Source organism: Phyllostomus hastatus, unplaced genomic scaffold (assembly GCF_019186645.2).
Source record: "Phyllostomus hastatus isolate PE091 unplaced genomic scaffold, TTU_PhHast_1.1 phas_contig_34, whole genome shotgun sequence".
In the NCBI taxonomy this organism is placed as follows: Eukaryota; Metazoa; Chordata; class Mammalia; order Chiroptera; family Phyllostomidae; genus Phyllostomus; species Phyllostomus hastatus.
In genome coordinates this window covers 24,468,404-24,604,367 of record NW_025333857.1, presented here as the reverse complement: position 1 = coordinate 24,604,367, position 135,964 = coordinate 24,468,404, and the positions used below count along the sequence as shown (strand labels likewise).

At 40.0% G+C, this 135,964-nt stretch overlaps 1 protein-coding gene, 1 long non-coding RNA gene, 1 other non-coding gene and 3 pseudogenes across 5 annotated transcripts; 4 read left to right on the top strand and 2 right to left on the bottom strand.

Moving 5' to 3' along the window:
* The first annotated feature begins 31,634 nt into the window (after window positions 1-31,634).
* LOC123820296 lies at window positions 31,635-31,705 on the top strand. Its single transcript, XR_006785932.1, has one exon. It is a non-coding gene; the product is annotated as a small nucleolar RNA SNORD50 (small nucleolar RNA).
* A 2,875-nt stretch (window positions 31,706-34,580) lies between these two features.
* PDCD1LG2 (programmed cell death 1 ligand 2) lies at window positions 34,581-97,283 on the top strand. 3 transcript variants are annotated; one of them, XM_045840947.1, is made up of 7 exons: window positions 34,581-35,480; window positions 52,300-52,368; window positions 60,082-60,378; window positions 71,540-71,809; window positions 76,946-77,080; window positions 81,148-81,262; window positions 95,326-97,283. In XM_045840947.1, exons 1-6 carry the CDS (start codon window positions 35,459-35,461, stop codon window positions 81,216-81,218), a joined length of 864 nt encoding a protein of 287 aa, XP_045696903.1. In that variant the 5' UTR covers window positions 34,581-35,458; the 3' UTR covers window positions 81,219-81,262; window positions 95,326-97,283. The 3 variants fall into 3 exon arrangements, with proteins under 3 accessions (XP_045696903.1, XP_045696904.1, XP_045696906.1); XM_045840948.1 differs by having other exon boundaries at window positions 34,582-35,404; XM_045840950.1 differs by lacking the exon at window positions 81,148-81,262 and having other exon boundaries at window positions 34,840-35,480.
* Window positions 97,284-106,321: 9,038 nt separating this feature from the next.
* On the top strand, window positions 106,322-106,420 carry LOC123820353 (annotated as a pseudogene).
* A 5,704-nt stretch (window positions 106,421-112,124) lies between these two features.
* On the bottom strand, window positions 112,125-117,620 carry LOC123819898 (annotated as a pseudogene).
* Window positions 117,621-117,697: 77 nt separating this feature from the next.
* Window positions 117,698-119,784, bottom strand: LOC123819897 (annotated as a pseudogene).
* Window positions 119,785-120,867: 1,083 nt separating this feature from the next.
* On the top strand, window positions 120,868-125,809 carry LOC123820233. Its single transcript, XR_006785916.1, has 4 exons — window positions 120,868-121,007; window positions 121,124-121,199; window positions 122,057-122,176; window positions 125,703-125,809. It is a non-coding gene; the product is annotated as an uncharacterized LOC123820233 (long non-coding RNA).
* The last annotated feature ends 10,155 nt before the right edge of the window (window positions 125,810-135,964 follow it).

Genomic DNA, 135,964 nt, shown 5'->3' with positions numbered 1-135,964 from the left:
TGGGAATGCAGACTGGTGTACCCACTGTGGAAAACATTATGGAAATTCCTGAAAAAACTAAAAATGCAAATGCCTTTTGGCCCAGCAGTTCTGCTACCAGGAATATACCCAAAGAATCCCAAAACACCAATTCAGAAGAGTTTATGCACCTCCATGTTCATAGCAGTGCAGTTTACAGTAGCCAAGATTTGGAAACAGCCTGAAGTGCCCATCAGTAGATGAGTGGGTAAAAAAAACTGTGGTACCTTTATACAATGGGATCCTACGCAACAGAAAGAAGGAATTCCTACCTTTGCAACAACAAAAGCCAGTCAGTGAAATAAGCCAATTGGTGAAAGACAAACACCATACAATCTCACTTATAAGAGGAATCTAATGAACAGAATAAGCTAACAAGCAAAATAGAACCAGAAGCATATAAACAGAACAGACTGACAGCTGCAACAGGAGGGAAGGGAAGAGGCAGGGACTGATTGAAAGAAGGTGAGGGATTAGTCATGGAAGATACATGAAGGTTCATGGACATGGACAATGGTGAGGGGAGTGATTATGGAAGTGTGGAGTGGGCTGGGTGGAGATGTAGTGAAGGGGGAAAAAGTGGCATAGCTTTATAGCATAAACAATCAAATATAAAATTTTAAAAAATCTGTCTATTCTTTTTTCTTTTTAATCATTTTTATTAGTGTTTGAATACAATTGTCTCCATTTTCCCCCACCCCACCCACCCTCACCTCCCACCCTCAATCCTACCCCTCTTTGGCTTTGTCCATGGGTCCTTTATGCACGTTCATTGATGACCCTTTCTCTTCTTTCCCCATTATTTTCCTCCCCGCTCCCCTCTGGCTACTGTCAGTTTGTTCTTGATTTCAGTGTTTCTGGTTATATTTTGCTCCTCGCTTGTTTGTTTTGTTAATTAGGTTCCACTTATAGGTGAGATCATATGGTATTTTTCTTTCACCGCCTAGCTTATTTCACTTAGCATAATGCTCTTTAGATCTATCCATGCTGTTGGGAAGAGTAGGAGTTCCTTCTTTCTTTCTGCTGCGTGGGATTCCATTGTGTAAATGCATTACAGTTTTTTGATCCACTCATTTACTGATGGGCACTTAGGCTGCTTTACAATAGCCAAGTAGTGACTTGGCTATTGTAAATTGTGCTGCTATGAACATTGGGGTGCAGAGAGTCTTTTGAATTAGTGTTTCAGGATTCTTAGAGTATAATCCCTGCAGTATAATCCCTGGGTCAAAAGGCAATTTCATTTTTAGTTTTTAGAAGAAATTCCATACTGTTTTCCACAGTGGCTGAACCAGTTTGCATTCCCACCAACAGTGCATGAGGGTTCCCTTTTCCCAACAACCTGGCCAGCACTTCTTTTTTGTTGATTTGTTTATGATGGCCATTCTGACTGGTGTGAAGTGATATCTCATTGTGGTTATAATTTGCATCTCTGATGGCTAGTGATGCTGAGCATCCTTTCATATGTCTCTGAGCTCTCTGTATGTCCTTCTTGAAGAAGTGTTTGTTCAGGTCCTTTGCCCATTTTTTAATTGGATTGTTTGTCTTTCTAGTATGGAGTTGTGTGAGTTCTTTTATATATTTTGGAGATCAAGCCCTTGTCTGAGATATCATTGGCAAGAATATTTTCCCATACAGTTGGTTCCCTTTTCATTTTGCTAATGTTTTCTTTAGCTGTGCAGAAGCTTTTAATTGTGGGGAAGTCCCATTTGTTTATTCTTTCCTTTATGTCCCTTACTCTAGGGGACATATCACTGAAAATAGTGCTGTGTGGAATATCTGAGATTTCCTGCCTATCTTCTCCTCTAGGACTTTTATGGTATCACGACTTACATTTAAGCCTTTTATTTATCTTGAGTTTATTGTTGTGTATGGTGTAAGTTAGTGGTCCAGTTTCATTTTTTTGCAGATAGCTCTCAAGATCTCCCAACACCATTTATTGAAGAGATTATTTTTACTCCATTTTATGCTCCTGCCCCCTTTGTCCATAGAGACTTGGGTTAATTAACCCAAAAGACTTGGGTTTATTTCTGGGCTCTCTATTCTGTTCTATTGATCTATGTGTCTGTTCTTATGCCAGTATCAGACTTTTTTGATTAACATGGCCTTGAATATAATTTGATGTCAGGTATCATGATCCTCCCTACTTTGTTCTTCTTTCTCAAAATTGCTGAGGCTATTCAGGATCATTTTTGTTTCCACATAAATTTTTGAAATGTTTGTTCTATATCTGTGAAGTATGTTATTGGTATTTTAATGGGATTGTGTCAAATCTATAAATTGCTTTGGGTAGTATGGACATTTTGATGATGTTGATTCTTCCAATCCATGAGCATGGTGTGTGCTTCTATTTATTTGTGTCTTCCTTAACTTTTTCTTCAGTGTTGTGTAGTTTTCCAAGTACAGGTCTTTTACCTCCTTGGTTAAGTTTATTGCTAGGTACTTTATATTTCTTGTTGCTATATCAAATGGGATTTTTGTTTCCTGATTTCTGTTTCTGATATTTCACTGTTGGTGTACAAAAATGCCTTTGATTTCTGAATATTGGCTTTGTATACTGCTGCTTTGCCAAATTCACTTATTAGATCAAGTAGTTTTGGTGGAGTCTATAGGGTTTTCTATGTACACTATCATGTCACCTGCAAACAATGACAGTTTTGCTTTCTCCTTTCCAATTTGGATGCCTTTTATTTCTTTTTCTTCTCTGTTTTCTGTGGCTAGGACTTCCAATACTATGTTGAATAGAAGTAGGGAAAACAGACATCCTTGTCTCATTCCCAATATGAGGGGGAAAGCTTTTAGTTTTTCCCCATTGAATATGATGTTGGCTGTAGGTTTCTCATATATGGCCTGTCTTATGTTGAGGTATGCTCCTTCTACTCCCACTTTGCTGACGTTTTTATCATAAATGGGTGCTGTACCTTATCAAATGCCTTTTCTGCATCTACTGATATGATATGTGATTTTTTGTCTTTCCTTTTGTTTATGTGATGTATTACATTTATTGATTTGTGAATATTGTACCATTCTTGCATCCCTGGGATGAATCCCGTTTGATCATGGTGTATGATCTTTTTGATGTATTGCTGAATGTGGTTTACCAGTACTTTGTTGAGGATTTTAATGTCTATGTTCATCAGTGATATTGGCCTGTAGTTTTCTTTCTTTGTTGTGTTTTTGTCTGGTTTAGGGATTAGGATGATGTGAGCCTCATAAAAAGAGTTTGGGAGTCTTCCTTTTTCTTAGATTTTTTGTAATAGTCTGTGAAGAATATGGGTTAGCTCTTCCTTAATGTTTTGTGAAATTCTGCTGTGAAACCATCCAGTCCAGGGCTTTTGTGTGCCGGGAGGTTTTTGATTACTGCTTTGATTTATTCAGCTGTTATTGATCTATTCAGGCTTTCTGCTTCTTCTTCACTCAGTTTTGGAAGATATTTTTCTAGAAATTTGTCCATTTTACCTAGGTTTTCAGATTTCTTGGCATATAGCTCTTCATAGTAATTTCTTACAATCCTCTGTATTTCTGGGGTATCAGTTGTAATCTCTCTCTATAATCTCTATCATAGTCTTTATGTCATTTAATTCTGCTCTGATCTTGGTTATTTCCTTACTTCTACTTGCTCTGGGCTATCTTTGTTGTTGATCCTTCAGTTGTTGTAGATGTAGGGTTAGGTTGTTTATTTGAAATGTTTCTATCTTTTTTAGGTAGGTCTATATTGCTGTGAACTTCCCTCTCAGGACTGCCCTCGCTGTGTCCCATAACTTTTGGACTGTTGTGAATTCATTTTCATTTGTTTCCAGAAACTTTTTGATTTATTCTTTGATCTCATTCTTAACCCACTCATTGTTTAATAGCATGCTATTCAATCTCCCTGAGTTTGAGTGCTTTTAAGTTTTTTCCTTGAGGTTGGTTTCTAGTTTCAGGCCCTTGTGGTCTGAGAAGATGCTTGATATGATTTCAGCTTTCCTGAAGTTGTTGAGGTTTGTTTTGTGTCCTATCATGTGGTCTATCTTTGAAAATGTTCCATGTGCATTTGAAAAAAATATGTATTTTGCTTCTTTGCGATGAAAGTTTCTCTATACACATATTTATATGATATATATTTGATCTAGGGCATTGTTTAATGCCCCAATATCCTTGTTGATATTTTATTTGGAAGATCTATCCATTTTTGACAGTGGGGTGTTAAAATCCCCTAGTGTAAGTGTGTTGCTATATATATCTTTCTTGAAGTCCTCCAAGATTTCCCTTATATATTTGGGTGCTCCTATGTTGGGTGCATATATGTTTATAATGTTTATTATTTCTTCTTGATGGATTCTTCCCTTGATTATTATGAAGTATCCTTCTGAGTCTCTTTTTATGGCCTTTGTTTTGAAGTCTATTTTGTTAGATATTAATACTGCCACCCAGGTTTTTTTTTTCCTGTCCATTTGCTTGGAATATTTGTTTCCAATGCTTTACTTTCAGTCTGTGTAGGTCTTATGTCCTGAGGTGGGTCTCTTGTAGGCAGCATATGTGCAGGTCATGTTTTCTAATCCATTCAGCTACCCTATGTCTTTTGATCAGAGCATTTAATCCATTTACATTTAAGGTTATTGATAGGTACTTATTTATTGCCATTTTACTCCCTTTGTACCTTTGTTCCTTTCTTTCTCACTCTTTTTCTTCCTTTTCTTAAAAAAGTCCCTTTAGCATATCTTGCAGAGCTGGTTTGGAGGAAATGTATTCTTTTAGCCTTCTTTTGTCTGGGAAGCTCCTTATTTCACCTTCCATTTTAATTGAGAGCCTTGCTGGATAGAGTAGTCTCGGTTGCAGACCTTTGCTTTTCATTACCTGGAATATTTCTTGCCATTCCCTTCTGGCTTGTAATGTTTCTGCTGAGAAGTCAGCTGCTAGCCTTATCGGGTCTCCCTTGTATGTTACTCCCTGTTTCTCCCTTGCTGCCTTTAAGATTCTTTCTTTATCTTTAAATTTTGCCATGTTAATGGTATATATGGTACACATCATGTTTGGTGTGTCTTGGAGTGGGCCTCTTTGGGTTCATCTTAATTGAGACCTTCTGTACTTCCTGGACTTGTGTGGCTTTTTCTTTCATCAAATTAGGGAATTTTTCCATCATTACTTTTTCAAACAGGTTTTCTATTCCTTGCTCTTCTTTTTCTCCTTCTGGTATTGCTGTTATATGTATATTATTCTGCTTCATGTTGTCCTGCACTTTCCTTAACCCCTCTTCATTCTTTTGAGTCTTTTTTCCTTTTCTTGATCTTTTTGGGAGTTTTTTTTCTACCTTGTCCTCCAGCTCACTGATTCGATCCTCTGCTTCATTGAGCCTGCTTTTGATAACTTCTACTGTGTTCTTTAATTCAGAAGTTGTATCCTTCATTTCTTCTTGGTTCTTGTTGATTGTTTCTATGTACTCTTTTATGCTGATATATTCTGCAGTAAGTTCCTCATAGCTTCCCTGTAGTTTTTGGTAATTCTCACTGGACTCATTGAGCTTCCTTATAACCATTGTTTTGAACTCAGTATTTGATAGTTGACTTGCCTCTATGTCATTTAGCATTCTTTCTGAGGATTCCTCCTTTCCTTTTGATTAGGGTTGTTTCTTTGTCTTCCCATTATTTGTGGGGCTCTTTTTGTTTGCTTCTGCTTCTTAAACTGATGTGTTTTGACTTTCTGACATTGTGGTGTGAACTTCTATGATAGGAGGCCTGTGAGATTTAGTGGTACAGACTCCTTGATCACCTGAACTTGATGCTCTTGGGATGCCCTTTATGCCTTCTTTGCTGGTTCTGTGGATGTAGTTGGGTTTTGATTGTTGTTGGGTCTTTCTTTGGTGGGTCCTTCCCTCCAGCTGGTTGACTGAGGGTCACTCTGTGTACCACATCTTGTATGATGTTGTGCAGGTGCTGCCAGAAGAAAACCACAAAGTCCAGCAATCAAACCCACACCCACAATATAACTCCCTCCCACAATCCCACTATCAACAGCAAATGAACAGTATTAATAAGGGTGTAATGAGATTAAGACTATCATAAGAAAGGACAGCAGATATGAGATGACCTACTGAAAGAAAAATGATTTTGAGATGGTAGAGGGAGGAGCACTAATAAGACTTGTGAGTTGGAGAAATGGAAAGAGAGAAAATAAAATTTACCTCATGAATAAAAAAGGGAATGAAGAATGTGGAATGGAGTATGAGAAGGGAAGTGTGTAATATTAGGTTTAAACAGAAATTAAAATAATATAAAATAAAATAAAGCGAGAGAGAAAGAAAAAGGGAGGAACAATAGTAAATAATTAATAGAAATATAGGAGCCAAATTGGAGAGAAAGATCCACCACAGTACTATCAACAATAAATGTGCTAAAATTAATATAGGTGGTATGGGAATAAGAGGGAGAAAAGAAACAAAAGTCTAAGAGATGTTTAGAGGAATGGGAAGTGACTTTGAAATGATAGGGGAAGAGGGAGTATTAAGAATGAGGAACAAAAACAGGCTTAGATGGCAAAATTAAAATTTGAGATGAAATAAAGAGTAGGTGAGGGGACTAGTAAAATTTGATATTTGAAATACAGAATTAGTGAAGCTCTAGAGATAAAGTTAAAAAAAAACAATGCAACAACAACTACCCTACCCACAACCAACTAGCAAAGATCGTTAAAGATGAAGGAGGATGTGGGTATTTTAGGACTAGGGAAAAGGATGTGAGATGACCTTTGACAAGAAAATTGGTTTTGAGTTTCTGGACAGGGGAGAATTAGTAAGAGTACAGAATGGAAATAAGTTGTAGCTGGAGAGAAAACAAAATTTAAAATGAAAATAATGCAAAGGAAGAGGAAGGTAAAATGGGTTAAGAGGAGGGAGGGGCAAAATATGTGAATTGAAATGCACTATAGTATAAAATCTAGTGACTTAATATGTACAAATTGCTGGGCAAGAAATGAATGTTAAAAAGCCATGCAGGAGAGAAAATATTGCAAATCATGAAGAAGACCACAGTGGCTTTCATTTCGGTAGCCTTTTGTATTTACCACTGTTTTGTTTTTTTTTTTTCCCTTTCTGGATCTGCCTCTGGTGAGGTAGGATGTTGACCTCATCTGACTTTAGGCAGCCTGTTTAGGACTTCCAGGGATCTGCTGTCCCTGTCTGTCTCCTTCAGTTGTTAATCTGGTCGCTCTGCGCTCAGCTGTCAGTTTTAGGCACTGTAGGGTGGGGCCAAATCCTTCCTGGGGTAGGGGCTATCATTTCCCTTCAGGCTGCTGCTGCTTGGAGGGGAGTGGTCTGCCTCAGCAAGATGGTTGCTGGGTATGGGAGTTGGCTCAGTACAAGGACCCTAGTATCTACTCTCTCAGCTCTCTCCCCCAAACTTCCATCCCCAGTCTCTTCTCAGGCATCACCAGCCCACTCTGCTCTCATCTTTGCCAGAGCCCAGGGTAAGTGACTGCAAATGAAAATTTTTGTGTTGGCCCTTTAAATGGCTCTTGTATCTCTACAGCCCTGCATCTCTGCAGCCCTGCCACTTTTCGCTGCTGGTTATCTGTGTACTTTTTGGGTGCTGGTGTTCTAAGCTGGGAATCCTAGCTTAGGGTTTAGACCCCATTCTTCTCAGGGGGATCCAACCAGCCACTTAATTATTTCTCTGGCACTGCCACCTGTGGGCACCCAGTCAGTCCTCTCAAGTCTTTACTGCACTCCTTGCTAGACAGTTTGTGCCAAAGCTTGTTCTTCTGTCTATTTATGGTTATAAGGCTTCTCTCTTGCTATTGTTCAGTTGTTTGTTCTGGGTCATTTCTCCACAATTGAGTTGTAATTCCAGATTGCCCTTGGGAGGAGGTCTGTTTGACTTTCATTCATTCCTCCACCATCTTCCCTCCTCTGTCTATTCTCTAGTCAATTTGAAAACAAAAGCATAACAAAACAATGACCCAACTTGGTTTCTAGAGCACACCATAAATGAGCACCTACCCTTTTCATTACATTTGTTGAGCAACTGCCATATCCTCTGGGTATTATGGAGAATACAGAGATGACCCAGACATTCGCACTACCCTTAAAAACACAAAAATTGATACCATCACATAATATCATTAATTATGGGCATAACTCCTCTGCCTCCCAAAACAAAACAAAACAAAACATAACAAAACATAACATACAAATGACAGGTTTTGTCAGAAATATATAGACACAAACCACTGAATCACCAGAAAATAATTAAAGCAGTTTGAACTCAGTGTTTACACGCTCTACCACTTGAGTTAGAGTTTATCAAACTTTTGAGAGTTAGTTCATGTATTTTGGTGCCTCACTGAGTCTAAAACAAATATAGTATTTTTGTAGTTCCGTCTGTCCTGATTCCATGTGACAGCACTAGAACATATGGAAGAGATTTAATAAATAGTATTAACTTTTTTTAGTATTTACTACATGCTGGGCAACATTCTGAATGCTTTATTAATTCATTTAGTCTTCCTAAAAACCTTATCAGGAAAGTGCTGTCATTATCATCTCCTCTTGACAGATGAAGAAATAGAGGAACAGAAAGTTTAGGTAACTTGACCAAAATCAAGTGTCTAGTAAAACTGTGGCCCCAGGATGCAAACACAGTTTGGCATCAGAGCCCATGCTCTTAAACTCTGCACTTGTCAACTGAGAGGTTTCAGAGATTAATACTATGGGAGCAATTTAGTATGTATTGATGGCTGCTTAGGTTGCACAACTCCAGAGGAAGCCTGATGTTTGTTTGCCTGTATATATATATATATATTTTTTTTTTTCCCCCCGGGGATTGGGAGCTAATTTGACTAGTCCTGCTATAGACATTATAGTATGTTTTTGATGAATCTTTGAACTCATTTCTGGTCAGTGTATACTAGGTAGTTCAGTTACTTTTTCATTGGTATATACCAAAGAGTGGCATTTCTGGGGCATAGTGTGGAATTGCTGGAAAGTGTATCAATTTGCATTCCCATCATCACTGTACAGGACTTCTGGTTGCTCCATCTTCTCATCAACATTTGGAATTTTGTTTCTTTTATTTTAGGCATTCAGGTGGATCTGTATGTAGAGGAGTCACATTATGTTTTTAATTTGCATTACCCTAATGACTGATGGACTTGAGTTCCTTTTTCATATATTTATCAGCCATTTGGCATAAACTTTTATGAGTGTCTTTTCAAGTGTTTTGTCCATTTTTCTACTGGATTGTCTATCTTATTGATTTTGTAGGAATTCTTAACAGATGCTAGATATAAGTCCTTTGTCAGATATATGAATCGAAAGTGTGTACTCTGTGGGTTGTCTATTTCCTCTTATAGTGAGATCTTTTGATGAACAAAAGTTCTTAATTTTAAAATCCTATTTATCAATTTTTCTGTATGATCAGTACTTTGTTCCAGTCCAATTTAAGCAAACTTTGCCTACTCCAAGGTCATGAAAGCCTCTTCCATGTTTTTTTTTTCTAAAATTTATATTACAGTAAGTTTTGAAGTCAGGAAGTGTGACTCCTTCAGCTTTGTTCTCCTTTTTCAAGGTCACTTTGTCTATTTCGAGTCCCTTGATATTCCATATAGATATTAGGATGATTTTTTCCCCAAACAACATTACTGAGATTTTGATAGAGATTGAATTGAATCTGTAAGATCACTTTGAGTAGTATTAACATTTTTAAATTTTATTTTAATTGTTGTTCAAGTACAATTTTCTATCTTTTACTCCCATCCCAGCCCACCCACCCATCCCTCCCCACCTCCCTCCCATTTCCACCTACCCTTGGTTTTCGTCCATGTGTCCTTTATACTTGTTCCTGTAAACCTTTTCCCTTTTCCCCTGAGTAGTATTAACATTTTTATGATAAAATTATTCTCTGTATCGCTATGTCTTTTTTATTTTTATTTTTAAAATTGTATTGGGTCGCCTTTGTTTAACAAAATTATATAGGTTTCAGAGGTACAGATCTATAATACATCATCTGTATGTTATATTGTGTGTTCACTACCCCAAGTCAAGTCTCCTTCCATCACCATTTATCCTCTCTTCACCCTTTCCTACCTCCCCCATCCCCCTTTTGCTCTGGTAATCACCATATTGTTGTCTGTCTATGCGGTTTGTTTTGTTGTTTTGCTAATTCCTTCACCTTTTCCACCCTGCCTCCTACCCCTCCCCTCTGACAGCTGTCAGTCTTTTCTCTGTATCTATGAGTCTGTTTCTATTCTGTTAGTCTATTTTGTTCATTAGATTCCACATATAAGTGAAATCATAGTACGAATACCTAACAAAATATTAAGCCTTCTTGTTAATGAACATGGAATGTGTTTCCATTTATTTGTGTCTTATTTAAATTTTTCAGCAATGTTTTGTAGTTTTCATTGTACAAATCTTTCACCTCCTTGGTTAATTTCTAAATATTGTATTCTTTTTGAAGCTATTGTAAGTGAAATTTAAGAAAATAATTTTCCTTTAAGATTGTACCTTGTTACTGTATATAAATATAACTAATTTTTGTGTGTTGACTTTGTATTCTACTACTGTGCTGGGTTCATTTATTAGTTTTTAGTATGTATGTTGTCAGAATGAGCACAGTTTATTAGTTTTAACATTTTTTGTGTGGAATCTTTAGGGTTTTTTTACATATGAGATTATATCATCTGTGAACAGAGATGATTTTACTTCTTCCTTTCCAATTTTGGCACTTTTTATTTCTTTTTCTTGCCTAATTTCTCTGGCTAGAACTTTCAGTCTTTCACCATTGTATGTGACATTTACTGTGGGTTTTTCACATATTGCTTGTATTATGTTTAGAAAGTTTCCTTCTATTCCTCGTTTTTTGAGTATTTTTTGTTGTGAGAGGGTGTTGAATATTGTCAAATGCTTTTTCTGCATTGTTGAAAAAGTCATGTAGCTTCTCCCCCCTTCAATCCATGGTGTATTACATTGATTGATTTTCATATGTTGAACCATTTCTGCATTCCAGGAATAAATTCCACTTGGTTATGATGCAGAACCCTTTCCATATGTTGTTGAATTCAGTTTGCTGGAATTCTGTTGAGGATTTTTGCATCAAAGTTCCCAAGAGGTATTGATCTGTTGTTTTCATTTCCTGTAGGGTCTTTGTCTGACTTTGATATCTGGGTAATTAATACTGGCCTCCTAGAATGACTTACAATGTGTTCCCTCCTCTTCAGTATTTTCCAAAACCCTGAGAAGTATTGGCATTAGTTATTTTTTAGATGTTTGGTAGAATTTACCAGTAAGACCATGAGGTCTAGGATTTTTCTCTGTTGGGAGGTTTTTGATTATTGATTCAATCCTTACTAATTATAGATCAATTCAGGTATTCTTTCTTATTTATTTATTTATTTATTTATTTATTTATTTATGGTGTTGTTCAAGTACAGTTGTCTCCATTTTCCTGCCTCCACTTGCCCCTGCCCCACCCACCCCCACCTCCCACTCTCAGTCCTTCCCCCTTTTGGGTCCTTTATACATGTTTCTTGATGACCCTTCCCCTTCTTTCCCCTGTTGTCCAACCCCCAGTTAGATTTTCCTATTTATTTTTATGTAATCTTAGAAGGTTTTATGTTTCTAGAAATTTGTTAATTTCCTCCAGCTTATCCAATTTATTGGCATCCAATTGTTGATAGTACTTTCTTATAATCCCTTCTTTTTTCTGTAGAATTGGTACTAATGTCTTCACTTTGATTTCTGGTTTTAGTAATTTGAGCCCTCTTTCTCTCTCTCTCTTTTTTAGTCCATCTAGCCAAGGGTTGTCAATTTTGTTGATCCTTTTGAGAAACAAAATTTTGGTTTTATTGATTTTCTCTATCATTTTCTATTCTGTATTTTGTTTACCTTTGCTCTAATCTTTATGATTTCCTTCCTTCTGTTATCTTTGGATTTCATTTATTCTTCTTTTTCTAATTCCTTGAGTTGTATAGTTGGAATGTTGAATTGAAGTATTTATTGTTTTTAATATGTGCTTATAGCTATAAATTTCTCCCTTGCCACTCCTTTTACTGCATCCCACAAGTTTTGGTATGTTGTCATTTTTTTTATTCATCTCTAAGTATTTTCTAATTTCCCTTGTGGTTTCTTCTTTGATCCACTGGTCATTTAAGAGTCTATTACTTAATTTCTATAAATTTGCAAATTTCCAGTTTTATTTTTGCTTTTGATTTGTAACATTATTCATGGTGGTCAGAGAAGATACTTTGTATACTGATCATATTAATATGCCTATTATGTCATATTCCTGTTCTAGAAAATGTCCCATGTACACATAAGATGAATATACATTCTGTTGTTGTTGGGTCTAGTATTTTGTATATGCCTGCGATATTTAGTTGATTTGTTGTGTTGTTCAAGTCCCCTATTTCCTTACTCATCTTCTGTATAGTTGTTCTGTCCCTTATTTCAAATGGGGTATTAAAGTGTCCAGCTATTCTTACAAAACTATTTCCTCCTTCAATTCTGTCAGTTTTTGCTTCAGATATTTTGATAATCTGTCATTAGATGTGTAAACATTAATCATTGTTATATCTTCTTGCTGTATTGAATCTTTCATTAAAATATAATGTTCTTCTTTGTTTCTTGTAAGTTTTTTGGTTTTAAAATTGTTTTTGTCTAATATTAGTATTGTCTGTTCTTTTTTGGTTACTATATGCATGGGATATTTTTTTCCAAACTTATACTTTCTTTAAGAATTTTTTTACTGATTGATTAATAATTTTTTGTTTTTCAATTACAGTTGACATACAATATTACATTAGTTTCATGTATATAGCATAGTGATTAGATATTTAGATAACTTACAAGGTAATCACCCCAATAAATCTAGAATTCATCTGATACCATACATAGCTATTATAATATTATTGATGATATTCCCTATATTTTACATACCCATGATTATATCAATTTGTACTTCTCCTATCCACCAGCCATCAAAATGTTCCCTGAGTTTGTTTCTGTTTTTCTTGTTTGTTTGTTTTGATTTTTAGATTCCATGTATAAGTGAAATCATGTTATTTGTCTTTCTCTGTCTGACTTATTTCACTCAGCACAACACTTTCTAGGTCCATCTATGTTGTTTCAGATGGCAACATTTCATTATTTTTTTCATAGCTGAGTCATACTCTCTTGTCTATCTACACCACTTCTTTATCCATCTACTGCTGAACACTTAAGTTACTTGCCTATCTTGGCTATCATAAATAATGCTGCAGCAAACATGCATATGTATGTCTTTTTGAATTAGTGTTATAGGGTTTTTTGGATAAATACCAAGAGGTATATGGATCTTTCTTTGTCTCTTGTTACAGCCTTTGTTTTAAAGTCTGTAAGTATTGTTACCCCAGAAGTTGTTTGTTTGTTTCCATTTTTATGAAATACCTTTTTTCATCCCTTTATTTTAGTCTGTGTGTGTCTTGATCTGGAGTCTGTTGTAGATGACATATGTAAGGGTCTTGTTACCTGTTTAGCCACCTTGTCTTTTTATTGGAACATTTAACCTTTTACATTTAAAATAATTGTGGATAGATATATAGTTATTGCTATTTTATTATTCATATATTTATTTTTTTCTTCTTCTTAAAGAATACCCTTTAACATTTCTTATACTACAGATTTGTGGTGATGAACTCCGTCAGCTTTTTATTGTATGGAAAGCCCTTTATCTGTCCTTTGATTCTAAATGATAGTTTTGCTGGGTAGAGCAATCTTGGTTGTAGGTCCTTGCTTTTCATCACTTCGAATATTTTATGCCAATCCCTTCTGGCCTGCAAAGTTTCTTTTGAGAAATCAGCTGATAGTCTTACAGGAGCTGTCTTGTAGGTAACTAACTGCTTTTCTCTTGCTGCTTTTAAGATCTGTCTTTGTCTTTAACCTTTGACACTTTAATAATGATGTTTCTTAGTGTGGGCCTTTTTGGGTTCATCTTGTTTGGAACTCTGTGCTTCACGGGCTTGTATGTCTATTTTCTTTGCAAGGTTAGGGAAGTTTTACATCATTATTTTAAGTAGCATTCATTTATTTTTATTTTTTAAAGATATTTACTGAATGTATTGAGATTACATTGGTAAATAAAATTATATAGGTTTCAAGTGTACAATTCTATAATATATCATCTCTATATTGAATTGTGGGTTCCCACCCCAAGTCAAGTCTTCTTCCATCACCATTTATCCCCCACTTTATCCTCTTCTATCTGCCTCTAGCCCCCCTTTCCTCTGGTAATCTGCATACTGTTGTTTGTGTCTGTGAGTGTCTTATTTTTCTTAATCACTTCACCTATTTTACTCAGCCACCCAACTCCCCTCCCCTCTGACAGCTGTCAGTCTGTTCCCTGTATCTATGAATCTGTTTTGATTTTGTTTGTTTATTTATTTTATTCATTAGATTCCACATATAAGTGAAATCATGTGGTATTTGATTTTCTCTGACTGGCTTATTTCATTTAGTGTAATACCCTCTAGGTCCATCCATGCTGTTAAGATGTCCTTCTTTTTAACCACTGAGTAGTAGGTTTTCAATTTCTTATTCTCTCCTTTTTCCCCCTGTTGTACCCCTGTGATTTGAATGTTGTCATGCTTGATGTTATCCCAGAGGCCCTTTAGCTATTCTTATTATTTTGGATTCTGGGTTTTTTGTTTGTTTGTTTGTTTGTTTGTTTGTTTGCTACTTGATTGGGTGTTATCTGCTACCATATCTTCCAAACTGCCCATTCGATCCTCTGCTTCATCTAAAATACTGTTGACAGCCTTAAATCCTTTCTCAATATCCTAGATAGTCATAGAATCCAAGGATATAGATCCCTCCTCATTCCAAAAATAATTTTATTATATTGCCTAGAAAGAAAAAATATTATTTCTTGTTGCTTTCTAAAGGATTGGTGGTTCCGGGTAGATGAATTAAGAGGATTAAGTTGTGAAGACAGTTGGGACTTTTAGAGAAAGTGAGAACCCAAATTGCTACTAAGAACAATTTCTGAATGTAGGTCATGGAGCTCTGAAAGAAGTTTCTTTTTGGTGTTTCTTAAGGATTGAGTGAAAGGGAGACACAGGGAAATTCTGTGAACCCTCAGGGAAGCCTCAATTGTGTTTGCTAGGAAGAGAAGAACTACAACTGGGGGCCAATAGGTGAGTGTGGACAAGGTGAAGTAAAACAGGAGACTGCTTACTCAAATCAGGATAGTTATGAAAATTCTCTGGTTTGACCTTCAAGAAGTTACTGGAAATGAATAATTTCACACATACACACATACATGCACACACATATCTATTGGAAAGAAAAAACACAACAAATGTCTTTTGCAAGTGGGCTTGTGCCAGGATAAAGTATAATAATTATCCTTAAAATCTCCTGCTGAGAGAGAAGGGGTATTGCCTCCCAGGTACAGATGTGGACGGGGAGTGAACATCCTGGCTGTTTCTCCCATAGCAGAAATGTGCTGCTCCCTTCTTCAGGCCCGTCCTCCCAGCCCTCCCAGTTTCTTTTCTTCTCATCCACTGCATGATGGCTCATCCACCCTGGTCACTTTCTCAGGCCTCTTCATTCTTAGTGTCATACCAAGACTAGGCCTTCAGATTGGGCCTCTGGCAATCTTTAGTACTTCATTTGACCCAACTGTTTTCTTCAGAAGTCAAGTTATAATTTTACAAACTTGGACATATACTACATGGAGTAAACTGTTTATTAAATCTGATTACTTAATAACATTTCTAGAAAATTAACCATTTGTGGAAACAAATGTATATGTATGAAATATATATACATGTACAATAGATGTAGATATATACACACACAGAAAACATCTGCATACAAGAGAGATCAATAGTGTGCCTGTCTATTGCTTACAAAGCAGTTGTAGCCTACAAGGAAGGGAGAGAAGAAACAGGGAGGGAAAAGTAAAGGAACTAGAGTTGACAAAGAGTAAAAGCAAAGATACTCACATATCTTCTACTTTTAATGCAAAGCATGTCACTGTCAGATAATGTCATAGATCCCCTAGCTAGAACCCCCAGGGTTCTGCCACTAAAGTTGTTTTCTTTCCCATTCTTAGATCTGGAGAGGATTCATTCAGTCCTCTTGTTGATCAGTTTTTGATCATCTAAAGAGGTTTCATGTTTTACAACAGGTTTTAAAACTTCCATTAGCTTCTCTAAGGCTACCCCAATACACACATTTATTTTTTTTCATGATTATTCCAAGAATGTCTGGCTGAAGATAAAATCACAGATCCCATTATTACAGATGTGAAGAGAAGCAATAGTAAACAAAGGAAACCCAGAGCTAGGTGATGGGGGTTCAATGTCAGTTCTGTTATTTATTCAGTGTGTAAGTTGTCAGCAAATTGTCTACCCTTTCTTTGCCTCAGTTTTCCTATTTATAAAATAGGTCCAATGGGTATAACCTACCTCCTAGGATTTTTAGGAGAGTTGAATCGGTTAACACATATAAAGTACTTAGAACTGCTCTGGCAATATTTAGACCTCTGTATTATCGTTTTCCTTACAAGTTACAACAATGAGGTGAAGGCAGGGAGCGGGAGGTACGGGGTGGAGGAGAGCAAAGAGTGGGAGATGGGGGGCATCTGTAATAGTGTCAACAATAATTTTAAAAGAGAATTGCTACAAGTAAGAATAGACTGCACGTTCCACTAATCCCTCCTGGTCACTCCTCCCACATTGAGCTGTGTGATAGAATGTTCCACCCTAGAACAGCATCAGGAAGGGAGGCTGGAGTGAAATGTGTAGCACAGCTGACCTCAAGTTTAAGGTGTGGGGCCAGGTGTTTCCCACCTTCCTCCACCTATGACAGGAGCCAGCACAGTAGCCAAGCCTGTGCCATTTCCTTTGCATTCTGTATTCATCTTTCATCACTTTCCAGCCAATAGAAGGTGTGGTGTCAAGGCCACCACTCTTACCGGTTGCTTCACATTCCAGCTTTATTTGCTAAGGAAAATGCTCAGGATCACAGGCCAAGGAATGAGGAAACTGGGGTCAGAAAAAATCTTCCCCAAGCCTCATTAGAGCAAAATTCCCTGGTACATTATATCGTTATCAGGTTCCTCAAAAGTTAAGTAACATTTTCAGCCAGCTGAACTTCCTTAACCTGATTTCCTAGAAAAGCCAGATATTCAGAGAAGTTGTAAGGCACTGGTGACCTAACGGAGAGGTCAGCAAATTCTCTCATAGAGCCCCTTCTCAGGCACGAAAAACTACCTGCCAGCCTAGGAACATATTCAAACCTGTTGGCAGGGACAGCCTCCAACTATTTGCCTTCCACAAACTGATCATCTGCTTAGTTGCCCTGCCACAGTTAGGTCCTGAGTTACTGCAAAAGCCACATTTACATGAGGCCTGTCGAGCCAGTTGACTAACCAGTCTGTTTCCCCACAATATGACTTACTCTGTAGGGACATGGGTCTTCACGTACACACCCTTTAATCCAGAGATACCACTTACAGAGATAGCAACTTCTTCCAAGGAAACAATTAGGCCAGGGCTCAGAACTAATTATGCAGGGTCACTCATGGTGCCATTGTTTTATGATATCAAAAATATTGGAAATAATCTAAGTGGCCATCACTAGGGATGGCTTAAATAAATTGTGGAATAGCCATACAATGAAATACTAATTAGTATTTACAAATAATCATGGGATCTATAATTATTTACATGGAAAGATGCCCACAATATCTTTGATGAGTGATAAAAGCAGTTCACTGAGCAGCATTCTGATATAATGACACTTTATTCTTTATTTCTTTAAGATTTATTTATTTATTTATTTATTTATTTATTTATGTTTAGAGAGCAGGGAACGGAGGGAGAGAGGGAAAGAAACATTGATTCATGAACATCGATTAATTGCCTCTCGCACACCCCCCAGCTGGGGATTGAGCCCTGCCCCCTAAGTATGTGCTCTGACTGGGAATCTTGCCAGCAACCTATCAGTTTGTGGGATAACGCCCAACCTACTGAGCCACACCAGTCAGAACAATAAAATGTCACTTTAAATTAAAATTGCATCGTATCCAGAGATCTATAGAGAATATTCTCACTATAACATTAGTAACAGTTATCTCTAGTGCTAGTTATTTGAATAATTTTTCTTTTTCTTTTTTCTAATTTAAAAATTATTTTATAATAATACAGTGTCATTTTACAATCTGAAAAAAACTAAGCTTTTTATATTTTTATATTTCTGAGAAGAAAATGAGCTAGGTGTTTGGGTGTTTTGTTTTGTTATTTTACTTTTCATTGAACTTATTGGGGTGACACTGGTTAATAAAATTATATTGGTTTCAACTTTATAATAAATCATTAGTATATTGTATTGTGTGTTCGCCACTCCAAGTTAAGTCTCCTTCCATCACTATTTATCCCTTTTTTTGAGCTAGATTTTAATCATGTTTTGGGGAATGTAATCTTGTATTGGCCACACCAACCAAGTTATAGCATACAAATAATGCGATGAATATTTCTTGAACACATACTACATGCCAATGGGCCCTGTTTGAAGCACTTTCCATGTCTTAAATCATTTATATGATAATGCTGAGGCAAATCTTTTATGATCCCTATTTTATAGATAATGAAACAGGCATCAAGAGAAAGTCATTAGTTCAAAATCTCAGGTGTGGTAAAAGCTGAAACAGAGATTTGGACAGAGGTCTCTGATCATGATCTCTGTGCTGTTCCATACACAGTTCACCTTATCCTTATCTTCAGGAAGGTGTGGAAAAGGGTGAGGGAGTGATGGGAGCAGGATTTTATCCTCTTCTCCTTGCCCTTCCCAAAGACTCTAAAGCTGAACCACTGGCCACCCATTTACTTAACCCCTTGAAGCTTCCATTCCTCTTTTGTAAAACAGAAGCCTTCTTAGGCCACACATCTTAGAATTAATTAGTCCATTCTCTACTCCATACATGGACACAGTAGCTACTTATTTTGTGGCACTTATATTTGCCTCCCTTTCATTACCAACATCTTGTCTCAGGCTGACAGACTGGCCCTAACTAACCAGTGGGATTGTCCTCAGAGTGACAGGAAGACACTGGTCATTCTCTGCATCTCCATTTCCCAGCTTGTACAATAATTATGTTCATTTGGCATCCCTCCACACTGGACATGAGCACGACAAGGCAGAGACAATGTCTTGTGTGCTCCTGCATTCCAGTGCCTGGAAAATAATATGTTCAGTTAGTAAATGTCATTTGTGGAGTTTAACTGGACATTAAAGCCATGTGGCCTTATGATTCCACAGGAAGAGTTAACAAAAGCTATACTTACACATTAATTTCTTTATTTTTTATTTTCTATTTTCTACCACATCTAGCAACAAGTTTAGAGAAGAATTGCCATTACATTAAAAAGTCACTCATTCTTATATGTGTCTACCTAAGAAATGTCCAGATCAGTAGAGAATTTTTATGAGTTCATTTGAGCCAAAATGAGGACAGTTATCTGGAAGCCAGTCTCAACAAAGTGAGAAAACTACCCCACGAATGGCAATTTTGCAGTGTATTTTACACATTAGAATGAAAGAAGGAGATGTAAGTAGGGTTCAGTGAAATCTATTGGTGGTAGATTGAAAGGGAAGGAGAAAGCAAAGTGAGGAAATCTGGGGCATTGGATAAAAAGCAAAATGCAGAGACATATACTTCTTTTACATTGGTGGGTACAGGGTAGTTAATAATTAACATTTATAGCACATAGTGATGGGGTGCAGGATGCCAGGTGACAATGAGGGGTGCTGAAGTGGGTGTGTCCTGAGGGGTCTGAAAGGGATGATTACTTGGAATGCTCAAAGGTATGTTATCTTAGATGCAAAAAGACAGCAGAAGGGCTCAATTAAGGCAAAGACTGACCTTTGTCAAGGAACATACTGGCCTAGTATGTGACTACCACCATGGCCTGTTTTTAGTTAGGAATTTGTACATTCGGTCCGTCCTATGTGGTTATTTCCAGTCTCTGGGTTGGTGAGGCCCCTATGCAGGCCTCCCTGGAGCTTGTAAGGTCTAGTCAGCGGCCCCTTTCTCATCCAAACCTATATCCTCAGCAATCTAGGCCAACCTGGGGCTTAGCTCACCCTCCATCTGCATGGGAATAAGTAGAGTTGGGTACCTACATCCAAGAGAGCCATAAATATTTGAGTCCCTCCCTCCCCTCCCTGAAGTCCCTCAGAACACTCAGTCTTCTTCACTAAGCAGCTGAAGTTGGGAGACAGCTTGGTACCAGTCAGCTAGCCTTTGAATTTACCCTGTTTCATGGGCTTCCTACCACCAGGCTCAACAAACAAGTTTCTAATGTTTTTAGTCTGCCCAAAGTTCTGTGACCTCAATGCTGAGGCCATTATTTCAGCCTTAGAGACCCCTTGACCCATCAGCCATAGCCACTCTGCACACCTGTGGGCTGAGGTGTGTTGATGCTGCATTGTCCTGGTCACATTCTTCTCTCTCCCACCCACAGGAGAATGTGCCACAACCAAAGTACCATCTGGGTGACCTGTTTTGACCCTAGCTTTTGTAGCTCGGCCTCATTTAACACAGAGGAGAGTGAAAGACCCTACTCTCCCCGCACACCCTCACCACCACCTAGGTGAGAGCATTTTCTGCCTGGTCACAGGGAGTCTTCTTATGTCCAATAACCCTCCAGTGAGGGCTCTTGTCCTTTCTCTGTCACAGTGCCATGTTCCTATCAGCATCTCAGCTTTGTCACCACCACAGGCAGGCACTGTGAAGGGTCTGGGATTTCACCCTACTGGCAAGTTAACAGGTGAGCCTATTACTGTTTCTGGGGTGCAGGCAGAAGATTTTGTTGCTGTCAGCAGCAAGCAGCACGAGCAGGCTTCTGATGAGCATGTTTTCTATGTGCCTCGAAGTCCCGTGGAGGGCATGCAGGCAGGCCTAGTTGGATGCTGAGGTGGATGCAGCAGGTTTGTGACTTAACTGAGGAAAAGTGAGCTGTGGAATCTACCACTTTGATGGTGAGTGGTCAGAAAGGCTGCTCTTTGGTAAGAGAAGTTACTTCACCCCTCAGGGTGGCTCACTGCAAACACAACCCTGAGAAATGGCCCAGGGGAAGAGCAGTCAGGGCCTGCCCCTCGGCCCATCCAGCAGGAAAGTACAGGAATGCTCAGTGCCCATACCGGCTCATTCTCTCAACCTGTATGCTGGTTAAGATGAAGTCTCTGATTTCAAGGAAGGAGACAAAGAGAATACAGATCAACAGGGTTGAAGCAGCTTTCCAGCCCTAAAGCTCCTTGAGTTCTGAACCTACCTGGGAAAGCCTAGAGAGAAACATACTCATCTGCAGCCATTAGGGAAGATCAAGTGTGTCCTTGAATGTTCCCCATGTAAAGGAATTGAACTTCTAGCCTCATTCTTAGGGTTTAAGCTACTCTTCTTCTTCTTTTTTAAGTATCATGAATTATTTGATACATATAAGAGACTATGGTTGTAACTTTTGAAGCATAATAAAATGGACAACAGTGAATCCATCACTACACTGAAGAATTACAGCCTCACAATACCCCTGAAGCTGATACCCCTGAACCCACAGGGGTTCCTCCTGATGAGTTGAGAGAACACAAACAGCTAAAGCTGGGCTGGAATTGACCTCATGTCCCAGAGCTTGTAGAAGACAACAAGCCTTTTCAGTTCTTCAAAGGGGAGATTTTTAAAAATCCCAACTGAACACCATGTGTACTAATACCTTTAGCCGACTGTGATCTTGGGCTCTTTCCCTCAATATATAGCACCTGAATAAAAAGGGTAAATAGAAGAAATAAAGTGCGAAAGTACAGTGTTGGCTTTATAGACAGTCTTGAGGTGAGAGGAAACCCAAAAAGTGGGGTAGGCAGTGAAGAGGAGAGGAAAGCAGGCAACTCTGTATCTGCAGGTAGCAGGATAAGCAATCCGGAGTTGGTTCAAGAACCAGAAGTGTCAGGGGGCTTACCCAGGAAGTGCCTTGAATAAAGGAGGTAGAATGACCAACACAAGTTCACCCACAGTGGAGGCTACAAGGAAGGCTACACTGACCTAGCTCTTGTGCCTGCATTCCCAGGCATCTTCCCAGTCCCCACTGCCTGCTGGTCACCTCCCCCTGTCCCGCACCTGTAATCATTCTCCTGAGGCTCAGTTGGTTTTTATTTTGGTAAAAGCCAGATCATGTAAAACTCATCATTTTAAAGTGTATGATTCAGTGACATTAATTATATTTACACTGCTGCGCAACCATCCCCCCAATTAAATTTCATTACCGTTATCATCAGCCCACGAGGAAACTCCATACCCATGAAGCAGTCACCTCCCACCCTCCCTCTTCCCCCAGGAACTGGCAATCACTAATTTGCTTTCTGTTTCTGTGGATTTGCCTCTTCTGGACATTTCACATACATGGATTCATATAACATAAGGTCTTTTGTGTCTGACTGCTTTCACATGGCATAATCTTTCCAAGGTCCATCTATATTGTAGCATGTGTCAGTATTTTATTCCCATTTATGGCTAAATAACATTACATTGCATAGATATACTATGCTTTGTTTACCCATTCATTGGTTTGTAGAATTGAAGGTTCTTTTCACCTTTTGGCTATTCAGAATAGTGTTGCCATGGAAATTCTCGTACTGATTTCTGTTTGAACACTTGCTTTTCAGTTCTTTTGAGTATATACCAAGGAGTGACATTGCACAATCATATCATAATTTTATGTTAACTTATTGAGGAACCACTGAAATGTTCAAAATGGTACCAGCCTGCTGGTATCTTTCTCTACCAAAGTTGGAACAAAGGGAAATAAGTTAATTTCACTGCATCATGAAGGATTGGGTCTACTTGCAAAGAATATAATGAGTCACTTGGTTTTTAAGGAGGCTGCTAAAATGTTCGGCAAGTCTCTTTAAAGGGCGGGGGTGGAGCAAAGTATTAACATGTCTGGAAACACTTTAAGGAGTTAATGGCAAAACTCTTCAGACTTAATGTTCTGTATACACTATAGGTTGAGTCATGGTAGGAAATGGAAGTAAAATAATTAAGAAAAGGTAGTTGGTACCACAGGCACTTACTTCTACAAATGTAAACAACTGACAAAGAAAGGTCACGCCCCCAAGCTGATCCCTTGCTCCCAGCCCTCCTTGCTGACAGTGGGCCCAGGACCCTCTCCACACTGCATCCTCCAAGGGGCCCACGCTGGTGTTAGGTTTGTCCACAAACTGCAATGAGACCAATAAACCCAGTTACAGACTGGTGGAATGATTTTCTTTTTCTTTTCCTCCCTCAACTATACCTCTATTTTCATAAATCTGAACAGGGTGAATATTCATTCATGTTCAGGTCATCATTGTCTGAGCAAGAGGGGTACCTTATTTTTTAACTCAGTAAAGCATTTACTGAATGTCTAGGGTATATAGAGTTGGGGCACAAAACTATTGCAAGATTGCAAGCTTTAATGATTATTTGTTTTCTCTAGAAATCTTCATAATATGTACACATGCACATGTACCCCTCATTTTTCCTGAAAGGATTTCAGGTAGGCTGCTGTTAAAAGTCTTAGACTTGTCACATGTGTCTTGTTTCTACTTTATTTTCTTTCCTAAGACAATTAAGAATGTAGGGCAGCAGGGAGAGAAAGAGTAGCCGCTATAAACATCCTCAATATCTAACATAAGGGGGGAAATCCCTAGTGTCTTTATTCCTGAATACATTTACTAAATGCAGAGTAATAATGAATCCACATTTTAAGAAATGTTTTAGTTGAAATAATTTTAGATTTGCAGAAAAGTTGCAAAACTAGTACAGAAAGTTCATGACCTGTGGCTCAGCCTTGTCTAGCTGATGCTAACAATTTACAGTGATCAAAACCAGGAATTTAGCATCAGTATAATACTACTAACTAAATCACTGAGCTTCTGGAACTTCACGAGCTGTTCTCATAGTGTCTCTTTTATGTTCCAGGATCCAATCCAAGATCTTATATTGCACTTAGTGTTGTGTCTCAGTAGTCTCCTCCAGTCTGTGATGTTCCCCATTCTTTCCTTGGCTTTCAGGATAAGTACTTTTGATAAGTACTGGTCAGTTATTTAGAAATTCTCTCATTTTTGGTTTTTCCAATGTTTTCTCATGATTAGATTGAGCCTGTGGTTTTGAGTTGGGCTTTTTTTTTGCCATATTGTTCTTAAACCACAGAATGCTATTGTGTCTTTGTCATTGCATTATATCAAAGGACACCTGATGTTATGTGGCATGAGGTATTTCTGCTGATGTTCTTTTGGTTAAAGTGGTGTCCACCAGTTTCCTCTGCTGGGAAGTTACTCTATTTTTCTTTTCTAACTGGAAAATATCTTTGGGTAGATACTTTGAGACTTAATATCTTACTTCTCCTCAATCTTTTGCCCACTCATTTTGGCATCCATTGGTGGGGTCTTACATGCAGCAATGATTACTGTGGTGTTTGCCTAATTGTGATTTGTTTTACTCCTTCATTTAATTTATATTTCTTCATTGGAAAGCTGCATGTTCTCCATATATTTATTTATTTATTATATTAGTTATATAAATATGGTGTCAAGGACACTTTATTCTATGGTTATAGTCTAGTACCACCATCATTTATTTTATGGCTTAAATTATTTTGGCTATTGGGACCTCCTTCCAGCTGGCTCCTATGACCTTTGGACACACCCCATCTTTCATTGAATACTTGTTCGTTTTCTCTTTTCTTAAGATATTCACATATATTTGCCCTGCCCCAAGCCTGGAATTAACCACTTATTCAAGGGGTTCTGATTCCTTTTGCCAGAAAGTGGCATTTAGAAATCAGTATCTGGGCTCTAGATTTGCTCATTGCTCTGTCCATTGTTCCTAGATCCCCTCAGCAAGGACATGTGCATATACCAACCATGCTATGCATGCACTCATACCTGTTTCTATGTCTGCCTGTAAGTACAAGGTGGGGTCAAAAGTAGGTTTACAGTTGTTTATAAAAAATAATACAATAATTAATAAACAATACAAGAATAAACTCTGTGGCTTGCATAATCACAACTCTAAACCTACTGTATGCTAAACCATGAGTTCATACTGATACCTCTGACTCCAAAACCAGTACGGCATTTCTTTCCAGCCTTTCTTCTTTCTTCATCTGCAACTTTTCTCAGATAGTGAGAAGCCTGTTTTAGAGGCCCCCTGAATTCTTGGTTCATGTTCCCTTCCTCCTTGTCTAAGCCAGCAATGTAGCATCTTCATGTCTCTCTAACTCTGACTCTCTTCCCTCCATCTTTCACTTGTAGGGACCCTTTTGATTACATTTTGCCCATCTGGGTAATTCCAGATAATCTCCCCATCTCAAAATCCTTTAGTTAGCCACATCTGCAAAGTTCTTATTTTCCATGTAAGGTAATGTATCCCCAGGTTCAGGATATGGATTTCTTGTGGGGGTGGGGAGGCTATTCTGCCTACCACAGGTACTTATTATTTCCAATATTTACTATTATAAACAGTTCTACAATGAATAACCTTTGCTTTTATATTTTTGTACTGTTGGAGGTATATCTTCAAGGTTGACTTCTAGAAGTGGGATTGCTGGGTCACAGGCAGGTGCCTCTTTGTGTAGCATTGCCACAGTTCCTTGCCTAGGTTGTGACTACCACCATGATCCACTTTTAGTTAGGAATTTTTATGTTCAGACCACCTTATTTGGCTACTTAAGGTCTCTGAGTTTGTAAGTCCCACTGTAACTGAGCAGACTGAGACTTGGCCACATATACCTATTGCCCTCTTCCCTTCAGGAAAGGCCTGGTTATTAACTTGTCATTGTTACACAAATTATCTTAAATGCTGCATCATCTACTTCCACCCTCCCCCAGTCAAGAGTTGTGGGGGATACCTTCTGCTATCTTCTGCTACCCTCTCTGCACCTCATAACACCACTATGCAGGCCTCGCCTAAGCTTTCAGGTTTAGTATGTGACCATTTTAAGGTTCATACATGTCACTCAAGCAAAAAGGACAAGGAAGCCCTATTTTATGTTACTTAATTCCAGAAATTCTAAGCATTCTCTATAAATTATAAAATGTCAAACTTCCTTTCTCATTTCAGGCATTTTACCACCAACATAAGCCCATACTGAAATACCACTATTTGTCTTTGGGTTATCTCCTTCCCTTTCTCCCTTTTACTCAGTTTTCTATGTAAGGATTAATATGACCAATGTTATCAAACCCAGGGATTCCCAAAGACTGAGCCGCCAATTAGGGCACGTTACTTCAGAACCACCTGATCAGAGTTTCAAAAAATGCAGATTTCTGGACTCCACCCATGGAGATTTTGAACCATGATGTCTAGGGTACTGCCTAGATGTTTCTCTGTTTTTAAAGTTCCCCAGGGGATTCTGATGTGCAGCCAGGTTTGGGAACCACTGATCTGACTCCAAAACATGAGCCTGCTTTTTCCTTCTGCTACTGACTGTATTTGAGGAGATGAAACATCATCTGAGTCCATGTGAGAACTGCTGATTTCTCTTACCTGAGATTGTGTTCTGGTGTCCCCTCCACTTGGACCCAACAATGCATCTGTTTCCCCAAATTTTAAGGCCAAAGGACATTGGTTCAGGCTTCAGAAGGTAGATTCTCCTCTTCATTTAGTCCTGGGAACATGTTGTCCTGATCAGCCCTGGTTAGGGAGTCCCTGGGTAAAACCGCTATATAATATTGTGATTTACTTTTCTATTTTTTTGATCCTTTCCTGAGAATATGTTTATTGATTTCAGAGAGAGAGGGTGGGGGAGAGAGAGAGAAACATCGATGTGAAAGAAACATTGATCAGTTGCCTCCTGTACATGCCCTGACCGAGGATTGAACCTGCAACCTTGTGGTGTGCAGCATGACACTCCAACCACCTGAGCCACCTGGCCAAGGCATGATACTATGATTTATAATAAGACATATATGTTGGTTTTTTTGGTCTCCATTTCTGGTACAGAGCTCCTAAAACCCTTGGAATTTACTAAAGGTTGAGAGCTGTAAAGGTGCCTTTCGTTATTTTAATGAGGTAACACAGTTGGACACACCTAAGGTAGGGGACAGGTTGCTGGAAAAACCCACCATGAGATTAGAGGGTTGGAACTTTCAGTCCCACCCTCCTGACCTCCACGGAGGGGATCGGGGCTGGAGGTTGAATCAATGACCAGTGGCCAATGATTTAATCAGTCACAGCTATTAGTGAAGCCTATAAGAACACGAAAGGGTTCAGAGAGCTTCCAGGTTGGGGGATGAGAATACTTCCTGCTGTGCTGGGCCCGATCTTCGCTGTTTGGGAAGCACCTTGGTTTGGGATGTTGCCCGATGTATCTCTTCGTCTGGCTGGTGATTCAAATCCTTTACTATCCTTTTTAATAAATCAAACAGTTTTATTTAATAAGTAAATGGTTTTCCTGAGTTCTGTGAGCAGCTCTAGAAAATTAATCAAACCCAAGCATGGGGTTGTGGAAAGCCCCATGTGTAGCTGATCAATCAGAAGCACAGATCACAATCTGGACTTGTAATGACATCTGAAGTGGAAAGCAGTCTTGTGGATCTGAATCCTCAACCTGTGGAATCTGATTCTATTTCCAGAAAGATAGTGTCAGAATTGGGTAAAATTGTGAGACACACCACTGGTGTCCAAAAGTTGATTCATTGGTGGTATGGGGAGAATCCACCCCACACACAGACACTGGAAATGGGTGCAGAATTTTTGGCTGGATCTGGGGACCCTTTAGTTCCAGGTTGCTGGGACCATACCAGGCTCAGATTACAGTCAGTCCAGGTGTCTGGGTCCAACAGAGATGAGCCAGGATCAGGAAAAAGAAGAAACTTTGGGAAGATTGTAGATTATTTAGTGCCTTAGGCCTGCTTTGTCCTTCTCCCCCAGCTATCTGAAAAATGAGGTCAGGCCTGAGTCATCATTGAGCAGCAGGCGCATCTCAGGCACTTACACACTTTTTTGTGTTTCAGAACTGCCTGAAGAAACAGAGACCCACTTGGGCAGAAAACATAATTCCACACAGGTGTCTAGCCAAATCTGAGGCAAAGACCACAACCCAGAGTGTGAAAGGGACTAGAACAAGGACCAGGCTGCCAGTCGGGGCTGTGTCTCTTTCTTGTTTGCTTCTTGCTTCATTTACTCTCTTAAGAACTTCTCTGGGCTGCACGGTTAAAGACGTTCTCTGCCTTTCACATACACATCAGTGTCCACAGTTACATTTCGCACCTTCTTTCACATGAAGTAACTAACTTGCTATCTCTTAGATCTACTTCAAAGGTCCAAGGAAAAGAATCTGGTAGGCTTGGGGTCAGACGCTCAGGGGCTTTGGAAGTAAGGTGACAGAGCACAGATATGGCCACTCAAAACCAATCTTTTTTGATCTGGAGAAGTTTCTAGAGAAGAGGTGGATCATTGTGCCCTAACAAGACACAAAGGTATCTTTTTACCTTGGATGGGGAGGAGGGGACAGGTGCCTGACCTTGTGTTCTAAACCAGAAGAGCTGCTGCAATGGCAGGACCCTTTATGAGAATCTGAACTGTAGTTCCAGCCCGGGGCTGTCATCCAGGCCCAGACCCTGGTCAGAGGTGTCTGCTTCCTCCCCACTATCTCTTTGAATCAAGTTTCAGAGTACTTGTTCCCTTTCTGAGAGAAGTTTCCCTGCCTTCTCCCTTTGTCCAGAAGGGCACCCTAGAAAGCCAGGTTTCATTCAGTGTGGCCCACCTTCATCAACTGCTCAATGGGCCAACAAGCAGTGGATTTATAGGTGGGTTCATGAGGCAGGATATGGCTGCTTCAGGAAACTGAGTCAGCCAATCAGATGCTTGAGGCAGAAGCAGTTATGAGGTTATGAGACTCATTGTGGGAGACATGGTGTTGAGGCAGCAGAGACTCAGAGTGCAAAATCAACAAGGAGGTGAAAAAGGTTCAGACCAGAGGGAAGGAATGAGGAAATCAGCAGTGAGAGGTCACCAGGTGAGAAAGGCAGAGAGAAGTAGAGGCAGAGGGCGAGACAGCTCCATGAGGCAGCAAAAAAGCAGCTGGTGCCAGTGTTATCTTGCTTCTGAGGTTTGAGGATTCCGGAGCCCCATCCATCCTTAAGCCACCAAATTTGTTGAGGAGACTGAATTCATTGAGACGTTTTACTTTTCTAGTGACTGTTGTCAACAATATTCTGTTAAACCTCCCAGCCTGTGGGGAAGAGAGTGACTTTTATCGTGATCTCAGTTCAGTTTCATAATGTGCAGGGCCCTTGTTATGGCTCAGTCCAGTCCCGTGTTTCCTGACAGTTTCTTGAGATGTAATTCACCTACCGTACAACCGACCCATTTAAAGCACCCCGTCCAGTGGTTTTCAGTATATGCACAGAGTCGTGCAATGATGACAACAGTTTAAAGACATTTTCATCACACTGAAACAAAACCCCACACCCTTTATTAGTCCCCCTCTAACTCCCCACGTACCTCCAGTCCTAGGCGACCATAATTATTTTCTGTCTCTATGGATTCATCTATTCCATACGGACATCCCATGTCAATGGAATTATATAATATATGTGGTCTTTGTGACTGGCTTCTTTCACTGAGCATAGTGTTTTCAAGGTTCATCCCCACTGTAGCCTGTGTCACTACTTCATTCCTTTGTAAGGCTGACTTATATTCCACTCTATGGGTATACCAAAATTTATTTGTCCATTCATCAGTTGCTGAAAAGTTGAATTCTTTCTAGTTTTTGGCTATTATGAATAACGCTGCTGTAACCATTCATGTACAGGTTTTTGTGGGGACAGTTTTTTTTCCCTCCTGGATCTGTACCTCAGAGCAGAATGCTGGGTCATACAGTAACTCCATGGTTAACGTTTTGGAGACCTGCCAGAGCTCAGTCCCATTTGAAATTCCAGTCATATATCCTTTTCAGATCTCCTGGTTCTTTTCCCAGAACAGGCTAAACTTTTGCTCTGCCCTCTCAGAGTAGGGGAGGGACATATCCACAGGCTCCATCCGCTTCCGTCTGAAGTCAGAGGCTTGCTGAGGGCCCGGGGTGGGACCTCTGACTTCCCTTCCCCGGCTTCATCTGCAGTCACAGAAACTGTTGGGGTCTTCAGTGGTCGCTGAGGGCGCAGGGACTTGGAGTGTCCCCGTTTTGTTCACCCCTGAAAACAACGAACAGCTCTTCGCCACTCCAAGATATATTTCAGTGAACCTCCCCCATTCAGACACTGGGGCAAGAAGCAGATATTCATCTCTAAGTAAGGACACTCTCAGGCTCCAAGGATGTTTATCTAGCATCCTCTTCTCCTCAGGAATGAGAGGGAAAGAGGACAGCACATGTTCCCTCCAGGGCCCCAGAACCTCCTCCTTGTCTTGAATCCCTCTCTTTCATTTTTCACTGTTAAAGGCCAGTGAACCAGTTCAACCTCTTCCACCTCCTCTTTCCTCTACTCTTATTTCCTGACCTAGTCCTATACCTGGGAGACTCACCTGAGGAATTAGACCTTAGTGAAATGTGAAAGTTATGACTTCAGTAACCTTTTTCTCCACACTGCGCTATCTCCCCAGTTATTTCTTTCCTGTCCAGTAACCAGGGGGATCCTGGGGCAGGAATCATACCTAATCGGTAGCTGACATCAACCTACTTGAGTTACAGTAAACCACCCCTTTATATGATTTCCTTTCAGGACATGGACTATACCCCATCCTCCTTTCTTCTTAAAAATAAACAACCTCCTCAGTTGCTCTGGCTAGACTCTGTATCCACGCCTTCCTTCCCTTCCCTCACCCTAAGGGGAGTCCGTCCTTAGCATGGGCTGACCATGACTCAAGGAAGGGCAATTTTCAGGGTGGCCCCATGTGGACTCCTCCCTCCTCTCTCCCCTCTGGCTGTCTATAACTTGCTCCCACCTCTGAATCCCTTATCCCCATTTTTCAGAGAGGGGGTGTGCCATCCTTCCCTTTCATCACATTCCAGATAAATGCCTATCAGAACCTTGGTTCCTGCTTTGGGAAGGTTGCTAAGGATGGTTCTAGATAAACTGCTAATTCCTTGTGGTTCTCACCCCTTCCTGAGCTCTTCCTTTGGGCCCATATTCCAGAACCCTGGGTGCATTTCTTTCTCACTCTGTGCTGTGGGTTTTTTTGTTTTGTTTTGTTTTTTATTGCTTTCCCTCCTATAAGGGCTAAAAGAGGACTTATTTTTGGGACCTGAAATAGATAACACTGACTTAGTACCTGCTTTGTGGAAAACACTGTTCTAGGTGCTTTATGTGAACATTTACATTATATGACATTGCATTATGTACATTGCATTGCATGACATTGCATTTGGAGGAAAATATTCTGGCAAGAAAGTATAGAAATGATTGGAGTAGTTCTTACCCCACTCTGCCTTATAATCACAAGGTGATCCTGATTAATCCTACGTAATCCTGGTTAAGCAACCTTTTCTTCTATAAAATGGAAGGGGCCTTGTGGACTGGTTGTATACACTGGTAAGATCATTGTTACACTTAATATAGTGCAGTATTTATGACCTAAATTCCAGTTTGCTGTTATCAATATCATCCTATACACTGTTAAAAACAAAATTCATGTCTACGATGATCCTACCTTAAACCTGAATTTCTGTTGAAAAAACTTAAAATGGATCTGGCTTCTGAGATAGACCATTGTAATTAGAATAGCATTTTTGAACATAAATTTTAAATAAGTTCTGAAAAATTTTTAAAAAATCAACGGAGTAAATCTTATTGGCTTTATTCAATTATTCATGAATCCTGCAGTATCCAATTTTGCAAATAGAAAGGGGCTCTGAGGAGCTATAAGAAATGAAAGATTTTCATGGGCAGGAGGGAGCAGGATTATACTAGATGAAAAAAGAGATTATACTAGATGAAAAGGCAAATGTGTACAAGGCCGCTTTCCTTTAGGCCTTAAAGTTAAGGGGATGGCAGGTCTAGCATGCAGATTACATAACTAGTGCTCATAAGGCAATTCTTGATGGACTGGTTTAAGATTCCATTTGTGGGGAGCCAAAACTGTAATTAAGTTAAATCTGGGTTTGGTGACAGGGAGTCATAGTGTGACTTGACTCCAACAGTTTGTTTGTTTGTTTCATTAATAACTGACTCAATTTTGAGCCTGTCATCTTGTTTTTATGAACACACACACACACACACACACACACACACACACACAATTTAGCTATGCCTCTCGGTGATCTTTTATGACAACGGGGACAAAGCTAAATAAAACAAATTGGAAACAAACATAGTTGTTTGCAAAGTTCGTTGGAATGCAGACTAGTGCAGCCACTGTGGAACACAGTATGGAATTTCCTCAGAAAACTAAAAATGGAACTGACTTTTGACCCAGCAATTCCATTGCTGGGATGATACCCTAAAAACCCTGAAACACCAATTCAAAAGAACCTACGCACCCCAATGTTCACAATTTACAATAGCCAAGTGCTGTTAGCAGCCTAGGTGCCCATCAGTAAATGGGTGGATCAAAAAATTATGGTACATTTATTTACATGATGGAATAGATGTTTTCTTGTTGCTGTTGTTTAGCAATATAACTATACACTGCATTAGTGATTTTTAAAAACTATTTCCATATCTTTACAAAAGTAATTTGTGTTCATGGAAAGTTATTTAGAAAGTAAAATATAAGCAAGAAGAAGAAATCAAGAAATCACCTACAAGTCCTCTACCTAATTGCCCCTGTTAAAATTTTAGTATCTCCCCCTCTAGTATTTTTTTTCAAGGCATCCAGATTCATGAGGCAGGAAAACATGCTGAGATACTAGTTTGAGGCCCGGTTGTGAAAACACCTAGGGCCTTGTTGCAAAAACACCTTTGCTCTGAATTGAGTCTTTTCTCCTAAACCTGCATTTATGAAGAAAGAGCCCAGAGGAAAAGGTGACAGTGAGGAGGGTCAAGGGAACTTACCGTATTTGCTGTGTATAATGCACATCCACATTTTTGGCCCAAACTTTCAGGAAAAAAACCTTTTGTTTTAATTTTTAATTCAATTTTTTATTTACTTATATTTAGAAGCAAAACCGATTGCCATATTCCAGGGTATTATGTCATATAACCATTGTTATTGCTTTCTAGAGTGACAGTTTTAACACATAAGCCTAAATACAATAATTAAAAACATTTATATAGATACAGAATTAGTATTACCCATGTAAATGCACTTATTTTTCCCTCAAAAATTTGGGCAAAGAAGTACACGTTATACATGGCAAAATATGGCAGGTGAGACAGAGAAGGGAAACGGCGTGGATGTCTCCCTTCTAAAGAGGAGCAGGCACTCGGGTGGGCGGTGTGGGACCCTCTGTGGACACTAAACTGTTAGAGCTATGCGGGGAACCTGTGCCCATTCCTCAGACTTCTGTGGTTCCACTACACAGAGGGGCTTTTCAGTGGTGAGACTAAAACCAGGTGGCAAGGAAAGGTCAACTTGAATATAGACCTGGGTGGCCAGTCTCATTATTCCTGATGAGGCAGGCTAGTGAGCCAGGACAAATGGAATAGGGAAATGGAGACAGTTTGATCAATGGCCAAGCAGTTCCCAGTCATCTAGTAAATCTCAAAATCTCATCTTCTCTCACCAAGGACACTTAGGAATAAATGGCTTACACTTCTTTTCCCAGCCAGAGGGTAAATAGCTGAAATCACCCACTCAGGGAGATAGAAAACAAAAATCCAATTAGTGTCATTTGAGCCAACCCTCCCTGAGGATGAAGTCAGGGGATAAATCTCATTTTGGCTCCTCAGCAGAAAGCTGATGAATACCCTATGGAGATCCTCCCCTAAAATCTCCCCTAAACACCCAGCCTTTAAAATCTTTAAAACAAAGGACCCAGTGGGCTCTCCTTCTCCTCTCAGGAGCGTGCCTGTGCCTTTCCCTTCCTCCTGTTCTTCTCCCCAGGCATGCTACCTTTGCCCTTTCCCTCTCCCTAAAGGGCCTTCTTTTGGTTTTTGTAACTTGTTTCCTGAGCCTATGGTGCCCAGCTGGCTCACTTCTACTACCTCTGTAATTTTCTAAATAAACTTTCTCTTATAGAACAGAGGTCCAACCTTGCCCATAACAACTGGTGCCAGTTCACCACCGACATCACGAATAACACTTCCCTACAATCCCCTTGGGCTCATAGAAGTGGAGTCAGCAGAGATGGGACTCTGATGCTCAGACAGAGTTTGTGTTCTTAACCACATTTCTTTAATTTCTTGTCTTCTCTCCAGGTTGCCTGCAAGTCATCTGTCTAATTGCTTTTCTTCTGAAGAAGCAGTGTTCTGCTTTCCTCCTTCTTATTCTTTTTACTCCATCCCTCAAAGAAGAAACATTGAAACTTGTAGTAGCTACGACTGGGAGTGGCTGCCTAAATGCCAAGAATGGGGCTGTATCTGTGCAATTGACGAAAGATTGCTCCATGGCAACTGTTTTTTTCTATGTACAATTGATAGAGGATCTCAAGAGTGAAAGATTTTAGCCATAGTTCATAGGCTTAAGTGAGTAATGCATGTAGAAAGCTGTTACTCCAGGAACTGGAATGCCTGACTCAAAACTTTGTGTCCAAATGAGGTCTGCTAGTTGTGGAGATGGTATCTGAATTGCTGATCAACAGATAACGAAGTACCAGGAAAATTTCTCCCAAACTGCAGCTCTTATAGTAATGTGGTGCAGAGCACGGGGCTCCTGAAAACAGCAGAGCGTATTTCCCACAAACCTTGATTGGGGGAAGGAGGAAGCTGATGAGATATTTTGCATAACAATGACGAGTTAATAGCCATACCTTTCTGGAAGGAGAGAGGACTGCAGCCCAAGGCAAAAGATGTATGCGATTCTGAGAGTTTTCAGGGACTTGTGATGCAGCCAGGGGGAGCTTATACAGGAACTACTCACGCAGAGTCACGCAGACCAGCAACAGCAGTGCATTCTCCGAGTTCTTCCTGTGCTGTCTCCTGCCTCAAAGCGATTCTGAAAGCAAAACCGAACGAAACTCAGTAGGCTGGGCTTCAACTAGTTCCTTAAAAGTAGTTCCATGTTAGGAGGTAATGATGTCATTTCTTCTTGTTTAATGTGCTCCTGACCGTGCCCACTGTCTGATGACTTTTACCTATGTGCCCTTGTTCCTCGTGTGTCTGCCAGCTGGAAGGAATCCTGGCTTGGAATTACTGGTTGTTGCAGTGATCTAGGCAGCAACCTAGGGTTTTTTGTTTATGTTTTGTTTTCTTTTGGCTGTTTGTTTAGTTGGCTTCTACAAGGGAATCTGATGCAAAGAGCAACTTTTATTGTTTTCTTTTTCTTTGTTTTCTTTGCCTGAGGAGCAAGTGCCAAGTCCTGAAGTGAGTATCGAATGGCTTGACATTCTCTGGTACTTTGTGTTGGTGTTGTAAAAAATGAAGAGGCTGCCACGGTGGGGTAAGTGTGGACACACTTTCTCTCCACATCATTGGAAGCAGGAGAAATTCTGCCTCAAACATTGGGCTCAGGGGCAGAAACAAGCTAATTTCCTCCTGTTCCCAAAATAACAGGATTTCTCTTGCTTGTCCTTATGCTTATTATTGTTGGGTGGTTTTATGTGGCGAGCTATTCGATTGGCCAAAGAGTTTGTTGTTTTGTTTTGTTTTGTTTTCTGTAAGATGGCTCTAGTAGCACTTAGTTATCTTTAACTTCATTCGAAAAAAATTTATTAGATTGTATTGTGACAGCTGTCATATCGGTGTGCATTTTTATTTGTTTATTTTTTTAATTTGTCAACTGACGATATTTTTATACTACCTTCCAGTTATGAGACCCTATTTTACATGTTTATAGTAATAGCTACAATACTACCATTTATCTTTATTTTAACTTAACATATTATCAGAGACATTTTTAAACATATTTTATTAATTATGCTACTACAGTTGTCCCATTCCCCCCCTTCATTCCCCTCCACCCTGCACACCCTCTCCCACCTACATTCCCCCCCTTTAGTTCATGTCCATGTGTCATACGTTCTTTAGCTTCTACATTTCCCATACTATTCTTGCCCTCCCCCTGTCTATTTTCTACCTACCATCTATGCCACTTATTCTCTGTACCTTTTCCCCCCTCTTCTCCTCCCACTCCCCTGTTGCTAACCCTCCATGTGATCTCCATTTCTGTGGTTCTCTTCCTGTTCTAGTTGTTTGCTTAGTTTCTTTTTGTTTTTGTTTTAGGTGTGGTTGTTAATAATTGTGAGTTTGATGTCATTTTACTATACATGTTTTTTATCTTCTTTTTCTTAGATAAGTCCTTTAACATTTCATATAATAAGGGCTTGGTGATGATGAACTCCTTTAACTTGACCTTATCTGAAAAGCACTTTCTCTGCCCTTCCATTCTGAATGAAAGCTTTGCTGGGTAGAACAATCTTGGATGTAGGTCCTTGCCTTTCATGATTTGGAATACTTCTTTCCAGTCCCTTCTTGCCTGCAAGGTCTCTTGAGGAATCAGCTGACAGTCTGATGGGAACTCCTTTGTAGGTTACTGTCTCCTTATCTCTTGCTGTTTCTGGAATTCTCTCCTTAATTTTAATCTTGGGTAATGTAATTATGATGTACCTTGGTGTGTTCCTCCTTGGGTCCAACTTCTTTGGGACTCTCTGAGCTTCCTGGACTTCCTGGAAGTCTATTTCCTTTGCCAGATTGGGGAAGTTCTCCTTTATTATTTGTTCAAATAACTTTTCCACTTGTTGTCCTCCCTCTTCCCCTTCTGGTACCCCTATAATTCAGATGTTGGAATGTTTAAAGATGTCCTGGAGGTTCCTAAGCCTCTCCTCAATTTTTTGAATTCTTGTTTCTTCATTTTCTGTTTGGTTGTTTCTTCCTTCTGGTCCACTCCATTGATTTGAGTCCCAGTTTTCTTCCCATCACTATTGGTTCCCTGTGCATTTTCCTTCATTTCACTTAGCGTAGCCTTCATTTTTTCATCTAATTTGTGACCAAATTCAACCAATTCTGTGAGCATCCTGATCACCAGTGCTTTGAACTGTGCATCTGATAGGTTGGCAATCTCTTCATCTCTTAGTTGTATTTGCTCTGGGGCTTTGATCTGTTCTTTCATTTGGGCCTTTTTTTGTTGTTGTTCTATCGTGCCTGTTATGTAGGAGGGGCAGAGCCTTAGGTGTTCACCTGGGCACGGGGCAACCCAGTTGCTGGATTGTGATGCTTATGTGGGGGCGGGGTCTGAGAGGGAACAATGGCACTTGCTCCGCTCTCTGCCAGATTTCAGTCACTTCTGTTGCTTCCCCCAAGCAAACTGGGCCTTTCTGGTGCTGATTCCTGTGTGGGTGGGCTTGTCTATGTTCTAGGACCCTGTGGTTTTGTCCAGCGAACTCTCCTGTGAGGCTATGAGTCTCTCCCAGCACCTCAGCCTCCACAGGTGTTTTCAGTCGGTGTTTTGAGGCTTTATTACTGGTGCTGGGACCCTGGGTTGCACGGTCTGTCTCGCTCCCCAGTTTTGCCTGGTTTATCTGCATGTGAATGTGGGACCACCCAGTCAGCCAGCCGCCTTGGACACTGTGCCTTGATTCACAATTGCTGCCTCGCTGGGTCTGCCCTTTGCCACCCTGCTGTACTCAGGGTCTGCCCACTGGTGTCTTGCGCACCCAGGGTTTGTCAGCTGCTGCCTTGCGCACCCAGTTCCACTGCTTTTTTGCCAAGACCCCTCTCTCCCCGGCTACCTGACTCCATTCCTCCTACTGTCCTGGACATATGTGTCTATTTTAAGTCCTTAGTTGTTGGACTTCCATACAGTTCAATTTTCTGTCAGTTCTGTTATTTTTTTTTATAAATTGTTGTCTTTATTTTGGTTGTGTGAGGAGGCACAGTGTGTCTCCCTATGCCTCTGTCTTGGCTGTAAGTCCAGAAACATTTTTAAGGTGTAATTTTCATAGTGATATTTTAGTTATTTCTCTTGTGTTCTAAAAAGTTTGTTTACCAGACCACATTGAAACATTTCTTTAATTCATTTTTCTATTTCATTTCTCATAGACACATGGAAATGTTAATAAAATTTCTAATCATCTGATAACTAGTTGATAGTTATTTAGTTGATTGTTATCTGATATAGCCACTAGTTGATACTTAATTTGCTTGTGCAGCCTAATTGCAGTTTTTATCAGAGTTTTTGAAAAGCACATCCTGAAAATAACTTGCAGGTCCTATTGTTGTCCTCACAAATCTGTATGTCCAGGAGCTCCAGGGCTGGAGCCACCGACTGAAAGGGTCACTTCTCACAGGAGTGTTTCTGGTGGAGTGTGATCATTTTCTAAACTATTAGATCATTTTTTTCTTTTTTAAAAATATATTTTATTGATTATGCTATTACAGTTGTCCCAATTTTTCCCCTTTGTCCCCCTCTACCCAGCACCTCCCTACTCCCTCCAGCAATCCCCCCTCCCTTAATTCATGTTTATGGGTCATGCATATAATTGACCCATGTTTTTTGGCTTCTCCATTTCCAATACTTCTTCTACCCATTTTGTATCTACCAATTTGTACTTAATCCCTGCACCTTTTCCCTGATTCTGCCCCATCCCCCTCCCAACTGACAACCCTCCAAATGATCTCCATATCTATGAGAGATAGATATGTTCTGTTTCTATTTTGCTTGTTTGCTTAGTTTGTTTTTTAGATTCAACTGTTGATAGTTGTGAATTTATTGCCATTTTAATGTCCATAGTTTCGATCTTCTTCTTTGTCTTAAATAAGTTCCTTTAACATTTCATATAATGGCTTGGTGATAATGAACTCCTTTAATTTTACCTTGTCTGGGAAGCTATCTGCTCTTTCATTCTAAATGATAGTTTTGTTGGGTAGAGTAGTTTTGACTTGGAACCCTGGGTTTGGGTGGTCTGGTGTGGGGCTGGGATCCCTTGCTCCTGAGGTATCCCTGATTTTTATCCCCCACACATGGGTGTAGGACTGCTGTCTCTGGGCCCTCTGTAGTCTTTCTTGGAGAAGTGTCTGTTCAGGTTCTTTGTCCATTTTTTAATTAGATTGTTTGTCTTCCTGGTGTGGAGTCTTGTGAGTTCTTTATATATTCTGGAGATCAAACCCTTGTCCCAGGTATCATTGGCAAATATGTTTTCCCATATAGTTAGTTCCCTGTTTTTTTTGCTTATGTTTTCTTTAGCTGTGCAGAAGGTTTTTAATTTGATATAGTCCCATTTGTTTATTTTTTCTTTTATATCCCTTGTCCTGGGGGACATATTGTTGAAAATATTTCCGCGTGGAGATAAAATATTTCTGAAAATGTTTACCTGCCTATGTTCTCCTCTAGGACTTTTATGGTGTCACAGTTTATATTTAAGTCTTTTATCCCTCCTGAGTTTATTTTTGTATATAGTGTAAGTTGGTGCTCGAGTTTCATTTTTCTGTATATACCTGCCTAGATCTCCCAACACCATTTATTGAAGAGGCTAATTTTACTCCATTTTATGCTCCTGCCCCCTTTGTCAAATATTAATTGATTATAGAGACTTGGGTTTATTTCTGGCCTCTCTATTCTGTTCCATTGATCTATGTGTGTTCTTATGCCAGTACCAGGCTGTTTTGATTACAGTGGCCTTGTAGTACAGTTTGATATCAGGTATTTGATCCCTCCTACCTTGTTCTTCTTTCCCAAAATTGCTGAGGCTATTTGGGGTCATTTATGGTTCCATATACATTTTTGAAATATTTGTTTTAGATTTGTGAAATATGTTACTGGTATTTTAATAGGGATTGGGTTGAATTCATAGATTGCTTTGGGTAGTATGGACATTTTAATGTTCTTAATTATTCCAATCCATGAGCATGGTACATGCTTCCATTTGTTTGTGTCTTCCTTAATTTCTTTCTTCAGTGTTGTATAGTTTTCTGAGTGCAGGTTTTTACCTCCTTGGTTAAGCTTATTCCTAGGTATTTTATTTTTCTTGTTGCTATAGTAAATGCGATTTTTTAACCTAATTTTTGTTTCTTATATTCCACTGTTGGTATATAAAAATGCCCTCGATTTCTGAATATTGTATCCTGCCATTTTGCCAAATTCACTTATTAGGTTGAGTAGTTTTATGATGGAGTCCATAACATTTTCTATGCACACTATCATGTCATCTGCCAACAATGACAGTTTTGCTTCCTCCTTTCCAATTTGGATGCCTTTTATTTATTTTTTTCTTTTCTGATCCCTGTGACTAGAACTTCTAATACTATGTTGAATAGAAGTGGTGAAAAGTGGACACCCTTGTTTTGTGCCTGATCTTAGGGGAAAGCTTTTAGTTTTTATCCATTGAGTATGATGTTGACTGTAGGTTTCTCGTATATGGCCTTTATTATGTTGAGGTATGCTCCCTCTACTCCCACTTTGCTGAGTGTTTTTATCATAAATGAGTGCTGCACTTTATCAAATCTTTTTCCACATCTATTACTACGATCATGTGATTTTTTGTTTTTCATTTTGTTTGTGATATATTACATTTATTGATTGTGAATATTGTACCATCATTGCATCCCTAGGATGAATCCCACTTGATCATAGTATATGATGTTTTTAACATATTGCTGGATGTGTATTGCCAATATTTTGTTGAGGATTTTAATGTCTATGTTCATCAGTGATATTGGCCTGTAGTTTTCTTTCTTTGTTGTGTCTTTATCTGATTTTGGGATTAGGATGATGCTGGCCTCGTAAAAAGAGTTTGGGAGTCTTCCTTTCTCTTGGATTTTTCTGGAATAGTTTGAGCAGGATAGGGGTTAGCTCATCACTAAATGTTTTATAAAATTCTCCTGTGAAGACATCTGGTCCAAGGCTTTTGTGTGCCAGGAGTTTTTTGATTACTGCTTTCACTTCACTAGCTGTGATTGGCCTATTCAGGCTTTATGCTTTTTCCTGATTCAGTTTTGCAAGATATGTGTTTCTAGAAATTTGTCTATTTCACCCAAGTTTTCAATTTTCTTGGCATATAGTTGTTCATAGTAGTTTCTTACTATCCTTTGCATTTATGTGATATTGGTTGTAGTTTTTCCTCTTTCATTTTTGATTTTATTTATTTGGGTCCTCGGTCTTTTTTTCTTAGAGTCTGGTTAAAGGCTTGTCAATTTTCTTTATGTTTTCAGAGAACCAGCTCCTGGATTTATTGATCCTTTGAATTGTTCTTTTAGTCTCTATATCATTTAATTCTGCTCTAATCTTGATTATTTCCTTGTTTCTACTCTTCTCTGTGCTGTTTATTGTTGTTTCTCCAGTTCTTATAGTCGTAGGGTTAGGTTGTTTATTTGAAATTTTTCTGTTTTTTAAGTAGGCCTGCATTGCTACGAACTTCTCTCTCAGGACTGCCTGTGCTGTGTCCCACAGGTTTTGCACTATTGTGTGTTCATTTTCATTTGTTTCCAGAAACTTTTTGATTTCTTCCTTGATCTCACTGGTAACCCATTCATTGTTTAATAACATGTTGTTCAGTCTTTATGAATTTGAATGTTTTTGAGTTTTTTTCCTTGAGGATGGTTTCTAGTTTCAATCCATTGTGATCCGAGAAAATGATTGATATGATTTCAATTTTCTTGAATTTGTTGAGGCTTGTTTTGTGTCCTATCATGTGGTCTGTCTTTGGAAATGTGCCATGTGCATTTGAAAAGAATACATATTTTGCTTCTTAAGGGTGAATATGTGTATATTCACCCTTAAGAAGTTTCTGTATATATGTATATATACATTGGACTCAGTTAAGTCCATTTGATCTAGGGTGTTGTTCATTGCCACAATATCCTTGTTGATCCTTTGTTTGGAAGATCTATCCATTCATTGTTTACAGTGGGGTGTTAAAAGCCCCTGCTACAAGTGTGTTGCTATCTATGTCTTTCTTGAAGTCCTCCAAGATTTTCCTTATATATTTGGGTACTCCTATATTGGGTGCATATATGTTTACAATGTTTATGTCTTCTTGATGAATTCTTCCCTTCATTACTATGAAGTGACCTTCTCTGTCAATATTTATGGCCTTTGTGTTGAAATCCATTTTGTCTGATATAAGTATTACTAACCTGGCTTTTTTTCCCTGTCCAGTTAGTTGCTTGGAATATTTTTCCCAACCCTTTACTTTCGGTCTGTGTAGGTCTTTTTTTCTGAGGTGGGTCTCTTATAGGCAGCTTGTATGTGGGTCACATTTTTTTTTATCCATTCAGCTACTCTATGTCTTTTGAATGAAACATTTAATCCATTTACACTTAAGATTATTATTGATAGGTACTTATTCATTGACAGTTTTCCCTTTTGCACTTGTGTTCTCTCTCTCTCTCACCTTTTTCTTCATCTTCTGAAAGCAGCCCCTTTAGCATGTCTTGCAGTGCTGGTTTGGTGGAGGTGTATTCTTTTAGCCTTCTTTTGCCTGGGAAATTCCTTATTTTGCCTTCCATTTTAAATTTGACTACTGGGTAAAGTAGTCTTGGTTGCAGACCTTTGTTTTTCATTACCTGGTATACTTCTTGTCATTCCCTTCTCGCTTTAGCTTTTCTGCTGAGAAATCAGCTGCTAGCCTTATCAGAACTCCTTTGTATGTTACTATCTCTTTCTCCCTTGCTGCCTTTAAGATCCTTTCTTCGTGTTTGAATTTTGCCATTTTATTTATGGTGTGCCTTGTAGTGGGCCTCTTTGGGTTCCTCTTGATTGAGGCCTTATAACCAATATTTTGAACTCAATGTCTGATAGTTTGGTTGCCTCAATTTTGTTTAGCATTCTTTCTGGGGATTCCTCGTTTCCTTCAACTGGGGGTTGTTTCTTTGTGTCCCCATTTCTTTTTCCTTTTTTTTTTCTGCTTGTTAGATTTATCTGCTCTGACTCCCTGTCTTACTGGTGTGGTCTTCTGTGATAGGAGACCTGTGGGACTCAGTGGTGCAATCTCCTTGATCACCTGTGCTTGATGCTCTTGCACTGTCCTTAATGCCTTTTATTTGTTTGGGGTTTTGGTTGTTGTGGGTCCTTCTTTGGTGGGTCCTTCTCTCTGACTGACTGACCGAGAGTCACTCTGCCTACCACGTCTTGTGTACTGTTGTACAGGTGCTGCCAGAACAAAAACCAAACAGCCTAAGAAACAGACTCACACCCACAAAGATATGCCCCACCCACAATTACACTCTCAACAGCCATTGCACCAACATTAACAAAGTTTTAAAGAGATTAAGGCTATTATAAGAAAGGAAAAACGAATATGAGATGACTAACTGAAAGAAAGTTTGTGAGGGTAGGGGGAAGGGCAATAATAAGGGTAGGGAATAGAGGCGAGGCAAAGTAGGAAAGAAAATAAAGTTTACTCTATAACTAAAAAGGGAGGAGGGAAAGTATAATGGAGTAAGAGTGGAGAAATGTGTAGTATTTGGTTAAAACCAAAATGTGAAGAAAATATGTATATTTGTATATATCTAGTGAGAGAAAAAACAGACAACCACAACAAATATTTCATATATATATGAAATAATATGGCCCTAACTGCAGAAAAATCTCTACCACAGAGATACGAAGAACCAATGAGCTAAGACTTATACAAGTGAGATGGGAATAAGAAGGCAAAAGGAAAGAAAGAAGAGCTTAGAAGATGTCTAGAGGAAAGAAATTATTTTGAGAGGATAGAGGGGGGAGGGATACTAAGAGTGAGGGATAAAAACCCGGCTAAGACAGGGAGAAATTAATGTTTAAAATGAAAAAAGGAAGGGCAGGAGGAAGGCAAAATGGAGTAGGAGAGGCAAACAGTGAAATTTGAGGTCTGAAATACAAAGATAGCCACTGTCGAGAAATAATATTGAAGAACTATAAATAACAACTACCTTACCTCCTGTGTATGAGCAAAGATTGATAAAGGTGGAGAGAGAATAAGGGTTTTTAAGAACAGGAGCAGGAATGTGAGATGACTAATGACAGTCACAAATGGTTTTGAGAGGCTGGAGCAGGGAGCAATAGTAATAGTGTGGCATAGAAACAAGTTGTAGCAAAAGAGAAAATAGAATTTAAAACAAATATATGAAGGAGGAGGAAGGAGGTAGTATGGAGTAAGAGAAGGGAGGAGCAATATATGAGACTTGAAATAAACTGAATTATAAAACCTGGTGCCATATTATGCCCAAACTTGAAGGTTAAACAGCTTTGCAGGAGAGAAGATAGTGCCTTCTCGTGCCTGTCTCTATTTTCTCTGCTCTGCTGGGTTTGGTAAATTGGGGCCTCAGGAGCTGTGTAGCAGGCCGTGTCTGGCACGGGGGCTTTTTCTTCTTTTGCCTGAGGAAATGTACAGATCAGCAGGAAACTCCTGGACCTGACCTCCCCACTTTGCCCACCGTAATCCCACAGGTGGGTGTTGTGTTCACCTGCCTGTGAAAGGCTCTGGCTGAGCAAATCTCAGGTATTCAGCTCTCGCATTCCAGACCCAAGCCTGCTGCTCTCTCACAAGAAGTTCGGTGGAATTCTCCACTCTGCTCTGCCCTCTGCTTGTGAGCTGTGTTGTGTCGGGTCCTCCCATTCCTTCAGTGCTGCCTCTGTGTTTTTTGGTTAGCAAAGCTGCTAGGTCCTGCCCGAGCACACAGGCCTGTGTGCCTGGGTTCCTGCCAAGCCTTGGGGATGTCTCAGCTCCCCTTTTAAAAGTGTCTCTATGGCCCCACTCTGTAGCGAGAGTCCCTGGGGATCCTATTTTCCACGTGCTTCCTCTCCCCAAAAATCACACAGTGTCTCCCGATCAAGGCTGACCACCTCCTTATAAGGCCTCCAAAAATTTTAAAGTTTCTCTCTGACTCCTTCCCGGATGGCTTTGGAAGATTCCCCCCAGCTCTACTATAACAAGGCGATGACGGCATGCTGTCCCTTCTCCCTCCAGAGATCTTCAGCTTCGGGCCTGTCTGTTCCTGCTGTGCTGTTTCTGGAGCCCACATCTCCCAGGCCTCCCTCGCTGTCCCAGTAGCTTGCGGGTCCTGAGCCGATCTTCAGCCGTTGGACTCTGTGCAGCCAGCAGTGCTGGGCTGAGCAGCAGTGGTGGTCTGCCAAAAAAGTTGTTTGTGAGCCCCTAGGCTCCTGGCAGGCGGGCTGCCTCCTATCTACTCCTGTGCACTCCCCACACTCTCCTCCACACATGCTCTCACAGATGTTTTCACTTGCTCTCCGCTCTGTGTCCTGACTTTAAATCTGGGCCATGTCTGAGAGCAGATGAACGGAGCTGCCCATTACTCTCCCGATCTTGGATCCTCTGATTTTCTTATGTCTTTCTTTTCTTTTCCTTTTTTTTTAATCCCAGTGGCATCAATATTGTCTTGACAGTCTGACCTCAGAACTACAGGCAACTCATTGCTTCTCTTTCTTTCCCTTATGGCTGATAACTCATCAGTTTTAGGGTGTTTTTTTTTTGTCACTGCTACTGTCAATTTTCTTACTAAGTTTCTTTTCCATGTCTTCTCCTGCTTAGATGTGAATGTTGCAGGCAGAATGTGACATTTCTGGAAACTGGCTCTGCCAGAACCTAGGCAACAATGGTTATGTAAATCCCCACATTGTTTTGTGTTACCAGTAACAAAGTTCCTAAATTATCAAAAGTTTAGCAAACACTTATAAGGATCTAATAAAGTACAAAGAGCTCTTGTTCTAGCAGGGAAACAGAAGTGTAGCCATTTAACATACCAGTAATGAGTTAAGTGCTAACACTAGAGGTGAGTAGCAGATACAGTTGAGGCAGAGGAACAGCTTAAGACACTTAAGAGAGGCATATTCTCTTGTATTAAGTGCATAAGAATGTAGATGACTTAAGGAGATATTTTTTTAGGATACAATACTATTTTTTTAAGCACATGAAGAAACTGAGATATAGGAAAAATAAGATTAGATAAAAATGAGATCGGACATAAGAGATTAGAATTCTTAAAGAATCTGAGAGGTCCTTGTCATGAAATGACAATATTTTTCTGTGACTGAGGCATGAAGGATGAGATCGGGAAGGTTCTGCAAGCCACACTAAGGAGGAGAACTTTATCTTGTAAATAATGGAGCTACTGAAGTCTTTTAAGCAGGAGTGACTTGGCCAGATGTGATTGTCCACTACTCAGAAGATTATTCAGTCTGCTAGGTTAAGGGATAATTTATTCAACAAATATTAGCCCTGACTAGTGTTGCTCAGAGGATTGAGCACCGGCCTGCAAACCAAAGGGTTTCCGGTTCGATTCCCTGTCAGGGCACATGCCTGGGTTGTGGGCCAGGTCCCCAGTAGGGGACCATTGGGTAGGTGGAGGCAGTCTGGCTTCCTCACCCAGGTGTCTGGGTAACTAAGGGAACCAGTGTTCCCATAGCCTTGGAGGGGCCTGATAACCAGTGTTCTCATAGCCTTGAGACTGGGTCCGATAAACTGTTCCCATAACATGAAGTGGGCTCGCATGCGCAGAACTATGTTATGTTACATAATTTCTGGCATCTTGCTGGCTTTGTTCCCCTCTAGTACTTAAGCAGGTAAGGACTCCCTGCTGGGGGCAGTGATGAAGAGAGACACGCAAGGGGACGTGTGCCATGATGGGTGCCACACTGGGGAGCAGGGGCCACGACATGAGACATGCAGATAGACAGGCAGCTTGCAGCATGTGTGGCTCACCCACCCGTGAATAAAGGCATGCCAGACATCCCAGCAGCTCCGTGAATACTATTCTGTCTGTGTGAATATCGTGAACCTGCCTGGCCTTGTAGGGTGGCAACACAGAGATGCACGAAAGGCAAGCACACATTGATGTTTCTCTCCCTCTCTTTCCCCCTCACCTCCCCTCTTTCTAAAAATTAATAAACGGATCTGGGAAAGAAGGTGCACAGGACTAGAAGCAGGCTTAGGACCATTGGATAGGAAATTCCAGCAACCCAAGGACCTAGGTTGAGATGGGTAGTGGGGAAAGGTCAAGGGCTCCACAACGCATGGCCATAGTGGGGTTGTCTAAAGCATGGGGCTCAAAACAGTTTTCTTACCTGGGCTTTTGGAAGGACTTAGAATTTTACTCTCAGTGAAATATTGAGACATCAAAAGGTTTTGAGCATGCATGATTTTTGCTTTTGAAGGATTTTTCTGGCTGCTGTGTTGAGAAACTGCAGGAAGGCATGGTCAGAATAACAGAGTCCAGTTATCTGGCTATTGTAGGTGTCACCACTAGAGATGATAATGGCTCAGGCTGATGTGAAAGCTGTGAGATTCTACATGCATTTGAGGGAAGGGGGCATAGGATTTGGTAATGAATTGAAAGCAGGTAAGAGAAGAAAGGAGTGGAAGAAGATGCCAAGGTTTGTGTTCTCCACCTTGACAAGTGGAAGACGGAGCAAAAGGAGGCAAAACTAGAAGGTAAAAATGATAGTGAGGAGGCTGTGCTACGGAATAAGGAGAAATGAGGAGGAGCTGAATTAAGGTAATGGCAGTGGGATGGTGGAAACAGCAGGCATCGTCCAAAAAGTATCCAGAAAGCAGAGTTAACAGGACTGGAGGCTGAACTGGATTTGCAAGGTGAGAGATGAGCAGGTTTAAGATGACATCCAAGACTCTGGCTTGAAGTGGGTATTATTATTACTGGCATCACAGGAAAATGGAACACAAAGAATTTCTATAAACTGTGCAAGGTCTTAGAGGTTAATATAATAATTTCTAGAATCAGGATTTGAACTCAGATGTGTTTGAACTTACAACCTGAACTCCTAACCATTGCAGGGGCTTATCTAGAAGAAAGGAGGCTGCAGGTTGGAAAGTATTTCGCAACACTGTCTGTCTCTGTCTCTCAGTTCACTCAAGTAGGCTGCATGTAAGGACAGTCCCCTTAGATGGGCGAGGCAGAAGGGGAAGTTAAGCCAGTAGTTTAGCCAGGAGTTCTTTCATTGCCAGAACTACATGTTACGTGCTGTGCTTTTGTGCTCTAGAAATAAGAGCTCTAGACAAGTCCCAGGCTTTCAGGTGCCACTAAAGATGATATCTTCTGTGGATTTAATAAGGAAGGGGATCCTTCCTTATTAGCTAAGGTGTACTTGAGCATCTTCCCAAGGAAAGCCCTTGACTCTGTTCCTGCCCCTCCTGTAATATCTCCTTTCCTAAAATAAATGCAAGGAGACAGCCTGCTGTGGACCTCACATTATATTCCTGTCTAGCTACTGCCTCATCACTCTTCTCTAAAAAGTGGCCCATATTCTGTTGTCCCCCTATCTTTACCTGTCTTTTCTTTGGAACCCACACAGGCTTTCATTGGCTCCAGATCCACTGTCTGGCCCTCTGTGCCCCCCCATACTGCTAAGTTCAACTCTCAAGAGTTTTTGGCTCAACTGGCCATTCTCTCCTTGTAGCACTTTGTTTTAAATTCTAGGTTTTACTGTTATTTGGCTTTGGTAAGGCCAAGAAATCACAAAATGACTGCCACTAAAAATATTTTTTCTACTCTTTCCCAGGAGAAAGGGACCTGCTGCACCGCAGGGGGGCACACAGGGAAGCATCAGGGTCAGACCCGAGGCAGGGGGAGAAGGGGGAGTGTGGGCAGGTGCCTTTATTGTGGCTTTCACAGAGAGGACTGGGCAACACGGGGTGAGCAGGATAAGGACTGGCTGGTTTGAATCATTTCAGCAGGCGCTGGGGCACTGGGCTGTCCCTTATTATCTAGTACCTGGCTCTGGGGTGATTAGGGCAGGTAAGTAGTGACACAGAGTGTGAGAACCCAGTAAAAAAGGTGGTTGGAGGTACAGGTTCTAGACTGTTTGGTGCACATTTGAAAGACAAAGTTCTTTGTTAGTAATTGGTTAAACCTAGGAGGGGCCATCCCTCCAGAGTAGTCATCAGTGCCTGTATGTCGAAGCATCAGAACACAGAAAATAAAAGACATAGCTAATTTTCCCTTTTACATTTTCTCTCAGTCCTCTTTTGCTAGTAGCCTCCCTCCCATCGATAGTCGTTGGAACGCCCCACATCTCAGTCCTTCAACACTTTCTCTTCCCTATCTCCCTTAAATGATGTGCATCCCTATGGCTTTAAGTAATGCTTACATATCGATGGCTCTGCCCCCAAACTCTAGAGCACCTGTTGTCCAACTGCCTGCTGAACATTTCACTTGCACGTCTAATAGGCATCTCAAACCAAATATATTCCAAACATAGGTCTTGATTTCTACTCCCTAACCTTCATCTCTCTCTGTCTTGTCCACTTAAATAAATAGCACCTGCATTGCCCTAGTTACTCAAGCCCTAAACCTAGAAATTTTACTAGATTTTCCTATTTTTATTGAACTACATATCTAACTTGTGAGCAATTCCCATAAGGTCTTTTTTGAGAATATAGGTGGAAAGACATGTGTTCATGGATTGGAAAACTAAATATTGTTAGATGGCGGTATTTTCTAATGGTTATACAAACATAGTGCAATTCCTATCAAAATTCCATCTGCCGTTGTGTGTGTGTGTGTGTGTGTGTGTGTGTGTGTGTGTGTGTAAATGAATAAGCAGATCCTAAAATTCATATGGAAATGCAAGGGAGCCAGAACAGCCAGACATACACACACACCACATGCACAGAGACATAACACAGACCAAGCATGCACACACAAAATCTTGAAAAAGGATGAAGTTGAAGCCCTGGCTGGCATAGCTCAGTGGATTGAGCGCAGGCTGCGAACCAAAGCATCGCAGGTTCGATTCCCAGCCAGGGCACATGCCTGGGTTGCAGGCCATGGCCCCCAGTAACTGCACATTGATGTTTCTCTCTCTCTCTCTTTCTCCCTCCCTTCCCTCTCTAAAAATAAATAAATAAATCTTTTTAAAAAAGAATGAGGTTGGAGTACTGACATTTCTTGATTTCAAAATTTATTGTGAAGCTACTGTAATAAAGTTTATGGTACTGACATAAAAGAGACATATGATTCAATGGAATAGAATCTATGGGTAACTGACTTTTGGTAAGGGTGCCAAGACAATTTAATAGAAAATGAATAATCTTTTAAACAAATTGTGCAGGGGCAATTGGATGTCCACACGTAAAAGAATGAATCTGGAGCCTTAACCTCATATCATATACAAACATTAACTCAAAATGTATCAAAGACCTAAATATAAGAACAAAAGCCATAAAGTTCTCAGGAGAAAACATAGATGTAAAATCTTTTGTTACTTTGGATTAGGCCATGGTTTCTTATATATGACACCTCAAGTATAAGTAACAAAAGACAAAATAGATAAAGCAACTTCATTAACATGAATTATGCTTTGAGATTAATATACATCAAAACATTTATGCCTCAAAGACCTATCAAGAAGCTGAAAAGACAGTCTGCAGACTGGGAGAAAGTATTTGCTAAGCATATATTTGATAAAACAGCTTCTTCAAAACCTTAAACATAGAGTTATTAATACCATTTAACCATGCAACTCCTGTATATATAGCCAAGAGAACTGGAAATGTGTCCACTCAAAAACTTGTATATAAATAGAATTATTCAGAATAGCCAATAAGTGGCAATGATCCAAATGGTCATCAACTGTTGAATGAATAAACAAGATGTGGTATAGCCATGCAATGGGATATTATTCAACTATAAAAAGGAATGAAGTGCTGATTATGTGCTATAACACAAATGAATCTTATAAATATTATGGCTGGTGAAAGAAACTAGACACAAAATGCCATGTATCATATGATTCCATTTACATAAAATATCCTGAATAAGAAAATTGATAGAGATAGAAAGTAGATTAGCAGTTGTCAGGGTTTGGAGGGACACGGAAGGGGAATTAGGACGTTTATGCTAATGAGTATAAGGTTCCTTTGTGGGGTGATAAAAAGGATGTAGAATTAGATAGTGGTCTGGGTTGCACAATTTTGTGAAAAACCACTGAATTGTAACGTTCAATCATCTGTGTTTTAAATATATACATATACATACACTCACATACACACATAATTCTCTATATGTCCATTATACTTCAATAAAATGTTGAAACAAATTAATAAATTTAAAGGACAAACTTTATACATATATGAAACCTTCAACAGACTACTTCTCACTTCTACTAGCCCCACAATTCTAATCCAAACTATCAACATCTCTGCAAAAATATTCCTCACTGATCATCCTGCTTCTAATTTTGCCCCACCCACTCTTCTTCCCAGCAACAGTCTATGAGCTACACCAAATCTGAGTCCTCTTTTAAAAATGTAAGTGAGCCCTGACCAGAGTGGTGTGGCTCAGTTGGCTGAGCATCTTCCAGCAAAGCAAAAGGTCACAAGTTCAATTCCCCACCAGGACACATGTCTGGGTTGCAGCTCAGTCCCCATTTGGGGGCATATGAGAGGCAACCAATCAATGTTTCTCTCCCTTTCTTTCTCCCTCCCTTCCTCTCTCTCTAAAAATAAATAAATTGTTAAAATCTTTAAAAAATAAAAAATGTAACTGATATTATGCCATTCGGATTCAGATCTCCACTGGCTTTTCACAATACTCAGAAGCTCTGCTTTTACCTGATTTACATGTATGGCTCCGACCAATTTGCCTTGAAGAAATGGTTCCATGGCTAATAAAATTTTGAAAACCTCTTGGAGGGCAAAATAGCTGACAGTCATGTATCCTGTCCCTTTTTGCCTTCAACCATGAAAAGTCCTTGGGTGGGAGGAAAAAATCCTGGGAACAAAGGCAAAAACGTAGGAGATGAAAGAAGACCAAGATTGGGCACCCACTCAACAGAGCCAGTTCTCTGCTCTCTCTGTCTACACCCCTTAGTAACAGGTAGTTCAAGTGATGGGCACATTTGGTAACAGCACTCAAAAGAGCTTGACTACTTTACCTGCTCAATTAGTTATCAAATATTTATCAAGAACTTAGCTCTGTGCTAGTGAGCACTATCTTCGAGTGTCTGATGCCCAAAGTTCTGGTCCAGCTGGGACAGATAGTGTGGATTGTTAATTTGACAAACAAGATTGATTTTCAAGGGTCCACTACTGAAACCATGGAAGGTTCCATCAGAGAGACGAAGATAGCCACCAGTGTGGGTAAGCCAGAGGACTGCTTCACATTAAGTAAAGGCTGTTAGAAAAAGAGGTAGAGCTTCTAATTCAGACTGATAGATTTTCTGGCTTCCTCTTATTCTATCATCCCTCTCTGCCAGGGCCCACTGTCTCCCCTAAAGATTTGTTTACAAGTCATTTCCCTGTTTTTATGAGTAAGCAAATCATGACACAGAAATTTCAGAAGGCCCTGAGACTTTCATTTGTCTGTTTCAGATCCGATACAGAACATGTTCTTCCTCCTGCTAATTTTGAGCCTGGGGACGCAGCTTCATCAGACAACAGGTAAGAATGGACAAAGGGAGGGGCCTGAGAAAGAGGAGCAGATGATGGCCCCTAGCTGAAGCCAATGTTCGAATGTGGTCCTGAGGCTGAAGGCTTTCTTTGAGGGGAGGTGTGATTACTGGCTGTTACAAGTACAGCAAAAAGAATGGTGGCTTGTGCATGCCCATGTTCCTGTCTTATGAAAACAGGGAATGAGAGTATTGGTCTATCTAGTCCCACTCTTCCATGAAGATGGTGACAAGAAGACAGAACCACTCAGACCATGCACCTCTGAACTGATAATAAGAGGGCATTGGCTGTTTGTCCCAAAAAGTGAGGTGCCAAGCACCTGTCCCCTTGTCTTCTGGCAGGGAGAATGAGGAGACAAAACTCAGGGGGATGCCTAGAGGACCTTGTTACTCTAAAGAGTCTTTTGCAGACATTCCACTGATTATTAAATATTCACTGGAGTTCATCTTTTAAAATGCAACAGTAACAGCCACTGGCCATTCACACAGTAATTGTGGATTACTTACTTGAATTGGAAAATCACAGTCTTTATAACATCTAAGTGTGTAATGAACTTTAATGCGATGCCTTCGGATATTAAAGAAAGGTATTCTACCAGAGAAGGTGTGGATGGGCAGGAAGGAAAGCAGTTTCTGAGTTTGTTGACCTCCTAGGCAAGGTACTTCAGACCATTCGAGTGTGCTCTCAGGATCGTGAGTGCATTATTTTGGGTGAAAATCAGGAAATAAGAGAGGAAGACAGAAGTGGGCACAGGGGATTAAGTCCTCAATGAGAGCAGCTCCAATCCCGTGGGAAGCTATCCAGCATTCTGCCTTCTATTGAGAAAGAATGGCTTCTTTAGCACTGGTAACAGTTTGAAGAGCTTTTCCCTCCCTTCCAGGTGGTTCTGAACTGTTCTTTGCTCAGTCACATCCCTCTCCCTCCCTTGGCTGACAGCCTGGCCTGGTAGTAGGGGGCCATCCTTGGAGAACACCCTAACATTCTGCACACTCCAGTCCTGCTCTGCACTGACAGCTAAAGAAATACTTCGTGTTTCCTTTCTAAGACACCCTGTCTGGCTCCGATTTTAGAGTCATCTAAAAGTGCAAATGCTTCCTTGCTACCAAAAAACTTTCAGTTTCCATAAAGGGATAAGAAAACCAAAGTGCAAAAGGGTCTGAAGCTGCTGTTCCCAGGTTGCTGACAGGACTGGGGACTCCGGGAGAAACCCTGGGAATTGTGCAACCTCTGTTTCTAAAGATTTTATTTTTTTTTTAATTTATTTTTCGAGAATGTGGAAGGGAGGTACAAAGAGAGAGAAACATTGATGTGTGAGAGAAACATCAGTTGGTTGCCTCTTGACTTGGACCACAAGCCAGGCATGTGTCCTGACCAGGAATCCAATCAGCGACCTTTTGATTCACAGGCCAGAGCTCAATCCACTGAGCCACACTAGCCATAGCTGATCAGCACGTTTTTACATGCTTATTGACCACTCATATATCTTCTCTGGTGAAGTGTGTATTCAAATTATTTGACCAACTTTAATTGGGTTTTTTATTTTCTTATTGTTAAGTTTTAAGAGTTTGTTACGATTTTGAATATAAGTCCTTTATGAACTATGCAATACACAAATATTTCTCCCTATTTGTGGCTCATTGTTTCATCTTTTTACGGTATCTTTTGCAGAGCACAGGTTTTAATTTGATGAAGTTCAATAGATCAGTGTTTTCTTTTGTGGATTGTGCTTTTGGTATAAGATCTGAAAAACGGTTTAACTGAAGCTCAAAAGACTTTCTTCTGTATTTTCTTCTAAACACTGTATAGTGGTACATTTTACATTTAGGTTAGTAATCCATCTTGAGTTAATTTTTATATAAGGTGTGAAGGGTTTTTTTTCTTTTTCTTTTTTTTTTTCATCTGGACATTGAGTTGTCCAGCCCCATTTGTTGAAAATACTATCCTTCTTCCATTGAATTGTCTGTGCAATTGTCAAAAATCAATAGGCTATATTTGTGTGGGTCTATTTCCGGACTATCTATTCCGTTCTTTTGATCTATGCATATATCTTCCACATATATCACGCTCTTAATATTATAACATTATAGTTTATTTTTTCTTGTAGTATCTTACAGTTTTATTTCAAAATCTAATGACATCTTGTAAACCATCTTATAAAACATTTAAAGGGCAAATATTTATTTTTGTATTTTATCATGTCTTGGAGGAAAAAGTAACCCAAATTTTACTCTTTTCATTGATATTTCCTTCTTTCTTCATCATCCAAAGATGGATAAACACCACAGGGACACGTGCCCATGGTGATGCTTGAGGTCCCTCTGGGGCAGGGACTACACCCAGGGTCACTCCACTCACCTGATCTTCAGCCTCCAACACTACTTCTGCTGACCCCTGAGGTATACACAGCAGAAGAATCAGGGTGGGGAGAGGATTTCTAAGAGATGAGAAGCCTCCATGCAGAGTACCTATAAAGCGGTGCATGAGTCAGGTGCCTGGAGCAGACGTCTGTCTTCAGAAACTAGAGTTTTCTGAAAACTGTGGCTGTGTAAAGCAGCCTCCAAGTGCATTAGGTAGGAAGTATAAATAAGCCTAAGTTTCTTAACAAGCCAGTTGTTAAATGGAAAAAAAATATATAAAATTAGCTTAAAGAGGAAGCTATCTTGAGACGTGATGCAAATGATTCATTTTGTTTTTCCTGGAGCTGTGTCTGGTGTTGACTTCCAGTGATGCCTGACTGCAAATAAAAACCAAAGTTACCCCAAGAACTGTCAAAAAAACTCCAGCATTATTGGTGTAACCTAATCCTATGTCTGTGTCACTGGATTATATACATCCTTATTTTTTCTTAAAAATATGTAGATTCAGTGGACCAATATAATGTAAAATTATGTATATATTATATGAATTTTTAAAAGGCTCCAGGAACATTACTCAAGGTATCTGCTTTAATGTGTCTAAGGAACCAGCATGTATGAATTTCTCATGCCCTGGCTGAGTCCTTTACTCTTAAATATAGTCAAGGGCCCAAATGAATGGGGAAAACCAGTTTTCTCTGCTTAATTTTGTAGTTGTGGAAACTTTCCAATTTTCTCCTTTGTTTGATAACTTCAGGAGTTCAATGCTAGGTTGAAGCTTATTTTAATAACCATGAGGCATATAAAATAGAAAACAAATGTCTTTTCCTTAGCATAAAGATGAAAAGTATATCTACCTCCTTCATAGATGCAGTATATGACAGTGGATACATAGTCATATCTGTAAAGTTGTTAGGAGTATAGGTTTTCAAGTCACAGAGATGAAATTTGAATTCCATCTCCATGAGTACCACTCTTTGACCTTGGGCATGTATATCATTTTTTAAGCCTCAGTTTCCCTATCTGTAAAATGGGGATAGTAACTTCCACCTTGCAGACTTTTGGAAACATCAAATGAGATGATGATGTAAAGGTTAGCCCAGTGTCAGGTTCATTGTGTTTAATAAATGTTAACCATTACTCTATTTCCTATTAAAAGTCCAAATGCAGCCCGGTGTATAACTCTGCTTCTCAAATGTTAATGTGCACATGATCACGCCATCGACATTAAGATGCAGATTCTGCTTCTCTAGGTCTAGGGCTGGACCTGACATCCTGCATTCTTAACTAACTCCTGGGTGAAACTGAGGACAACACTTTGAACAGCAGGATGATAAAAGATGTTTGCAGGTGCAGGTGTTTTATTTGTCTAACCAATGATTCTCAATGTTCTCTGCCCATCAGAAGCTTCCAGGGAAATAAAAAACAAATTGACACTGGCCTTACAAAAGAATTAGAATTTAATTTAAAGGATCCTAAGTGGAGCCAGGGCATTAGTTTTTTTAAAAGCCTCCCCAAATAACAATTAATGTTCTAGTTATTCTCAGCTACTCAGATACATGATTCATGTTTGCTAATTGCTCTTTTCTCTGTAAACATTAGCTGAAAAATGTCATCTGTAGGAGAGGTGGCATACTTTATGCCTGCAAACCCTGTACTCACATGCCCTATACAAGGCAGATGGGGGAAGCAAACAAAAAATGGATTTTTGCCAAAGGCCCAGACAGTAAAGAGGGGAGTTCTGCTGTATGCTACGGGGAGTTCCAGAGGAAGTTACAGGCGTTCTTCTCATGAAAGGAAAGCATAAGTGTGATAAATAATTTGTTAAATAAATTCAACAGAGACTACACCCAAAGTCCTCTAATTCTTCTTCTTTTTTTAAATAAGCAGATTTATTCACAGTTATTATAGTTACTGATCCATGCTATCTTATTTTGGTTTCTTTTTTTTAAAATTTGTATTATTTTTATTTATTTTTCTTTTTTTAATTGTTGTTCAAGTACAGATATCTGCATTTTCCCCTGGTCAGTCCCCCCCAACCCAGCCATTCCCACCTGCCTCCCCTGATCCCACCCCCCTCCCTTGGATTTGTCCATGTATTCTTCACAGTTGTTCCTGAAAACCCTTCCCCCTTTCCCCCCATTATCTCCTCCCACCTCCCCTCTGGTTACTGTCAGTTTGTTCTTAATTTCAATGTCTCTGGTTATATTTTGCTTGCTTGTTTGTTTTGTTGTTTAGGTTCCTGTTAAAAGTGAGATCATATAGTATCTGTCTTTCACCACCTGGCTTATTTCGATTAGCATAATGCTCTCCAGTTCCATCCATGCTGTCCCAAAGGGTAAGGTGCTCCTTCTTTCTTTCTGCTGCGTGGTATTCCATCATGTAAATGTACCATAGTCTAATTCTTCTTATAGCTCAGACTCAGCAACTAATCTTCCTCACAAGCCCTATTTCTCTTCCCTGTTTCCTCTTTTACCATGTGTAATTAATTAAAAGAAGGGCATGCTATGAAGAGAGTAAAAGTAGTGTAAATTCTTGAACCCAACACATAGAAAATAGTTAATACATATTTGATAAATGAATAAATTTATAAATATTAATCTTCAGGGAAGGGAAGATTTGGTGTCAAGTAGCTCTGTCTATATTTATCTATAGATATAGATATAGATATATTTTATTCCTCACCCAAGTCCATGCTCACTAATTTTAAAGAGAGAGGAATGGAGGGAGAAAAACGTTGATATGAAAAACATCAGTCAGTTGCCTCTCACATGCACCTCAACAGGGACCAAACCTGCAACCCAGGCATGTACCCTGACTGGGAATTGAACTTTCAAACTTGTGGTTTACTGGATGACACCCCAACCAACTGAGTTACACCAGCCAGGGCAATGCTATCTTAGTTTTAATGGGACTTCCTAACTCAAGTATTTGAAGATTATTCTTATCATAGAGGGATATACCTTTAAGAGGATCTTATTTTGGAGACTTGGGGTGAGAATTATAACAAGTGCTCAGTGGATTCTAGAAAATGGAGTCATACAGGAAATTTGGAAGCACAACATCTCTTTTCACATATATCATCTCAGAGTATTCTCAACCTGGCCAAGCAAATGCAGGTGTGATTGGCATTGTTTTACATAAAAGCAGTCATGTTATATAGCCCTGCCTCACCCCCATCCTGCACAAAAGAAGGCTGAGTAGATGTAACTCCTTTCTGTACCATAGATCTCTGTTACAAAGGCACATTAATGTTCTAGTAATGGTTATAACAGGGGTTGGAAGCAAGATGTAAATTTGTCAGTCGTTTTTGATAAATCAAGTTTGTGGATAGCACTTACAATCAAGTATGCTGTGTGGTGATTAAGAATGCCAGTTTGTGTGATGTTGGGCAAGTCATATTCTGATGAGAGAAAAACAGAAGTCAATATGATTATGCTCATCTTTTCTTTCTCCCTTTCCCTCTTTCTGCCCTTTATTTGCCAAAACCTTACCTGGAACTTAATATGTGCTAGGCACTGGAGGTATCAAAACAAACTCAACCTGGTCACTGCCTTCAAAGACTTGCAAGATAGCAGGAGGAAAACCATGAGTAAGAAGAGAATTGCAATGTGAATCATTTAAGCAACTTAGAGAAACCCAGAAATTGCTTATACCATGAACTCTATTGCCTAGGATGGTCAGGGAATGAGCTTTCCTGGTTAAAAAAATACTGTGGTTAATAAAGATTGGCCAAGTATTCCACATGTAGATTACCACTGTCCCAAGAGTTAAAACAGGGTACAAAAGAAAGGAACCAGTGTTTGCTGATCACCTACTACCTACCAAAATAAGGTACTTCATGTATGCCATTTCTTTTAGTTTTTCCAATACTGGGAGGTAGGTATTAATCTTGTGCCTTTACAGGTAGAGAGACAGACTCATAAAGGTTAAATGACAGGATCAAGATCAAAGGGCTCAAGATCCCAGTGCAGTCAGAATGTGAACCCAGGTTCATCTGTCACTAAATCCAATGCTCTTCATACCACATTTTACATGGAAGCAACTCCTTGAATAGCATATGCTTGGAAGCCTACCCAATATTTATTGTAAGGTTGGTTTGACTGATTAAATTAATGAATGGATGCAGCAAGGCCTACTGAACATAACTTGATCTGATCTTCATCATGATTCAGAAGCTAGTCCAGGATGGTGCTACACCTCAGTCCTAATGACTATCCATTCATTAATAATGGAAATAGCATAATTTTATACAGTTTCTCACACTTAATTTGTGCATGCACTGCCTTCCTTAGTTTGCCATGTTTGACTACACTTTATGTTATTGTTTTTGTAAAATTCTTTAAATCAATGCAGCTTTTATGTTTTGAACAAAATGACATGCCCTGTGGTAAATGGAAAACCAGCTGGCACTGGTACATAGAGGATAAGAGCAAATGTAAATGCAGTGAAAGTAAAGTGGTATCATTAAAGTCCACCCAGATCCTATTACCTGCCTGGAAGCAGCCTATTTTATTAAAAAGAAAAATATTCATTGTTAGAGGTAAGAGAGTCTGGTTGCAAATTATGTGTAATTTCAAAAGTTGAAATAAAACTGAAGAAGAAATACATTTCTCCTGGAATTTCCTGAATTCCTGAATAATCCAATTCCTTTTAGGCCCTCATTCTACTCCATCTAAAATCATCTTTCATGCTTCTAATAGTATGTACCTGGCATGTAGCAGGTACATACTTAATACTAGTTATATTCTTCCTTTCCCATTGTTGATAGAAAATAAGCTTCTGTGATAGACTTGTAAGATGTGGTGGTTAAGAGCAATTGGGATTTAGCAATTCTTGGGTCTGATCCTGGCTGTGCAATCTTAGGCAAGTTGCTTAACCTTTCTGCATCTATTTCCTTTCCTAAAAAAGAGGATGGTTGTACTTCACTGATTTCCTGGGAAGACTAACTGAGGTCATGTGTTAGCAGAAACCTAACATATAGTAAGAACTCAACATGTGATAGTGGTTATTATTACAATCACTGGTGCAAGGTAGGTGATATTTTGCAGAGAAAGATGTAATTGGATCCACATGAAAACAGATGAGCCTGGGTGATAGGTGGTAGGAAGGCAATCAGCTGTACGGGTTGGGTATGTTGAGGGAAGAGAACTATTTCAGAGTAGTGGATCAAGATGTCCACTCTTGCCCAGATTGGATGAGGAAAGGAGAGAAAAGAGCCCAAGCAATGCCCAGATAATGACAGGTATTTTCTAGAAAACAGGGGTGGACTGAGTCTCCTCAGCTCCTACTCTGTACAGAACTGAAATGTGAAGGCAGACAATGGGAGAACATCTTGTTTTCTGTTCAGCTTTATTCACAGTGACAGTCCCTAAGGATTTGTACATAGTAGAACACGGCAGCAATGTGACCCTGGAGTGTGACTTTTACTCTGGAAATTATCTGGAAGTTGAACATGTAACAGCCACTTTACAAAAGGTGGAAAACAACACATCCTCGCACAGTACCACTTTGCTGAAGGAGGAGCTGAAGGGGAAGGCCTTATTCCACTTCTCCCAAGTGCAAGTGAGCGATGCGGGGAGATACCACTGCCTGATCGGCTTCAGGACCACTTGGGACTACAAATACCTGACTCTAAAAGTCAAAGGTGAGTAGTTTCAGGGACTGGAATCCGTAGACCTATAGCAAGCTCAAGCAAAAGCTGGGAGGATGGTTATAAGGAGACAGAGCTATCTCAAAGAAAAGAAAAGCACCTGTTCTGAAGTAATTTTTGACAAATGAGTATAAAGCAGCTGAGGTAAGGGCAAATGGGGGCAGGAGTTACAGAAATAATTAAAGCTAGAGGAAGCCAGGAAATGAGACCTTGAAAGAAAGGTGAGAGGGTGCCAAAAATTGGCTGTGCCTAATTCATAGGTTTTGCGAGGACCAACACTAACTTGATTATTAAGCTACTCTCTAAGAACAACTTACTCCTCCAGTCCAGAGTTATTTAAACCATGGTTTTCCATCCATTTATGGATTAAAATATCAGTTTAGTAAGTAGTAAATCAGGTGGATATTTTTCCCAAACATAAGAAAATAAGTAGAATAGAATATATCCAGAAGGTATCACATAGTAGTGCTAAGTGTTGTCTTGTGAAACTCTTGTTTCAGAGGGTGTGTGTATATTGGCTCATGGTGTAAAATATTTTTCTCACTGAAGGAGGCCCTAATAGAGTAAGCAGCTGATAATAAAAGATGAAGTAATTTTTGACATATAAATCATAAGGCTTTCAAAGAATGAAATACATTACTGTCCCTCCACCAACTTATTTTTTTGAGCAAGATTCCTTAGGCCTTATTGCTACAAAATAATGAGAAATAGAAATAGAATTGATGCTGAATATTGTCTCATTTCAATAATAAGTCATATGCACCCTCAGATTCATGAACAAATAGGGAAAAAAGCCCCATCCATCTCATTAAAAGATACATTTCAAGTAAACTTTTATTTTTTATGTTTAATAATTATCAGTATTCATACTTTATGTTTTGATTTTACATGTGCTAATAATAATGGAAATTAGATTTCAATGCAGAAAACAGCTTTGAACACTTAAAGGCTTGAGGTCACAAGAAAAAAAAATTAATTTCAATAACCATACATATTTTGTTGCTGCAAAAAAACATGGGTAATCAATAAAAGAGCTTTTAAACATGTTGCATTAAGATAAAATCCTATAGAAAAAGTGGAATGGGAACTGGGGTTCAAGGAATAAAAAGAAAGTAAAGGTCTGACCATCAGGGAAGAATTTTTGTATTTATTTTTCAGTGGATGGCGGTGTGTATAAAAGACACCTTCTTTGAAATCTAGATGACATTGGATGCATATGTAAGAGTGAAATAATTGTTTTACTAAAAATATAAATGTTTCTTAATTGCTAAATGTCATATATTTTCCAACCTAGAAGCATAAAAACTTTAAGAATCAAATTAATATAAGAGAGGGTGCATACTGCATCATAATTCTTTTAGGAGAAATAAAAGCAAAAAAAAAAAGGTTGAAGATCAACAAAGTATTTTACCCTGATCAGCTGGAGAGTCCAGAGAGTGAGTAGTAGGAGACTGCAGCTTTTGAAAAGCCAGGTTGCAAGTGCAAAACTATGAGTAATCTGTCTAAGGAAGGGCAGGAAAATGGCTAGGGAAAATAGCACAGTGGCTCTGAGAGACTGGGAGAGCCCAGGAACCTTCATCTCTGAATGAAGCTGGGGAGATCCAGGCCCCTAGTTAGTGTTTGCTTAAATGAAGTAGCACTAGAGGAAAGATGAGTTTTTTTCTTAAAATGCCTGCACTATAGCATAAACCTTGGAAGTAGGGTTGTTAGCACTTTCTTTAGTGTCTAGGCAACTATTCATATTAAATACAATGAAAAGAGAACTGATTAACTAATTTCAGAAGCATAGGGGAAAAATATGAGGTACAATGGCTAGAGAGTCCAGAGAGTGAGTAGTAGGAGACTGCAGCTTTTGAAAAGCCAGGTTGCAAGTGCAAAACTATGAGTAATCTGTCTAAGGAAGGGCAGGAAAATGACTGGGAAAAAGAGCACAGTGGCCCCGAGAGACTGGGAGAGCCCAGGAATGGAGCCCACAGGTTGAACACTGGCCTGTAAAGAATCCCTAACAGACACAGAGCAAGTACTAAGGAATGAAAGGACCAAATCAACCTGGAGACCTGGGTAAAGCATGAGGATGTGGATGGAATGAGCTGAGACTTACAGTAATACTTCAAACCAACAAAAAGGCCCAAGGGCTAGAGAGTGCAGCTTTAGCAAGTGGAGGAAGGAGGCAGCATGGCTTCCATTGTTCCTTTCAAGAGAAATTATTTTCACCCTAAGAAGGGAAGGCAAAGGGCACAGGGGGAAACAGCCTGAGGGAAGGATGCTGGTAGTGAAAAGATAACTGAATTCAGCCTGTAGGCCCAGACAAAGCATTTTCTGAAAGAAGTTACTGATGGGACTTTGCTCTTGTTATCTTTTCTCCATTGGGGAAATAGAAGGGAATAAGGAAAGAAAATGATAAATTTCAAAAAAGGGGGGGAACTCATGGGAATTACAGCCTGTTTATAACCTGATGTTCTTCTCCAGGCCTTTTAACAGGCAAATTGAGCATAACCTGCCTGGATTCTCTAAGGCCAAGGCATATAGAACTACATTTTTTAAAAACCTTAGTCACTATCCTTATGATGATAAAGCAGATAATACTATGTACAGCTTAATCTTTATTTCAGAGCTACTAGTGTTGCCAGTAATTTATGAATGGTATAGTGAGAGAAAATGGAAACCATTTAAACCAGTGGAAATGTAAATCAAGTAAATAGTAATTATTTTCATGGAATAGATGAAGAAGCCAACCTGGGAACAGGGAGGCAAATCAGCAATTTGCAATAGCTGGAAGCTGACACCACCCTGGGCTGGAGGGAAAACAGGGAAAACAGGAGGGCAGGGTTAACTGAGCCCAGGGCAGAGTCACATGACAGACACTAGAATCCCAGTGGACCTGTCCAGTGGTAGCTGGAGCCAGGGATGAGAGGTAGCTGTAACTGGAGAGGCAATTGTAGCACACAGCATACGGGAGAAGTACCCTAACTTTTCCCTCTTTCTTGTCCTACATTCTTCCCACCATGCTCCTATTGGCTGTCAAGAACCTGAAATACACAGCTGGCAAAGTCAGCCTTCCTGTAATAATGAGCAAAGTAAAGTTGAGGAATGGATCTAAGCACAAACATGACCAGGACCCACACAGCACACAACTTGTTCATAAAGTAGTAAAATGTGGGTTGAATAATGTGTACTTAACTGTAACTATAATAGACTGAACAACTAGTAGTTGTTGATGCAGGGCCAGCAAAAGGGTGATTGGTGGTCTTAAGTCACCTGGAGATACTCTCCAATTGCCAAGGGGTCTCTTCAAGCCAGCCAAGATGGGCAGTAGTTCATTCATTTAACAAAATTGATCTTGTGACCTTAGGCTGTGTTAAAACCCTGTTTGGGGCTGTAAGTGTGCTTAGGGCATGGGACGTAATTAGTCACCCCATACTCTGTATTGTTTGGATAATATCTGGAATATAGGTCATGTTACATTGGGAAAAATAAAGTTGAATACAGAGACTGGTAACTAGAACTGGATTTGACAATAATGTCCTGTGAAAATGAATGAAAGTAGACATGATTTGACTTCCAGTCAAGATGGCAGCATAGGTAAACATGGCTTGCCACCTCACACAACCACATCAAAATTACAACTAAACTATAGAACAACCATCACTCAGAACCATCAGAAATCGAGGTGAATGGAAGTCTGACAACTATGGAATTAAAGAAACCACATTCATACAGACTGGTAGGAAGGGCGCAGACATGGAATGGGCTGATCCCACATCCACATGTGGTGGATAAAAATTCAGGAGGGATATTTTGGGAGTGAGAAGTCCCAGCCCCACACCAGGCTCCCCAGTCCAGGGTTCCAGTGCCAGGAAGATAAGTCCCTATAAGTTCTGGCTACAAAAACCAGCTGGGACTGAGTCGATGGAAGAATCTTCTAGAGTCCCAAGCAATATCTCTTAAAGAATCCATACATGGACTTACTCAGACTCACTCCCTCTCAGCACCAGTACAGGTATAGCAAATTAAAGGCACTAGTGGCATACAGGGAGGAACTGAAATGTCTGGCATCAAGGCGAGGGTTGGGGGACAGCTTTCTCCCAGACAGAGAGACAAGCAGAGGCCATTGTTCCTTTTCTGAACCTTCTCCCAACAGAGCCACAGAGCTGGCAGGCGGGTGCCGCATCTTAGACTCCATCAACATGGCTAAAACAGTTTATACTACCCTGGAAATCCCCTGATATTCCATTCCACACAACTTATGGGCCCAACCAAGCTGTTAGCAGTGACTTTTCTATGTGAATGCCTGGCTCATGGTTCATAACTTCCTAAATTCTGTCAAACAAGCAACAGCCAGCCTCAGTGAGGCCCTAACCTCTATACCTCCTGCTAAGTGGCCCCAAGCTTGGCACTAGCAACAGCCAGCCTAGATTCACAGCATGGCTTTGCCTGAGGATCTCCAAACCCAGCACAAGTAGCAGTCATCTGCTTCCTTTATAGCTCATGCAGAGTAGTCTCAGGCAGAACACAGGTGGGGGCTGAACTTGGCCTTCACCACCTGGGAACCCAAGAGCCTGTGCACTCACTGGACAGCTATAGACCACATTGTAGTACCACCACACTAATCCTGCACAGCTTATCACAGAGGGTGGAGGTTGGTGGTCAGTGGACACAGCCAGTCCTTGCAGCTGACTGGCCTGATTCAATCCCTCCCATTGACCTGCCAACAGCAATCAAGGCTCAACCCAAGAAGAGGGTGTACTCAGCCCACATGAAGTGCACATCTCGAGTATCTAGTTTGGGTGATAGGGGACACTGTACCACTGGACCCTACAGGACACCTACTACATTAGGCCACACTACCAAGATATGGAGTCAAAGCTGCTCTACCTAATACATAGAAACAAATGCAGGGAGGCTGCCAAAATGAGGAGACAAAGAAACAAGGCCCAGAGGAAAGAACAGATCAACACTCCGAAAAGAAACTAAATGAAATGGAGATAAGCAATCAGATGAAGAGTTCAAAGCACTGGTCATAAGGATGCTCAAGGAACCTAGTGAGGAACTCAGCAGCATAAAAAAGTTCCAGTGAGAAAGGAAGGATACACTAATTGAAATAAAGAACAATTTACAAGGAAAAATAGTAGAGTGGATAAAGCCAAAAATCAAATCAATAATATGGAACATAAGGAACCAAAAAATCAACCAATCAGGACAACAAGAAGAAAAAAGGATCCAAAAAAAAATGAGGATAGTATAAGCAGCCTCTGGGACAACTTCAAGTATCTCAACATTTGCATTATAGGGGTGCCAGAGGGAAAGAGAAAGAGCAAGAAACTGGAAATCTATTTGAAAAAATAATGAAAAAAAAAACTTCCAGCCCTGGCTGGCATAGCTCAGTGGATTGAGTGCGGGCTGTGAACCAAAGTGCCGCAGGCTCGATTCCCAGTCAGGGTACATGCCTGGGTTGCAGGCCATGACCCCCAGCAACTGCACATTGATGTTTCTCTCTCTCTCTCTTTCTCCCTCCCTTCCCTCTCTAAAAAGTAAATAAATAAAATCTTAAAAAAAAAAAGAAAAGAAAACTTCCCTAAGTTGATGAAAGACATGCAAGTCCAGGAAGCACAGAGAGTCCCACACAAGATGAATACAAAGAGGCCCACTCCAAGACACATCATAATCAAAATGCCAAAGTTTTAAGATAAAGAGAGAATGTTAAAAGCAGCAAGAAAAAAGCCATTATCTTCAGGGAAGTTCCTATAACACTATCAGATGACTTCTCAAGAGAAACTTTGCGTACTAGAAGGGTTTGGCAAGAAATATTCAAAGTTGTGAAAAGCAGGGACCTACAACCAAGATTGCTCTACTCAGCAAAATTATCATTTAAAATTGAAGGGCAGATAAAGAATTTCCCAAATAAGAAATAACTGAAGGAGTTCATCATAACCAAACCATTATTATATGAAATGTCAAAGGGACTTATTTAAGAAATAGATGAAGATAATAACTATGAAAGATAAAATGGCAATAAATACATACCTGTCAACAATTGAATCTAAAAACCAAACTAAGCAAACAAGAACAGTGACAAAACCATGGATACAGAGAGCATTTTGATGGTTGCCAGATGGGAGGGGCATATGGGGGAATGGGTGAGGAAGTGAGGGGATTAAGAAGTACAAATAAGTAGTTACAGAATAGTCATGGAGATGTAAAGTACAGTACAGGAAATGGAGTAGCCAAAGAACTTACACCCATGACCCATGGACATGAACAATGGTGTAGGGATTGCCTGAGGGACAAGGGAGTGCTAGTTGGAGGGGTGCAAATGGGGAAAAATGGGAACAACTGTAATAGCATAGTCAATAAAATATAATTAAAAATAGTTCTGGCTAATAATCTACAATGGGAAAAAGTTCACAATAATTTTGTCTTTTGCCTATAATTTTCTCATTTGTTTGTTTTTTGATTAGGTTCTACTTATAGGTGAGATCATATGGTATTTGTCTTTCACCACCTGGCTTATTTTATTTAGCAAAATACTCTCCAGTGCCATCCATGCTGTTGTGGAGGGTAGGGGTTCCTTCTTTTTTTCTTCTGTGTGGTATTCCATTGTGTAAATGTACCACAGTTTTTTTGATCCACTCATTTACTGATGGGTACTTAGGCTGTTTCCAGCACTTGGCTATTGTAAATTGTGCTGCTATGAACATTGGGGTACATAGGTTCTTTTGAATTGATGATTCAGGATTCTTAGGATATAATTTCAGCAGTGGGATCAGTGGATAAAAAGGCAATTTCATCTTTAGTTTTTTGAGGAAATTCTAGCCATCTGCATCCTTACCAACAGTGCACTAGGGTTCCCTTTCCTCCACAACCTTGCCAGCACTTGTTTGTTAATTTATTAATGGTGTGAAGTGGTATCTCATGGTTTTAATTTGCATCTTTCTAATGGCTAGTGATACTGACACATTTTTTCATGTGTCTATGGGCCCTCTGTTTAATGACTAAACAGCTAGTTACTTCAAAGAATAGCAAGTAAACCTTTAAATATGACATCTTCCTGGAGGAGAGGCCATATGCAGAATTTTTCAGAACACCCATACTTCTTACAGCTTTGTTTTACTTCATTGTAATCAAAGCTGCCTAAACAATCATATATTTCTTATTGGTTTTTCTTTCATTTGGTGATTTCCCCTAGTAACACAAAATCAACAGTTTTATAACTACTCGCCTTAATGTCTGAGTTAACTATCAAGTCAGACATAGAAAGACAAAAACCACATCATCTCATTTATATGTGTACTCTAAAAACCAGCTAACCAGCCAACCAACCAACCACTGCCCCATTCCTCATCTATACAGAGAACAAATTGGTGGTTGCTGGAGGTGAGAAATGGGTAAAGGGAGGGTCAAAGGATACAAACTGCCAGTTATAAAATAAGTTATGGGGATGTAATGTAAAGCATGATGACTATAGTTATCAATAGTGTATTGGATACCTGAAAGTTGCTAAGAGGGTAAATCATCATAATCTCATCACAAGAAAAAAAATTGTAGCTGTGTGGTGATGGATATTAACTAGACTTATTATGGTGATCATTTCACAATATATACAAATATCAAATTATTTTGTTGTACACCTGAAACTAATATAATATTATGGGCCCATTATATCTCAATGGAAAATAGATATTATTTCAAAAAAGAAAAGAAAGTCACATGTTTTATCTAAAGGTGAAAAGACTATATGGAGTCTCACCAATTATCCTCAAATACCTGAAGGGTTGTCTTCTCATATGGATGAGGTAATAATAATTACCAACATTGAGTATTTATTGTGTTTTAGGCACATAACTCATTTAATCATTCTAACACTCCTGTTAAGAATTAAGTATTATTGTACCTATATTATAAATGAAAAATCTGAAGGTCATGTAACCAGCCCATACCTTCCAGACCATGAAGCCAATGTTCTCAACAACTATGTTTACCCCATGTTGTTTTACTAAGCCAGACAAGAACTCATGGTTGAGGCTACCATGAGGCAAAGTTTAACTTGGCATAAGGATGACTTTTCCAATGAAAGTTTAACTTTTTATTGTCTAATCGTGGCAAAGACTACTTCTGGAATTAGGAACTTCCATTCATAGAGGTATTTAATGAAAAGTTAGTTATCTAGAAAGTTATTAATATTAGAAAAGAAATATTATTAAAGATAAAAAAGATATTTCATAATGCTAAAAAAGACAATTCAACAGAAAGACATAACAATCCTAAATGTATGTACATCTAACAACACAGCTTCAAAATATATAAAACAAAAGTTGACAGGCCTAATAGGAGAAATAAACAAAGCCACAATTATATTTGGAGACTTCAACTCATCTCTATTATAATTGACTGAACAAACAAAAAAGAAAATACAAGAGTTGAACAGCACAGCTGTCTCGACCTAATCAACATACATAAAACTTTTACCCAACAACTGCAGAATATACATTATTTCCAAGTGCATGTGAAACAATCATCAAGGTATTTATCTAGCAAGTTGCTAAAGAGGATATTTCTCATTAAACAGGAAGTTGGGCTAGTTGAATTTCCAAACCACTCCCACCTCTGAAATTCTAAAATTTACTCATCTTTTCCTAAGAATAATACCCTCAATCCAGCTTCCCCATTGTATGTGGCTGATAATGACTCCATTTTAGCCACTTCCCAAATAGAAAAGAGGCTGTGGAGGTGGCTTTAGGTTGTATAAATAAAGACATAGTTTCCTGTCCCTACCCCAAAACTTGCTGATTTTTTTAGTTGAGCACCTCTCCCATCTGCTTTCTCATTTATGTATCTTAGCCCAGCTCCTGATTCCTGACCCTCTGTCTCTGAAATCACCTTTCAACTTGGCCATGAAATCAACTTATCCCAAGCTACCCTGTGGGAGCAGACCAGAGCCTTACCCACATAACACAACTCCTATGAATCTATTTATTCTCCTCCATCTCCCTCTAAGACCCACAGCTTCAGAAATAACCTACAATATAACAGAATAAAATTATTGTACCAAGCAGGGAAAGTATAGGTAATGATAAAAGATAAAATGAGTACTCAGAATGCATAACTGAGATACTGTTTGATTGCTAGACACAGACCAAAATTTGGTTCCAAGAAGACTGGTGAGTTTAGCCAGCTCAAGTTCTTCAGTAGGCTTGTTCAGAGCCTGATTCTCCTCATGCACTAGCTCTGGATACTCCTAAGCCCCCCAGGAAAACATACCCGTCTATATTGTTCCATCCCCAGACTTTCGCAGTTACATTGAGAATCCAACACAGAATTCAGAAAGGATGAGTTCAAGTCCCCCTGTCCCCATCTACCCCAGTCCAGCTGTCTTCTTATTTACAAAATGGGAATGGATTTTACCTCTCATAGTGTCTCTGTGTAGTTTAAATGACATAATGTATGTTAAGGGGAAGGAGTCAGGTTTTAGAGCCAGTCACCCCTGCTCCTCTCCAAGTTGTAGACTAAGTGACCTATAGATACACAAGAATCAATACCAAATGGGAAATGAACTCCAATTTTTACATTAATAGCTGGATGAACACATGATTTCCCCTTTCCTTGCTCCCAATTTTGGGGCTTCTCTGGTAATTACACTGGAGAACATGACTTAGAACAGGGGCCTCTTCCTTCTTGTTCCTTCATCTTAACCTAGGAGTCCAGGTTTGCAGATCAGACCTTGAGGTCACTCATCCCTTCAGCCTCATGGATAAGAAAATCTGAACCCCCCACCCACCACCATTTGCCAGCAGGAGCTGGAATACTGTGAGCTGGGAAGATGTCAGAGCTTTTTGAGGCAGGCAGGCCAGCAGGCCCAGCTGCATATGATTTGCCACGTGGAGACAAAAACTTCAACAGAGGGCCCACAGGTTTTTAGCAGCATTTGAAGGTGTGGTCACCCTGCTCTCTTGTGACCCGTGCATGACAGCAGGAGTGTCTTTGGCTATAACTAGTCAAATTAGCCATTCATAATTTAGGGACACACAGGGGAGGTGCTCAACAGGCAGGAACTGGAGAGGAGCATGAACATTCTCTCCTCTGCAGAATGTAAAAGCACAGGGCATGACTCTCAGTACCTAGAAAACACTTAGTGAGTCATACATGTTTTATTTTTGTTCATATAGCTGTTATGACTATTTTCATGTAAATTTGCTTCTCAAAGTTTGTGCCCATTTATACTCCACCAATTTAAGGAAAAATAAGTTTCATCACACATGTGCCATCTATCTATTGATCTTTACTTCAAAGATTGTAGTGAAATTCTGTTTCTTTAGGAAGTACTTTCTGGTTAATAAAAGCTAGTGCTCATTCCCTCTTCCCTCCTCCAAAAATTAACAGCTTATTTTCCACACTTCCTGGTATCTTCCCATGTTAATACATACTTACTGTTAGCTACCATCTAAGATAATTGGACAATTTGTCTTTGTGTCCTCACTCTTGTCACCTGTGTCTATTTTAGATCTGTTTTCTAGAGGGCAGGGAGCCATACAGGTTTAACTCACTCAGCATACACTGCACAGAACTGTGTGTGTGTGTGTGTGTGTGTTGGAGAGAAATAAATAATAAATACACCCAATTTCTGACTATTTATACACATAATCTAGGTCTTTACTTTTCCTCCTAATCTCAAGGAGAACAGAAGCAAGGGGGAAGTGGAAAGAAAAATTTCTCCTGAGGATATAAGGAAAAAACTCTAAAGTGAGATATGGGGTTGGCTAGTAATTGTATTTATGCATCCTTTTTCTTTAGTTTTCAGCTGTGAGATAATGTGCAGTAATGCAAGAGTGCACAGACTGTGGTGGAATAAGTACTGCTGAGATCAGAAACCAGACTTCCACTGTGCAAACATTGGCTCTACCAGTTTCCAGCCCTGACTCTTCAGTTACCTCCCACAAAAATTGGGAATATCAACAATGCCACTTTTGTTGTACAAACTAAATAATTTGATGTGTGTAGAATAGCATAACATCTAAGACAACAGAAATGTTTTTTTAAAATTAAAACCATTATTATGTAATATTGATAATGATTTTATTTATTTCACATGGCATTGGGGACAGAGCTCTACAGGAATCAGAAAGGAAAGACATTCATTTTTTTTTCTTCTGTTGTCCAGCTTCCTACAAGGAAATAAACACTCGCGTGGTTCAGGTCCCAAGGACAGATGAGGTAGAGCTCACCTGCCAGGCTAAAGGCTATCCCCTGGCAGAAGTATCCTGGCCAAATACCAATGTTTCTGCCAACACAAGCCACACAGAGACTTCTGACGGCCTCTACCAGGTGACTAGTGTTCTGCGCATAAAGCCACCCCCCGGCAGAAACTTCTCCTGTGAGTTCTGGAATGCTAATGTGAAGGAGCTTACTTCAGCCATCATTGTCTCTCCAGGTAAGAGCTGCCCGCCCTCTCTGACTCTGTCAGTCAGGGTTCAGGTGAGAAACAGACAGCACACTCAGAGTGAGTAATTTGAGGAGAATATAATGAAGGGACTATTTATGAAGTTGTGATCAGGATTTAGAGAAACTGCTGAGGATAGTGACGGACCCTGGGGCTTCTACGATGAGGAAGCCATTACTACTATTAGAGAGATGACTAAAACCTGGAGAAGGGAGCTTCGGGGAGACCACCTCTTGACAGGAACTGTGGCCTCCAGTGGGAGGAGTGTGTTGCTGCCCACAGAAACTCCAAAGGGTGGGAGCCGGTGAATGAATACCCTAACCTCACTCTCCTCCCACCCTCTGATCTCCTGCTGGTGCCCCCCATTGGCTGAACCCAGCTGGAAGTTAGAGAACAAGGGAATCCACTGATACGGTCCATAAAAATCAACCTCTCAGAGCTCAGAGCACAGTGTTGAAGTGTACATAATGGATCAGAAGAGGAAACAGAAAATACCCAGCACAGAAGCTCGTCACTTGACTCAGGCACAGTGTCCTAAGTGAGCAGGGCAAATATCACTTTGCTGGCATGGCCACCAGCTGCATGGTTTGGGGTCTTATAGGAAAACTAACTTCTTACAAAATCCTGCAGAGCTTTCACTGGCTATGCTGAATCCTGTACTTTTGAACTTCCTACACTAGCAAAATTTCAGATTTTGGAAGTCTGACCATTTTTTATGTACCAGGTTAGAACAGTTATTTGTCCAACAAGAGCAACTAACTTCTAGTATCACAATCATTTCATTTTATCACCAAGTATGTAAGTTTCCTATTGCTCCTGTAAAAAAATTACCATAAACTTTGTGGGCTTAAGATGGCACAAATCTATTAATTCACACTTCTGGGAGTCAGAAGTCTGAAAAGGGTTTCACCAAGCTCAAATCAAAGGTGTCAAGAGGATAGCAGAGACTCTAAGGGAGAATTCATTTTCTTGGTTTTTCCAGCTTCTAGAGGCCACATGTACTCCTTGGCTTATGGGCTCTTCCCCCACTTTCAAAGCCAGCAAATGCATTACTCAGACCTCTGCTTCTGTCATCACATCTCTTTCTTTGACTTCTCACCTCCCTTTTCTACCTTGTAGGGACCTTTGTGACTACAGTAGATGCTGGCCCCCTACCTCAACTCAATAATTCAGGATACTTTACCCATTTCAAGTTACTTAATATAATCACATCTGCAAAGTCCTTTTGCGCTATAGGGTAACATAGTCACAGGTCTCAGGAATTAGAACATGGATGTCTTTGATGGAAGGCATTATTTTACCATACAAAGACTATCATCTCAGAATAAACAGCAATCCCTAGTATTGAATAATTTGACTTTATAGAACATTCACTATGCTGTCATTATATTTTTCTTTGTCTTAGTTAGACAAAACAGAGCCTATGAAAAAAACCTGTTGGCATGCAAGTATTTGGCTAGTGATTCCAAGGAGTAGAAATGAGATGTTTAGAAAAAAAGGAAAAGCAAATATAAGGCTACATTATCAAAGTTGAAGTGGGCAACAGGAGGTTAAATATGCAAGGACTGCCTGGTTAAGCATAGGCCAATACTTTAGATGAAATGTGGTTTTCTAGAAGAACACTTATATAAGGATCTCCACAAAGAAATATGGGCCTGGGAAGAATGGACTTGGAAATGACTAGAATCTGCCCTTTGCATTACTGATTACGTCAGAGTTTTTCTTCATGATGGAGAAGTGGAAGGGCAGACTGATAATTTCTCTAGAAGACTTGAGACTATGAGAAGTTAAGAATGAACTAAGATAGCCCCTATCTGACTGTAAGCTAACATAGCTGAAGTCAACAGTTGTGGGAGGGGCCTGCAGAGTCACTCAAAGCTTGGGATATTGCTCATGAATGCAACCAGCAGGGAGATGGAGAAATCTCTGTGCAATTAGAAATTCTCAACCTAGATTTACCCATCCTTCCCAGTCCTGCTATCCCCTGACATGGATCCTCTGCTATAGTCAGCTCCCCTTCCTCACCACATCCCCCCTGAACTTGCTTGATCCTCTCCCATGTCCATGACTTCATTGCTTGGGCACTTTCTGCCACATGAAATATCATTCTTCACCAGCTCAAGCCCACCATCTCTCCAGGGCAGCTCAGGAAACTCCTGGGCACAAGCAGTCTTCCCTCATCTCACCTCCTAAGACCAATTGTACCACTTCTTTGTCTATGACTATACTTATCTTTTCTCTTTCATTGTTATTTTATTTTCCAGGTATTTTAATTGTTCACATGAGTCTTCTTTATACTCAGACTAAAGCAAAAGCAGAGTATTCTGCTCATAATAAGCACTCAATAAATGTCAGATTAAGGGGCTGAAGACTTATTCTTAGATGATCCCAGATGCATTACCCCAGCAGCCAGACTGTGTGGACAGGCAGGTCTGAACAGGCAAATGATGCACTAGCTTGTGGTACAAATAAACAAAATAACCAAAAGTCACACATCCTCCCACACTTGGGTTCCTGGCTTCTATTTCTGAAAAGCATTTTGTTGTCTTATGACTGTTCCTTTTCTGTTGTTTCTCATAAGTTGAGTAGCTCACTCCTGATTTCTCTGACCCACCACAAGCTTCTCCAGAAGTCAATGAATCAAACAAATACAGCAATGAAATTCTGGGCATGGGAGGTGCTCCCAGAACTCTAAGATAATGACTGAACATCCTAACTTTCAATCAGAAATTAAGGAGCAGTGAGATGATTTTCCTTTTGAAACATTGTCTTCTACTTAGTCAGTTGTTGCATTTTCATAGGAAATACAGTGGGACTAGAGCACAGATTCTTACAGGGATGCCAGGGAAGCCCTTCCAGGAGGCCTGGCAGTGACTCTGGCAGTGGTCAAGTGCATGGGCTCTAAAGTCAGATAAACTTTTATTTCAAATCCTCTCTGCTACCTACTAGGTTTAAGAGCTTGAGCTACCCTAGAACTGTCTCCTGTCTTTCATTTGTGGAATGGGGTAAATGATGGTAGCTACCTTATAGGGTTATGGTGAAGACTAAATGAAATACACTTATAAAGTCCTTAGCACTCAGAAAGGATGGAAACAGGAAAAAAGAATATGACATCTTTAGCAAGAGGATGGCTTCCTCGTGAGTAGTAGGACTGTGGGTAAGGATAAAACAGGTAGCTTTCCCATTATAGCATCATATCATTGTTAAGAAGCATGCAAAAATTAGAAAACTATTTAGAAGAATATGCATTAGGACATGGGCTAAAAGACGTCAACATATAGAGACTCTAACATGACAAGTATATCTCTCTCATCTAATATTCAGAGAGAAAGTGATTCAGAGCAGGTAAGTGGCTATATTCCATACAGTCACTCAGTGACTCAGGTTCTTTTTCTCTTGCTCTGACATTTTCCCAGGTGTTATCCCTATTGAACTGCTAAAGTTGGGTCGCTGCCACACCCTTGTTTCAGCCTTCAGAAAGGAAAAAGAAACATATTTGATGTTTGAAGGCCAAGACACAGAAGACCCATTCTGTTGGCCTGAAGTTAATTTATAGGTCTGACCACACCTAACTACCGAGGAGGCTTAGAATGTAGTTTCTGAGAAACACTGTCCAGCTAACACATAGCTAATACTGGAGAAGAAAAGGAGAGTGGATTCAAGGAATAAGCAGCAGTCTGCCACAAGGTAACCAATGAGAAGGAAGATTGGGTTAGATGGACTAGACGGTCAATTCAGTCCAACAAATGCTTACTGACACCATTCACACGGTAGTTGGCTTTATAGGGGATTCAGAGGTGACTTAGGTAAAGTCTTTGCACTTCAAACATTTATAGTCTAAACAGACTGATATCCTATTGGATGTTCAACATTAGCAAGTCTTCAGGGATGAGTAGGCTTTTGTTTGTGGGAAGGACTCTGAGAGAACCTGGACAGGACAAGTGTTTGCATAAAGGCATTGAGGTAGGGACCTCTCCTTAGTGTTCACCACACTCTTTCAGATAGACAAAGATCTGTTGGGCGTGAGCTTTGGATCAGACAGATCTGGGTTTGCTATCCTGGCTTTGCCATTTACTTCGTAGTGATGGTCTTAGAGAGAGTATTTAGCACCTTTGAGCTCTACTTTCTTAACTCTGAGATCAGCTCAGATTAAATGATGCCTCCTCCTGTCTCAGCTAAAACTGTCTATGGTTCTCAGAAGGCACTATGTTGGGGCATAGGGAAGGCAGTTGGCAGAACTGAGCCTTGCCTCTTGAGCAGTTTTTTCAGGTGTTTCTAGGGCCAGGCTGTTATGTTTATTCTGTATAAGTTACTGCATGAGGTGAAAATCAGGCTTTTGGAAAAGGCACAGCTTACCTTGGGTCTCCTACCATCTCCCTGTAGTGAACCCCTCTCCAGCCCTCTCCTTTGTTTGTCACTCTGGGGCCCTCATTCTAACCTTTAGATATCCAGAGCTCTCCTTTACGTTTTCCCCAGGCTCCAAAATTACTCTTCTTATCCACCTTTCTACTAAATTCATCTTTTTCTCAGTGTCAGGACCTCGATTAGCTGGAACAAGGAAAAGGACTAGTTACTGTAATTCACAATGACTGGGTTTTGTATATTAACACCATCTACAATATTTTATATATTTTTAAAGGATCATGTGAGTTCTTGAAATTGAATAAGTAATGATATAGATTCTAAGCACTGTAAGTGCTTGACAGAGGACTGGGGAGCAGTTTTGGACTGAGAGACACTCCAACTGGAAAGAGAGGTGATAGGTAGGTAAGTAGGTAGGTAGGTAGATAGACAGAAAGAATATGATAGATGTGTCAGAATGATGCAAAGCATGGAATCTGGAACTAGACAGCTTGAATTGCGTATCAGCTCTGTCATTCACTGATACCTTTGGGGAAGTTTTCTAGGCCCATTTACCAGTAAATGGGGATCATAGCAGAGCCTTCCTCATGGGTAGTTGTGAAGGATAAATGAGTTAATACATACAGTGCCCCAGGACAGTACCTAGCATGAAGTAAATGCTCAATGTAAGTTGGCCCTGTTACTTATAATACACTCAGAAGGCCAACTTGTTAGTTTCCCTCTAAGCTACCATGTACTTGATTCTGGTGCTTTTCTTTCACCCAGGTGAAATGAAACCCAGCGTACCTCCACCTTTGCTGCTTCATATTTTCATCCCTTCCTTTATCATTGTTTTAATGGTCATAGCTACAGTGATAATCCTAAGAAAACAACTCTGCCAAAAGCTTTATTCAAGAAAAGGTAAGTAACTTTTATTCATGGTAACTATGTGGGCTGGGTGTCTGCAGTGTGAGGCTCTACTTTGCACCACAGGCCTACGGCATCCCAGCTTCACACTAAATTCATTCAGTACTTATGAATTGCTTTGGGTTTGTTTTGATGATTTTTTTCCCTAAAAAAAAATGGCTTTAATCTTCAGTGATCTAAAACCCTTACACAGAATGTTTTTAAAAGGAATATTTTGTTGCTGTGGAAGGAATTTTTTGCTTTGTTCTTTGAGCTGAGAAGTGCCATCAGCCTCACAAGACTGGTGTTATTTTGGCAATGTTAGACAGCTGTAAGGTCAGAGTTCACTGGTGGGAAGATGCCAGGATCCTTTATGATGAGTCCTTCAGTTCTCTTCTCTTCTTTCCTCATTTGGGCATGAGCTGGGCTATGCCCTCTCCCTACCCTCAGGAATCTTATTCTCCTAGTTGGGTAAGAAAAGGAGAAAAGTATGTGAGGCCATTTGGGGGTGGGAAAGCACCTGTTTGGTGGTGCCCTGAGGTCTTTCAGCAGCTTTCCACTCCTATTGCACCAGTGGGGCCAGAGCTTGCCTGCATCGTTTGAGTCCTGGCCCAAATATTAGCAGTCCTATCTGGTGTGTTCCTAAACTGTCACTTTTTCAGCACCCAATGAGCTCTTCCCAAGATTGACATGGCTCTGTCTTTATTTTTTTATTTTTATTTTTAATTATATTTTATTGATTATGCTCTACAGTTCTCTTGACTTTATCTCCTTTGCACACTCTCAACCCAGCACACCCCACCCCCTCAGGCAATCCCCCCACCATTGTCCATGTCCATGGGTCATGGGTGTAAGTTCTTTGGCTACTCCATTTCCTGTACTGTACTTTATATCCCCATGGCTATTCTGTAACTACTTATTTGTACTTCTTATTCCCCTCAGTTCCTCACCCATTCCCCCACATGCCTCTCCCATTTGGCAACCATCAAAATGCTCTTTGTATCCATGATTTTGTCACTGTTCTTGTTTGCTTAGTTTGGTTTTTAGATTCAATTGTTGACAGGTATGTATTTATTGCCATTTTATCTTTCATAGTTATTATCTTCATCTATTTCTTAAATAAGTCCCTTTGACAATTCATATAATAATGGTTTGGTTATGATGAACTCCCTTAGTTTTTTCTTGTCTGGAAGCTTTTATCTACCCTTTGATTCTAGATGATAACTTTGCTGGGTAGAACAATCTTGGCTATAGGTCCCTGCTTTCATGACTTTGAATATTTCTTGCCAATCCCCTCTACTATGCAAAGTTTCTTTTGAAAAATCAGCTGACAGTCTTATGGGAACTCCCCTGTAGGTAACTAACTGCTTTTCTTTTGCTGCTCTTAAGATTCTCTCTTTATCCTTAAACTTTGGCATTTTGATTATGATGTGTCTTAGAGTGGGCCTCTTTGTATCCATCTTGTGTGGAACTCTCTGTGCCTCCTGGACTTGCATGTCTATTTCTTTCATCAACTTAGGGGAGTTTTCTTTTATTATTTTTTCAAATAGATTTCCAGTTTCTTGCTCTTTCTCTTTTCCCTCTGGCACCCCTATAATGTGAATGTTGAGATACTTGAAGTTGTCCCAGAGGCTGCTTATACTATCCTCATTTTTTTTGGATTCTTTGTTCTTCTTGTTGCTCTGATTGGTTGATTTTTTGGTTCCTTATATCCCATAACATTGATTTGATTCTTGGCTTCATCCATGCTACTGTTGTTTCCCTGTAAATTGTTCTTTATTTAAATTAGCGTATCCTTTGTTTCTGACTAGATCTATTTTACACTGCTGAGGTCCTCACTAAGTTCCTTGAGCATCCTTATAACCAGTGTTTTGAACTCTGCATCTGAAAGATTGCTTATTTCCATTTCATTTAGCTCTTTTTCTGGAGTGTTGATCTGTTCTTTCATTTGGACCATGTTTCTTTGTTACCTCATTTCAGCAGACTCCCTGTGTTTATTTCTATGTATTAGGTAGAGCTGCCTTGACTCCATATCTTGGTAGTGTGGCATAATATAGTAGGTGTCCTGTAGGGTAGAGTGGCACAGTGTCCCCTATCACCCAAACTGAGTACTCAAGGTGTGCCCTTCATGTGGGCTGAGTACACTCTCCTCTTGTTGTTGAGCCTTGATTGCTGTTGGCAGTCAATGGGAGGGATTTACCCAGGCCAGCCAGCTGCAAAGATTGGCTGTGACCACTGACCACCAACCTTTGTTCTCCATGGAGGATCAGCTGTGCATAGGTGCTCTGCTATGGTCTGTAGCCATCCACTAGGTACACAAGCCCTGGGGTTTCCCAGCTGGTTCAGGCCGAGGTTAGTCCCCACCTGTGTTTTGCCCAGGGCCTCCCTTCCTGAGCTACAAAGCAATCTAAGATGGTTACTACTTGTGCTGGGTTTGGAGATTACCAGGCTAAGCCAAACCGTGAAACTAGGCTGGCTGTTGTTAGTGCTGGGCCTGGGGCTCACTGACACCAGCTGTTGCTTGTTTGTGGGGATTTATGAAGTTGTAAATTATGAACCAAGACCAGCCATTCATATGGAAAAGCAGCTTGGTTGGGGTGGAATCTCTGGGGATCTCCAAGGCAGGTCAAACAGTGTTAGCCAGATTGATGGAGTCTCGGATGTGGTACCAGCTTGCCAGATCTGTGGGGGGAGTGTTTAGAAAAGGGAGAATGGTCTCTGCTTCCCATGATGCCAGATGCTTCTGTTTCTCCCTGTGTACCACTGGTGTTTTTCAACCTGGTAATCCAGTCCTGGAGCTCAGAGGGAGTGAATCTGAGTAGGTGAGTCCGTGTGTCGGTTCTTTAAGAGGAACTGCTTGGGACTCCAGAAGTTTCTTCTACCAACCCAATCCCCACAGGCTTTTGCAGCCAGATGTTATGGGAACTTATTTTCCTGGCACTGGCACCCTAGGCTGGGGTCTGGTGTGGGACTGGGATTCCTCACTCACAAGACATCCCTCCTGAATATTTATCCACCACGCATGGGTGTGAGACCAGCCCATTCTGAATCTGTGCCCCTCCTATCAGTCTGGATGGATATGGTTTCTTTAATTTCTAGTTGTCAGACTTCCACTCAACTTGATTTCTGATGGTTCTGAGTGATGGCTATTCTATATTTTGGTTGTAATTTTGATGTGGTTGTATAAAGAGGTGAGCCGTGTCTGCTAATGCCACCAACTTGACTGGAAGTTGACTTTGTCTTTAAAAAAAGAAATGATATCTGGGAGTAACTCAGTAGGAACTTCGAGTAGTCACTATTTGAGGATTGGGGGGATTTTAAGTGGTTATTTTCCTGCTTTTATAGTCTAACTTCTATATTCTCATCTGCCATGAAATATTGTCATACTCTACTTTTGCCCATTGCCATATGCATTAGCTTGCTGTTGAACCCAAGAACTAAATCCCCCTACTGTTGAACCCAAGGAGCTATTGTCAAAACAAGGGGGAGGGAAGAAGAAGGGAAAAAAACAGAGAAAAGGAGGAATAAGAAACAAAAGAGAAAGAGAGAAAAATGAAAGATATGCAGGTCAAGGGCGCTTCACTATAAAGGAGGAATCACAAGGTCCTTTGACCGAACTTTGACTAAACAGAATCACTTCTGCCAATCTGTGATTAGAGAGTCATAGCAGATGCAGCTCAGTAGACTCTTATCTTCTGCCATTCTTTTTTTCACTTCCCTCACACATTCCTCTCAGAAATAGCTTTATACCAGGTTTCCAGGCCTGGGGCGGAGAACCCTCTAGACACTTCAGAAATGAGCAGCAGAGCCTTCTGTCGCTACTCCCTTTGGGAGAATAAAATGGAGTTATATTCAAAAGTAGAGCAGGAAAAAAATCCTCCTCTCACCCTCATTCCAATCCTGGGTGCAAGGTTCAGGTACCAACTGCAGTGGGGGAGACATTTGTTACTAATAAGGGTTAAGTAAATAAATTCACAAATGATTCCTGTTTTGTTTTTAATGAATGAGAGTTCAACAATGGTTGTCTATATACTAACCTCCCTCTCTAACTCGTATGCATTGGGATCTACTTTCTTACATAGGAGATACACGGATACCAGTGTGGAAACGCAGTGGCCATGTGCATGAACTCATGGTGATGGAAAAAGTTTGAGAGCAGTTGGTACTGTGGACAGAGCTTTAAGCCAAGCTCAGAAGGTTAGGTTTGGACATGATGCTGCCATTTATTAGTTGTATGGTCTTGCAAGAATCACTTAACTTCTTCAAGATGATTTTTCTATGTGTAACATGGGACGTGACATGCAAATGATCATTTTACAGCTGAGTCCAACTGGATGAGCGCAGAAGCCTCCAAACTCAGCTACCTGCTGCCTCCACTATGGTCAACTTTTAATTTTAGCTAGCATGGTCTTTTAAACTCTCAAATCTATCACCTCTCCTCTATTAAGATTTCTTCAATGGCTTTCTATTGTTCACTGGGTGGTGTGACTCATGTTTCCAGCTTTGTACTGAATCACCATCACCTTTGTTATCCAAACTTTAATAGCCATACAGAATTTTCTAGTCTTAAAGACATCCCCCTCTTTCAAATTTGAGTTTTTCTCACATACTATTTGCTCTTCTTAAAATACTTTATTTTTATTGTGCCAGAGTTGGTGTCAGCCATTAAATCTCAGCTAAGCTTATATTTCATCAAGCCTCCCCTGAATCTACCCCCTAACCCCACCGATTACATTAAATCTCCTTGTCAGATGATATGATAGCACCTACTTCTTTCAATATACTCAGCACACAATTGCACATATAGGATCTGTTTTAATAGTGAGGTATAAATGCAATTGCATATCTTTTACTTTTCCAATTAATTCCTCAAGCATCCATCTGTCCCTCTTATTAAGAAGTCCAATGTCTCCCTCTTACAGCAGGTACTTTCTTACCTCCCACAAACTTCCAGGAGATTTACTTAGCCCACAGGGCCAGTGCTACTTCCAATAAGGCTACTGAGGAGCTAAGTCAGGTCACCAGAGGACCCTGGTTTTAAGCTGCTGCTGTTTCTACTCCTGCCATGCAACATCCCTGTTCCCTCCAGGTGTCTCCATCCACCACCCAAAGGTACACTTGCTGATCCAGTACGCGTACAGATCAGAGTGATGCAAGATGACAACTCTTCTGGCTCCCCTCACATGCTCTGGCATTGCACCCAAAGCAGGACCTGCCGGGGCTGATAAGAGAGGAGGGCCTTCCTGCCTTAGCCTCAGCTGTGTCCAGCCAGCCTCTTTCTGCTCTCAGCCTTTATGGTGAGCCTGGGACACCAGTCCTAACATCCTTCTCTTGAGCCATTGCTTTTATGAACTTCTCAGTTTATCAGAGAGAGTTGATTTTAGTCCTGTTCTGTTCAGAAAGCTCCTTGGCTCCTAGACAGATTTACCTGCCTATGCCTCAGTGACCAACTCTGCATACCACGGTGTATTGGGAGGGCAGATGTCAGTCCATTAAAGATTCTGATTACCATCTTCCTGTAAGTGGAGCTATTCAACAGATTAGGGCTCCAGGGTGATATTGACGTCATTACAAAAATAATGTCAAATTCTCTTTCATTTATGAGTTTTTAAGTTTCACAAGTACAGGGACTGTTTCTCTTATTCACCAATATATGTCCAGTGTCTAAAGAATTACCTGGCAGATACAGATGCTAAACCTGCTCTGTATAATATACACTACACACGGGGGTCTGACCAACCCATTTGCATCTCTGTCCCTCCTATCAGTCTCGATGTGGCTTTTTCTTTATATCCTTATTATAGGGCTTCTCCTCAGTAAGATTTCAGGTGGTTGTCAATGATGGTTCTGTAGTTTAGTTGTAATTTTGATGTGGTTATCCATAGGAGGATGTGGGTACAGTGTTAACCTATGACATCATCTTGACTGCTATTCTGTTTTCAATTTACTTTTGTTCTTCTATCTTTTAGCCTATAAACAGAACAATTGTCTCATTAGTTTTATTCCATCACTGGAATTTTCCTTTTTTAAACACAACAAAAAGATAGGTCACCACAAACAGGCGTGAAGTGAATGAAACTATTAAGTAGTCATGACTTTTCTTCTTCACCTAGTTTTTTCTTCCAGCTTGCATTAAGAAATAGCCACTGTTCTATTAATGCACAAAGGGTAACTGAATACTTTGGGCCTGTACAAAATTTTCCTGTTCGATGACATTTCAGCTAGTTTTTCTCACAACCTTGCATTGTTCCATATCTTTCTTGGAGGACAAAGATGGTGTCTACTGTACAGGTACAGAACAATTATGTAGCTTTGATCTGTCTATGTGCCTAAAGACTCCTAGAGAACACCGCATAGGACATGTGAGGTCACATGTTTAGAAACATGGTCAAAATTTAATACCAAGGGGAAGATATTCAGCTATGATGCAATCAACAACTATTGTTTTTGCAGTAATTATTAAGATGGGGGCTGTGTGTCAAGGGTAATGCTAAGGGAATAGAAGTTTCTTCATGAGGTTGACAGACTTGGAGCTAGAATTTGTAGAAGAAAACAGATGTGATCTGGAGGTCAGGAGAAGTAAGGTTGTTGAAATCATTCAGGTTGGTTGGGTAAAAAGCTTAGACCGTGGAAAAGCTGTTTGTTGGGGCTGACAGTCCTGGATCATGTTGTAAAATGGGTATTTTTAGCTTTCTTGGGAAAGTTGCCTCTCCTTTTGTAATCTAAAAGTCACATGTTGTGACACATGAGTTCATGAGTTCTCTAAAATGATGATAGGCAAATCATAGACATGTCTAAATAACTTTGTATCAGCTACTCAGAATATTCAGAGTTACTCATTTTAGAATTTTGCTGAATATATCCCACAAATTCCAGGGGCACCAATTATGAAAACAACCCTAGAATATCTTCAAATAACAGGGTCTGTATCTGGCTTAAACATAAGATATGTCATGTCATAGGCACAAATGAGACTCAAAGGAGTGAAATTGTCTCCTATACACTCCCTATCCCTTACCACTTCCCTGAAAGCCATATGTGAAAATACCTATTGTCCCTGTTACTCATCCCTGTGCACTGAAAGAAGGAAACAAATGAAGCACAGGCCCTGGATTGAGGTCCAGTTACACTGAACTTCTCTGAATCAGCAGTAAAATTTTCTTGGCTCAGAGAAATTTCAGCACTGGCAGTCCTGACTGAAACATCCATTTCCCAGCAAACAAAAAAAATCCTTCATTCCTGTAAATTGATCTACTTGGCCTACAGTTCAGTTTCTATTGGAGAGACCCCAGTATTTGTCTGAGTTTCATTAGCTTGAAGTCTTTGTATAAGTGACTCCTTCAGCTGTTCAGCATAAGGAAGAAATAGCGAAAGGCCTGAGAGGAGAGGTGGTGAACTCAGATGCCCACCAGGGCCAGGCAGGTGATGAAATGAGTACAAAAGGACTAGTGTAATCAAATAGGGAGTAGCGAGGACAGCAACAAATTGGAGAGACTATTCCTTGTCAATTTTTCACTAGCCTAACATTGCCAGAGAAGATAAAAACTCAGACTTTTACATAAAGTGTCCTAGTTATTAAATGCTCGCTGAAAGTGTTTCAAATACCAAACAAACCGAATAAAATATGCCTGTGGGCTAACTGAATCTGTCAATGGCTAGTTTGCAATCTCTCTCCCAGAGAGAAAATATTCAGGAACGAGCTTATGATTTGAGCAATAGAGGCAGAGCATCTATTTGGGGAATTGAGAAATGCTCAAAGGCTTGCTGCCACCCTAAATGTTTTACCCTGTAGCCTGCCACACGGTCTGAATATTGCACTATTTTAGAGTGACTTCTTTGGATTAATGGATATAAGAACTATTTTTAACCAATGCAGCTCCTTATAAACAGAAAAATCACATACCCTCTTTTAATGGCATATAAAATTGAAAATAAAGTAACTATCTTAATCAAAAGTCAAATTAAAGTAATGGGACTAATTCCCACCCCCTTTCAACCAATTATAGTCACCCTCTGTGCTTTCCAACCCAGAGAAGGGAGAGCCTGAGAGGTGAGAGAATAAAGCTCTACTCTCTGCCTCACTTACTTGAGAATATGTGGTGTAATGTAAAGAGGTCAGGACCACTTACATAGACATTGTAGAAATCACACTGGAATATACTTGGTATTGTATGTATAATAACAACAAATTAGACATAATCAAATATGAACCAATAAGACAACAGATGAATAAGACCATACAGTGATACAAATGAAAGCACCAAAACCAGAAGTATTTTTGAGATGGGTAAATCTGAACAATATAATGTTGAGAGGAAAGACAGATTGCAGAAAGATATAGGTAACATATGACCTATTACAGAGATTTTTTAAAAGATTTTATTTATTTATTACTAGAGGGGAAGGGAGGGAGAAAGAGAGGGAGAGAAACATCAATGTGTGGTTGCCTCTCGTGCCCCCTACTGGGGACCTGGCCCACAACCCAGACATGTGCCCTGACTCAGAATCAAACCAGTGACCCTTTGGTTGGCAGGCCAGTGCTCAACCCACTGAGCCACACTAGCCAGGGCTATTATAGAGATTTTTAAATACATGCAAACAACTGGTCATCAGTGTTTATGGAAACAGTCATGTGAAGTAAGAGTACAAAAACAGCATGGAAATGATAAACACCACATTTAGCCTCTTAAACTCGGTGATGAGTTTATAGGTGTTCCATTGTGTTATTCTCTATACTTTGTTTTATGCCTGAAATATTTATTTCTGTTAAAAAAAAACAGATCATAACTAAAATTCAAGAGATTTAGATTTAAGTTTTTCTGTGAGCTAGATACATACTCTCAAGTTCCAATTCCTCTCCGGGCTTACATGGACCCAGGTATCCAAGTCCAGAGCCCACACCTATATACTACATTTTACTCCCTTGCTTAATGTGTCAGATTTTCTCGCTGCCTCACCCCTTTTTATGTTCCCTCTGCATTGTACACACAGTCTATACAACTCTTAATGCATGTGATCACAGCATTATTTTCTGTCTCCTTCCATGTGTCCGTATTTTATGTCTACCTGGTCAAGATAATGGAGTGAGATATTAAGGCTAATGCAACTATTGGGTGTTTGATGTTTGTCTTAATGCCGATTTGTCTGTGCTTCATTCACCGTATTTTTCAGACTATAAGATGCACTTTTTTGTTGTTTGTTTTTGTTTTTCTCCCCCCAAATTTGGGGGGAATAATGGTTGCTAATGCTGCTGTTCAGTTCTGCTTACATTTACATTGGTGAAATATTATGTTATTTATGTTATTAAATATTTTACCACATTTTTTGCTTCAAAATTTTTTTCCTATTTTCCTCTAAAGCCTAGGTGTGTCTTATGGTCTGAAAAATGAGGTAGTTTATTCTGTGATAAATTTTTAAAAACGTAACCGATTTTGGCCAAGTTTGGCTTACCACCAAAAGATAAATCTTGTTTAATTTTAATTGTATCTGCCAGCTCAAAAAAGAATACCATATAATAATTTTTAGAACATTTTAAAAATTATATATATTTTTCTGAGTATAGAAAGTATAAATAAATTAAAAATAATTTGTAACTCATTGCCTAGAGATTACCATGGTTAATATTTAATATTGCCATTTAATTTCTAATATTTTTCATATGTAAATTTTTACAAAATTATAGTATCCGTACCTTGTTTTTCTTACTTAATTTATATTATTAGTATTACCTATATACTAAAAATATAATTAATGGCTCTATGATGTTTTATTGTATGCATGTACCAGGATTTATCTAACTAATTCCCTATTATTGGGCATTTAGTACCTACCTCATGGAGTTATTTTATATTTTAGTTATTTAAACATGATCAGAATTAATAGCCTTATATATAAATCTTTATGTACAACTATGATTATTACCATATGATAAAAATCTAAGATGTTGAATTACTGGGGTAAACTATAGGCTCAAAATGTATTGCTGAATTGCCCTCTAAAAAGTTGTACCTATTTATACTAGCAACATATGAAAGAACTAGTTTTATCAGTTGTCCTAATGTGGGGTATTATTTTTAAATTTTGATAATTTGAAAATTGGAAGTCTTTGTTAGTTTAATTTGCAGTTTAAAATTATGAGTGAGATAAAACATTTTTCATATATTTATAGTTTTACTTTCCTTTGGGAATTGCTTATGCACATCTTTTGTGTATCTTTTTAATATGCCTTTTCTTACAGTTAACCCATTGCCTGCTGTGTATTTTATAAGTTTTCTCTGATTTGTCATTTACTTTTAAATTGTTTTTTCTTATCCTGAGCAAACAGGTATTAGATTTAGTAAAATTGGGTTCATGGGGCCAAGTTATAAACATCACTATCCTGTATGGCATACATTTATTAAAGAAAAATAATTGTATTAATTATAGCATCTATGCTGGGTAAAAAGCTCACATAATTAACATCTGTAGTTTCCAAAGTACTAAATTATAAGTTTGTAGAAAGTAGGCAAGGGCCTTTCTCTTCCTTTAAAAGCCCATTACATCTTAGGAAATATTGTATTTTCATTAAGCACCTATTAAATGAGAATCAGCCAGAGTTAACTCTACTATTCAGTGATATGTATCAACTAAAAGGGGGCCAATAGTTTTTGTAAAAAAAATCTTACTGAAACAAAGCCATGTTCATTGTGTCCTCCCCCAGCCCACAAAACATCCAGACCTTTTCCCTTGCCTTTGCTGGCAGAGTTGAATAATTCCAATAGAGGTGTGTGTGTGTGTGTGTGTGTGTGTGTGTGTGTGTGTGTGTGTGTGTGTGTATAAATAAAATAAAATGTCCATAATTATTATCTTTATGTTATAGTGTGTGTGTATATATTTTTTATTTTTATTTTTTATAATATATCTAAATTTTTTACAGTCTTGCCCTTTACAGAGAAAGTTTGCTGACTGGTGACCTAGAGGTTCTCCCTGGCTTTCTCTACCTTCTGCCATAGTTGATGTACTTATTTCTGTACTAAATGATCTAATGCCACCCCACTCCTACCTTAGCTTCCTGAAGTCTGAGGACAGGCCCCACTAGGAAGTAATTAGACCCAGCCAGCTCAGGGCTTTCACTATCCCATACCCATTTCCTGCCACAATAGCTCTGCCTCACCCCCAAACACTGTGTTGGGACAGTGTTGAGTTCCAGGCTGTTCAGAAGCCATTCTGGGCTCTCACTTTCTTACTTAGCATGGCCTTGGGAGATGGACTCTTGGGACTTGCCCAGAGCATGTCCATTGCACTCACTTCTAATAAGACTTTATTCAGATAAATATTGTCCCTTTCTACTTAAGCAGGGAAGGGCTTGTTGGTTTTGCTTCACTGACCAGGGACTTAAGTGAGACGTGATTACTATGGGAGCACCCGGCAGGGTTTGGAAGCTCAAACAACAGCTGCTCAGGGCTGCGTTTTCCACTCCATGGCTCTGCCCCTAACTTTCTGAGCAACTCTGGAGAAGGTGCTGCCTGTTCTTATTCTTCTGGAAATCCAGACTTCTCAGTATCCCCAGATGGGTCTTCAAGACTTTAACAGTATAAAATAAAAAGACTCAGGTCAAACTAACTGACCAAAGAGATAGCTTATTCTCATCCTTGTCCTTTATGGATGTGGTGGTCATTAATGTTATTTTACATATTTCCTGGATCTCTTGCTTTTGTGTGCACAATAAGTTTGTACTTCTCTGCAATTAATTGGTAGTTAAGTGTGGTCATGTGACTTGCTTTAGTCAAGTAAATGTAAGCATAGGTGATGTGTATTACTTCTAGGTAGAAGGTATAAGAGCTAGTGTGTGCTTTGCCATATTTTCTTTTTACATTTGGCATGGTAACAAGCAACATTTGGGCTAGTGATTGCTACATCAGCCTGGGTCTCCAAGTAACTACAAATAACAGAGGCCCCTGCTGTGCCACAATGGACATGGACCATGAGCAAGAATATACCTTTGTGTAATATATTGGAGTTGTTTGTCATTGCAGCATAATCTAGTCTACCCTGACTAATATAACTGGAACCTCTACTCAATGGACCATATGCTAACATTTAAACTTCTGTTTCTGAGGATTAATACATGAGAAAATACTTTCTATATAATAAAAAGAAAAAAGTAAGATATGAAAATATACTTACCACATCATTAATGCTCTATTTAAAACATTGTTTTATTTTTAATATATTTTATTGATTATGCTATTACAGTTGTCCCATTTCCCCCCTTTATTCCCCTCTATCCTGCACACCCCCTCCCACCCACATTCCCCCCTGCCCCTTTAGTTCATGTCCATGGGTTGTACATATATGTTCTTTAGCTTCTACATTTCCTATACTATTCTTACCCTCCCCCTGTCTGTTTTCTATCTACCATCCAGGTTACTTATTCTCTGTACATTTTCCCCTTCTTTCCCCCTCCCACTCCCCTGTTGATAACCCTCCATGTGAGCTCCATTTCTGTGTTTCTGTTCCTGTTCTAGTTGTTTGCTTAGTTTGTTTTTGTTTTTGCTTTAGGTGTGGTTGTTAATAATTGTGAGTTTGCTGTCATTTTACTGTTCGTATTTTTTATCTTCTTTTTTTAGATAAATCCTTTTAACATTTCATGTAATAAGAGCTTAGTGATGATGAACTCCTGTAACTTAACCTTATTTGAGAAGCACTTTATCTGCCCTTCCATTCTAAATGAAAGCTTTGCTGGATAGAGCAATCTTGGATGTAGGCCTTTGCCTTTCATGACTTGGAATACTTCTTTCCAGACCCTTCTTTCCTGCAAGGTCTCTTTTGAGAAATCAGCTGACAGTCTGATGGGAACTCCTTTGTAGGTAATTGTCTCCTTTTCTTGCTGCTTCTGGGATTCTCTCCTGAATTTTAATTTTGGGTAATGTAATTATGATGTGCCCTGGTGTGTTCCTTCTTGGGTCCAACTTCTTTGGGACTCTCCGAGCTTCCTGGACTTCCTAGAAGTCTATTTCCTTTGCCAGATTGGAGAAGTTCTCCTTTATTATTTGTTCAAATAACTTTTCCATTTGTTGTTCTTCCTCTTCTCCTTCTGGTACCCCTATAATTCAGACGTTGGAACGTTTAAAGATGTCCTGGAGGTTCCTATGCCTTTCCTCAATTTTTTGAATTCTTGTTTCTTCATTCTTTTCTGGGTGGATGTTTCTTCCTTCTGGTCCACACTGTTGATTTGAGTCCCAGTTTCCTTCCCATCACTATTGGTTCCCTGTACATATTCCTTTATTTCACTTAGCATAGCCTTCATTTTTTCATCTAATTTGCTACCAAATTCAACCAATTCTGTGAGCATCCTGATTACCAGTGTTTTGAACTGGACATCTGATAGGTTGGCTTTCTGGAGCTTTGATCTGTTCTTCCATTTGGGCCATTTTTTTTTTTTGTCTTGACACACTTGTTACATAGTGAGGGGTGGAGCCTTATGTATTCACCCCAGAGGGGTAATCCACGTTGCTTCGTTGTGACACTGTATGTGGGTGAGGGGTCAGAGAGGGAACAATGGCACTTGCTCCATTCTCTGCCGGCTTTCAATCACTTCTCCTGCTTCCCACAAGCAAATTGGGCCCTTCTGGTGCTGATTCCCATGTGGGTGGGTGTGTGTACATTCTAGGACCCTGTGGGTCTCTCCAACAAACTCTCCTGTGAGGCTGGGAGTTTCTCCCACTGCCACCTCAACCCCCACAGGTGTTTTCAATCGGTGTTTTGAGGCTTTATTTCCCCGTGCTGGGGCACTGGGTTGTGCAGTCCGTCCTGCTCCCCAGTTGTTCCTCCTGGTTTATCTGCACATGAATGTGGGACTGCCTGCTCCACCAGCCACCACTGCAGTCTTGCTGGTCAGCTGCAGCCTTGCATGCCCTGCCCCAAAATCCAGCTGAGTCTGCAAGCCACTGCCTTGCCCATCCAGGTCCTCCACCACCACTCTGCCTCAAGCCCTCTCTGTATGCCCATCTCCGCCTCTCCTACCAGTCTGGATGAATGTGTCTTGTTTAACTCCTTGGTTGTCGGACTTACATACAGTTCAATTTTCTGTCAGTTCTGGTTGATTTTTGTTTTTAAATTGTTGTTGTCCTTTTGGTTGTGCAAGGAAGCACAGTGTGTCCACCTATGCCTCCATCTTGGCCAGAAGTCCTAAAAAATGGTTTTAATATACCTACCACACCTCCTTTCTCCCCTGAAAAAGTAAAACAAAAACAGTAAAATGCTTGTAACTATTATCTTTATGTTATGGAACCATATATTGATTTCTTCTTATATGTTTCCTAAACTTTGTCTATAGTTCAGTACATCCTTAACTGTTCCAATGTATCACTTTTAATTACCCATGGATGCTTACTAGATAAAGAGCTTACTTTCCAAAGCCCTTTTAACTACTTCCCCTGGCCCTGGCCTCACTTCTCTGTATCCTGTAGTTAGACGCATTACGTAAGACTCTTCACTGGGCCCTTGTCAGCTTTAAGGAGGGAAACACTATATGCCCTCTCAATGATACCTACCAATGTCTTAGTTGCCTTTCAGAGATTCTTAGCCCAGCCAGCCTGAAAGGGATGAATACATACTGCAAGGATATAAAAGATGAGGTGACTGCACAAGGTCATCTTATAACTTAGTGGTAGAACTAAGGCCACCTGAGTCTTGTATATGGCACACTGCCCTTCCATTTGTGTAAATTATTCCTGCAGCTAACCTCACTCACTTGTGCTACAATTTGGGCTCGTGGCTTCTTGCTCTTACACAAACAGCCAAGCTGTCACCCAGTAAAACTATAGTCGTGGATTCTGATGCCATAGATATATATCATGCTGCCTTTAAAAAATATTTATTTTAGTCATCAATCTGTGGTTTGTTAGAGCCTACATAGCTGGCTTCCTCATTTTAGAGATGGTGAGATTGAAACTAAAGGATGTTAAGAAAAATACAGGACTTCTTGTCAAGATAGAGGCATAGGTAGACACACTTTGCCTTCTTGTACAATCATAAGAAGGATCACAAATAACCTCGAAACAAGAAACACCCAGAACTGTCAGAAAATCAAACTGTATGGCAGTCCAACAACCTAAGATTTAAAAAGGTCATATTCATCCAGATGGGTAGGAGGGGCAGAGGTGGGGAGCAAAGAGGGAGAGGACATGACGTGGCAGAGGCTGCAAGGCAGCAGCCAGCGGAACAGGGGGTCCCACATCCATGTGTGGTGGATAAAAATTGGGAGGGATACCTTGGGAACAAGGGGTCCCAGCCCTAGGACAGACTGCTCAGCCCAGGGTTCCAGTGCCAGGAAAATAAAGCCTCATAACTTCTGGCTGTAAAAACCACTAGGGGTTGAGGCAGTGGAAGAAACTGCTGGTTTTTCATGAGAGTCCATTTGAAGGGTCCACATGGCCCTAAAATGTATACAAACCCACCCACTCTGTGAACCACCACCAGGGCAAGAGCTAGAAGGGTGCCAGTCGCATATGGAAAGTGGGTGAAGTGACAGGAAATGGGATGAGTGCTGAGCAAGCCTCTAGCAGCCAGGCAGCAGCATTGTCCCCTTGCTAACCCCTCCCCCACATACAAAGCCACAAAGTGGTGAAGCGGGTTACCACACCCTGGTGAATATCTAAGACTCTGCCCTATATAACTTAACAGGTGTGCTAAGACAGGGAGTCAAAGCAGCTCTACCTAATACACAGAAACAGACATAGGGAGGCTACCAAAACAAGGAGATGAAGAAATATGGCCCAAATGAAAGAACAGAACAAAACCCCAGAAAAAGAACTAAACCAAACAGAGGTAGCCAACCTAGCAGATGCAGAGTTCAAAACACTGGTGATAAGGACATTCAGAGAACTCACTGAGTATAGCAAAAGCATAAAAGAAATTAAGTCTACACTAGGTGAAAGATAAATCCACAGGGAATCAATAGTGAAAGGAAAGAAGCTGGGGTTCAAATTAATGATTTGGAACACGAGGAAGAAATAAAAAATTAACCAGAACAGAATGAAAAAACAAGTGTTCAAAAAAAAAATGAGGAGAGAATAAGAAGACTCTGGGACATCTCCAAAAGCTCCAACATCTGAATCGTAGGGATGCCAAAAGGAGAAGAAGAAGAGCAAGAAATTAAAAACTAATTTGGCAAAGGAAATAGACATACAAGCCCAGGAAGCACAGAGAATACCAAACAAAATGGACCCAAAGAGGACCACACCAAGACACATCATAATTAAGATGCCAAAGATTAAAGATAAAGAGAATCTTAAAAGCAGCAAGAGAAAAGCAGAGAGTTACCTACAAAGGAGTTCCCATAAAACTATTAGCTGATTTCTCAAAAGAAACTTTGCAGGCCAAGAAGAAACTGGCAGGAAGTATTCAAAGTGATGAAAAGCAAGGAACTAAAACTAAGATTACCCTATCCAGCAGAGCTATCATTTAGAATGGAAGGACAGATAAAGTGCTACCCAGACAAGAAAAAACTAAAGGAGTTCATCATCACCAAGCCATTATTACATGAAATGTTGAAGGGACTTATTTAAGAAAAAGAAGATCACAACTATGAACATTAAAATGACAACAAACTCACAACTACCAACAACCTATTCTAAAAAACAAAAACTAAGTAAAAACTGGAACAGGAACAGTATCATAGATACGAAGATCATTTGGAGGGTTATTAATGGGAAGAGGGAAGGGGGAGAATGGGGTAAGGGTACAAGGATTAAGAAGCATAATTGATAAGTACAAAATAGACAGGGGAGGTTAAGAATAGTATAGAAAATGGAGAAGCTGAAGAACTTATATGCATGACCTTTGAACATGAACTAAAGGTGGGGTATTGCTGGAGGGAAGGGGGATACCAGGCAGAAGGGGATAAAGGGGGAAAAACTGGGACAATTATAATAACCTAATCAATAAAATATACTTAAAAAAAGAAAAGAAAAACACAATGTCTTGTTATTCCCAGTATAATGCAACTCATTCATTCATCCATCCACTCTCAAAGATGTATTAAGTAGCTGCTGTTTTCAAGATTCTATGTCAGGTAGACTATTTGGGAATTGTAAGAGTAAATTAAGTACAACAATAATCATCCAAGATCCATACAATTGAGTGTTGGAAATAAGGTACTCAAGAAACTGTTCTTACTGGCATGTTAAAGTTAAAATAAAAGACATCTGCTTTCTATATATCCCCCAGCAATTGATCCAGTCTCTACATTGTTTTCTTTGTTTGTTTGTTTTTACATGAGCCCTTTGTCTAGATAGAGGGGACATAGGATATAAAGCGGAGAGGCAGGGAGACGTGGGGGATCTGTAGGAAAAGGCATGTGATCCTAGTTGGAAAAGAGCCATGTGTAACATTACAGGAAAGACTTCTGGGGGCCGAATTATGAGCCATAAATTTCAGGCAAAGGAGATTAGATATTACACACTGGATATGGATACCTCAGTCAGTTCTCAGCAGGAAACAGGGTTTACAGAAGAGGTGACAAAGCATTTTACAAGTTTTTAACTATTTACAAAGACACGAGCAGGGTTAGACAAGATCAGCAAAAGATATTGAATACTCTGGAATTAACGAAAGCAGGAAACACTTAACCATCCCTAGGCCTGAAGCAGAAAAAAAAAAGGTGCAGTTACTGGAACCCTGGCAAGGACAACAGGAGGAAAGGGACACCCACAAGGAGCTATGGACTTTAACACAGGGATAAACTCAACCTGCAAACTGTCTGGGAGGTTGCTAAGGAGGAATAAGTACCACAGCCTCACTCTGCCACCTGCTGCGATCTCCTTCCTCTCCTAGGCTGAGGAAAAGGATGGGTTGAAAGCCAGGGGGAAGAGAGCCCAGTGTTGCAGTCTACAATGTCATCCCCCTGGGACATGAGCAGCGTAGAGCAGGGTGGAGGCTGAGTCTCTGGGATCAAACAAATATCTGGCACAGCGAGGAACTATAAACGATTCTGAATAGGGGAGCCCTATGAACTATGCTTCAGTAGCTCTGAGCTGTCTGCAGTCCAGGGAATGGAGGGAAGAAGGTTCTTGCAATAGGTCTGGAGAGAGAGGTTGAAGACTTGGACTTAGGGCAACGGTAGAGGGAGTAGAAAGAAGGTTTTGAACCATGCTGCCTCTAAACAGACGAGCTTTTTCCCCTAAAGTAGTTTCTCCTCCACTCCAATCTGTTTTTGAGAAGTTCTTTATTTTCTTATCAGAAAAGTAATTTTCCTATTTGTGGACTTTTCTCCTCAGATTTGAACCTGTGTCTCCGGAGCTGAGGTGAATTGTTGGGACATCCTCAAGAAGCTTCTGGACCCTGGATGAGAGTCCTTTGGCCCACAGAACATGTTTGTAATTTTCAAATGCCTTGTGTGACCCGGCACTTTAATCTGGAGACTGCAACAAGACTAGTCAGCACCTGGTCATGGTGTGCTTAGAGGAAGTTGAGCAGCTCTCCAGCTCTCACCTCTGCCGCCTGTGACTGAGCAAGCACTGTTGCACTTTAGAAAATGACCGCTTTGGATCCTGGACACCCGTGAGTGTCCTGAGGCTCCTTCTTGCTGTCAGACTAAAGAATTCCAAAGTAATTTCCAGAAGTAGAGATAAGTGGAAATTTTCGTTACAGAAGGGGAAAGATTGCCAATAGAGTTATTTTTATATGTTGTTTCCTCTGTATACCGGAAAAACCTATCAAGACTATCAGCTCACAGATAAGGCTTTATACAAAGTCAAGCCATAATGGACATGTTTTATGGCTCACTGGAATCTTGAATGCATTCAAGTTCTAATTAACAGGAAGCATGTAAGTACACAGAGTGGCCAACTACAAATTGTGGAGAAAAGTCATTGAGCATTTTTGTGAGGTCTAAATCACAGAGCATTTATTTCACCTATAATGGTACCGTGTTAAATGGTGATTTTTTGTTATTGTTCTAAACTACATCTTTCTTTCCATAAATTCTGGGTTTTTTTATTAACCTTGGAACCATGATACACATTTTAAAAATTTGGCATGCAATTATGCTGCAAGGATCTCAGATGAGTAGCCATAATGGTCAAAGCCCCAAACACAGGCTTATTTCCTGGCCCTCTATATGACTCCATTTTTTTAAGTGCCATATCAAATTTTACTTTTAAGGTTTAATATTTAAGTACTTTTTAAATTTTAAAATAATTTCAAATGTACTCTAAATTTCTAAGTATACAAAGATCTTTTTTTTTTTTTTTCTGAACCATTCAGAAATATCAGCACTGGCTGAGTTAGTGTGCACTTCTGATGTTAAAGAACATTTTCCCATGTAACTACAAGATAACCCATCTATTGGGGCATATGACTTTAAACTTACCCTTTAGTAATTCAGTTTCCATGTCTGTGAAACCAGCTAGTCAAGGCTTTTGATTGTTGGCACTATAGAAATGCTGCGGGATCCCATTATGTGTATGTCAAGGTGGGGTGGGGAGTGGGTAACCGGGCACAGCAGCAGCAGTTTAATCATGTTAAATTTTGTATCTGTGATGGGGACATGAAACTCAAGGCATTAGTTGACCCATGAACCATCCAAATATATATGTATATGTGTGTGTCTGTGTATATATAAAGGGGATTCCTTAGTAATCCCCTATGTGCTGGCCACTATCCTTTGCTAAGTAGACAGTGCCCGGACCCTATCAAAGCTGCAGAATGTTTCTCCTGAATCCTTCTCCTAAGGGATTTCCAAGGAATTTCCAGCCAAGTTATACCAGCATCAGTTTGGAGTCCCATGTATGGGCTCTCCTCTACACATAACACCTCCTTTCTGGGACCTCATTTCTCCCTGGCAAAATTCTATCCACCCTTCAGATGCTAGTTCTCCCAGTGAATATTTTCTGATTTTCCTCAGCTGAATATGAGCTCTTACTTTGGGCAGAGCAATGTTTTCTTTGTTCCTCTCTGGAGAGCTTCTTTCTCAGTTTTAAATCATGTGCATTTAAGCAATAGTTCTGTTTTCCTCTTGGAATGTAAGTTCCTGGAAAGCAGGGAAATTGTGGGATTTTGTCATTAGTGGGACATCTTGCATGTGATACATACCTCATGCATGATTGGCTATGAGAATCATTATAAATTTGAGGAGAATGACTATACCTTTTATGATCTCATATGATTCGTTAAAAAGTATATAAATGGCCATCTTTAAAATAAAAGAACGAGATGAATTTTAAGTTAAAAAAAAGTACCTTTTACAGAGGAAGCAAAAATGGCATTTGGGAGAGTTTAAGGAATTGAGAAAGCATACAAACAAAAATCACCTATGATCTCATCATCCAAGCAAATATATTTTCGCTTTTGCTGTCAGTATTTGCTCTTCATCCAGACATGTACAATATTTCAGCTATAGCTATACATGTAATTTTCTATCCTGTTTTCAAATTTGTCATTGTATCATAAGCTCACACCTATGTTGCTGACTGGTCTCCGTAATTACCATCTTTAATGATCCATGATGATGACATGGAATTGGGCCCAAACTCTACTTAACACCTGGCCACCGTACGCTATTCTTCCCTTATCTGTGGAAGATGCCCAGTGGATGCCTAAAACCACAAATAGTCCTGATATTTACTGTTTTTTCCCTACACACACAACTATGATGAAGTTTAATTTATAAAGTAGGCACAGGAAGAGATGAACAACAATAGTAAAATAAGAGAGAAGGCTAAGATGGCAGCCTAGGTAAACAGAGCTCACCTCACATAGCCACACTAAAATTACAACTAAAGTACAGAACAACCATTATTCAGAACCACCAGATATCAAGATGAATGGAAGTCCTACAACTATAGAATTGAAGAAACCACATTGAGACTGGTAAGAGGGTGTGCAACAGGCTGGTCCCATATCCACAAATGGCAGGTAAAAATTGGGAGGGATATCTAAGGAGTGAGAGGTCCCAGCTCCACAACACGCCCCCCATCCTAAGATTCCAGTGCCAGGAAGATAAGTCCCCATAACTTTGGCTGTAAAAACCAGTAGGAATTTAGGCTGTGGAAGACAGAAACTGCTGGACTCCCTGGCAGTTCCTCTTAAAGGGCCCACACCCAAACTTACATGCCATTTGAAAGGCACCAGAGGCATATGAGGAGGAACTGAACTGTTTGGCATCAGGGCAAGAGCTGGGGGACAGCTTTCTCCAAAGTAGTACTGCTGGCAGAAGCCATTGTTCCTTCTCTGAGCCCTTGCCTCCCAGCTCCCCTACAGAGCCAGCAGACAGGTGCCATTTCTGAGTCTCCATCAACCTGGTTCATACTATTTTGCCCAACTCTGGTGATTCCCTGAGGCTCTATGCCACCCCATTTTCAGACCCACCCAAGCTGTTTCCAGTGGCTTTTCTATACAAATAGCTTGTCTTGGCTCATGCTTCAGATTTTCCTAAATCCTCTCATACAAGCAGCATCTAAACTTAGCAAGCCCCATACCTCTTGATAAGTGGCCCCAGACTCGGCACTAGAAGCAGCTGATCTTGGTTCATAGCTTGGCCTCACTTGGGCACCTCCAAACCCAGCAAAAGTAGCAGACATTTGCAGATTGCTTTGTAGCTTATGCCAGGTAGACTCAGACAGAACACAAGTGGTGACTGACCTTGGCCTGTACCTCCCAGGAAGCCCCAGAGCCAGCATACCCAGGGAACAGATACAGACCATCTGGGAGCAACACTACCAATCACCTCCACAAGTGACACACTCAAGGGGTAAATTCAGTGGGCACCAGAGCCCGGCTAAAGTAAGTCCTGCTCTGGAGAGTGGGCCCCTAGACAATTGATTTCCCACGGTGGTCAGATGTTGGTGGTCAATGGTCACAGCCAGTCCTTGCAGCTGATTGGCCTGGGTAAATCACTCTCATTGACCTGCCAACAGCAATCAAGGCTTGACTACAAGAGGAGGGTGTACACAGCCCACACAGTGGGTGCGTGCACCTTGAGTATCCAGCTTGGGAGATAAGGAAGGCTGTGCCACTGGACCCTACAGAAGGACACCTACTATAGCAGCTCTGCCTAATACATCAAAACAAACACAGGGAGGCTGCCAAAATTAAGAGACAAAGAAACATGGCCCAAATGAAAGAACAGATCAAAACTCCAGAGAAAAAACTAAATGAAATTTAGACAAGCAATCTACTAGACCCAGAGTTAAAAACATTGGTTATATGGTTGTTCAGTGATCTCAGAAGAGCAGATGAACTCAGAGAGAACTTCAACAGCATAAAAAAGGTCATGGAAACCATGAAAAAGAACCAGTCAGAAATGAAGGATACACTAACTGAAATGAAGAATAATGTATAGGGAATCAACAGTAAAATAGATGAAAGTGAGAATCAAATCAATGATTTGGAATATAAGAAAGCAAAAAATGCCCAATCAGAACAACAAAAAGAAAAAAGAATCCAAACAAAATGAAGATAGTGTAAGGAGCCTCTGGGACAACTTCAAGTGTTCCAACATTCACATCATTGGAGTGCCAAAATTAGAGAGAATGAGAAATTGAAAGCCTTTTTGAAAAAATAATGACAAAAAACTTCCCCAAAATGGTGAAGGAAATAGACATACAAGTCCAGGAAGCACAGAAAGTCCCAACCAAGGTGAACCTAAAGAGGCCCACACCGAGACACATCATAATTAAAATCACAAAGGTTAAAGACAAAGAGAGACTCTTAAAAGAGCAAGAGAAAAGCAGTTAGTTACCTACAATGGAGTTCCCATAAGACTGTCAGCTGATTTTTCAAAAGAAACTTTGCAGGCTAGAGGGGATTGACAAGAAATATTCAAAGTCATGAAAAGCAGGGACCTACAGTCAATATTACTCTCTACCCAGCAAAGTTATCATTTAGAATCAGAGGTCAGATAAAGAGCTTCCCAGAGAAGAAAAAGCTAAAGGAGTTAGTTCATCACCACCAAACCATTATTATGTGAAATGTTAAAGGGATTTATTTAAGGAAAACATGATCAAAACTGTGAGCAATAAAATGTCAATAAAAAATATCCAAAAAACAAAATAAGCAAACAAGCAGAACAGAAATAGAATTATAAATACAGAAAACACTTTGATGGTTACCAGATGGGAGGAGAGTCAGAGGAATGGCCAAAAAGGGTGCACGGATAAGAAGTACAAAACTGGTACTTACAGAAGAGTCATGGGGATGTAAAATACAGAATAGGAAATAGAGTTGCCAAACAACATATATGCATGACCCATGGACGTGGACAATGGTGTGGGAATTGCCTGAAGGGCTGGGGGCTGGGTGAAGGGGAACAAAGGGGAAAAAACTGGGAAAACCGTAATAGCATAATCAACAAAATACAATTAAAGGAAAATAAAAATAGAACAATTATATCAATATACTCTGATAAAATTTATGTGAATGTAGTCTCTCTCTGGAAAATATCTTATTGTTCTCATTTTTTCACTTAAAGGAAACATTTTACATGTTTTATTTGGCATGTCCTAATTTCCAGCATCACTACTCTTATTTGTGAGCTGTTATTAAGTCAAATAAGGTTACTTGACCACGATCACTGAGATACTGTGACAGTGAATCGGATAACTGAGATGGCTACTAAGTGACAAATCAGCAGGGAGCAAATAGAACAAAGATACAGTGGACAAAGGATCAATGGGTGTGACAGGAAATCTCAGGTCAGGGTGACATTTTATCATGGTACTCAAAAGGGCTCACAATTGAAAACTTATGAAGTGTTTATGTCTGAAATTTTCCATTTAATATTTTTATACCACAGTTCACTGCAGGTAACTAAAACTGGGAAGTGAAACCACAGATAAGGAGGACTATTGTAAGCCCTTATTTTGACCAGTGGACCACAGTGGCACTTGGGAGTTCCTAAACATTAGTGTCATTTTGGAGTGGTGTTTAGGAATCCCTGAAAAGTCTGGGTGTTTCCATTTCTCCCAATGCATAGACACCTGAGAAAATGACTTCAAGCCCCTTTGGGGATGGCTTGGAGAAAGACCTACCATAAGTCTTTGTGGCATTATTGCAGGGTCCTTTCTCAAAGGGTCCCATCTTTCTCTTCAACCAGGAGCTTCAGATCTGTGAACTGATAAGGTCCGGGAATTGACAAAGCTATGATTCTCAGCTGTGAGAACTCAAGTCAGATTTCTATTCCATAGATCAAATAATGCTTTGGTAGTCTGGCCATATGTTTAATTGTTAGGGTCAATTACCACCAGAGACCTCCTGAAGTAACAAATTCTGATTGTCACTCTGGGATCTCATCTTACCCACTGAAATCAGGAAGCCCATCTCAATAGCAGCATTCTCCACTATTATCCTTGGCCTACAGAAAACAGCCACCTGGAGATGTTTAAGATTGCTTGGCTCCCTCAGTAATGCATTTCTCAATGCTTTAGTGAAGGGAATATACCTTGGACATTGTCAGAGCCTAGTGGGGTAAGGCAAGATGCACAGGTTACACATGATAAACTACTCCATTATTTCTACCTCTCTAACCCTTTAGAATTCTTCCTGTACATTATATCAGAGAAATTCTGTCCATTGAACATCATCAAATGTAGCCTACAGTTGAGCACAGGTTTCAGACAACTAAGTAAGCCAATAGAGCCACCCCTAGCTGTTTAAGAATATATGTGTTTCAGCTAGCTCTTGCTGTATAACAAAACTTAGTGGCTTATATTTATCATTTGTGTTTTTATGATTTTATAGGTTAAACAATTTGTACTGGGCTCAGCTGGTGGGAGTCATTTTTGCTTTACATGGGCTCACTTATGCATTTGCAATCAGTTGACAGATTGGCTGGAGGATGCTGGTCTTAGATGACTCACATGTCTTAGAGTTGGTTCAGGCTACTGGTTGGGCCATGTTGTCTCCATCAGGTTAGTCCATGCTTCTTCAACATGAAAGCTGGTCCATACATGGCACAAAAGAGGGCAAGCCCCAGTGTGCAAGTGCTTTTTAGGTTTCTGTTGGCAACACATTTGCTAATATCCCATTGGCCAAAGAAAGTCAGAGAGCCATGTGGGAACCAAAGTGTCCTGGTTCCCTGGGGACTATTACTATAACAATCTGTCATAGCATTAAGTCTGAAAATCTATGAAAGCTGTATTATATCTAGGTTCTCTAAATTTGGCCCCAACCCAATGTTCTGTTCTAAAGGTATCTAATACTCTTAGAATCCATCCACATATATGTGAGCTAGGTTTCTTCTAATATAAATTTAAGAACTGTGGGGGATAAGGGAGGAAAGAAGGGGACAGGCCTAGTTAAAGAACAAGTACAAATGACCCATGGACATGGACAACAGGGTAGGGATTGACTGTGGAAGTGAGGGATGGGCAGGGCAGGGGAGTGCAACAGGGAAATTGGGACGACTGTAATAGAACAACAATAAAAAATAATAATAAAATAAAAATTAAACTTGGTGTAGAAGACAAAAAGAAAACATTGTAAGTTTTTTGGAGTATAAGCCTTTCACTTTTTAGCTAGATTCTGCCCCTGTCCCCGCAAATATGCTGGAATCTGAGCCCAGACAAAACCTGAAGGCCATGACAGTCAGGTCTGCCTTCATGATTACAGGATGGCTGCCAGGAGTTACAAAACCTTCCCTGTTCAAATTCACCAAAAAAAGAGAGAGTATTTTCTACAGAATTCCAAAAAAAACCCCCAAAGATGTTCTCTGGACAAGTTTACGTTATGTGCTCTTTCCTAAACCAGCCACTGAAACAAAAAGAAAGAATATGTGAGTAATGTCTTAAGTCTGGAGCTCCATTGAGAACATTTGAACCACAAGTGGGATGTCAAATAGGTCCCCAAAGTAGGAATGGGTGCTGGAGAAGCAGACACCAATGTCCACTACCAACACCGTTTATTTAATCAGTCGACAACGGATGAGCTGTTACTGTACACAGGACTCTATGTTAGGGGCTAAGAATCGAAGAGGGCTTTATCTTCAAGGAATTCACAACTAGCCTGGGAAATCAAATTGAATGTAACCCTGGTGTGTGCTAAATGTTGGGACAGAGCATCCGAATCAAAGTGATAACCTTTGTTCTGAGGTGCTGAAAGTGTCAAAATGTATTTATGGACTTCTCCTGGAATGTAGAGCACAGGATGTCAGGAGCCTATTCTTTAAAAAAATCACTATCATATAAGACCTATGAAGAAAAACACTTCCAACTTTGAGATGCAATGTCACATTTTCAGAAGTTAATCATCCCATCTTTCCTGATAGTATATTTCTGACTATCATGGCATATAAATGTGTTAAAGTTCTAGGGAGGGTTAGACTATACATTCCTCCTTCTGTTGATCTTGAAATATCAGATTGCTCATGTCATATTGCCAGTAGCCATCATGAGGTTAATTGAGGTTATCATTATAGCGAACTTTTTAAAAAAAGATTTGATCGATTTATTTTTTTAGAGAGGGGAAGGGAGGGAAAAAGAGAGGGAGAGAAACATCAATGGTGGCTGCCTCTCACGTGCCCCCAACTGGGGACCTGGCCCACAATCCAGGTATGTGCCCTGACTGGGGATCCTACCAGTGACACTTTGGTTCGCAGGCTGGCACTCAATCCACTGAGCCACACCAGCCAGGACCATTATAGGTAACTTTCATACCATGTGCCAGACATTGTTCTAATTGCTTTACCTGAATTATATCTCATTTAAACTTCACAATTCAATAAAATAGGGACCATTCTTGTCTCCATTTTACATGTAAGCAAACTAAGGCCCAGTGAAATTTGATAAATTGCTCACGTGACATAGCAGAGCTAGTCTTAAAGTTCTGCAAGCCAGCCATGTGACAAGAAATCAGATCCCAGACCTGTGACACAGTCAAGCTCTGTCATATGGTATTTTTAGATTATATATGTGTTCTGTTTTCTCCAAAAGCCTATGAGGTGCCTGGGAGCAGAAGTAGATTTTTATGTATTTAAGTAGTTTCAGAACCCAATACAAGAATTGGTACATAGAAAATACTTTACAAATATTGTGGAATTGAAATGAAGGCAATGTGCACGAAGTCGAGGAAAAAGAGGTCAGCATGGCAAAATGTGTTAGTGAATCCCAAGCCTGTCCAATGGAGAAGCGTCCCTGGCCCATGGATTCTAATCGCCTGTCAGGTTTATCCCTCTAGTGGCAATGAATGCCTCAGATTCACACAGCTCGATGATATCAGGCACTGAAATCATTCCGACCACCATTCCTGCTCCCTGCCCCATCCTAACAATGGTTACCAAGAAGCTAATTATAATTTCACTTCTCATGTAGACATTTCTATGGGAATAGAATGTTCTGAAGCAAGTTTCTGATCTGCAGGTTAATGGCATTTTATTTTTTTATTGTAGAAAAGTGTTTTCGAAGTTTGGTTAGCACCATCCAGTCTTTTAGTCTAATTCTGAGTATACAGAATCATATTTCTGAACTTTTAAGATAAGACCTTGGTGATGCCAACAAGGAACTGCCTCTTACAAGGGTGCTCCTGGAGGCCATCAGCTGCTTCCTATAACATCGTGTCTGTAATTGTGTATTCTCAACAGCAGGCTCCTCTTAGGAGAAGTAAACTCAAAGAGAGTAGCATGTTTTCTGCTTAGTTCTGTTTGTTCTATAAAAATAGAATTCTATGTTAAAACAGAACATCTGCAAGAAGTACAGAGGAAGCAACAAATGCCTAGAATTTTGAGTAGTTCGGATCGAGGAGAAATGGAATCAGGCACAATGAAAACAGGCAGCTGCCCGGGGTCTCAATTCTCCTTGCTTCAAATTTCAGAAAATAAAATGCTGAACTCACAGATAATTTAAAATTTAAATCAAACAAAACTTGAGTAGGTCTTTTCAAGCATTATAATGGGAAAGCTTTTTAAATCATAACAATATGTTGTTAAATTGGTAGATTCATAAATTGTTAGTGGTCATATAAATCAGTACATACAACTATTTTGGAGGGTGATTTATCTATAAATAAGAGGCCACATGATTTGTCATACCATTTGTTCAAGTAATTACACTTACCATGTTTTTTGGACTATAAGACACACTCACCCCCAAATTTGGGAGGAAAAAGGGGTGCGCCTTATAGTGTGAATGCAGCTTACCTGGCTCACTGTGTGTGTGTGTGTGTGTGGGCGGGGCAGTGGCATATGTTATTTATGTTATTAAATATTTTACCACATTTTTTGCTTCAAAAAATTTTTTTCCTATTTTCTTCCTCTAAAACCTGGGTGTGTCTTATGGTCTGGTGTATCTTACAGTTGGAATAATTCGGTGCATAAATCTACTCTAAGAAAATAATCCAAAAGATTTAGAAAAGGCTAAAGACATGGAGGAGTCCATTGCACATATAAATATATGATTTTAAGAAAGAAAGCTTTGACATAACTATGAATGAAATAAAGCAAGGTACAAAAAATTTGCTCAAAAATACATGCTTGAATATGTAGCAAAAACCACATCAAGCTTCATACTTTTACCCCAAAATACCATTCTGAGGATTTTTCTAACAAAAATCTATAGACTAAAGTGAAACGTGTATTATATGAAAAATAATACATTAATTACAGTATTATGTAGATGGTCCCAAACTGGAAATAACCTGTCAAACAAAATGAAAATGAACTAATTGGTGATTTATATTTGCATTACCCTACTATCTAGCCATAAAATGACAGTAATGAAGATTATAGAAGTATGAAATCATTGCTATAATTTTAAGTGAAAAAATAGTTTCTGTACATGGAGCACTTACTCTAAGTTTATCACTGTAATACTCAATTTACAAACATTATCTCTTTTCATGCTCACAGAACCCAATGAATAAGGATGAGAAATTTGTACAGATGAGAAAATTGAGACAAAGTTGCTTATTAATTTTCCCAAGTCCACACAGTGGAGCCCAGATTCAAACCTAAGCTAACTGATACCAAAGTCATTTCTCTGTATCTGAAATTCTATAAAAGCCCTAGACCCCTGAGGATAATAACTGAAGGTAAGGGGAGCAGAGAGAGAGAGAATCAGAATGGGGCAATGATGTGAGTGGTCTTATAATAATTGTTTGCTTTAAATTATAATGTTAAATCCAAATAAATAAATAAATAAATAAGAAAAAAGCGAGAATAGGACTAAAGGCTGGAACGACTTTATGACTTTGTTAAAGTGGTGGGGTTGTGTGTAATTTCCTCCTTTTTTCTATTTCTTAAGATTTTTGGTAATGTATTGTACTTTTGTAAAACATTATTTTATACTGCTTGCTTGGGCAGCACATATTGGAAGGATACAGAGAAGACTGGCATGGCCCCTGCTGAGGGATGCCATGCAGATTCATGAACCATTCCACGTTAAAAACATGTACATTTCACTTTAAGTATCTGTCCTCTGTGATATGAAACCTGGAGCTCTGCAAAGCTTGGCGATTGATGAGACGCTGTGACGTCCTGAAACAGCAGTGGTGCTTCCGGCAATAAAAGTGTTATTAGGATATAAATATCTGTCGTTTCTTTAAAAATTTTGGGGGATTACTTTTATAGAGTCCCCTGCTTTATTTTTTACACATTTGGAAAAAAAAATCTAAAAACTCATATCCTTCCTTTTTTTCCTTCCTTCCTCTCCTTTGCTTTCTCAACTGTAAAGTTAGAATGGTACGAACAGTAACCATGAGATTATGAGGAATTTTTATTTTGTTTGTATGTTTCCTGTATTTGAAAGGACTTAAAACACATTTAACATTTTAAATTTGAAAAATATTTAAACTTAATGTCTTAAATTATCTTAAGTTGCAAGTTTATTTAATATTTTGAAACTTTAGAATTATATTGTCTGTCTATTGAAAATTAGAAGTCTCCCAAGTACCAAATATAGTGGTATTTTGGTCAAAATTTTCCTATGTACAGCCCATGTTTTTTCCCTTACGTTGGGTGCAAAGTTTCACCTGTGTTTTCAAGTGACTCTGAAGAGAAAATAAAAGACAAGCTTACCAAGTGAAAGTTTGAAAAAGCACTGGGGTTGCCAGCATCCTGCCTGCTTAATCAAACATCACCTCGGCTTCTGCATGCAACGCATGACTGGGCTGCAACTAGGCATCTGACGCACATGTGATAGGATGAGCCACTTGTGTCTTTTCAAGCCGTGCTCTGGGGAGTTGTCCTCAAGAACCACCCTCCTGAAAACAGAAAATTCAAGGGGAGGGAGAAGGTTTTTCTAAAGCACACTTTTCTGAGTTTTCTAAAATGAAAACAAGGACAGGACAGGGAGTGCTGGATGCTGGAATGTGGTGTTTGAAAGGTGTTAGGGAACATGGCAGTCTGACAGGCAGTTATGGGACTCTCACCTCCAAGAGGCAAAATAAAAAGCTCAAGCCTGGGTTCACACAGGCTCTGCTTTTCTGAGTGGTTGTCATTGAGACGGTTGGGGGTGGGGGCGGAGGCAGTCATTGGATCATCCCAACAGCATCTCTTCCCTTTCAGGGCTGTAGTGGCGAAAGGTCCCCAGCTATCAGAGTCTGTCTTGGGACTTCAAACCCCCCATTTAACACTGTGTGAGATGTTGCAAAGGCTGCACAGCCTCTATTAGAGATGCTCCAGCTTGAGGAATTTATAAGGAGCTGGAAAAATACATCACACATGAAGTTGTATACAAAATAAGGCCACATACAATTAAGTGTCTGATGAATGGAAACAGACATAAGACTCAAAGGAATTCAGAGTGGGTTGGAGCAGGAAGGGAATGAGAAACACAGTGGGCCTGGGAGATTTTCAGGGATGGGTGGAGAGTAGATAAGTAATGAGGGCAAGGCTGATACTCAAAAACGCTACCATCCTGCCCGGCAGTGGCATTGGCCAATCAGAATAGACACTGAATCCAAATGCTGGGGAATCTTCCCCCGGAAGCTCCTTGCTGAGCCTGGAGTCACTCCTAAGTTGTTAGGTTATGGGACTCTCAGGGAGCCCCAGAGGAGGGACAAGTTTCAGGAGGTGGCAGAATGGTGAAGCACTTAGGGTGTCCGGGGCAGTGGTTATTTTCTATCCAGTTCTATCTGCCACAATGATGCAGCCATGCCAGTGCGTATCTGCTGAAAATCAGCCTTGAATGAAGGTAAATGGTATAACAAGAATATTTAAAACCTACTTTAGCATATGGTGTTTCATTGGATCTACATATCTGTCATTCTGTCTACCTACCTGTCTGTCTAACTGGCCCTCTATCTGTGTGCCTCTTTGTGAATGTATTTGTATGTCTGTTTTTCTGTCTATGAGAGAATGAAAACACAGTAAAGGTACAGAAGTGAGAATGAAGGCAGCCTTCCTTTATCTTTCATTCAGTTATTCAGCCATCCCTCTAATGAACTAAGTGTCCCTGGGTGTTGGACACTCAGCTGGGCACTGAATTGAGGAGGCTGCCCAGGGTTGGAATTGTCACATGGGAAATGAGTATTGTGCAACAAGCCCTGATGTGTATCTGGTCCAAAACTGAAAATGGCAACAGAAGACAACGAGAGAACCACAATCTCAGTATGGATCTATGTTAGGTGTCAGAGGAGATAGGTCCAACAGGAAGGCAAGGGCAGATCAGAAACCTAGATTCAGTGCTGACTCAGGGACTGATGGGCTAACAGACACTGCACACAGCAGTAAGAAGGAAGCCCATCAGGCCTAAATTACTTGCACTCAACATTAGTAACAAATCATCATCATCACCATCATCATCTTCATCATCATCATTTAGGTTTCTGTGGCAAGTTAAAATTTGCAAACCATTTTCAAATGTCCTCTTGTACCAGTTGAGCCTTACTAGCAGCTGGTAAAGGGAGTAGGGCAAATGTTCTCATTTGATAGATAAGGAAATGGGTTTAGAGAAGCTAAGTGACTTGCCCATAACTTTTGAAGGAGCATTAACAGTTTGGTAGCTCAGGGAAATCTTACAGGCACAGTATCTCCTCTCTTTCAGGGATGTAGTGGGGAAAGGTCCCCAGGATCTTTCAGAGACTTGATTTTTATCACAGCACATAACGAAGGGCTGGGTTTATATACATGTGACAAAGTTAACATGGTTGGGAGAAGAGCTCAGGCTGACAAAGCAACTGTTAAAAAGTTGTCTTGTTTCTGTTTACCTCTCTCTTACTAGTGACTGGGATGTAGACATAGTAGATTAGCTCATAATATTTGAAGATTAATAAAGCAGGGAGAATATTCAGTTAGATATATGAGAGTTTTCTAAGTTAAGAGCCCAGAGAGTCTCCAGATCAAGACCAAGAAAGTAGAAAATAAAGTCTTGCTTTGGATTCACACAACCTAAGATGGCAGAAACTTGTTTTGTTAGGAGTTAATAGGAAAAGGGGACTTAATATAAAGTAATATGAGTGATATCATACTCATAAACTACAAATGTGCCATAAATACAAATGCAAGTTGACCTGAAATCCAGTTGCTAAAAAACGAAGGAAAACTTCACATAGTAGGGGGCTATTCAGAACTGGGAACAAATAGTCTGGCTATACAGACTAAGTCTAGACCAGCCTATATGTAGAGTAGTTTGTTTTATTCTGAGCCCCGCTTGCTAACTGGGACATTGATAAGTGGGAACATATCTGGAGGAGCCACCCAAGATGGTGATGGGGCTGGAAACCATCACAGACCAGGAATACCTGAAGAAGTTAGGGGCACTTCACCTAGAGAAGAATGATTAAGGCAAGACATGAAAGCCAAGGTCAATGGGCACACATTACATTGAAGCAGAGTTTTGTCCAAGAACTAGAAGTAAATCACTAACAATTAGAGCTACTCATCAAAGGTTTATCACCCCACTGCTAGAAATATAGGGGTGGGCAAAAGTAGGTTAATTTACCAGTCATCATTACCTAAAAGATAAATCATAGGCAAGGACACAAAATAATAACAAACAGTAAGCCAAATAATAGAAATAAATAATAAAATAAGTAATAAATAAGTAATAGTACAAGAATAAACTGTGTTTCCCATACCCACCATTGCATTCCTACTTTGGCCCACCCCTGTATTCGTGCAGCATGGAACTGTCAGGGACTCATCCCTTAGGAGGTGAACATTTATCTTCTTCCTGCCCTGAAATTCTATGCTTTTTCAAACTAATCACTTTAGTTCTTTTGGGAAGGGGTGAGGTGGGGTGGAATGAAATGGCTCTTGAATTCCCTTCCAGCTCTACCCTTCTGTGAAGCACCTGGATCCAAAGTGCAGCCTCATTCATGTGTCACAGCAGTATCAGAGACAGGACTCTTTCATCCTCAGCTTGGCTCCCAATATCTGGTCCTCAAAAGAACTTTTCTCTACCAACTGAAGCAGGTCCTTAACAATCTGCTAGGCATTATATCATCAAAGGAACCAGGTCTCCAAACCTCATCGGTATGGTTTCTTGAGAATTATGTCAACTTCTAAATTCCTTTCTCAATACTATTATTTTTTTTTCCTAAACTCTGTTTTTAAACTCAAACATCTTGTTTTTCAAAACTCTTTGTATCTAAAAACAGAGTGAGGTTAATGACACAGGATGAGAAACCTGTAAAGGGTCTATTCATTTATTAGTTCAACCAGAGCAATAAACTAAGACTTGGGAGGAAGGGCCTTTTTTAGGGAGGTAGGGTCCAGGGATATCTTTGGAAGCTACAGCCGTGGGAAAACCAAACTGTTAACCTTTTTCATTTATTTGACCACTGACTTGATGCTAAGCACTATGCTAGACACTAGGGATACAGTGATAGTGAAACATCATCTCCATCCTCAGGTAACTTGCAGATCACAGAAACCTCCTCTCTAACCTTTTCCACAGGTGACACTCTGTGCAAAAAGAAGAGGTGTCACAAGATGACTAAAGTGGGGAAAGCAGCTGGGGTATGTGTGGGATGGGGCAGCCCACAGCAAGGCCTTTACCCCGGCGATGATGCCAGTTCCTTTAGTGTCTCAGGGGAGTGGCTGGAGCCCCAGGTTTGCTCGGTGGAGAGTACCAAACACAGGCAGGGAAAAGTGATCTGATAATGACTATAGGGAAGTCAAATGGAACTTCTCAGCAAAGTGTTGGGCCACGAATTTTTGCCGTAGTGTTTTATGTCTTCTGGCAGTCATTTACAGAATTACGTAGGAGTCATCTTGGGCAATGTTGGTAAGGGTGAAGAACTAAAATTCCTTAGAACTTTCTTTTGGTGCCTCAGACAGAGAAAGGCAGAAGACAAAAGTATGGCATTATGGTGGTTCTCAGACTTTTTACCCCAAACACCAAGAGACAATTTGATACTCTGCATTAGTAACAATGGCTAATTTCTGCAGGCATTCACAACCACTCAGGGTGAATGGCAGAATATCGTGGGGAAGCAGGGCATGGGGAGTACAGTAATTTCATAGCTCTCTTGTTGACTCTGTATGCTCTTTTTAGGCTTATAGATTATAGGCCTGAGTTAAAGCCAATAATCAGCTATATAACCATAGGCAGGTCACTCACCTTAAGCCATAATTTCCTCATATATAACATAGTGAATGTTACCTGGCAGTATTATTGAAGGAATTAAACATAATATAGTAAAGTACCTATCACAATTAATATATAGGCACATACCCAAAGCTTAATGAATGATTAGCTTCTAGTACAGTAATCTGTCTAGTACAGTAATCTAGTACTGTCTTGAAAACTATATTGTGGAACAATAGAATCTGCTCAGCCAGCCTCCAGGCAGCAGAGAAATCCTGGGATTTGCAGGAGGAATGCTCTTAACAGTAAAAGCCCTATGTGATTAGGTATGCCCGTGTAGACTGGGGAAAAAATATTTCATGAAATTTTAATTGCTAAAAACAGAAGGTTGGAGTGCAGAGGTAGGAAAAGCTGTTTTTTCCAAGCCATGAGCTCTTTTTTTCTCTTTTCTTTTTGCTGCACAAAGTTTTATTATTTCCATGTGGTCCAATGCATGGGAGAGGGCTCCAGGATGATTAAAAGGATGCTTCATGGTTTGAGGGAGAGAGGCTCAGGCAGAAGCCAGATGCCGGGGAAATGCAGACGGACGCCTCAAAGTCTCTGGGCTCCAAAGGCTCCTAGTCGTGTTTGATGGTGAGCCTTTCAAGAGACACTCACCCAGCCCAGCTCCGGGGCCAGCCGGCCTAAGGATGTTAGCCAGATGGCCACTCATCTTCCTGATGAGTTTCACCTCCCCATCCAGGAAGCGTTTCTCCGGGAAATCACGGAGATGAGGGTCCATGTGGGTAGAGCCCAGGGCATGTAGATCCAAAAGGGCCTGGTTCAGGTTCTTCTCAAAGACCATGGCAGCTTCCATGGCGTCCTGAGTGTCACCCTACTCACTTGCAGAAGGCACGTCCTGGATGAGAATGCAGGCACTGCACTGGTCTTGTAGCTTTAAGAGAGGCTCAGTGCCCTTGAGCTTCTTCTCCACCAACTCAAGGATAAAGTGGCCCACACTCTCCAGAACCACATCATTTTGGTGGAAATAGAAGCCCAGAGAGAGGTAGGTGTGGGAGGCCCGTGGATGCAGGTTGGCCAGGTGGTTGACAGCAGCCTCCACCTCGGTGGAGTAATTCTGAGGAATGTGGGAGCTCACAGTTAGTTGGCAATAGGGAGTTAAGGTCAGAAACTGGTGTTGGCTGGTCTGGGAGGCTGAGGTGGTTCTGGTGGTGACTGGAAAAGAGGTTGGAGTGTGGTTGGAGGCTGGAAGAAGGGGCACCCCTGGGTCTTTTCCATCCAAACATTGGTGAAGCGATAGATCTGGGGAACTGCCCAGGGCACTGCCAAAACTTTTCTTTACAGGAAAATTTTATTTTTAAGAAGTTTTCATGTGTTTATTTCTTTTTAAATTATTGATGTAACATTGCTTAATAACATTATATTAGTTTTAGATTTAAAACATCATCATTTGGTATCTGTATACACTAATGTCCTCACCACCATAAGTCTGGTTTCCATCAGTCACCACACATTTAACTGCCCTCACCCCTTTCACTCTCCCCTTACCCACCTTCCCTGTAGTAACTACCACTGTGTGTCTGTATCTATGAGTTGTTTTTGTTTGGTTTGGTTTTTTGTTTTATATTTCATATACAAATGAAATTATATGTTTTCAAGCCCTGGCTGGCATAGCTCAGTGAATTGAGCGTGGGCTGCGAACCAAAGTGTTGCAGGTTCGATTCCCAGTCAGGGTACATGCCTCGGTTGCAGCCATGACCCCCAGCAACCGCATATTGATGTTTCTCTCTCTCTCTCCCTCCCTTCCCTCTCTAAAAATAAATAAATAAAATCTTTTTTAAAAAAGAAATTATACGTTTATTGTAATTTTCCATCTGACTGTTTCACTTAATAACCTCAGGGTCCATCCATGTTGTCACAAATGACAATATTTTATCTTTTGACAGCTGAAAAGTATTCCATTTTTGACATTAAAGTATTCCAAAAGTGCATATAGTTTCCCTGAGTCTGTCTCAAGCATGAATTTTAAAGTTTTAAAAATTAATAGTTTTTTTAATCACATAAATGTAAAACCAAGATTCTAATCTAGAATGGGAAGGCTGAAACCATTCATTTCTTTATTCACTGAACAAATATTTATTAGCACCTGCTGCATTCACACAAGGCACTGTACATAAATGGCACTGATTACATAGAATGGTTGTATTTCTTGTGAGTAGAATTGAAGCCCTGAGACTGGGCTTCCCTGGGGTCACGGTCAGTGGATTCTTTCTGTAGGAAAACTGATCCTTCCCACATGGCAGCAGAACAGGGACTGAGGGGAGATACCCTTCCCGGGAGGTCAAGGTAGGAAAGGATTTGGAGGGCCCTGTTTGATAGATAGTCTTGCTTTCTGCACTGCTATTTCTTCGTGTTATTCCCACATCTCTGTCAGTAAAATTGGGCTAAATGTGAGTGTGTTTTCTGTTTCGAGGAGTTATAAGATGTGCTGCCATTGGGGCCCCAGGTGGTTGCCTGCGGAATCCCCAGAAATCCTTGGGGAGTAGATGTGGAGGCTGGCTTTCCTGTGGAAATGTGAGGGGATGTGGCTCAGAGTTACTTGGATATGAATTAGAAGTGTGACCCTTTAAAGGCTGGACACCTCTGATACACGTGTGTGCCTGTGCGGGGGCTTGAATGGTCCTCACAGAATGACTGGGCACAGCACCCAAGGGATCCAGCTAGAGCAGCTCACTTCCCACTAATGTGAATAATATTAAAAATGCAAGTTACTTCACATGATGGGGAAAAAATGGCTGAACCAGCTGACTTGAATGGATGACAGAGTGCCTGTCCAAAGTTGTTTCCTTTGATTCCTGTCTTTTTCTTCTTTACCTCCCATCCATGCTTCTCCCAGGCTCTGTCTTGGGCCCAGACACCCAAGTGAAAGTGAAGAAGAAATGAACACGTATGGAAATCTGCTATGCTAAACACTGTGTGGGCTGCTTTGCACAAATTATTTTATTTAATCTCCTACAACAACTTGGTGAGATAGGTAGGATTCTCCCCAGTGTTTTAATGACAAATGGAAGCTGAGTCCTGTGTCCAAGGTAATACAGCCAGTAAGTAGATAAAGGCCTGGGGTCCTAATACAGATCTGTCTAACTCCAACACTCTTTACAAAAATCTCAGAGGAAAATGTATTTTAGGGTTAGGCTAAGAAAAGGCTAATTGACTATTAGTGGACACTGATTTCCAGTTGTAACTGAAACCAGAGCTGAGGGGAGCTCAGGTGAAGACGCTTCCTTTCCATCTAGAAAACTGACACAAGGGGAAAAAAGAAGGGGTGAAAGGCAGCTGCAGGCAGTTCATGGCCGAATCAACTCAACATTCTCAGATGATAGGAGTAAAGGGGCCATATCTATCTGTCCTGAGGAACCAAACAGATGTTAACAGAAATCTGTGGTTTCAAACCCAACTTGTTTTTGTACATCTGGCCCAACAGTTTATACTTAACAGACACATCCGTCACTCATGCAAAAATCGTGTTTACATATAAAGGGATATCTGCGGTCCACAATTTGGTCATCCACGGCCCTCCTAGGAAGGACGGCCAAGCAGGCCCTTGCAGACCGGTAGCGGTTTGTGGATGGGCGCAATTGCACAGATTCCACTTGAGAAGCTCTGGCACTGCTTCCCTTCCCTATGCGGCAGCTTTACGGTGGGTTACCTCTAGAATAAATGTAGCCATCTGACCCTCCACGACATCTCAACCTATCAATTCATTGCAATTGTCTTCCCTTTTTTTCTTTTCTTTTTTTTTTTAATTCAAACGACCTGCAGGCCTGCTTAAAGCAGTCTTTAATTACTGCAGACTTTCTGAAGGGAATAAGAGCCTGGAGGTCTAGATTTTATATTCTTTCTGATGATTTCTGTGTAACTCTTGATAGGACTGTTATTATTATTTTTATTATTTTTTAAAAGATTTTACTTATTTATTTTTAGAGAGAGGAGAAGGGAGAAAGAAAGAGAGGGAGAGAAACATCAATGTATAAGGTTGCCTCATGTGTGTCCCTCACAGGGGACCTGGTCCATAACCCAGGCATGTGCCCTGCAGTCCTGGGCTCAATCCACTGAGCCACGCCAGCCAGGCGGACAGTTATTTTTTATCATCTCAAAGATTAAAGTTGCCTCTGACAGCACTAGAGTAGAACCTCAGTATTTGCATGTTTCTTCTGATTTCCCCTTTCCTGATCCTGCACCCACATTTTTAGAGGAACCAGACCAGTGGGAATAAGGTAGAGAGAACGCGTAAGCAGTTACCAGCTTGTGGTAGGCATCTAAATGGATCTCTTTTCAGTCTTCTTGTAGAATGTGACTTAAAAGCCAAATCAGACACCACCATATCACCTTCTGGACCTTCTCTTTGTCATCCCTGTTTTGTGGTAACATCATTTGCTATCACAATGTTATGATACCATTATAACCTTAAGGGGTTTCTGGACTGAATTACCAGAAACAGTTTAAGGGAATAGTGTTGTTTCTCTTTTGCTTCCTCTCCCCCAAAGGTCCCTTCTGTGCACCTCAAACTTATTCTTCAACCAAATCCTTTTTTGAGAGGAAATTAGTCAGTGGTTCATAGGGAGATGCCCCAGCTTTGACCTCTGGCTCACCAGAACCACAGTCAGTCTCTCACTCAGTCAAGTTCAGTAATGATCTTCCACAGGTGCTCAAGCCTCATTTGAACCTGCATTCCCCCTTAGGATTCCCCTTGTAGAAAAAGAATCAGGGAAGTTCACATGCCGAGGGCTGAGCAGAGAACAGAAACTCCAGAGTCTTCCATCTTCAATGGTTCCTACTGTTGTGGTGAGCTGCCTAGGGCTAGAGAGGGAGATCTAGCAGAGGAAGGACTGTGGCTTTTAAAAGTTTTGGGGAAGGGATGTCTGGGAATCTCTTGGAAAAACTGAAGAAAGATCTGTAGAAAGCCCTGCAGTTACTAGGAAAATGCAAATATCTTGCCTGGCAGACAGTAGGTTCTCAATATACATGATGCAACCACTAAATAACTAAATGGTTGAATGAATGAAAGGGCAGTAGGGAAGAAGCAGGAGAGATGAGGGTGAAGCAGAGCTGCGTACAGATGACACCTTCCTTTATTTCTGGGATCTTTTTTAGGGTTGTTTCCATTTTTCCCCTTTGCTCCAGGATGATGTCCAGGCCCTACCTCCAAGCTGACAGCTTCTTGATCATTTCATCCTTCCAGGAGGCTTGAGACAAGCAAGCCTGGAGAGTAAGAAAAAAGAGAGAGTGCCCTGGCCAGTGTGGCTCAGTTGGCTGGAGTGTTGTCCTGTACACCAGGGTGCATGCCTAGATTGTGGGTTTGGTCCCCAGTCAGGGCACGTGCAGGAGACTACTGATGTTTTTCTCTCACATTGATGTTTCTTTCCCTCTCTCTTCCTCCCTCTTCCTTTCTGTACAATCAATAAGCATGCCCTTGGGTGAAGATAAAAAGAGAGAGAAAGAAAAAGGAAGAGTAAACAGAGAAGTCTGCATTCTCTTCCTTCCATTTTAATTTTCCTGGTGTGTATGGGTTCTTCACACCTCTGTTTCCCATAGCTGTGAATTATAGGTAATATCGCTGAGGCACCCTGAAGGTAAATCTACTGATGGTAGATTTGTGGAAGCATAAGAAAAATACCATATTTGGTAATATCTGGAGGATATGCCTCCAAAGCAGACCTTTAGCTCTCATCAGCTCCCACCTGAACCAGTGCCACTCAGGCTTTAACTTGCCCATGAATCCACCAGGGAGCTCATTAAAAGGCAGGTTTGATTCAGAAGGACTTGAGTGGGGCCCAAGAGTCTACACTTCTAACAAGTTTCCTGATAATACCAAAGCTGCTCTACAGAGCTATACTTTCAGTAGCAAGTACAGAGCGTGTAGGTCCTAGATCATTGCTATGGGATCTTCCAGCTTTAAATGACTTGCAGAGCCCCAAACATGCCATGTTCTTCAAACCTGTATGGCTTTACATATCTTCTCTCTCCCCTTCACCCCTCTTCATGGGATAAGCTCCTCCATGCCTTAGCTCACATGTTACCTCAGCTCCAGGAAACCTTCCTTCCCTGACCATCCTACGAGGCAGTCAGGCGCTCTCTCCTAGGTGCTCATCACACTGTACCATGTAACATGCTATTTACATGTCCAGGGTCATAGCGTAGGGTTGCTCAGGTTATGTCCTACACAAGGGTCCCCAGCCAAGGAGGCAAGAGAGGCCCGAAATCCATCCTGTTTTCTCCACTTGCCATGTTGGAGCTGTGGTGCAGAACTGCCTCCACCAGGAGTAAGGGATGACTTTTCCTCATTCACACAAAGGTGCCATATGGGCTGATTACCTGTCTTTTCTACCAGATGTGGGGTCCTTGAAGAAGGAATCAGGTCACATCCATCTTTATCATTCCACCTCCTAGTATAGTGCCTGTCAATGAGATGTTTGAATAAACAAATGATGAGAGAAAACAATGAAGAGCCATGGAGAGGAATGCAGAGAGAATAATTTCATTCAATTCTAAAGGAAAATCAACTGACTTTGAGCAAGAGGTTTGTGATTTGCTAATGTGCTGCTGAAAAGGCAAGGTCCTAAAGCCCCGTTTCACTTAAAGTACTGTCACGGGTGTGAGTGAAAAAAGGTGTAAAGGCTACAGTCAGTACCTATGGAAAATTCATTAGAACCCACAAAAAATAAAAATAAATAAAAAATAGAACATCCAGAATCAACACCAAGCTGTCATGTCTTTTCAGATCTAGGGGAAGATGAGGGAGACTGAGAATTTTACTTGGTCATAAGATTTACAGGCTACTGAAGCAGCAGTTTCTATAGTAAAAACATCGTGAGAACAGGAAGAAGTGATGACAAAACCCAGAATTTACCCAGAGGGGTGGAAGTCAGAAACAAAACAGTGTGCAGGGTATTGAAAGTGAGGTTACCACGACTGCTAAGCACCTAGGCGTGGCTGAGAAAGGCATAGCCCAAAGAAAGAAGTCTTGATAAAATATTTTGTATTACATTTGTTAGGGTAACATTGGTTAATAACATTATATAAGTTTCAGGTGTGCAATTGTATAATACATCATCTGTAGGCTACACTGTGTGCTCACCACCCAAAGTCTGGTCTCCCTCCATCACCATATATTTGACCCTCTTCTACCCCCTTCATCCTCCCACCACTCACTCCCCTTCCCACCTGGTAATCACCCTTCTGTTGTCTGAGTCTGAGTTTATTTCTTTGTTTTATTTGTTCATTTGTTGCTTCCTGTTTTATATCAGATCTTTTATTTTTCTTTAGAAACTGTTCATTTTCCATCAACCTTATTTCCATTCTGTTAAGAATTCGTGGAAGAACAGCTGAAGACCACTCAGTGGTTGTTCCTACCCATTCAGTGGCCTGTGCAGTGGATACTGCAGACCCATCTCCAGTGGCAGGCTGAGCGCCCCAGTCTTCAGTAGGGAACGGCTGAACAGGCACAGAGGACACCTGCGTCTTCTGACCAGTCAGTGACCTCAGGCTGAATGGCAGTGAACTCAGGAGCTGGAGCGATCTGTTCACCCTGAAATGCCTCCTTAGTCACAGCCTTTTCAGCAGCAGCCTGCTCTTCCTTCTCAATCTCTACAGGATCCCTGTAGAAGCAGAGATCAGGAATGAGCTCTGTAGGTGTTCACGGGAGATGGTGCCACACATGCGCAGAACTCCCCAGGCCAGTACCCACCACCACATCAGGCCCACTGAGAGAGACCCCTCATTGTTGCAAGAAATGGCAATGTCCACACAGTGTAGAGGAGGACGTCTGTGTGACACAGAGCAGTGGGAGGCTGGTTAACATAATACGCCTCAGTGAGAGGCTGGTGGTCAGCCCTGAGATCAGTAACCACCAGAAGTCTTGGCTCCAGGAAGGCTGCCTGGATCTGGTTAGGGGAGGTTCCAGGAGTGAAGTGGCCAGCACTAGAAGTGGCTCCAGTGGCAGCAGTGAACTCCAGCACAGCTTGCTGGCCAGTATTCCTGGACAATATGACACTGATATCAAGCAGGGTTTTCAGTGGCGACAATGGCACCATCTACCAGCCGAAACTTCCCCCATGTTCTCTTCAGATGTATGATGTAGATGCCATCACTTTCCCTTTTGTAGATGTACTGTTCCATTTGGAAGTCAAGGTTGGTGCCACCTGAGTGGGTTCCTGCTGCAAGGAATTTGAGGACATCCTCTTCCTTTATCTGCAGGACATCAAGGTCTCCGGACATTGTGAAAGTTTCCTCTTAAGTTACAGAGAACCAAGAACACCACCATATGGGCCCCTCTCTGGGTAGTGCGGAAAGCTATATCCAATCTTTTAAATGGAGTTTATTTGATCTGCTTTGCAAGAGTTCCTCAGTCGTTTCCATGTCAGTATCTCTCAGACAAGACTAAACTCCCAGAAGTTAGACTGAGACACCTTCTGACTTCCTGGGACTGTGTGATGCTCTGTGAAATGAAGTAGGTACTGGATTTGCAGGGAATTTACAGCTGTCATTGACGATAAAATAAGGAAGTGCAAAGTGCTAGTAATCCTCAGCCAAAATATCCAGAATTTCACTGTGGGACTATAACAGAGATTCCTCCGAGAAACACACTGGTATCTTGCAAAAATCCAACCTCTGCTTTGCCTCTTACATCAAGTGCTCCTTAATGCCAGCTTCTGAAGTTAAGCCTGTGGCTCTGTAATAGGGGAACTGAGAATCTTGAATATCATGTGACTTCAGGATAAAACCTTATTCAAAACAAAACCTAAACTAAACACACACACACACACACAAAGTAGGGTAAGATCTCCAAATTTCCATTTATTTCTTACCAAAATTTAATCTCAAATCTTTATCGCCTTAAGCAACTGCAGCAAACAGTTAATAAGAGTTTGAGAAGTGCTTTGGGTCTGGATCTTTTCATCTAAGGAAATTTCTAGTCTGATTATCTAAAACCAGCTTCATAATTGTGATGGTGAGTAATTATTTAAAAGAAGAGACAAGGTTTTTCTGACCTTATCACCACCACGAGATTTACCATTAATAACCAACTGCCCAGGACCTATGGGCTATACTGAGGGCAAGAATTGGGTAATCGCAAAGTTCCCTCTTTTAAAGGAAAAAAAAAAGGCTGAGTTCATGCATTTATTTCCTGGCTTAGTTCTTGAAGAAAAACAGGCTAGTTCATTTCTTTTTCTTTTTTTCCTGAGAAAATAGGCCAAGTAGCAAATATTAATTTTGAAAAAAGATGACTTTCAATTATTTAAAAAGGCAAGCTCAATTTAGAAAACATGAGTTCAGAAAAGGATCGCTCCAATGCCACCAACTAGCACAGCCTTACTTATATCCTGCTGTAGATTTTCAAGCCATAAAGAAAATCAGTGCATGAAAGACTGTGTTCGTGTATTCATTATGTGAACAAAATACAGGCTATGCTCTTACACTTTGGGGATCAATGGAATTGGGTAAGTGAAATAATCAGCAAATCTTAAATGTCAAATTCAAAAAATAAGAAAATATGTAAATATTGATCATTACTTTCAGTGAATCACCTGTCACATAATTTTTTCTTTTCATACAGGTTGAAAATGTTTTGACACACTTGTTTGCTGCTTCTACACCTAGGAAGAAAGCTAAAAGCATCTTCTCAGATACTGGTTGGTACCAGTAAAACAATTCCATTCTGGAAAGTTAGAGAAACCACAGAACATTAGTTAGCTAGCAATTCAGATATACCCTTTTGAAAAAGATTGACTCTGGAAATATGATTACTTATAATGTCAGTTAGAAACCATTTCTCCTGAGTGCCCATAACATTTTTTCCCTTTTTACCCAGCTCTTCTTTCTTGACTTCTTCACCTGGTTCTCCCAGGAAATCTGCAGTGATCTAACTCCTAGTATGCTGCTAAATGTCTTACTCTATAGTAAGGTATTGCTTCAAAGCTGTATAATAACAGCGACAATAATAGCAACAAACACAATTTTTACTGAGTGCCAGTAACTATTCTTTGTGCTTTATAATTACTCACTGTTTTAATCTTCATAACCTCCCATGAGTTGGATAGCACTACTGTCCCCATTTTCCATATGAAGAACAGAGAGCAGCCCTGGCTGGCGTAGCTCAGTGGATTGAGTGCGGGCTGCGAACCAAAGTGTTGCAGGTTCGATTCCCAGTCAGGGTATATGCCTGGGTTGCAGGCCATGACCTCCAGCAACTGCACATTGATGTTTCTCTCTCTCTCTCTTTCTCTCTCCCTTCCCTCTCTAAGAGATAAATAAATAAAATCTAAAAAGAACAGAGAGTAATTTGCCCAGAGTCAGAGCTAGTAAGTGACAAAGCCCTGATAGGAACCCAGCAGTCTGTCTCAGAGTCTGTATCTCAAACCTCTATACTGAATTGTCTCATCTAGCAATCTGTTTGCCCAGGTGAAAAATCATATTGACTCCTCCCCCTCCAGTGTATCCACCTGTGTAACTAAATGCTGAGTTTAATGTGGCTGCATGCTCTTAACAGCTCCCATTCCAAGGGTCCACTGGGGAAGCTGGCCATTTGCCCATGAAGCCTTGTTCACTGCCTATTTGAAGAGGCATAATGGAGACTAACACTGTGTCTGAGACACTTGGGGAGAAGAAGGTGAGTTGTCTTGTTAATTTAACATGCAGAATCTCTTAGGTTTAGGAGTTTTCTTCCCCTTCCCTTCAGTGACAGCAGCTACAGGTGAGAAGGTCTCCTGGGTATTAGTTTCACAAGATCTGCCTCAAACAAAGACAGGTGATGTGCTCCAGATACAGCAACTTCTTGCTTCAACCTTACTGCTAACTGCATGCTTCTTCTACAGGAAGGGTTTAGAGAAATGAAAAGGAATTATACATATTTTGCTACTTGGTGGTGTCGATAAATCTCACTAGTTTTCATTTTTTCAGTTGAGAGTGGATCCAACATGATTAAAAAAAAGAAACAAAGACTCAATTATCATATTACCAATTCTGTTCTTTGGAAGAGGCAACATGAAACCTTGTGATAGTACAGCTGGAACATCATTTCCACATATTATGGATAAGGAAAAGAGACCCAAGGGGACTTGTAGTGTGCTCATGATAACACAGCTCATTTGTTTTTTTTTACTTTAAAATGTATATATTTTCTTTTTGACTTATTTTTCTTTTAAAAAAGAAAAGAATACAAATTAATTAGCCTGTGCCCTCTGGAAATGGCTCATGGAATAAGGCTTGTGACACAAGTCAGCATTTTATTTCTTTGCACAAAGGAAACTGCAGTTACCACCCCTAACCCACAAAGGGGTCGTTCTGGAGCCTTGGGCTCACATATTGGCACAAAAATGGTCTTTGGTCTCATGCCCATCGCTGGCTGGTCCTTTAGGATCTGCTGGGCCTTATTGCCCTTGGTGGGCCACACAGATGCTCCCACAGAGGTCTTCTTTTTTTGATCAAAGGTCTGTCACAAGGGATTTAGCCACTGCTCTTGCACAAACAGGCCAGACCATCAACGGCATCTGTTCACGCCTCTCCATCAGAAGTCTCATCCTCTTTGGATCACGGTGCAAACTGTGATCAGATGTCAACTCTTACAGATCCTACTGCAAATTTGTTTCTCCCAATTCCCTATCCATGCCAGTCCCCTTCTCCTCAGGGACAGGCCACTTATTTTCTTCTTCTCTAAAACTAGTTTTTACCACCACCCCATCTCCCCCAGAGATTTTCCAAAGCAAAGGCAATAATGCTTCCCTGAGACTGGAAAGTCCTGACCTCCAGGACAAAACTCTGGGGTTATTCTGTCTTTCGGGGGCATATAGAGCAGAAAACAAGATCCTGAGTCAATTATTTGTATAATTGTATGGTTAATGTCTGACTCACTCTGGATTATAAATGTCATGTATTGAGGATTAGGATTAAGTTAAAGTAAGAGTTATATTTAGGATCCTTCCATTTTATTTATTTTTTATTATATATTTTTTTGCATCCTCTGTGCCAGCTCAAGGCCTGGTAAATAAGGGTCATTCAGTACATATTTGCAGAAGGAAGAAAAGAAGAGGGTGGGGAAGGGAGGGAGAGAAGAAGGAGAGGAAAGGGGGCTAAGACTGACTGCAATGGCCCATAGAAATAACAAGAGTCTCAGAGGAGATCAAGAAAAAGAGATGGAAATGAAATTGAGAACTATTAAGAAGAAATCATTTATAAGGCTTCATAATAATTTTTGCCATGAAAGATGTGAAAGACAGCAAAGACAGTTCTGAGATTTTTAAAATTGACTAACCTAAATGTGATGTGCGACTGTGAGAGGAAGATTGGATTTGGTTTTGTTGGTAAAGGATGGTAGATGGTGGAGGGCTTGTGAACAGTGAGTCTAGCATGGAATCTGGAAGATAACCGGGGGGGCGATTTGTGGGTCTCACCGTTTTAAGTACGTGTGAACAGGAAAACCAAAATGAAGTTGTGAAGTGGGCAAAGTTACCTTTAGGAACTCCTTTTTATTTTAGAGCCACTTTAGGTCCCCAGTTCCCTCATTTTTTACCCAAATTATTTTTTATAAGATTTTATTTATTTATTTTTAGAAAGAGGAGAAGGGAGAGGGAAAGAGAGGGAGAGAAACATCAACATGTGGTTGCCTCTCATGTCCCTGCTACTGGGGACCTGGCCTACAACCCAGGCATGTGCCCTGACTGGGAATTGAACCAGCAACCCTTTTGTTTGCAGGCTGGCGTTCAATCCACTGAGCCACACCAGCCAGGGCCACCCAAATTTCTTCATCCACATCTGCTTTTATGAAAAAATCTGATAATCTCAGTTTAAAAGATAAACTATTGCTGAGATACAAAAGCTCTCTCCTGTTGTACTTGAATGCTAGTACAAGAAGAGCACAGCCTCAAACTGAAGGAATGGTAACACCACTAGTAAGAACCAATGTTCATATGGATCTTAACAAATATCAGGTTCTCTTCCAAGCACTTAACAGTCTCAGCAACACTGAGGTAGAAACCATTTTATAGGTGAGAAAACTGAGTCACCAACAGTCTAAGTGACTGGTCCAAGATGAAGTTAATAATCAGGAAACATATCTTGAAACTGCGGCTCTAGAATCCATTATTGTAACTGCCCTGGGAACGAAAGTATAAGGGTAGAAATTTAAGAAGAATGGAAATGTGCAGTAAATATTGTGTCAAGATGCAGATCCCATTATGCAAATCACCCTGATGACAGGTGCTCTGCAGGGAATTGACCAGACAACTTAATCTCTTTCAGTTTCAGACTAAATGCCTATTGATAGGAAACTGACTAAAAATTATACATCCATAAAATGGAATATAATTCAGCCATGAAAAGGAGTAAGGTAAATCTCTATAAACTACTCTAGAGTGATTTCTAGGAATATATATATATCATATATATATATATATATGATTTAATTTATTTATTTGAAGAGAGAGGTGGAAGGGAGTGAGAAAGAGAAGGAGAGAAACATTGATATGCAAGAGAAAGATTTATTGGTTGCCTCTTGTATGTACCCCAACTGGGGAGCAAACCCACAACCCAGTTATGTGCTCTGACTGGGAATCAAACCAGCGAATTTTGCTGTGTGGGATGATGCCCAATGAACTGAACCACACCGGTCAGGGCTCTAGACTATATTATTATATAGAAAAAACCCTTACAGTGCTGACCTGGGTATATAGTGTGCTACAATTGAGTAAATAAGGGTGATAGGATGTGACGTTTCCTATCACATAGGCTTCCTATATTCACATACAGAAAACCTATGGACTTCATTGATTCAGGAGAACTGTTTAGATGGGAAACAGAGAAAAGAGGAGGGGGCCTGTACCAGTTAGGATCTCAGCAGGAAATACAGGGCATGCTCAAAAGGTTAATGCAAGGTAGTTTAATGAAAGAATGACTTACAAAGTTGTGGATGGGGTTCAGATGCCCAACAGAGGATGGTGATGTTCCCACAGTCTAGGCTACAGTGGGGAATAAGCACCATGTCTAGGCCCTTCGGGACACCATAAATGATTACCTAAACCCAAAGAGAGACCTGTAGGTATAGAAGGGGCCACTGGACAAAGCCACAGCATTCTCCAGATGAACCATCAGCCAGCGGGGAAGGAGCTGGGTCTGACTGGCCCTTCTCTTTCTGTCCTCAGGTCTCTTGCCAGTGCTGCTCCATGGGCCCACCCTACCAGAAGCCCAAGTTTGAGAACACTATCAGTGCAGCCTTGGAAATGAGCCTCTCCAGGCCCAAGTGGATCTGGAGGGCAGGCAGAGAATATCTACTGAAGACGCTGTAACACCCTTTCTACATTGTAAACTTAGAACTATATGAAAAAAATAACTTATTTGAAAAGCAGCCAATCTTGCATATAATAAAATAAATTACAAATAAAACAAAAGGGAGAGGTTAAAGCATATGGTTTCTGTCTCTCCTGATTCTGTCTCACTTCTTTGAAGCCTATTTTTCACCAAATCACAATCCATGGCGCCACCTAGTGGCAAAAGCATGCCTCCCCGAGTTCAGAGCAGTCTCCTTCCAGGGGAGCCCTGGGACTTGCACTCTCTCTTCCCCAAAGTGAGAGTGGAAATCTACTTAAATTCAATTTTGAACTAAGTAGTTATGATTTTCCCTCATATTTCCAACTGCTCGATAAACTTAGAGGTAAATAGCCTGTGATCTAAGACTGTAAATTCTCCATAAGCCCACTTTTCAGCTTGTCACTGCCCTGTTCATAAGTCCTTAATGCAGTGATTCTCAACTCTTGCTACAAAATAATATCCTCTGAGGCCCCAGAGACACATGAAAAGATGCTCAGCATCACTAGCCATCAGAGAGATGTGAATTAAAACCACAATGAGATACCACCTCACACCAGTCAGAATGGCCAACAAAAACAAATTAATAAACAAGTGTTGGAGAGGATGTAAAGAAAAGGGAACTCTAGTGCACTGTTGGTGGGAATGCAGACTGGTGCAGCCACTGTGAAAAACAGTGTGGAATTTCCTCAGAAAACTAAAAATGGAACTGCCTTTTGACCCAGCAATTCTGCTGCTGGGATTATACCCTAAGAGCCCTGAAACACCAGTCCAAAAGAACCTATACACCCCAATGTTCATAGCAGCACAATTTACAACAGCCAAGTGCTGGAAGCAAACCAGGTGCTCATCAGCAAATGAGTGGATCAAAAACTATGGTACATTTACACAATGGAATTCTAAGCAGCAGAAAGAAGGAGCTTATACCTTTTTTGACAGCATGGATGGAACTGGAGAACATTATGCTAAGTGGAATAAGCCACATGGTAAGGGACAAATACCATATGATCTCACCTTTAACTAGAACATAATCAACAAAAGAAAAAAGCAAACAAAATATAACCAGAGTCTTTGAAATTAAGAACAATCTAACAATAGCCTTAGGGGAGGGGGGAGAGGAATGTGGGGAGAAGGGTTTTCAAGAACTACGATAAAGGACACATGGACAAAACCAAGGGGGTGAGTGGAAGCAAGGGAGGGAGGTGGGCTTGGAGGGGGTGGGGAAAAATACAACTGTAAATGAACAACAAAATAATTTAAATAAGAAATAATAATACCCTCTGGGGAGTTTTACAAAGCTCCTACAGGAGATTCTCAATTTGTCTGAGATAGGACTGAGGCATCAATTTGTTTTAAAGCAATGCCACTGCACTCCACACCCCACCCCCGCACCCTCCCCTCCCCCTTAAGTGGTTGTAATGGGCAGCAGGGCTGAAAGTTCCTGCTTTCATGATTCCTTGCTGCCTACTAGGTGCGCTTCCCTCACTACTCAGAATGTGCTCTCTCTGCTTTAGAGAAACAACTAGATAAGACATTTTCCCGCCCTCTATGCCTTGCTCAGGCTACACTCTCTACATGGTTCTTGCCTTCAGTGCTTTGCCCCTGCCTCTGTCTGGGTTGCGGACTTCTGCTCCAGACCCTGCTTAAGGGTTACCTCCTCCAAGAATCTCCCAACCCTCAATCCCACACAGATGTTTCTTCTTCTATAGAACACCTAAAATTTTTAAAAGTAACTTTTATGATCTTTTTTCTTAATCAAAGCTTACTGTAATGATGAAGTATTCTTTTTAATATCAAGTTGGCAACCATCAAAAGTCTGATGTTTCTGCAAGGAAAATGAGCACGCCTTGTATGATAAGCATGTAAATTGTGTAACGTTTTAAGGCCAATCTGGTAATATGTGTCAAAGTGCATTCTGTTTGACCCAGCAGCTCCACTCCTAGGAATTTATCCTACCCACTTAATCACACACATAGACACAATGTCTGTAAAAAAAAACTCATTGCAGCATTGTTCACAACACCAAAAGATAGGAGATAACTAAACTGCCCCATTACTAGAGGACTGGTTTAATGTCGTGATGCAGTCCATGTGTACAACGGAATGCTGGTGAATCCAAAAGACACGAGCTATGTCTGTAGATGCAGATACAGAGCAGTTCTACGATACACTGTTAAGTAGAAAAGAGATCCAATACAATGTTATAGAATGTTCTCATTTTTTAAAAAGAATAAATATGTATTAATCTACATTTGCAAATGTGTTCAATATCTTCAAAAGGATACACAAACAACTGTTAACAATGACTGACTCTAGAAAAGCAAACTACAAGGGATGGGTCTGGGGTGGCAAAATAAAAAGACAATTTTGAAAATTCCCCATGTATTTGAAAATACTGAAACATGCTCATGTTTTATAATTCATGTGTCAAAAAATAAATGATAGTAAAAGTTTAAAATACTAAAAATGTAATGATAATAAAAATACTACCTACATTATCCTATAGGATACAGTTAAAATTATTTTTAAGAGAAATTCATTAATTTAAATTCTTATTTTAGACAAGAAGAAAGGCTGAAAATTAGTGAGCTATGTGTTCAGTTTAATGAATTAGAAAAAACAAGTAGAAAGAAGTAGATAAAAGAGATAAACACAGTTTCATGAAAAAGTAAACAATGATACAAAAGAGATAATGCATAAAAAGTTCTGTTTTATAAACAAAGAAATCTCCACTGAGAATAAATAAGAAGAAAAAGAGAGAAAGTACAAATAAGCAATATTACAAGTGAAAGAAACATAATCAAAGGTAAGACAAAGTGTTTTTAAGTGTATCAATTTAGGTCAATCATTTGAAAATTTAAAATGGAAAAATTTCTTTCAAAATATAACATCAAAACTTAATAAAAATAGAGAACCTGAATTGTCTTATAACTACAAAAGAAATGTCATCAATATTTTAAAGTCTTCCTACAAAGGATATTTTTACAGATGACTTATACCAACTTTTTAAGGAAGAGATCATTCCCATCTTTAAAACTGTCTTGGAGAATAGAAAAAGAGGGACTTGATGCAATTCATTCTATGAGATCAACGTAACCTTTATATCAAAACCAATCAAGGACCATACAACAAAGAAACATAATAAAAGGGCCAAAGGAAGCTCAGTCAAAAGCAGCTACAAAATTCAAATAACATGTGGATAAAAACAAACTCCAGGAGTTTATTTTTTAAAGATAATAGATCATAAACAAGTTGGATTTATCAAGAACTGCAAGGGTAGTTAAACACTAGAAAATATACAGATATAATTTACTACATTAACAGATTAAAGGAGAAAAATATATGATCATCTCAGAAGATGTAGCAACCAATATTCCTAGTGATAAAAAAAATGAGAAGCAGATCTTAAAAATGCAGGGACAAGATAAAAACTCCATTACTTCTATTGAACACTTTGTTGAATTTCCTAACAAGTGCTATAAGACATCAAAGAACAAAGCTGGGAAAAACTGGTAAAAGTTAGAATGGTCTTTATTCATAAAAGTGTAATTGTCTGCATGGAAAGTCCCAAAGAATCTATGGGCAAATGACTGTTAATAATAACAGAGCTCAGCAATGTGGCAGAAAGGGAAAACTAATACAATCAAAAGTATTTCTAAGCATTGGCAACAGTTAGAAAACATAATTTTGTTCCTTTTTCTCAGGATTGCTTTAGCTATCCTGGGTCTTTGTGGTTCTACACAAATCCGTTGGGGTTTTTGCTATTGTTTTTGTTGCTGTTGTTCTATTTCTTTGTAAAATGCCATTGGGATTTTTATGGAAACTACATTAAATCTGTATATTGCTTTGGGTAATATGGACATTTTAACTATGTTTATTTTTTCAACCCATGAATATAGAATATCTTTCCATTTCTTTGTGTCTTCTTCAATTTCTTTTAATAATGTCTTGTAGTTTTCTGTACATAGGATCTTCACATCCTATGTTAAGCTTATGCCAAGGTATTTTATTCTTTTTGTTGCAATTGCAAATAATTTTTTTTAATTTCTTTTTCTGAAAGTTCATTATTAGTATATAAGAACACAACGGGTTTTTATACATTGATTTTGTATCCTGAAACTATACTGTATTTGTTCATTGTTTCTAGTAGCTTTTTAGTGGAGTCTTTATTTATATCACACTTGCTGATTTTAGATTATACTACAAAGCTCCAATAATAAAGACAGTATGGAATTTGCAGAAAAATAGATGCATAAGCCAAAGGAACAGAATTGAAAGCCCAGAAATAATAAACTCACGTGTATATGGGCAATGAATTTTTGATGGAATCAAAAACATAATGAAGAAGAGAAAGACTCTTCAATAAATGGTACTGGGAAAATTGGAAAGCCACAGGCAAAAGAAGAAGAAAAAGAAGGAAAAGGGGAAGAGAGACAAAAGAAAGAAGAAAGGAGAAAGTAGTCTTCTATTTAACACCATACACAAAAATTGACTCAAAATGGAGCTAAGAGCTAAATATAACACCTGAAACAATAAAATACATAGAAGAAAACATAGGTACTAAACTTACAGACCTTGGTATCAGAGAAGATTTTAATATTTTTAAAATTATATGTTATTGGTTATGCTATTACAGCTGTCCCAATATTTCCCCCTTTCTACCCAGCAACCCCATTCCCTCAGACAATCCCCACACCATCGTTCATGTTCATGTGTCAAGCAACTACTTATTTGTACTTCTTAATCCCCTCACCTATCAATTCCCCAATACCCCCTGCCATCTGGAAACAATCAAAATGTTCTGTGTATCCATGATTCTGCCTCTGTTCTTCTTGTTTGTTTGGTTTGTTTTTTAGATTCAGTTGTTGATAGATTTGTATTTTTTGCCATTTCATTGTTCGTAGTTTTGATCTTCTTCTTTTTCTTTAATAAGTACTTTTAACACTTCATATAATAATGGTTTGGTTATGATGACTCCTTCAGTTTTTCCTTGTCTGGGAAGCTTTTTATATGCCCTTTGGTTCTACATGATAGCTTTACCAGGTAGGTCAATCTTCACTGTAGGTCCCTGTTTTTCATGACTTTGAATATTTCTTCAAATATTTCTTCAATCTCTTCTAGCCTACAAAATTTCTTTTGAGAAATCAGCTGACAGTCTTATGGGAATTCCCCTGTAGGTAACTAACTGCGTTTCTTTTGCTGCTTTCAAGATTCTCTCTTTATCTTTAACCTTTGGCATTTTAATTATGATGTGTCTTGTAGTGGGCCTCTTTGCATCCATCTTGTTTGAGGCTCTCTGTGCTTCCTGGACTTGCATGTCTATTTCCTTCATCAACTTAGGGAAGTTTTCTTTCACTATTTTTTCAAATACAATTCCAATTTCTTATTCTTTCTTTTCTCCTTCTGGCACTCCAATGATGCAGATGTTGGAGCTTTTGAAGTTTCCCAGAAAATGCTTACACTATCCTCATGTTTGTGTATTCTTTTTTCTTCATGTTGTTCTGATTGGTTGGTTTTTTTTTGGTTCCTTATGTTCCACATCATTGATTTGATTCTTGACTTCATCCATTCTACTGTCATTTCCCTGTAAATAGTTCTTTATTTCAATTAGTGTATCCTTTGTTTCTAACTGGTTCTGACTGGACCACTGCTGAGGTCCTCACTAAGTTAGTCAATAAGTTCCTTGAGCATCCTTATAACCAGTGTGTTGAGCTCTGCATCTGATAGATTGCTTATCTCCATTTTGTTTAGCTCTTTTTCTGGAGTTTTGTTCTGTTCTTTCATTTAGGCCATGTTTCTTTTTTTAGCAACCTCCCTGTGTTTGTTTCTATGTATTAGATAGAGCTTCTTTGATTCTGTGTCTTGGTAGCATGGCCTAATGTAGTAGGTGTCTTGCAGGGTCCAGTGGCACAGCCTCCCCTATCACCCAAGCTGGATAATCAAAATGTGCCCTTTATGTGGGCTGAGTACATTCTCCTCTCGTAGTTGAGCCTTGATTGCTGTTGGCAGGTTAATTAGAGGTATTTACCCAGGCCAGTCAGCTTCCAGGACTGCCAGATCTCCACCCTCCGTGAAGGATCAGCAGTTCAGGGGCTGGGTGGTGGTGCCCCGACATGGTCTGTTGCTGTTCACTAGGTGTGCAGAGGTCAAAATCAGCGTCCACCTGTGTTTTGCCTGGGGCCACCCTTCCTAAGCTATAAAGCTGTCTGAGATGGCTGCTACTGTGCTGGACTTGGACGTTCCCAGGCAAAGCCAAGCTATGAATCTAGTTTGGCTGTTGCTAGTGCCAGGCCTGGGGCCGCTTAGCATGATGTATGGGAGCTTGGAGCTCATTGAGACCACCTGTTGCTTGTTTGAGAGAATTAAGGAAGTTGTGAAGCACGAGTCAAAAGCAACCATTATTATAGAGAAGTTACTGTAAACAGCTTGGGTGGGCCTGTAAATTGAGTGGGACAGAATCTCAGGAGATCTTCCAGGTGGGGCAAATAGTGTTAACTAGCATGATGGAGTCTCAGCTATGGTACCTGCCTGCTGGCCCTATGGCTCTGTGTGGGGAGGATTCAGAAAAGGGACAATGGCCTCTGCCTGCCTTTCTGTCTGGAGGAAAGCTGTCCCCAACTCTTGCCTTGATGCCAGACAGTTCAGTTCCTCCCTGTATGCCACTGGTTCCATTCAAGCTGCTACCCTTTTTCTGGAGCTCAGAGGGATTTGAATCTGAGTAAGTCTGTGTGTATATTCTTTAAGAACTGCTTGGGACTTGAGAAACTTCTACTGACTCAGTCTCCTCTGGTTTTTGCAGCCAGAAGCTATGGGGATTTATTTTCCTTGCACTGGAAGCCTGGGTGGGGGACATGGTGCAGGGTTGGGACTCCTTGCTCCTGAGATATCTCTCCTGAATTTTTATCCACCACACAGGGATGTAGGACCAGTCTATTTCACAACTCTGCCCCTCCTGCCAGTCTGGATGGATGTGGGTTCTTTAATATTATAGTTGTCAGACTTCCATTTAACTCAATTTCTGCCATTTCTGAGTGGTGGTTGCTCTAGAGTTTAGTTGTAATTTTGATGCAGTTGTGGGAGGAGATGAACCGTGTTTACCTAGGCTGCCATCTTTACCCACAGTTCTCCTACATCACTTGGATGTTATGAAATTGACCTCAAAGTTCAGGTCAGTAAAAGCAAAAATAAATGAATGGGACCATATCAAACTAAAACGCTGCTGTATAGCAAAAGTAACCATTAACAAAACAAAAAGGCAACCAACTAAATGGGAGAAGGTATTTTCAAACAATTCTTTGATAAGTGTTCTATATCCAAAATATATAAGGAACTCATATAACTCAATAACAACAAAAAATAAACAATCCAATTGAAAAAGGGGCAGAGGACTTGAGTAGACACTTTTCCCAAGAATACATACAGATGGCCAACAGATTTATGAAAAGATGTTCAACTTCACTAGCTGTAAGAGAAATGCAAATCAAAACCACAATGTGATACCCCCTCACTCCTTTAGAATGACTATTATCAACAAGTCAAGAAATAGTGTTGGAGAAGATATGGATAAAACAGAACCCTCATACACGGCAGGTGGGATTTTGAATTGGTACAGCCACTGTGGAAAACAGTATGGAGGTTCCTTGCAAAATTAAGAATAGAGCTACTATATGACTCAGCAATCCATCTCCTGGATATTTACCTGAAAAATTTGGACACATTTATTCATAAATATACATGTACCCCTATGATCATTGCAACATTATTTATGATCATAGCCAAGACATGGAAACAACCTAAGTGTTTTTTGATGGATGACTAAATAAAGTAGGTGTGATGTGTGTGTGTGTGTGTGTGTAGTGGAATACTACTCAGACATAAAAAAATGATAAACTACTGCCATTTGCAACAACATGAATGGATCTTGAAAGTATTGTGCTGAGCAAAATAAGTCAAACAAAAAAGCTGAAGATCATATTATTTCATTCATATGAGGGATATAAAACAAAAAAGCAACAAACAAAAAAACAAACAAACAAAACCTCATAGACACAGAAAACATTATGGTAGCTGCCAGAGGGGAAGGGGGTTGGGAGAAAGTTGAAGAGGGTAAACAAGGTCAAATATGTGGTGATAAAAGGAGATTAGACTTTGGGTGGTGACTGTACAATGCAATATACAGATGATATAGAATCACCCACTTGAAATTTATATAATCTTATTAACCAATGTTATCCCAATGAATTTAATTAAAAAAACATACTTTGGAAAAAACCTTCTGCTTACCAGAACAATTAAAACAATAAGCTACATCTAATGAAAGTTGTATAAGATCTATATGAAATAAATTATAAAACTTTATTTGACAAACATCAAAGAATACTTATTACAGAAATAAATGATGAAGACTATTTAACAGAAAGACTATTGTAAATTTGCTAGTTCTCCCTAATTTATCTATAGATTCAATGTAATTTAATTCTAAATCTCAATGAGTTTCCCCCCCCCCCACAAACTGATAAGCTGATTCCAAAATTTGTATAGATAAACAAAGGTCAAAATAAAACTAATACTCTTTTGGAGAAGAATATGTTTAGAAGACTTCAATTATATTGAGTTAGCCAAAGTTTTTTTTTTCTTCCCATACAATTGCTCTAGTAGAGCTTAGTTGTCTTTAACTTCATTTGAAACAATTTTGTTAGATTCTATTGTGATAGCTGTCATATCATTATTCATTTAAAAAGCATCAAAATTGGTAAAGTTTTTTGTAGCCATTTTAAAATTGAAGATGGAAGAAAATAGGCAACATTTTTGGCATATTATGCTTTATTATTTTAAGAAAGGTGAAAATGTAACTGAAACAAAAAAGGATTTGTGCCATGTATGGAGAAGGTGCTCTGACTAATCAAATGTGTCAAAAGTGGTTTGTGAATTTTTGTGCTGAATATTTCTCACTGGATGATGCTTTGTGGCCAGGTAGACCAGTTGAAGTGGATAGCAATCAAATCGAGACATTAATTGAGAACAATCAACGTTCTACCACATGGGAGACAACTGACATACTCAAAATATCCAAATAAATAGTTATTGGTGAAAATGAAAAATGTGTCTTTTTTTATTTTATAGAAAAAACTAAATGTATTCTTTGGCCAACCCAATAAAGTTACATTAATATAGAAAGTCTGGTAATGATGCTGCAATAGACAAATGGCAGGGGTTCTGGAAACAGTTCCACACATTGCATGGACATAATACATGACAAAAGAGGTTTTGTACACACCATGGAAGGAAAGGATTAGTTGATATGTGGTGTGGGGATAATATAGGGAAGAAATGAAATTGGATTCCTACCTCACAGAGTATGTATGAAGCCAGTTCTAGATGTATTAAGGACGTTGATCTAACAGTTTTTACACATCTAAAAATATAGGATAGTATCTTTATGTCTTTGGAGTGGAAAATAATTTCTTAAACAAAACAAAGAAAAAAAAACTTACCTAAAACTGAAAAGACTGACAAATTTTACCATACTAAAATAAACGATTTCTATTTTTCAAAAGACCCCACCAAAGAATTTGTAGTCCAGTCACAAACCAATAGTATATATTTACAACATGTATAATGAGTGGCGTGCTGATAAATACTTAGAAACTAGCTTTCCAGAGGGAAAAGCCATGACTTGTAGGGTTTGATCACTCCCATCAATGCCTATTTCAAGCTGGCAGCATGCTGTCACTAAACAGTGAAGAAGAGATGCACAAAATCACTCTTGTGAAACTGAACTAGTCAGCTGCAGCACACTGCTGCATATAACACTGAAGGATTTGTTTCAGAACATTTAAATAACTCCTTCTGTATATCAAACAATGCTATAGAGAAATGGGTTAAAGGCATAGCCATTTTGTGGAAAAGAAAATTTGAAGAATAAAAATACACATGAAAAGATTCTCTATCTTCTTGGTAATCATATAAAGGTTAATATTTTAATAAGAAACTGCCTTGGTTGATGTGGCTCAGTAGACTGAGTGCTGGCCTGAGAACCAAAGGGTCGCCGGTTTGATTCCCAGCCAGGGCACATGCCTGAGTTGCAGGCCAGGTCTCC

Excerpts from the sequence above, each read along its gene's own strand:
- PDCD1LG2 (XM_045840947.1), top strand. The coding sequence starts at position 35,459 with ATGAAGAGGCTGCCACGGTGGG. Across the intron at positions 35,481-52,299 it reads GAAGAGGCTGCCACGGTGGG|ATCCGATACAGAACATGTTC; the intron begins GTAAGTGTGGAC and ends TGTCTGTTTCAG. Across the intron at positions 71,810-76,945 it reads AGCCATCATTGTCTCTCCAG|GTGAAATGAAACCCAGCGTA; the intron begins GTAAGAGCTGCC and ends TCTTTCACCCAG.